This window comes from Corapipo altera, unplaced genomic scaffold (assembly GCF_003945725.1).
Source record: "Corapipo altera isolate COAL_440 unplaced genomic scaffold, ASM394572v1 56, whole genome shotgun sequence".
Lineage (NCBI taxonomy): Eukaryota > Metazoa > Chordata > Aves > Passeriformes > Pipridae > Corapipo > Corapipo altera.
Window position 1 is genome coordinate 2,709,141 of NW_020884896.1, and position 113,995 is coordinate 2,823,135.

General features: G+C 37.5%; 5 protein-coding genes across 13 annotated transcripts; 2 read left to right on the plus strand and 3 right to left on the minus strand.

Annotated features, from left to right (window-relative positions):
• Positions 1–1,872: 1,872 nt before the first annotated feature.
• Positions 1,873–35,394, minus strand: LGI1 (leucine rich glioma inactivated 1). Of its 5 annotated transcripts, none has more exons than XM_027647950.1 (9): positions 35,268–35,394; positions 16,735–17,183; positions 16,284–16,355; positions 12,422–12,493; positions 12,247–12,318; positions 8,126–8,197; positions 6,731–6,900; positions 6,146–6,310; positions 1,873–6,062 (listed from the first exon to the last, which is right to left on the minus strand). In XM_027647950.1, the coding sequence occupies exons 2-9, from the start codon at positions 16,923–16,925 to the stop codon at positions 5,242–5,244; spliced, it is 1,635 nt and encodes a 544-aa protein (XP_027503751.1). In that variant the 5' UTR covers positions 16,926–17,183; positions 35,268–35,394; the 3' UTR covers positions 1,873–5,241. The 5 variants fall into 5 exon arrangements, with proteins under 5 accessions (XP_027503751.1, XP_027503749.1, XP_027503752.1 ...); XM_027647948.1 differs by having other exon boundaries at positions 35,172–35,394; XM_027647951.1 differs by lacking the exon at positions 35,268–35,394 and adding an exon at positions 19,860–19,970.
• On the plus strand, positions 20,324–57,665 carry LOC113949412 (protein FRA10AC1). 3 transcript variants are annotated; one of them, XM_027647953.1, is made up of 14 exons: positions 20,324–20,573; positions 39,761–39,837; positions 41,839–41,931; positions 42,016–42,061; positions 42,932–43,008; positions 43,696–43,779; positions 44,262–44,346; positions 47,695–47,740; positions 49,994–50,107; positions 51,084–51,126; positions 52,602–52,726; positions 53,359–53,397; positions 54,698–54,782; positions 55,224–57,665. In XM_027647953.1, the coding sequence occupies exons 1-14, from the start codon at positions 20,538–20,540 to the stop codon at positions 55,264–55,266; spliced, it is 993 nt and encodes a 330-aa protein (XP_027503754.1). In that variant the 5' UTR covers positions 20,324–20,537; the 3' UTR covers positions 55,267–57,665. The 3 variants fall into 3 exon arrangements, with proteins under 3 accessions (XP_027503754.1, XP_027503755.1, XP_027503756.1); XM_027647954.1 differs by lacking the exon at positions 20,324–20,573 and adding an exon at positions 35,491–35,604; XM_027647955.1 differs by lacking the exons at positions 20,324–20,573; positions 39,761–39,837; positions 41,839–41,931 and having other exon boundaries at positions 42,042–42,096; positions 42,869–43,008.
• Positions 57,666–57,957: 292 nt separating this feature from the next.
• PDE6C (phosphodiesterase 6C) lies at positions 57,958–85,905 on the minus strand. The gene is made up of 23 exons (XM_027647946.1): positions 84,259–85,905; positions 75,711–75,863; positions 75,507–75,596; positions 75,105–75,245; positions 74,524–74,598; positions 74,371–74,435; positions 74,196–74,262; positions 73,395–73,442; positions 72,973–73,122; positions 72,160–72,303; positions 72,007–72,075; positions 68,848–68,994; positions 68,368–68,475; positions 68,152–68,261; positions 66,427–66,514; positions 64,925–65,025; positions 63,731–63,838; positions 63,079–63,142; positions 62,220–62,294; positions 62,009–62,092; positions 60,997–61,150; positions 60,279–60,281; positions 57,958–58,246 (listed from the first exon to the last, which is right to left on the minus strand). Exons 1-23 carry the CDS (start codon positions 84,736–84,738, stop codon positions 58,194–58,196), a joined length of 2,577 nt encoding a protein of 858 aa, XP_027503747.1. The 5' UTR covers positions 84,739–85,905; the 3' UTR covers positions 57,958–58,193.
• A 7,268-nt stretch (positions 85,906–93,173) lies between these two features.
• Positions 93,174–100,325, plus strand: RBP4 (retinol binding protein 4). 3 transcript variants are annotated; one of them, XM_027647959.1, is made up of 6 exons: positions 93,174–93,309; positions 93,476–93,611; positions 94,249–94,385; positions 94,532–94,638; positions 96,006–96,218; positions 99,929–100,325. In XM_027647959.1, the coding sequence occupies exons 2-6, from the start codon at positions 93,483–93,485 to the stop codon at positions 99,940–99,942; spliced, it is 600 nt and encodes a 199-aa protein (XP_027503760.1). In that variant the 5' UTR covers positions 93,174–93,309; positions 93,476–93,482; the 3' UTR covers positions 99,943–100,325. The 3 variants fall into 3 exon arrangements, with proteins under 3 accessions (XP_027503760.1, XP_027503759.1, XP_027503758.1); XM_027647958.1 differs by having other exon boundaries at positions 93,228–93,345; XM_027647957.1 differs by lacking the exon at positions 93,174–93,309 and adding an exon at positions 93,368–93,390.
• A 166-nt stretch (positions 100,326–100,491) lies between these two features.
• FFAR4 (free fatty acid receptor 4) lies at positions 100,492–106,120 on the minus strand. The gene is made up of 3 exons (XM_027647960.1): positions 105,557–106,120; positions 104,636–104,764; positions 100,492–101,581 (listed from the first exon to the last, which is right to left on the minus strand). Exons 1-3 carry the CDS (start codon positions 106,088–106,090, stop codon positions 101,174–101,176), a joined length of 1,071 nt encoding a protein of 356 aa, XP_027503761.1. The 5' UTR covers positions 106,091–106,120; the 3' UTR covers positions 100,492–101,173.
• Positions 106,121–113,995: the final 7,875 nt, after the last annotated feature.

A 113,995-nucleotide genomic window follows, 5' to 3' on the forward strand; every position in this document is an offset into this window, starting at 1 on the left:
CTGAAACTCCACTGGTTATCCAATGAACTTCTTATAAAAATAGACATTATATTTGTTACTTCCAGTTCTTTTGCACATAAATGGTTTTTAATGAAGGACTGTGTATTCTTAGCAGATCAGCCTGTTTATTCTGAAGCTCTTTCAGCATTTTTGGATGCTCACCATCTGGGCAGGTTGACAACTTGCTAACATACTGCTGTCACTATCCAGGCCTTCAAACAGGAAGTGAGAATGGGTCAGAAAGTCCTTTTTCAATTGAAATAATTCAGTAGGAGGCATAAAGTAAGGCTGAGTTGAAAACAACTTTTAAGAATTCAGAAACTGATTTGATGAATGGGAGATTGAGAACAGTAACATAATTATTGCCATCATCCACTTCAGTTTATTTGGAGTATAAATAAACAATTATATGAATATAAATATGCGTATTTAGGGGCAAATTGCTTTCTACTGTAACAAATTTGAAGACAGAAGTATTACACTGCCATAACTAATTGGAGAGATTCAAAGTCTCAAAGCGCAAATACAACACTACTTCTGTATAGCACACTGGAGGTCTTTGTAGTTATAGTTCATTTCAGGAAAATTCCTGAATAGAAATAGGGTTAGGTTCGCCTCTGAGCACTTTGTTTAAGTGAACTATAAACAGAGACATGCCTGTAACACCAGCCATTAGAATTCAGAGTCATCAGTAACGAAGAAAAGTTGCCATTAGCAGTAAGTCAGGCAGTGTACCGCAGCTCTGTCTTGAGGAATTGAACTCCCTGAGACCTCGACATTTATCGGTCAGCTCGTGGCCACAAAAACACATTCAGCCATTCTAATCAATAGAAGTCTAAATCACAGCTTTACTACCGCACTCAGGTCTCCAGATCAGCGAGTACGTGAGGAGAAGGCTTGCAGACATATGAAAGGTAGCGGCAAGTGTTGGCAATATGTATAACAAATCAGAGAGAGAGCCTGCTAGGCAGTGGGGGAGGCATTAGCAGCTGAGTGAATTGAGTGTTTGGGTTTGCATTTTCCATCTGCTGAACCTGGCTTAACTTCTGTCCAGCCCTGGCAGGGCCCTGGCCCTTGCGGTGGGCGGTAGCGTGCTTACCACTCCATACGTGTCACCGCGGTTGAGACTAATGTAACAAAGAGGTGTCAGAAGGAAAAAATTCCACACATTAGGATCAAGGATGTAGTGCATTAAGTTTGTAAACCTCTTACTATATTTTGCAAGAGCTGGGTGATTGTCTGAATTTTCAGGGGTCCCCACAGAGGAGGAACACATTCTGTTTTTGCAGTAAGGAAAATAACTTCCTTGAAAGGGAAAATTTCCAGATTCCTGAGACTTGCTGTGGGCTGATACTCTGTCCCTTGTAACATTTTGGGCATGGTGACTTCTCTGCTTTCTCTTGGTGCTATTGTAAGTCTGAGGACCGTTCGTTACTTCTGTGGTTTAAATATTCTTTATTTTCCATTGAATGCTAACACAATATATTGTTATGCTCATATACATAAATACAGCTTTTAGACAGTGATCTTCCCACTAAAACATATCAAAGCATATCACACATCTTATTAATTATGCCAATAATTGTTTCCCATCCTCAAGTGTACTTTGAATGGCTGTTACAACCCCTTCAAATAAAGGTAAAAAAATTAAGATAATAAAGAGAAGTTATAGTTAAAATTAAATACAAACCACTAATACATTTCTGTTTGTTTTGTTACCTTACACAATAAGGTTTTTCCTTTCTGAAGGAAAGAGTGTAGGAAGAGTGCATTTTGGAATATTTTTTCAATGGAAAATAAGTAGAAACAAAAAACCCACAAGTCCTAGACATTACAATAGACAAAATAAAAAAAGTTACATGTAGAGTAGTGTCAGGTATTCTGAATCTATTTTATATATCTCTTCCAGAGTAAAGAGGTGTATATTCTTTTATATTTTTGCTCTATTAAAAATAATGAAGTAGTTGTAGGAATACAATACAATTCCACTAACCTTTTTTTTATGTCTTAGACGTTAACACAACTAAGCAGCATCAAGGATCAGCAGTACCCATTAATAACCTTCAGCACTGTCTTCTGTAATACATTTAGTACTTTACATACTCTGTCAGTCATACACAAAATAATTAGGGAGTTTAGAAAATTGATTACAACTACAGAAGACAACCAGTCAGCCACAAGTAAGATAGACTTTGCTGAAAGAAAAGGGTTTTTTTAAACAACATTTTTAAGTATCAATGTATATATGATAAAAGGTTCTATTCTAGTTATTGTCTGAGTCTTGCACTGATACCAGAGGGAATCCTGAGCAGAGAGCCAGGATGGAATATGGCCTTATGCTCAGATGAGCTGTTAAAATGCCCAGTCTCTGAAATTAGAAAGAAACAGCATAGGGAACCACCTAATGAGCTTTTACACATTTCTACGTTAAGGATTATGAGTTCCGTTCTAAAAATAACCCAGTTCCTCATGTGGTGCAAGGAAATGCTACACTTGCACAATAAGAAACTACCTGTAGTCCCTGTGAGTATCCACCTGACATAAACTGACTAGAGAAAGGGATTTTCAAAAGAGAACAGATTTATATTCAGCATTTTATAGTAATTAGTTGACCTTCCAAAAAGGATATAAGCATTAAGAACTTTCCAAAAGAATTAGTACTTGACTGCAGGTCAAATTTTCTGCAGGAACAACTAAACCAATAATGCAGTTACATACTCCAGCAGTTTAATCTCTTGCTACCCTCCACTGTACTGCTGTTAGCTTTACAGACATCACGAATGTAAAAGTCTACTGACTCACACCCTTGCAGGCTTTTAAACTCTTCTTTTAAACCCAGGAGTAACAGTGAATTCTCATAAGTCTGTCATGTTATTTCAGGAAAACAATCACAGCACTACTGTAGCATAGGGCATAGCCAGCATGGCTGGCTGGCTCTGAAATATGACTCCATGAAACAACTTTCTCAAGGTAGAATTGTGAGACAATATATTGGGCAACAGTGCTTGTAAATAAATGTTGGTAGCAGATTAGCAAGGTTCTCCGACTCCACTTAAATTCATAATATGTCCATAATGAGAGGGATACATAGCTATTACCTCTATAATTTGATAGAGAGTGAATGTAGGCAAGTATAATGGGAAAAATCAGATCAAAATCAGCACATGTAATTCAATAGGACCTTAAGTAAAAGACTGAAACAAAAGACAAGATGAAGCAGAAAACACTTCATGATTTGCTGGTAGATTGGAGATGGGTTCATGACTTTGCATTTCATTTCTTTGCCATGCAAGCACTGAAGAAGAAATGGACAAACTGAGTTCATAATCACAGATGTGCAGCCAACAGTGAGAAATATTAAAAAAGATTATTTGGGTTCATCTGGGGTTTGAAATCATGCTCATATAAAAGCTAAAAATATATAAAGAAAATAAGGTTTGACATATAAAAGAAACCTGTCAAACAAAAGATGATTTATCAAGATGATTTTTGAAAATGTATTTATTAAGAAAAAATTTGGACGTTTCAGCTGTGAAACACAGTTTAAAATCTTTCTAGACACACTGTAAATACTTATGGAATAGGTAGTTATTAAGCCAATTACTGACCAGGCAGCTATGAATAAAAAGGTATCCAAAAAATTACCATATTAGAATAGTATTGTTCAAGTGGGATTTTTTCTTTTCAAATAACATTTAATATAAACCCCCTCCATTCTTTATAATAGAAACATAGTGTTTAGGACTGGCTTCTTAAAGTACACATTAATCAGCTCATGTGATTAGCTGACATGCATATGATTAGTCTTATTTGCCAGTCAGCATTTGTGAATGTTAGAAATGTTAGAAATGTGTATAAATACACATGGTATTCATGTGTATATTTTAAAGATGGCACTGGAGCCACAATGCTTGATAACTTCAAGTGAAGTGCAAAGGTTTCTAAAATAAACGTGAGCTCTCTTCCTGAGCTCTACCAAATTATCTTCAGCAGCAGTGTAGGTTTCTCACAAGTGATGCACTAGATGTATGTAAACAAAAGACTATTTTAACTTTGAGTTTGTAATAGATTTTGATGCCAAATTCAAATTTGGCACAGCTTAACAGATATAGGTATCCTTCCTGGAGTTGCATATGCTATACAAACTGAATTTATCCTGCCAAATTCAAAATTCCCTGAATTTCAGAAGGATCTGTTACTAAACTTCAGTGCAGGATAGTAGAAAAAAATTACTTCACATTCACTAGCTTCATTCAGAATAAGGAATAAATTCATTGAAGACTAAATAATTCAATTACAGTGAAAAGACTTGACAGGGACACACAGAATTCATGCAAGTGATGTGTGACAGTTCAGCTATAGAAATATTGCTAGCTGAAAAATAAGCTGTGCTTCTAGCTTTCAGCACAGTAACAGCCCCAGTGTTATACAAGAGATTTGTTTTGTGCTGCTTCAGCATCAGGTGGAGAAAGACAGACCTTTACCTTTTCTTTTATTCTGCAGATTTCTTTATAAATTTTAGTGAATTGGGTGCTTCCAGCTATACACAGTACAAAGCCCCATCCTATAATTAGATGTGTATTACTGAACCCTTCATCCTATAGCCAGATCTATATAACTAGATACTTTTTTCTGGGTAGAGTTCTATTTAAATTAGTGAAGCTTCACATAACTGCAAGGATATGTCCAGGTGATAATTTATAGACTTGTGTTACAATGCAGTATTTTTATCAAGAACTTCTTTTTGTATGTAAAACCCACCTGATCTTCAATATTGGACATCTTCTATGCAGTACAACATTGTGTTGGGCAATATGCCTTCTTGGATTTATTTTATATGTGTATAATATATACACAAATAAAAAGTATCACCTGCAAATAATATTTGGAATGTGAAAGACACAAAATGTAAACATTTTATTTGGCAGTTTTTTCAAACAGGTGAATAAATAAATGGAAAAGTACATCTTAATATTCTTTATAGCAACAGATGCAGTTGCACGCATATTTACATATTGTGGATGCAAAGAACAGTTAATTTAATTTCCTTTTGTTAAAAAATGCAACTTCCAACACCACTAGACTTGACAATTAAAGATGAAGATACTAGTAATACTTTGTTCTAGCAATCTCAACTTTTAAAGGCATTCATTTGGAAGTAAGATAAGAGAGTCATCATGCATTTAGTTCATTTTGTCCGCTTACAGTAGAAAGTCTCATGTAATTTCAGATTTATGAGTGTCATGCGCTTAAGTCAACTCTGACATGTTTATAAATCAAGGTAGTTCCCTTAAAACTTGAAGCAAAGAGAAAATCTATGGATTTATCGATGGAGACATGTATGAAAGATCTTGGTGCCTGTACGTTTAATTCTTGAAACTTCACAAATTTTGCCTTTTCCGCATCCCAATAATAGACTTGAGTAAAAGAATAATCACTTCCAAGAATGGCATATTGATAATTACTTATCTGAAGTGGTTGGAATACCATTGACCCTCGAGATGGCATCCTTTGTAAATCCAGAAATGCTGAACCACCCCATTTCATTACTTTAGAGTCCCCAATAAATCTTGTTAAGCAAATGTATACATCCTCTTTCACTTTGAAATGTTTCACTGCATATGCATCTTCCATATCTTGGATATCAAACCGCTTAACAAATTCATTGGTTCCTTTGTTCCATTGATATATTACAGGTCTTTGGGAACTACTTGACAGAATTAAATGTGGTTTGCCAGATATTTCAAGATACTCCACATCAGTATCTCTGTACCAGGCATGCAGAGACTGATGGGAATAAAATCCATTCCCATTCCACTTGTAAACTGTGGTGAAACCAGCCTTTGAACTGTCTGCAACAACAAAATACCAGTCTTCAGCAATCCTGAAAGTTTCAATGTCATTGGGTTTTCGGATTTTAAGGATTTCAATATCTTGAATTTTTATAAACTTATTAGCAAAAATATCTCTTTTATATATGTGGGAGCCTCCAAACAGCTGTGCGACAATGACATACAGCTGACTCTCAATAACTATAGGTTTACACACAACAGTCGAAGTACCTATGAAAAGAAAAGTAAAAGACAGGGTTAGCACCACTTTTGGATCAGCTGTTGGAATGCTATTTGTCAAGCTGTAGTCATACCTGTAATGTTGTCATAATTCCTGAACATCACTTCCACATGGTCCCATTCAAGAAAGATGCATTTTCCAGTAAAAGGCTGAGCAATAACCACGTGTTCATCATTCATATATGAGAAAGTATCTACTGACAGAGATTGGTATGGCAGGGACTGATAAACTACAAATTCTGCAAAAGTGCACACAACAGATGATAATTATAGGGATACTTTACATACTGTACTGAAAAAGATCTGCTTATCGGATAGCAATTTTTTACAAATTACAGTGTTTCATCACTAGTCCAATTTCTCTGTTGATAAAGGAGCACTGCGATTTGGTTTTCAATCTTTCTTAATCGAAAGAGGTGCTGTTTTATGTTCCAGTTCTCCAAATCCTTATGTAACATGTTAAAGTCTGAGTAGATGCTGCAATATAAGACCCCACTCGCAAATGATTCCCATGTCACACTTACACCTGCACAGAATTCATATTGATTTTAGTGGAAATTCCATCCAGTATGCAGACTTCCTGCTAAAATGGGCTCTAGAATGAAAAACTATAGCTTTGACTTCAATTTAACAAGATTAAATAATTTGAAGCACATTACCTGTAATATAGCAATCAAATTCTTCTGGAGAGAGGCTATTGATTTTGCGCTTCTTATATTCTGCTGGGCTTTCACAGTAAATGTCTTCGACTGTTGCATTGGTGCTGCCCAGCCATTCCACTAACCACTTCAGTTTGCAGTCACAATTAAATGCATTGCCTCTAAGATCTCTACAACAAATCAATCATGCATTGAAAATAAGTAGTCAGCTGATGTATTCCTCCTTGCAGAACAAAAAACAGGCTCATGTTAAATATGTGTCCTCTTGCTTATTCTCACTTGATGCCTTCCTGGCTCAATTTGTCCTGACCCATAGTTAAATGCACATACCAGCACACACACAGATTTAATTATAGTAAGGTAAACAAGGAGACCTTAACTTGATGATCAGCCAGACATTTTTGTTGATTTCCCCAAGTTTACAGGTACTCAAAAGCTTACCAAACTATTGACCCCTGCTTTTTTTGGACTACACTTTCTCTATAAGAGTATTCTAGATAACAAAATAGGAAATAACATAACCTTATGGTCAGCCAGTCAGTATTCACTGTCCCCTTTAGATATACTCATTTAGGGCTTTAGGAGACATAAGCAAAGGTGTTCTGTTCAAGTCTTTTACAGCTGTCTTGAGTTAGATTTCCGATCGTATGTACAGGAACAGGCAAGTGCCAGGACCAGACTGTGTAACCACCTGGCCATGGTCAGTCATGCCAAGTAATGCTACCAGATACACTGACCATCTCCACATCTTACTACTGCAGCTCTACACTAGGAATTCAGCCTACCTTGTGAATACAGGGAGCAGGCTTTTTCTGTGCTTATTATGCCAAATCAGGTGAACCGAGATTTGGTATAGTGTAAACAGGATCTATTTCAATGAAGCAACTACAGAATTTACCTGTTTATCTATATTTTGTATTTTTACTGGTATTTGGTTATATTTAAACAAGCTGATGTTTTGGTTTGGTTGCAATTAGATTTAGCAGGGGATATGGTACTTACTAAGACACATGCTTTTGTGATACAAGATAGCTTTCCCAGAAATTGCTTGCACATTAAAATGTTACTCCATTAAAAACCTTCCCCTCATGCCCTGCTCTCTCATGCATCCCTAAGGATACTTCCTTCTTATTCACAAAGTATTAATGAACATGCATCTTTATTACATAACTACTAAAAATATTACTTATCTTCATAACTGGTGGAATATTCAGAATGAATGTAAATTCTCAACAACAGTAGGTAAAAAAAGAATCCTACTCATTCTATGTAGTCTCTATCCAGTAATAAAATCCCCTTACTTGCTACTGGTTTGAATGGTTATTCAGAATGTCCTCTAAAATAAACTCCTTATACTTTTAGTATAATTAATAGATTAATTAATTGCTTTCTTACACATTTGTCAAAGAATCCAAGCCTTTGAATATGTCTTTTGGAAGAGACTGGAGATTATTATTTGCAAGACTCCTGCAAAAGAAAACACTTCAGTATTAGTACTAGTTCATGAAACTTCACATTTTTGCAAGGTGTAATATACTGTGTGGGGGTTTTTTCTTAAGATAAAGAACACTGGTATTCTCCAGCACTTCATTGTGAAAGATTGCTTTTAAGGCTAGCTCATTTACTTTGTGACTTTTCCTTCTGCTAAACTGCCAAGCCTCCTTCTACTTTCACACTCCTCAGCAGCCTTACAGCATTTACAATACCTCACTTAGCAGAGTAAAAAGTGCAATCACCTTTGGTGTTTTGCCAATGCCGTTTAATATTTTAAAACAATTAGTCATGATTGGATCTACTGATGTTTTCCTTAAGAGATCTCAATACATGGTGTTCATATTACTGCACTTTCCCCACTTTCTTGCAATCTTTTCTGGAAGGAAAATCTTGGTACTATGTTACATTGTGATGGGTTTAGGTTTAGCTCATAGTTTTTGGAAATATACAGTAATAGACAATAAATTGCATGAATTTCTATCCTGGAATGTGCATGTGTGTGTGTGTATGTGTGTACAGGACCAGCAAAAAACTGTCATTAATTCCCAGTTTTTAATATTGGGAGAATTCATTTCAATTCAGTGAGTATTCTAGCTAGAAAAAGTGACAAGGAAATGTGAACAGGCTTTAAACAAACAATACATAACATTTCAGTCAAACATATCTGTGTGAGTCCACCAAAGGTCTTGGAGATGTCTTAGAGCACATGACAGAAAAAGAATGATGTTGTAGAGTATCGTTTACATCTCTTTCAATTAACAAAATTATTTATTACTTATGAGAAGAAACAAAAATGGAAAGAAATCATTCCAGTTTAAGATCCCAGTTAGAATTTGCAACTAGTAGGACTTAGAACCTCTTCTGTTTTCATTTGTAAACATAAAAGTTATTTATTAACCACAATTATTTTAGTCAAGCAAAGACACTTAAGCATAAACTTAAATTCAAGAACAGGCCTAGAGATACTAGATCTGCTGCCTCATTTAAAATTGTTTGTCTTATCAGGAATAGTAACTGTAAGAGGATTCCATTAGTCCATTCTGACTTTACCACTTTCAAAGTACATCTGATTGCAATACTGTATGTGTGTGTATTGCCTGCTTCACTTATGTGTAATTTTATCATCAAGAGCAATTTTTGAAAGTGAGGTGACTCACATGGAGAAAGCTGTATGGACTTGCAAGCTGAGACAAGTTTAATGCCCTGTATAGTTTTTATATATTGTTATATAGCAAACTGAAAGGGATGATGTACTTGGAAGTAGCAGTGGTTCACCACAGCCATGGGAATATGACTGACAAAAAAATTTAAATAAGTTTATGCATTTGTCAGTTTTTGAATGAAAATTATGTATTTTATCTTTCACTGTTAAAAAGCATACTTATATATTAGAAACCATTGGGTTGTCTAGATGGTGCTGGTATTGGCTTTATAATAAGAGAGTAAAGGTTGACTCAAACATGCAGTTGCACTACAGTCACAGTTCTGAAAGAAATGCAATCAAAATTATATATTGGGCATAGAAATTATTGTCCAGTGCTAACTGTAAGATTTTGACATCAAATTAGTAAATTAGTAAAAAGAAGTTATTTTTCTTTAATTTTTATTTTCTTAAATCTACTTTGATCAGAAAATAAATCTTGTTGCATAACAATAAATATTAGATGGCTTTCTTTTACAATAAGGACACACTGTAATTATGAAAGTTAATGGCATTATAGAAATACAAATGTTTGGGTAGCTTACCTCATTGCAAAACTAATGTTGTGAAAAGGAAGTGAAGAGATTAAACAGAACAAAGTTCATCTTATCTAACTTCATAAAACTCATTTGTATGCTTATTTACTAAGATTCTTTTTAATATATTTTATGTACACAAGTACTCTCTTGTTCATTTTTAAATGAAAAATGCCTCGGGGTGCCAAATGATTATTCTTAAAATGTATGTGCAATTTTCCCCAAAGGATGGGGAGTGGTTCTGCAAGCAGATTAAACTAGTCACATTCTGTGGTGCCTTTGCAGTTATTTTCCGCAAATTTCTCATTGTCTTTGTGAATAGCACTCCATGGACAATAGCAGCATGATGCACAACTCTATGTCCCAAAAATATGTGTGCAAATGGCAGTGGCTCCTCAAATGTGGTTGTCTTTTGCATATGTTTTCTCCTGTGAGACTCCTGAAGCCTCCCCAGAAACCAATGTAGCAGGCAAGACAAGATGTTACTCTTGGACTGTATGCTCTGTGGAGAAGAAACTGTGCCTTTCTCTGTGTTAGAAAAGCAATTTTTTCACTGGCAGCAGCAGATAATAAATAAGTAAATGAATATGATAAATAATGTACTGGACCCATTTGTGAATATAAAGCTATTCATGTGCATAAATATTTTGAAGATAGGCTCCCAGTTACCAGCCTTATCCAATTATCTACCCTTTTTAACAACAGTATAATTATGCCTGTACCTCTACTATGGGTTGTTATGGGATGTGCACAGCCTTTCTATGTAGCTTTTTCCCTTTCCTCTCTCTTTCCTCTTCCTCAGACCTAGAGCCATTCCACAAGTAACTTTATCTATGTGAGTAGTCACAGTAGGCTTGGTGGTAAAGGATGTGGTGAATTGCAATTCCACTGTTATGTTTATGCATTAACTATTTTAAATGTAACCTTTGCTTTCTCTCCTCTATCAAAATATATGGAAGAAAAAGTTAAATGACACTGTTTCAAAACCCTCTTGGAGGTCATCATATTAAGGCCAAAAGGTCAGAATCCATTCCTCTATCTATAACACACACCCCAACAGAGATGCTTCAGAATACAGTTGCTTAGAACTGGGTATAAACCCAAGTCAGGCACACTATACATTTTAGTCTCCCTTTTTTCCACTATTTTTGTATTTTTTTCTGTCTTCTTATAGTGTGTATTGTGTTTTCAATAAATTTATTCCTTGTTAAAAGATAAACTTGCTGTAAGGTAAGAGACAAAAGCCTGTCTAGAAACTGTCTCACCAGCTCAGAGCACAACGATGCCACTCCTGTGTTTGCAGTGAAATGTTGTAGGTATTTGTTGCCAGTGTGTGTTTCACCTGCTGAGCAGAGTGTGAAAAATTCCCTCGCTGGGGTGGGCATAGGGTGAATTGATCCCAACTGGCATCCAGAGTGCCTTGGACTAATTTCCCCTATTGGCTAATGCAGCAAGGGGCTGCAGCATGTCAGAGAGCAAGGGTTGGCCAAGATAGCCAAAGGGCTGAGCAGCAACACAAGGAATGTTATGCAGACCCCAGTGTCAGTGTGTGACAGGTCCTGACTGTGGGATGCTCCTGCTTGCGCGCAGGAAAGGACAGGGTGCAGAGCAGGGCTTTGAAGCCAGTCCTGCTGGAGTCTGGTTGCTCTGCTTTACAGTGAAGTGGAATAAGTGGATCAGTAAGACATAATAAATGCATCTTGTTGCAAATCTTTGATTTAAAATTGTTCTGGGTGGGAATTTTCAAATTTGATTTAGTCAAAGTCTTTTGGATACCATTCGTGGCTGAAGTGGACATGGGTAGAGGCAGTGATGGCCTGTCCCTGGAATGGCTGTAAACATTATTCTGGATCCATGCCAGACTGGGGGGCCTGGGAAGAGCTGTGTGTTCATGCCTCAGCCTCTTGCCTTCCTAACCACAGCTCCCACTTTCCTTCTCTCCATGTCCCAAACTGGGACTCACCTCACCAGTGCCAAGATTCCCAACTCCTTTCTCTCTGCTCCCACATCCTCAGTTGGAAATCCCCAGTGCTCGGAGCAGAGAAAGTCAGGGAGCTACTGCCAAACATGTACTGCTTGGAAGCTGTTTGGGTCATTGCCTTCTACATATACCATAGTTTGGAAGTCTTTGGTGGAAACACAAAGATTAACATTCTAATCAAATTGCTATTGATACCACTTAAACAAATATGAACAGATATATATCAAAATGAGAAATTCAACAACACAGAGGTTCAATTACTATATTAAATATATCAAGTAATATATCCAACCACTTTACTTACAGGTGAATTAAAGATTTCAGTCCTCTGAAAGTATTTCTTGAGATGGACTTAATGTTGTTGTTCTCTATGAACCTGTAATGGGTCGTAAAGTCATTCTGGTCAAAGCAATGCCTGGAACTTGGAAGCCCACCCACTCTATTCAATAATGCCAGGAAATATACTTTTGTCCACTCACAAATATTCTAGATGAGGAAGGCCCATGAAAGCATCATCACTAATAACATCAAAAGTGTTGGACGTAAACAACCTGCATAAAAAAGTGCAAAACAAAAGACCAGCTTTAGAAAATGGTTCAGCAAGCCATGGTAGGTCAAATTTCCACTGCCTGGTTTCATGGTTTTTTCTGTGCACTATAAGGCTGTAAGGCTGATATACTGCACCATAGTCTGGTGCAGAGGGAGGGACCCAAAAATTGTCTACTGGGGCTATCTGATAAAATTCCATTGACTTCTGTGGAATGTAAACGTGGGTTTATCATGCCAGCAAAACAATGGGATCGTACAAGCGCTTCTGGAGATATACTAGGACAACAATGAGATGTTCAAGTACTACAGAGGTTTAAATTCTCTTGGTTTAAATTGCTGGTTAGCCAGACATCAGGCTGAATTTGCACCACTGACAAGCAGGAAAATCCCTTCAGTTATAGGCTAACTTTGTAAACTTATTTAACCTGAGGGTACTGAGAAGTTAGAGAAAAAAAAAAAAGGAAAATCTCTTCATTTAGGCAGTGTTCAAATCAGAATTATTTTTAAGACCAGGTTGTACCTTCTGGAGATAGCTCTTAGTGTGTGCATCTAACAGTAAAAATATCAGCAACACATTTAATTTTATGTAATTTTGTAAGTATTAAAAGTGCACTAGCATTGATTTTGCCAGTATTATTTATGCTTATCAGCCATGTTTGCATTTGTCCATGTTAATTCAGCTCTGGACTGCCACAGATTTAATATGGTGAGACATCATCAACTACGGTGAACTTTACCCCAGTGGAATTCTTGACGTACATCTATATTTTAATCAGTTGGACCTGATGGATCAATAGATTCATGCTATGACATCCTTAGACATTCAGGAATGAAAGATTTCTAAGTACAAATTAATCCACTTAATGAGTTCATCTCTTATTTTGAAGTTTTCATTAAGACAAAATTGCAGTTGATTTATTTTCTCACTTGGTTATTATAGAATATGTTTTTTGCACTTTAAGTGTGTTCCTTTATGAATTGTATGAAAAAATATAAGCAGGAAATTCTTTCTTATTGTCAGAAATAAGAAATACTTCAAATTTAGAGAAAATAAGTATTTTTGTAAAATCTCTGAACCAAAAGACCAATTTAGTAAATCCTGCAACTAATTTTACTTTTCTGATGTGATTTTACTGGATAATTCTTCCTTTTATTTACTCTAGTGTATAATTTAAAGAACAGGGTGGTATCTCTTTAAATAGTATAGGTACGGTAGAGATTGCCAGGCTTGTAGCATAGGTCTTGCACTTGGTGAGCTCATTTGCCTCCCGTCTCATACCTCTCCCCAGTGACTGTGTCACAGGTATTTGATGTACCAAGTGGTTTTTCTCCCACTCGCTGACCTCAAACACCAGATTGCTTGATCTGAGACCCACCAGCCAACTACTTCTGGGGACAGAGACTGAAGACACTGCACTGTAACCAGGGATTATATGGCTTAGCAGGAACTGTACAGTGATAGCAGGTACGAATCCTGGTGCCATGATTGCCTCCCTTCTTTCTATGGGCTTTCATGTCACCAGTTTATAAGGGCACTCTCAGCACGTTGCTGATACACAGAGATACAAGTGCTGAAGATGAAAGCAGGGAGATTTTTTCTATATTTAGGAAATACTCCTGCTGGCACTTCACGGTAGCTGTGTAGGTTCTTCGTACTTTTGTTGTCACATGAAGAGCACAGAGCATACCATCCATACTACACAAGAAGAAAAGCTCTCCTGGCCTGGGAGTTACAAGTAGTGTTTAGCATGAGACCATGATTTTTTCAGAGACCATTGCCACTACTACATTAAAAATAGTAGTAAATAATAATAGCAGCAGACATATTCCATATTTAGACTGGTGCACTGGAGATACCAAATTACATTTGGACTTCAAAAATGCAATGCTGGAGACTAGTACTATTTCTATATGTATTTCTGTTAATATAGAAATACATGCAGGCTTCTAAATCTTGCTGTTGGCTAAATTAAAGCACCAAAACAGCTATAATCATGCAAAGCTAAAACTTACTGTAATTTTTAATTAACCTGAGTTTTCTCTATTTTTATTTCCCTTACTATCTTCTGCCAAAGATGAAAATTTTTCTTTCTCATATACAAACTGGAGTATTGTCCCCACAGATACAATCCTGCTCCTATGGTCTGTGTTAAGGAGCCATTAGCCTTAGATCAGCAGCCTGACATTTCAAAGATGGCAAGCAGCTCAACTACCATGTTAGAAATATATCTGGAAACCAGAGTACTCATCAGAGCCCATAGTGGAACAAAAACCGCTTTTCTGGGGTCACGGGTTTTGTTGCAGCATTTATGGATAGCAGTGTAGAATGTGCGTTTCACTGTACAGCAGAAATGGAAATTATTATTATTACCAAAAGGCCATAAAGCCATTGCCAGACCCCACTGTGCCAGGCACTATAATAACTCAAAATAAGATGACTGTGTCTGTCCTACTCCACCCTACCCAGTTCTGCCTGCCTGGCAGTGGCATCACCAAGTGTAGGTGGTGTATCGTAGCCAAGAGAGATGATGTCCTACTCACTCTCTTCAGACACAAGCTCCACCAATGCTGCTGCTTTTTTTTCCTCTCCTTTGAAAGGCCCATTGCAGGAATTATGTGAAATGTGTCCCTTTTGTGATTTGTGACCAACTGGGAAAAGATTCTCTGGAATAAAGCACCATGGAAAAGCATTTAGGTTTCCATAGTAACTGCATTTACCTATTTACCCTGTATCCAAAATTGTACAGTATGTCTGCACCTCCTTATCAGCTCCACTTGAGGTAGCAGAGTACAGCCAGGGTCAGGGCTTCAGCTATTGGTATGCCAGCCGTTTAATTTAACAGTCATAGGGCTCCAATACATCAACATTACACCTCTGACCACATCCAGAGTGCACGGGAAGTCAGTTTGGGACAGACATCCGATTTTGATTTTGATCACATCGGGGAGTCTGTCTTGCCGGATTTCTGAGACAAATCTGGGTGTGTGTCAGCCTGGCAGCACATCCACTATAAACAGTTCAGGTTACACCCCCTCTACCTCTGTATAGCTCACAATTATATAATCGTATGCCCACATTTCTAGGAAAGCTTGTGAGCCTGTAAAAATCCTATGTTGAAATGCAGCTAGTAGTTAAACATCCCAAAATGTTCTTTTTCTGTGTATACCTCATTGCAGTATTTGATTTTGAAATAACTGTTTTAATTTTTTTAATTGGAAGAAAATCTTCATTACTTTTAGGCATGAAATAACAAACAGGTTCAAATCCAGGTGCTATGAAGGCAAAACTCCCACTGAAGTGACTAAACTTCCACAGAAGTCAATGGCAATTTTACATGGAAAAGGACCTCAGGATCTGTCCCACCGCAATGAGGGGCCTGATCTGAGGGGTTCTGAGCTCGCAGTCTATGGGAGTTACAAATGGAGAGCTTTATCCTGGGAGCAGGTCCCAGGACTGCAGAAAAGAAACAAGAGTAGTTGTTACAATGCTCAAGTCCCTACTATGACGTTAATTAAAGTATAATGAAGATAACAAACATTCTGTCACCAAAAGCTTCAGCATGTAAAAATTCCAAGTAGCACTGACAACAGATAGCCTTGCAAAATACTAAGTAGAAACACTTCGAAAAAATTAAACATGCACTTTCAAATTGCTAAAAAGTCTTGTATTTTATCATCTAATGAATCTTCTGCTGATGTTTCCTATAAAATTAATACTGAGACCCTTTCTAAAATATTTATGAATACATATACATTTCATAACAAAAATTGTATCATATAAATATTTCTCACAGAAGCTGCAGAGATGGTGTGAGCAAAAAACTCCCTTCTGGGATTTTAGTAAAAGCAGATCTCACAAAGGATCTGTAAAGAAGAAAAAAACAACCATATATTAATGTAGCATCATATATCCATGGTTATAATACTGATCTGGTCATCACAGAGAAATTTTTTTATATTAGTTAAAAAAATACTCCCCCCCAAAAAATAATGTTGCAGGTTTCATGTAGTACAGAAGGAGGTATAAAATGAGATGTGTGCACATACACAGACAGACAGACAGATGAAAGAGATATAAAAATCAGGATTCAAGGATGCAACACAATTTTAACACATTAGCTGATGATTCTGAATGCTGGAGGTACTCCCTGCAGCAAGCATCCTTCTGTATGCACTGAAAACACCACACATCCTAGTTCATTTTAAATCATAAATTAAATAACCAAATGCTTACAGCCCTTACAGTGAGATAACATCAGGCGGAACGCTGCGAGGAATAGATCTGGCATTTTCACATAAAGCATTATCTTTGGTACAAGTACACCAGGCAGGACATTTTGGCTTCACTGGTTTCTTCCCTTCAGTCAGCAAAAGCACAGATAAAAGGCATAAGAAATAAGCAATTCTTCTAAAGGGTCTGCTGGCATTTCCCATTCTTTTGATCCGCTCTCGTTCCAGCCAGTTGAAAGAATATCCCAAAACATGAACAGGGTTCTTTATTCAGCCATTGGATGTCTTTCTATAAGTCCAGGTCAATATTTGTCTCTGCTTTCCCAACCCTTTTCTTTCTCTTTCACTCTGTTTTTGTAGACAGAAACCTGCAGCTGATCTGTATGTTTCCACTCACTCAGGCAACGTACTGCTCAGAGAAGAGACCTGCGAGGTGCTGTAAGATGGGGAAAATCCAACCGGCTGAAGGGAAAAAAAAAGGAAGGAAAAAAAAAAAAGACTTGCATCACCACAAAAACACTGAGCACAACACAGCATTAGATTGCAAAGTGATGTAACTGAGAAATACACTGCTTTCTGTTTTCACAGGGAGGCCCTTTCCCTGTTACCAAAAATAGTACAGCATTATGTTTTGCTGGTGGGTGGGTGAGTGGGTGTGGGGTGGAGTGTATGCGTGTGGGGGAGAAATCAGTCATCTCTTACTGGATCCCTACAACCTCGTGAACCTTTCAGAATTATGCTTCACATATTTCAAGCAGCAGAACTAACGGCAGTATCCACAGGAAAATGAAATCGAGTGAAACCATCAAAAGCATTGCTGCAGAAGCTGTTAGATTAATTTTTATCCTTAGCCCTTATTGCACATATTTATACCACTGAAAAACAAGCTGCCACACATGGAAAATATTACAATGTATGAGAGAATGCCTATGACTGTCATTCCTAAACAAAATATTTTCTCACGCAAAATAAGACCCCAAGTAACTGCAGCTTTTTTTATTTTTTTGCCTTTTTTTTTTCTTTTTTTTTTAAAAGAACCCTTCTTATTTGTTACATGTTTCCTGCGCTGGTTAAATAAAGTGGATCAAGCACAGTTCAATATGGACAACATTAATTTGAAGTTCAAGTTAAAATATTTATTTGTTTGGAAACCGTTTTGATCATTTTAGATGGAAAAAAGGAAAATTGTTATTTAAACACCAGTTATGTTAAACATGTAGTTAAGAATGGACCTTCTTTGAAAAGTGACAGGATAGGGAAGGATCTTGGTGGTAATGATGAATCTTTACAATACTGCCTGAAGGCTGCAATTGAAATGAGTGCAAGGTGCGGTATGAGTACCCTGTAAGATACAGTTCTCAGCTTGACCACTTTACAGTAAACTACAATAAATATTTCATAGGGAACTTAAGCAGCACCTAAGTGTCATTATATTAAGAATGGTAAGACAAAACTAGTGAATGCCAAATGGCTGGAAAACCATATGGGATAATTTTTGTTTTCAATATAGGATTGCTATTAGAAGAGTTTTGCAAACTCTAATGGGTCTTAACACTTCTCCGTAGGACGGTTGACATTACACAGCTCACAAAGCCTACTAGGGTCAACCCAGTGGTACAGACATTTAACACAGTCAGGCTCACATAGATGCTGTCTCCTCACCAGGAGATGCTTGATCTCCTGCTAAGATCTCTCTTGACTTCTGGTTACCTCTCCCTTGATTCCACAGGGGCCACCTGGCTCTGGCCCGTTACTCCTGCTCTACAGGCCATGAAATCTCAAGATCAACACTGGGCCATGTCTGTCTTCCTCAGGAACAATGCCAGCAAGGCCCTAGTGCATATGCAGATATGGGTGCCCAGCAGTAATTTGATGTGCTATGGGTGCATATGGCAAAGGGGAACAACAGCCTACAAAACTGCAAGAAACTCAGTGTATGGATACAAGGCAGGATCCCCAACATTGCTGAATCCTTGACTGGGCAGTGTCTGAGGTCTGTCGGCCCGGGATGAGAGGAGGTGCACAGAGCTCACACCAGGTGGTGGGGCTGCATCCTCTGAGGGACTGGGTCCAGCCAAAAATGTCCAGAAAGCTTTCAGAAGCAGACGGCCACCTTCAAAGGCCCTGCTGGGAGAGGACTGCAGTGTCTGTCCGTGGCCTCCCGCCAGGCATCCGTGCCTGTGGAAGAAAGGGCAGCTCGTGCTTTCTCAGCTCCCTCACTGTCTGTGTTGTGTTTTTATAAAGCTCTTTATTAATTTAAGTGAGGGCCCATGTTTTTGCTCTTAAGAAAATCTTCCCTGTCAGCAATCAGCAATTCTCCTGAAGCAGAACTGACTTCATCTAAGAATGACAGAAACCTATGTTATTTTTGAGCCCTTCCACCTTCTGTAAGAAAATGGTACAGAATTACAGTAACCAAAGCACTGAAATAATTATTAAGCAAATGTCAATGCCTTCCCCTGCATATAAAGGTTACTTCTTGCTCTGGAAATGATCTAATTGTATAACTGAGAAGGGAGCTGGATTTGTGGGACTTGCATAAGTAGGGTACACCATCTTCTCCCCTCCCAGATGTCCAATGGCACAGACTTGGTGAGGTAAGAACAGAAAATTCTCTAACTTTTTTTTCTGAAAGAGAAGAGGCCTGTTGTTGTTTGTTTGTTTATTCCTGGCAAAGCTACCCATTGCCATGGCAATATTTTGCCATTGATGGTGAAACCCCGTGTTTTATTTCCTTTGGCTCATTCACTGAAATCCACCATCAATTACCTAAGCATTTCTCTTTAGTTAATACTCTGACCACATTGCGAACCTCCTGAAAACTTTGCAGTGTAGCCTTTTTTTCAGTAACAAAAGCACATTCTGCAGCAGAGGAGTAACCTGACTCTGGTTTTGTCCATGCCGAGAACCGCCTGGGAGTTAGTTTTCTATTCCAAACTACATGCCAAAACAACCGCTTTTTCCAAAATTGCAAATGTTATGAATAACAGCTCCATCAAAAGACAGGCATAATTTTCCAGGGGCCTTTTCTGCCAAGCTCAGCATCTCATTTCTTGCCATGTGGTAGTTTAAAACCACATTGGTTTGTGGATTTCCAGTGGCACAGCTTCTCCCCAGCCCCAGCGACACTTGGCTCACCCTTTGCAATGCCATCGCTGTTTGTTTGCTGGCCAGTGGAGCAGGCAGTGGCCTGCTGTGCCCACGGACCAGCGCCTGGCTCTCGCTCTCTGCTTGTCTTTCCGGGTGTTTCAGGTATTGAGTAGGCATAATGGATTCAAAATTCATTTATTTTTCTTTCAGCAAGGTTCCAGCAGGGGGGATGAGGGAGTTGTGGATGCGTTCCTCGGTCTGCTTCCCATCACTTGACGTTCTGGCCGAAAAACCCGCACCTTGCGGTGCGGCGGAGGGGGCCGGCGGGCGGGCATGTTCCGGGACGGCCGGGGGGACCCCGGCTGAGGCCCGGCACGGGCCCTGCTCCGCCGCTCCTCCACGGCCCCGTATCCCGGCAACCCGGGGCTCGGGCGGCGCCCGCCGAGCCGCGGCCTCGGCCGAAGGGGCTGAGGGAGCGCCCCGGCCGCCCCTCACCGCCGGGGCCCCCGCGATGTCAGCCCTCGCCGCAACAAGGAAGGGTTCTCCCGGCCCCAAGCCGGGCGGCCCCGGTGCTTCTGCACGACTCTGCAGATACATTTCGCCTCTTCGGTGTCGAGCCAACTACGCCGTAGTGACCCATCGATCCCCACGCGGTGGCTCTCTACGTGGTATCAAACAGCTTGTTTCTTCCAGTGTATCCAAATGGTCTGATAACAACATTTTTTGATGATAATCAACCATCTAGTAACAAGCGTGGTGCAGGTATTTGACAATAAAAATTAAAGCTACTTTTGCTTGCTCTCACTAGAGGTATTCACCACCCACCACTGCCTGTGTTCCAGGCAGTGTTACCACAACTTCTGTGGCTTGGTTTCTAGAGCAAAAATATGCATTTATTATTATTAATATTTACTAAGCATACATTTTTAGCAAGTGTTCTCCAGTATCTCCAGTTCTCCAGTGGTTAAAATGTGAATACTTCTACACGTAAACCTGTTTGCTACAATATTTGAGGAAAGCAAACACAAATGTTCAGAACATAGAAGCAAAAATTATTTTAAAAAATATTTAATATTTTTGAGAGATAAACTCTGTTCCAATGACTATATTTGCATATTTGTATTAGACCAAATGTTTTTATTACCAACATACTACAAAATTTGAATAAGCTTCCTGTGGTTTCATGCTCAGTACATTTCCCTTTGCAGATAAATATACTGTTAGAGTTGTCCTTAATTTCATCCTGCTTTTAGAAAACTGTGTTGCCTTTTTTTCTGCTCAGGAGGAGCTGCCTGCACATATGTAGCCTAATCCAAAACCCACTGATGATGATAATGATGAGACTTTAGTGAATTTTACTGTGCTTGGTGTTCAGCCCATAATATTACACCACACAGATGGGCAATAGTCCGAATCACACCCAGTATTCAAGGATCTCCTAAAGAGCAAAACATTGTCATTGCTATGTTACCACTGTGTTTGGAGCAGAAGGATTTTGAGATCAAAGACTCCTACAAACATGAGTCTCAGTTTTTTGCTCTCTCAGTGCCACCCTTTTAACAAATTCTGTAGCAAATGGTAAATTTAAAGCAGCTGAGAATGAGGCTGTACTTTCAATAAACAAAACTAAGTCTTGTGAATTCTAAACAGTTCTGAAAAGACTATGCTTCCTGGTGGATCTGGCACCAAGAGCCATTGCCAGGAAGAGGCCTTCTGCAGGTTAGGCATAAAACTCTAGATGCATTTACAACAGTTCATTGCACAGATGAGCTATGGGAATGATCACAGGGCTGCCCAAAACTTTTTATTTGGAAAATTCTGCTGACTTTGCCCTATTCTGTCTATACAGGTTTGTGTTGTGGGTATCCTTCTTTATTATACCACCAGAGTTTCCCTAAAAGCAGGACAACCAGGCCAGTCCCTGCGCCAAAAAGCCGAGGAAATGGCTACTTAATTGCTGCCAGCTTTGGAGGAAAGAAAAACTTGGAGGGTGGTCTCCTTTCCCTTGCATAAAGTAGTCAGTTCACAGTTCACCATGGAGTTAGAAGTGATCACCTCTGATGTGAGTCAGGTCTTAGTTCTCATGGCCAAAACTGCATAGTGATGTAGAACACCTACTCCACTGAGCATATCCTGGTGAGTGTGAAGGGGTCTCCAGAACTGCTCGCTGGCTTAGGTACACCATAATTTGACTGATGACAAAAAGTATGTCAGACAAGATGTAGTGGTATCTGAATGATCTGTCTTTAAGAAAAGCAGATGCACAACGTATTTCATTCAAAGAGAAGCCAGGCAAAATTAATCTAAGTTTAGGTTTTATTTTGTTGCAACCAAGGACCTTCAACATCTTTATGATTCTTGATGTTTCATTTTCAATTGTAGGCTTTTAAATAATAGAAAATATTAGAAATTGCCTCAGAAGACACTTTAAAGACATGGGATTTCTACCCTTTGTGATTTTTGAAAGGCTCTCTCAGGCTGAGAGGGACCCTGGGAGAATACCTCATCCAACCTCCTGGGTAACCAAGAGGGATAAAGGCTAAGAAGCTAGATAGGAAGTATCCAAAATGTAATATATTTTGACATCACATGGCTTTTAAACCAGTGTCAAAAAATTTTAAAGACCTAATCCATCATCTTTGAACAGCTGATGGTGACAATACTGCTAATGTTAAGTGGGTTTACACATTCTGTGAGATGCCTGTTACATGCTGGTCTATCTTCCAGTGCAGGCAAATCAGTGTCATAACTTGGTAGCTTTACCTTATGTAAGTAAAGAAAAAGAACAAAACTATCAAACAGACAATCCCATTAACTGTCTTTCAGGTCAGATCATGGACATAATCTCTACTGGACTGGCCCTTCACCATGAGAACAAGTCTTATTGATCTGGTAATGTATTGACCCCCAGTTTCTCCTGGGGCTCTCTATTCCTGCTCTTTGAAATAAAATTGGACCACTATATAAATCCCAGAGCTGGGATTCCTCAGCTCTTCCCTAGATCCTGCATTCTGTTTCCCAGCAGACTGGGACCAGTTGCTTTCTCAGGTTTCGGAAAGGCTCCTGAACTCTGTTACAAAGCAGTGTGCTTTGTGGCACACAATCCAGTAGCATGAAGTTAACTGCTGTCCTGATTACCATCCACTTTTCTCTAGACCTAAACAAATCGTTCTTGCTTTGCTTCTGTTGTCTCTGTTTTGCCTTGAAAACCCTAACAATGGATATTTAGAGCTGGGGGGGAAATGAAAGACCAAACATACAAGCTCAAGAGCAAAGCAGAGCCCAATTCAAAGATGTGTGAAGCTGTGCTACTTCATGGTTCCCAGCACGAACTGAGACCACACCTAATACAGGGGGAAGTATAAGAAAAGAAACAATATAAAAGAATGCTAGGTTTCCACTTGGTGCACAAATCTGCATTTTTTCAATCTTTCAAGAAAACTTTCAAGAAGATTTGCCTGTAGTTGATTTATACTCAGGAAAGATCAACTTCTCACATATTGAAAATGGGGACACTTTTGAGACAGACAACATGCCCATCCACTTCAGTGGAACCAGCATCACATTCATCACATAGCATACATCCTACTGTGGCCTCTGTATGAACCTCTCAGGGAGGAAAAGTCTTGTTCAAATATGTAAGTTACTTTTTTGCCTTTCTCCCCCCTACATAGCTAGATGAGACATTAAAAACATGGTACTACTGAGAGAATCTATGCTTGATTTATAATTGGAAATGGTCTCATGACTTTTGAAGAAACAGGCGTGGTGATTTTAAGAATGTACTTCTGTGCAATGCTTTCCTTAATGGGATGGTTTCTCTCTTACCCACTCTTCCAAGTACTCTTGATTCCGCTCTCTTCCACAGCTCACTACTGGTGTTTCTGGCTCCAATGCTATTCTCTAAACTGGATTAAATAAATGATTTGGTAAAAGAACAAGAAAACAAATCAAACCCTAAACAAGCCCAAGTCTTTCAAAAAAAAAAAAATAAATTGCTAGAGCCAGAACCAGCAGCTGAAGTGGGCAGAGAGCACTGGTTTCATAGTTAGAAAAAATGTATAGGGAGCCACACTCTTGAGGGGCAGTTCCATGTTACAAATGCTCACAAACATTTAAATGAACCATAAAACAGAACTGGTGACAAAGTACCTCAGTCTGTACCAAAAATGGACAAAAAAGGAACGTCATAAAATGCCCTAGTATTTAGCTAGCATAGCTTAAAAGTGATTATCTGATCAGAGGACAGACTTTCAACAGGTGTATACAAACTGACACTTGATAATTATGATCTCTGCCGGGTCCTTGCACTATTTCTTAGTTTATTAGTTATTCATAGATTATTCATAGAAGGTATCCTTCATGCCTACAGAAGGAGGCATAAGAGGGATAGAAAATTCAGTCCAGTAGGAACCCTGTATCCAAAACAAAATGTCCCAGATTTTCTAGCATGAGCAAGTGCTTTCTACAGACCCAAAACAACATACTACTGTCACTGTAGCTAAATGCCATTTAATTGGCAGCTAGAAAAGTCTGTGATACATTTCTTCATGGAAAAATGTTTGAACTCTTCCAGTTTGTCAAGATGCTAATTAAAAACAGACGGCATGTTACAAAATCCTTTCTTTGACCTGTGCTATCTTACATGCCCTTCTGTACTTTTTTCATGGCATTGGCTCCCTGAAGAATTAACCTAATCTTTATAAACTTGTCTTTAGTTTTCCTTGTCATTTTGCAGACAGAAAAAAAGTAACAAAATATTATTTATTTAAATGTACATAGGAAATTTATTTGCAACATCGCAGAGACAACAGGCTTTTGAGGAGAGTCTTTACTTGCTACAAACACAAGGTTTTTACATACTGAATAATTCAAAATGAAAGAAATCTTAGTGCCACTGAAGTCATTGAAATAGTTCAAGTAAAAGCCTTGCTGGAGTGCCACTGACATAATAAATTGCACAATAAGAAGGACATGCCTCATCAAACACATATTATTGTTTCATCATTGCTAATCAAAATGCTTTACAAAGCAGGGATTTGGATCAGCACTGAAACATTTTCAGGGGTCGTTGGTAATAGCTCCATAAATATTTTACTGATGTTTTTATTGTTCTTAACAATGCAAGAAATTTGGAAAAATACCTTATTTCAGTAAGAGTTAATCCTTGCTGCCTCAAGCAAATGCCAGATCTGCCTGACACCCCACCCTACACCATGGCAGGCACACTGCCACTGCATAAGCCCAGCACAGATTCTCCATCAAATAAGATACTGCACCAAGCTGAAGTTCCCTTCTCCTTATCAGCCACATCCCCCAGCAGAGGAGACTCTGGAGGGCAGAAGAAGTCCATCACATCTGTTTGCTCATATGCCAACATGCTATTTACTCAGTACAGCTTTAAGAAAAGATGCTCTTTTGGCTGCTGGCCCTCTCCCTCTGCAGTGGGAGAACAAAACCAATACAGCATCTTTATCTAAGAACTGTCTGTAGTTTTAAATATAATTCTCATAGCAGAAGAGAAATACATGTTTTATTTATGATTGCTCAGAAGCTCAAGGATTTTCCCTACCTTGAGTATAGTAACATTCACATTTTGAGTTCAAAATGCTTCCTAATTATCACTTTTCTAAGATAACAATCCAAATACCATACAGCTTACTTTTTTTTTTAGACACCAATCACTTGTAGGCATCTGTAAGTTTCCACTGTTGCTGCCCTTGTGTTTAGGCAAGAGTCATTAAAACTGGAGGACCTAATTCCCAGCCTCAATATAAGGCATTAGTAAGAAGTAATAAACTCCTCAATGAAGCAATATAGCTCCCCAGCTAAATAAATGGCACACACTACTGATTAAACAAAGGCACATGTGGCATTTTTTCCTAAGAATTTTTTTAGAAGCAAATGGATAAACATATAAGAGAAAGAGAGAAGAGCGAAAAACCGGGAGTGGGAACTCAAGAGAACCGTTGAGGCATCACAGATTTTGGCCTCCAGACATGGAGAGGGGGTCTAGAGAAATGTCTCTAGAGAACTTCTCGGAGCAAGTATTGGCTGAAAAGAGCTTGGAGCTGCAAATAGTCTCCTGCTGTTCAATTTGCTCTTCATTCAGGGAAATGAAGGCTATACATTCTTTGCAAGTAGAGACTGAATCAAAGATACCTGATTCCATTAACAATTTATTTTCCTGAACAGAACAACTGGAAATAGTAACTTTTTAGATAACTGATCAGGTCAGGAGTAGTAATAATGCTGTATATTCTGATGCCCCTGCTTCTCCTCAGGGAGGCAGATGCCCCTTCACATACACATTATATATATTCAGATCTCTCTCAAGAGCTATATATAGCTTCTATTCACAGGCGAGCACCACAACCACTTATTCATTCTTTTCATGCTTTACCTGCTGTTTTCAAGGCTGCCCTGATGCTAAAAATAGCTTTGCATATTAGAGGAGGGTTGCTATAGATTCCAAATGAGTGATGTTCCAAAGACAGCTAAATCCCTCTTTGCCGAGGACATGGAGGATCCGTGTGGATGCAGCTGACGGGCAGCTGTGACCAGGGCTCTGATGCCCTTTCACAAAGACTCTCAGGCTCTGAAGTTGGGGTATATGTGTTGTTTTCAAGACTGCACTGAACTGCAAATCCATACAAATCATGGATGTCATCGCAAGTTGAAGGCTTTGTTTTTCATACTGTAGTGTTAGATCACAGTACAACAGTACCTTCATATATTAATGGCACATTAGCTTCTTTTTAACTAGGAAAACAATTTAATAGTCTGTTGTATGGGCATATTTTTCTGCAGGCATTGATGTCTTCAAGTAAGAAAATATCAAAATGCTTCAATAGTCTTCCTAGAGTAGAAAGGATGACAATTCATCATTTACTTGATTACTTTCAAGAAAGCAATGAAATGGCATTAAAAATTGTACTACAACAACTGCTATTGTTTTGAACTTCTGGCCGTGTGTCCTGTGACAATACTGACAAAGCTAATGTTAACTTTGGAGGGTACCTTCCTGTCTACAATTTAATGGATAGTGCAAGTGAAAAAATGCTTGTACATAACCTTCCAACTCATTTACTGCATAAAACAGTGAAGTCTGCAATAGTTAAGTGTCATTTGACTTAAGATTATTAACCCTTCATTTACAAAATTTGTCTAAGAAAAGGTTTGGAATCATAGGAAAGATTTTATTTTACCAAGTTTGGACATGTAGAAGTTTTGAGGACTCTTTCCAGAATATATTTATCTCTATATTCTGCAACTAAAGGCATCATAAAATGTTTTCCAGCTTTTAGAAATAATTTTTCTGTTAGGAGAATCTCACTGGTTGCATCCCTTCAGGAGAGTGAAGATTGGATTAGTGGAGATAAGCAAGTATCTGAATAAAACTTACTTTTCTTTCATAATGTAGTAAAATCCTTTCAAAGTATAACAATCTGATCTTGAATGTGAAGGTAAGATACATGAATTGAAGTGTAAGTTTCAAGAAATAATGGATGGCAAAATATTGACCATTAAAATAACTCCTGCGTAGAAATATGGGCGTTTCATTCCACAGTATACATTAGCTCCCAAACATGTAATAAAACAGGTTCATGTCTGTATACAGAATATCTTAAACTTCCTCAGCCACATTAAATTTTTTAAAAATTTAGTGCTTTTTAGAAAATTACAGTGAAAAGTTGAAACTCAACAGAAAAGCATATGATAAATATTATGCTTCAGGAGATCTGTATTAGAAGCTGAATTCAATGTTCCATCTCGAAAGACCAATTTTTCTAGCTCTTAAAACTTGTGGTTGGATTATGACCACATCTAAGATAAATGAGGTAGTTAGAATAGTATTTTCCTGTTGTTAACAGACTCATATTATAGAAACCTGCCAAATACCAACCCTGTTAAGGCTGAGGTTCAAATAAAAGTTGTACAGGGAAAGAGCGGCATGGATTTACTAAAGATTGTTAAAATATATTAAACCAGATCCTAACATAACTTTAAATAACACAATCCATCTTTTAAGAATGGTGTATTTGAGGCCAGTGTAATGCAAACTTGTGAGAAGATGTAATGAAATGCTAAAGGAAATGTTTTTTCACTCAAATCCCTCTTCACATCCTGACCCTTATCTTCATGTGGTTATGTTTTATTTCCACTCAAGAAAGGCAGTCATCTACATATGAAACTGTTAATGTTTTGACTTGCAAATTGAATGTGGCTTCAGCAAGCAGCATGAACTCCCCCAGGGTGCAAGCAGGAATATTTCTTTTTACTTGCCATAGATACTTTCCTCGGTGGTTTTTTTGAGTCTGCCATTTTCACTTCTAGAGTTGTGGGTATTGCACAGCTCAGTGTTGCTGGCTATGTAACAAAACTTGATATTTGTAACTAAGTTAGACTAATTACTCCCATTTAAAATAGTTATCTTTCCCATTCCACTTAGGTGCCATGGAATGAATAGTATCCTGGCAATACTTTCAATAGAAAGGTTGATAGTATTTCAGTACTTTATGTGTGAATGATATTGCTGATTAAATAACACAAAATTGTATTTAATTTGAAATATAATCTCTATTATTTCCAAAACCCGGCAATCAGTAGTATACTTTTACTAATAAAAGGTTAGTTCTAGCAGAATGGCTAATGGTATTATTAATTAAATGAGGTCTCACAGCAGTACTCTAAAAGTATGTTCATTAAAAACTGTGAAATAGGAGTTTTTAACTGATTCATCCTACTTCACTGCTCAGAGCAGCCTCTTTATATCCCTGTACCCTTGAGTTTCCATTGAAGGATCAGCTACTGATCACCTCAACATAGATGCTGTCAGCTTGCAGCTACTGTACTACTTTACTAAGTAATCCTACTGATATAATAAGATGAAGTGACTGCCATCATTACATCATATTATGCTCTTATACCTTATTTTTTAAAATTTGTCTGTGAGATTCCAAACAATTGACTACACCACGGTATACTGCAAATAACCTCTGACATACTTTCTTAGCTTTAGGTGGAAAACACTGTGATGAACACGTCTGACCAGGTGCATAATACAGTTTGTAGGACTGGTCTTCTTGATTCCTGTATTAAGATCTCAACTTCTAAATTAAGAGGAAACATATCTCCAAAAAAACAGGTGTTTTCTGGAACATGTATGTAGGAATGAGACCTTATTTCTCTATTACACTTTCTCTTAGACTCAGACTTTGAAGCACCTTTCTTTTCCACGTTATACTGAATACTAGGTATATAAATTGTGCTTAACTGCTTCCATGATTCAGAAGATCATGATTTGTGGGTCACCCTTCTGTATAGAAGACTTTAGATTCCAAACATTCACTGTCAATGATTTGTACTTTTCCTCAATTCTCATAAGTGAATATTATGAATATAAATACATGGTAGACATTAGGCACAAAAATGCATGTCAGGAAACAAGAGAATGTTTATCGTTTCCACTATGGTTTAAATGTGCAATGGACTGTAATTTTGCTCACATATTCTTTTATTGCCACCAAAAAATCCATTGGGAAACAATATAATTTAAAGAAAACAAGTACATTGCTTGTTTGTCAGTTGTTTGGGGGTTTTTTATTTCCACATTACTATATTTTCCTTCTCTTGCTAACTATTGTCTATCATTTTTCATCTTATATAATAACTCTGATATCAAACTGGAAAAGATTTCCCTTTTTCTTGTATTTATGTAATTGAATGCCATCAGTCACTTCCACCATAGAAGATCTAGACATAAAAGTAAGATTAAGCATTCTTTGCTCTCTTAGGAAATTGTTCATACTTCAGGGAATTTAAGCATAATGAACTTCTAAAATCTCCTCAAAGGAAAACTGGAACATGGTGAAGGAGTTAGTTTCTGTATTCCACCTATTTCAATGCAGGTTGATAAAACTAAGAAGTAGTATTTTGTATATTTTGGTAATTACTTTTTAATTAAATTCCTGACAGGCTGAAGTCACTACCCTTGTTTATGCATGCCTACATAATAATCTTTTATTGAGCTTTGTTCTCAGCACAGCTGCCAGACTGTAAGCTCTGGAGACCAAAATTACCTGCCACACAACAAATGTGGCACTAGCAGTGACAATTAAAGGACACTAGACAGAAGTCTACATAATATATCTCTAGAGGATTTATCAAGTAACATTCTTTCCATTTTGCAAAAATAATCCCAAACTTTAGAAATAACATGGAAGGTTGCTTCCAAGAACCGTTTGTTTATGAAAGTCTGATTTATTATTTCCATAACTTAATCAGTCTTTACAGGAGCATACTAGTATTATTTACACTATACATCTTAATAAGGGCTCAAAGACAACTTAATTTTAATGATATTTTTTAAGTACACAGAAGTTTTAGGATCAAGGTTGATGCTCGAAGTGTTCCTTTAATTGCAACAAAATGAATGAATGAAACAATCTGGTTTTCAAGATATTATTATAAGACTCTTACATAACTCTGTAGTCATAGTCAAGAAAACTAAAATAGATGTTAGAAGTTAAAACAGTTATATTTCTTCTGTAGTGTATCTGTGATTCTTTAGCATGTTAAGAGTGGAAGTGATGCTACCATCAAATAAACTGTTGAGAAAGACTTAAACTACTTCAGTCCATAATAATGAAGATTAAGGCTGCTCCTCTGCAAACAATAACAAAAACACTTTTTGTGAATTGTGTGTAAAGTTGAAAGGCCTTATTTGTGTCGTAGGAGATGGAACAAATGGAGTAAGTCAGGTTAGGCTGTATTTTCTAACATTGTGGCCTAAACTGGGATTCTATTTACCAAACTGATCAGCTGAGAATAAGGGTGCAATTTCCTCATATTTGACTTCTTGGGAGATTTTCAGATGAACAGAAAGATTCAACTTCATTTTTAATAAAATCCTTTGATACTTGTTTTTATCCAAACAGCAGAATGAGCTTAATCTGGAATTTGAGATGTGGACTGTTCTCTTCTTGAGCTTTTCATTAATGTTTATAATACTAATTTCCAAACTCTGGTCTCAAAAAAAATGCTGTGTAGACAGACAACAGAACCAGGATCTTCAGTGCATTAGGTATTAAGTGGTTGTGGAGACCGGCAGTGATTTGTTCATCCCTGAAGTACAGGAGCCAGGAGTAACAAAGGTCCACAGGTCAAATTCTACCTCATATGGCCTTGTAAAATGCCATCATCTGTTGGCTCTCTGTGCAAAAGAACTATGTTTTTCAAATTGTTTTTCATATTGGAAGTCCTAGTGTTCTAGAAATTCTGTCCCCACACAATGTATCTGACATTGATATCCAATGATGTTTAACAGGAGTAATTAAGAGGAAAATGTCCACCAACAGCTGGAATTTAGGAAATCTGATACTCTTGTAATAGGATTAGATATCATATTACTATCTCTATTTTATCTTATTAACAACTGAAATGCAATACAATGATTTTCATTACTCATACAAAGGTCTGGGATTTTGGAACTAGGAAGGAAACTGTCGATAAATCAGATGCTGCTTTTCCAAAGGCACTTTTCTAACAATGATTACACACTGAAATGGTAACTGCAACTTCAAAATAGCACATAGCTGCACAGCTGATCTTGAAATAATGGACACAGCATGGGTTTGCCTCTGATTATTTTTTGTACCTGACTCTATACTGGAAATAACTTTAAACACAGAAGTGCTTTTCTTGAATAAATTACGTTATCAGCCAAACAAATAAAACTGCATTTGCCTTTTAGCACAGCAACATTGACATCTAGTGGCTAGTTAAGCTCCACATTTGATATTCTTTGTATGACAAAAAATTGTGGAACACGCTGTTTACTGAATTTGACAAAATAAACATGCATTGCAACAGCCTGTTCTCTCCACATAACCTCCAGATGATTACAAATGACTAGTCTTTTAATGACCAGTTTGGAGTGACCAGTACCATAAGCATGAGCCATTGTCCCTCCTATACAGCCCCACTTGTTTTCCCTGACTGTCAGGAAGTCTTAAGCTTGGGAGTCAGCTGCCTGACTGAAGCGTACACCTTCCTCAGGGCTTGTTGGGAGGCACAGTGCAGCCCTGAACTTGTACCTGGGTACATCTAAATGAAAAACTACACTTATTGAATGTGATGGCACATACTGGCATATGGGAATGTCCATTTTTAGTTTTACTTGCTTTTCTACGAATTACTAGGGGGCTTCAGATAGGAGGAGATAAAAATCAGGAACATGACAGATGCTGAGGTACTGTTTGCACTGTGAAGACACGAAAATAAATGATTTGGCAACTTACTTCATAGACATGTAGAAGATAGGAAGGTGCCAATATCAAATAATTTTAGAAAGTCTAATTTCCTCACTTGTCAACAAAATAACTGACTTAATGGAGAAAAAAGGAAAGATTAGACAGGACAGGTCGCAGTTTTACTAGCCTTCTTGATCGTTCCACATTACTGTCTCATAATCAAACTCAAATGTAGTCGGGTATGTCCCCTGCAAACAGCTCTTAAAATGGATGTGCTTGACTGCCTTGTCCTTGTTCTCTATACCAGTGGTAGCTGCCTCTTCAGGCCTGCTGGCAAAGCCTCCTGATTTATTTCATTAAAAACTGGACCAATGGTTTAATTGGTTAACCAAACTAACTTTGATTCAACAAATCAGAAGCTGTTGAGTTCAAACAACTTTATCAGAAGATCTTCTGCAGGAAGGCTGATGTACTTCTTCCTGGCTAAACACTGTTAAGGACTAAACAGCTATACTTTTTGTTTCTTAGAAATTTATAGAGAAATCTGAGTCTGAAGAAGAGCAACAGAACATAAGAGTTCTCTAAAATGTAACCAATATAGAAAGGCTAAAGTACTTTCTTAGGCTGCAAAGAGGGAAGGCTGTGGGCATATGTGTTTCCAATTTTTAAAGTTGTTATTCAAATGATGATCAATTCTTGCCTCCTGTATCAACTAGTGAAGGGCATTAAGAAATTATCTCAAGTAGCAACAAAGAAGATTTTTCTTAGATAGTAGGAAAAAATCCTTTATACCTAAGAGGTTAATAGATTAAGCTATTTATGCTGTGAACTTTCCTATACTGGAAGCTTTCAGGAACAGCTCAGTAAGTATGCTGGTATTCTTTGAATTCTGCATCTCTGTCATGTATGTACCATATCTGACTTAAGCTTTTTGGATACACTAGGTCTCACACTTCGCTCATTCTAGATTTAGGGCAGGACTAAAGTAAAAACTACAGTGATGTCTCCTTTGTGAACCATGAAGTTCAGGGCTACTGTAATTTAAGATGATTGTGTCACACTACTGCTAAGTGATCTAATAGAGAGCTGCTGCTGAAAGGGCAACTCTTTTCTCATCTCCTCCTTCACTACTGTCCCATCCCTCCATCCTAACCTTTTTTTTGCCCCACCACTATTACTCAGACACCATAGCAGGATAGTCACAGGAGCTAGGCTGGTAGAAAATTAAATACTGCAGTTCAGCAGAAGTGGTCAGATAAGCACCAGGGCCACTTAAAGAAGAGGAATGCTCTCTTCAGTGGCAGCTAACCCATACACTGATTTATCTGTAAAGGAAAGCTGTGCTTCTAAAGTTTGGCTGTACAAACATTGAAATCCAACTTAAAACTGTAGCACCTCCAGCCCTGCAAAGAGTTATGACCCTCTCTTCTCTTCCTTTTCCCATATCTTCCAGTCCTGTGGGACTCATAAGGGAGAAGTGCCTTCTTGGTGTCAAAGCATACTGTTCCTGGATTTAAACTGTGGACATACTCCCACAGGAGCAAACTATGATGCACATACCAGGGGTTAAGGACAGGTTCGGTTCCAACTTCCAATTTATTTGGGAGGCCATTTCTGATCCAGTTCCCCAGCTGTAGCTTACTGTAGCCCATATACAAAAACCAATCGGGTGATGTTTGAAAGCAACACAGTCAGATATCAGAAAAGCATAGCATAGCAAGATGAAATTATCTAGCTGCTATTCTGAGAAAAGCTGTTTATAAAATAACTTCAGCATCTACAGCAGTTGCTATAGTTGGACTCACTGCAGAATTTTCCTGTCCCAGAAACTTTATTTTTTCTATATGCAGGCTTTTGTGGCCACAACACAATGCCAAGAGATTCAAGAATTGTAAATCTTTCCTCTACCTTTCCCACTCTTCTTCAAAGTGCATAATCAATGATATGTTGGCCCATTTTCCAGAATCATGTCAGGATTCATTCACACTAAAGCAGTCTGGCATTTTCATAAGACAGGAACAACAAAAAGATGCCTGCTATTACAGCTTTGAGGGTATACATTATTTATTTTGAGATATTTAAATTATTAATTAGGAGAATTCCATTTTTGCAACAGTCTCTGCCCTTTAGAGGAAAAGGGCCACATTCAGTAGGACTTGAGCAGAATACTGCATACACTCAGATAAGCATAGTCCCACTCAGTTCCTTTCTGTGGGACACTTTAGCATCACCTTTACATCCCTTCGCAGCAATAACATAATGAGTAACACAAACACTAGGTCAGTAGAAAAAATACTGTTGTTTTTAAAAGGGAGATTTGGTAGCCAAGGTAAAGAGGTACACTGTCAACTATGGTGTGTGATCACCATACTGTGTAGCAGCAACTACCTATAACTTGTATTTTACACCCTGCATACTGCAAGGACAGCAGTAGTATTTTAAGTATTTCCCCGTATTAAGTGTATCTGTGGTTTAAGAATCTAAATCAATAACACAAATGGAAACTTTGATGCAGTCCAGAAGAAAGTATCCGTGATGGATTGATTAAAGCATTTCAGAGCTCAGCAGTCAAAATGCTGGTTCAGGTATTGTGTTTGATGGGAAACTAACCATTCTTTGACAGCTACTTGCTGTATCTGATGACTTAATGCTGAAGATTGGTACTTCCCAGCTACCTTATCAGAAAACACTTTCAGTTTATAAAGCTCCTCTCTCTGATACAACCCGCACGCTCTAAAACTCTATTGCCCAGTTGCCGTCGGTCCTCACAGAGAAACTGGGTCACATACGTTCTGGGTCACATTTTGTCCTTCTAGCTGCGAGATGGGATCGAAAAGCAGAATCGGAGTTACAGAACGCCGTGCCGAGGCTGTGCCGCGCCGAGGGCAGCGCGCACCTCCCGCACGACACGGGCACGCCTGGCAACTGCTGCCCGCCGCGGAGCACCTCCCGGGGCCCTTCCTCCCTGGGGCGTCCCCTTCTCCCTCAGGGGTCCCCTCCAGAACGCCGTCCCCCCCTTCCCCGACCCCTCCCGAGGGACCCTTTCCGCCGGGCCCCGGTGCCCGCAGCCGGGTCTGAACCAGTGCCCCCCGTAGTGGGGACTGACCTGCCCGAAAGTGCCGGGGCTGGTGCGGGGGCGAACCGGGGCGGGGAGGAGAGGGGCGCGCCGAGGCCTCTCCGAGCCCCTGCGGCCGAATCCTACCTTCCCAGAGGCGGAGACCGCGGCAGCCGGGGCCGCGCACCGGGTTCCCGGGCAGGGAGACTCCCCTCGCCCCTAAACATGATGAGCGGCTTTCCCCTCCCCTCCCGTGCCGGCTCGCCTTCGCCCTCCCCCGCGCCCCGCTGCCCCGCGCCGCCCGCCCGCCGCGGAGAGAGGGAGGGAGGAGGGAAGGGAAGGGAGCCCCCGGCACGGGCGCGCTCCGCCTCTGCCCCGCTTTCCGGGAGCGGCTCGCGGAGCAGTGCCGGCTCTGGGAGCAGGGCCGGGCGGCGCAGGCGGCACCGCCGCCATGGAGCCCAACCAGCTGCGCCTCTCCGCGGCCGTGAGTGGGGCAGGAGAGAGGGGGAGGAACGGAGGGGGCCCGGCAGGGACAGGCCCGGCGGAGGCCGCGGCCTCCATGGCGGCGGGGCCGGGGCGGGCGGGGAAGGGCCGCGCCGCCCTCCCCGGACGGGCTGCCGGGGGTTCGCGCCCGTGCCCCGCGCCGGTGGGGGGGGGACGGGTCAGGCGGGCCGGGAGAGGACTGGGCGGCTTCCAGGGCATGAGAACGGCTTCAAAGCCGCGTCGGACCCACACCGGCCGGCCTTCGATGTGACTTTTCTCCGTGGAGCTCCACAAAATTTTAATCCTCGCTGTCGTGGTCTTCTGATGCCTACCTTTTACTCCTGCTTCTTCCTTCATAGTTTTAATAAAGGGGCAGTATCTTGTGGGTGCTTTTCTCTTTGTCAGGGCCATTCACTGTACAGTATATGCAAGCACTCCTTGTAGTTGATTTTACAAGGAAGAGTAAATTTGAAGCTAATTGAATTTACTCTCAGGTTTTTCCCCCCAGGTTGCGGCTACAAAGCCTCATAGACATCAGGGTGGGAAGAGTGTGTTACAGTGAACCATTCTGACTTTACACATGGCACCCTTTATCCAGACAGGATAAAGCCAGTCAAGCCCTCTGGGATCAAGAGATCCCACGCTCCCTTCAGTCCTTCCCAGAGTAGTTTGTACCAAAACGAGCACTCGGGCCTGTTCTGGGCCACATCTGGGCTGTGAGCAGACATGAGCACAGACCTGTGTGCTGGGCAGATAAAGGGAAGGATGAGTGACGCTTATGACGGGAGTAGCAAGATTAGGGCCGAGGTCAGGAACCACGAGTTGGGAATTTTTGTCTAGGATTGTTTTGACTTTTTTTTCTTTTTTAACTGCTTTTTTGTGTTCAGCTATATGTTGTGGTCAGGAGCCAACATGAACTGTGATGTGTCCATTTCACTAGTGTGCATTTACCTCATTAGAGAGGTGCCTTCTCTGGATGCAAATACCTGCTGTAAATGCAGTGCTGGGGAATCTGTAGTGTCCTTTATTGAGATCAAGAGTTGGTATCTATGTCTGCCGTCAGCTGTGCACAGCATTCATTTATTTACTGGTTTTAAATTGCTGGGGTTTAGGACTCCTAAGTTAAGTGGACTCTGTTCTGTCTCCGATTGTTTCATTATTAGTTAATCCAAGATGTTGGGATTACTTAAATGTGAGCTAAATGTACCCCAGAACATATTGGTATTTGTTTTAATTTTGTGGTTTCAGTTTGTTTTGTTGTTTGGGAATAAAAAGTTCAGAGTTGATGCAACAGATGAAATACACCGTACCATTTAAGTTACATACCTTTCAGGTTTGCATTTTGATAAAACACTTGATATTTACATTAATAATTTACTAAAAGCATTCTGAGTCTGACAAATTCCATCAAAGCAAAGTTTATATTAAAGGGTTTATTAAATAATGAAAATAATTATTTTAAATATTGTTTACAATTTTGCATGCCCATGTCTACTTCTGCTACCTTGGGCACAAAGCTTTGGTATCTGCCCCTCTTTTACTACAGTTAAATATTAAATACATTTTCTTTATCTGGGGTTATTCTCTGGGTTTTTTTTTTCTTGTGGGGAAGGGAAGAAATCTGTCATGAAATTTTACAGTATGAAGCAGGTGTGTGTTTACATTGTCCTTCCAAAATGCAAAGATTCATTTATGGATGAGATTCTTTGATGGAGTTCATGAAATGTTTTACCTAAAAGTCAGGTCATCTTGATATCATCCTAAGGCATCAGGTCAGTAATTGTTCAGTCCCAGTCTCCAAGAGTGCCATCCGGCACTGCTGGAGCTGCTGATGCCAAACTCAGCTTCAGTGCAGTACCTGCCCATCTGCTGTTGCCTTTGAAGGAGGAGTGATCTAGAAGTGTCGGGACGTCAGTCATGGGTTGTATTCTTTTTCACTCTGAATTCATCTGTGAGCTATTGTAGTGATTCAGAGGAATGTCTGAAGCTGTGGAGAGTTTTCCTGTCGGAAGAGCAGCCTATGCCTGCCTTAGCCATACTTGCCCTTGTATTCACAGTTAACTTTTCAAAAGGCAGTCATCAACTTCTGAGAGCCCTACAGTATGATTCTGTTGGGGCAGCGTTTCTTGCGTCTTTTTTTCTTTTTGTTTGAATCGTTCCTGGAACCAGTTGAGAGCTGATTACTGAGGATGTCTACTTCTTTCCTGGGCCCCATCATCCAAGGTCAACTACTTAGTGAAAATCTCCTTTCATTTGATCTTTCTTCTTTTGGCCTTTTTCTATACTTCTTCTGTCTCGTGTTGACTTTCATGCTCATTGTGTTGGCTGGGACCTTCTCCCCTTTTGAGTGTGAAGGAAGCTCTCAATGTTCATCTGGGAAGCATTACTTTTGCTATTTAAAACATTCCCGGATTACCATGATATTTTTTAAATTTAGAGGCCAAATATAAATATATTTTCTGCACACTCTTTCAGCCTTTTCTAAAGACCACATAAGCTTTGTTAATAAAAGTAGTGGTAGGCTGGCTATTAGAACCACCTCAGCTATGGAACTTAGTACCGCTGCTGCTCTTTTGCCAGTGCGTGACAGCCACTTACAACAGACATCTGCTGCACTTTTGTTTGTTTGTGTGTCTGGTAACTGATAATTTTTCTGTTTCTTGGGAAATACAAAACATAAAGGTAAATCAGAAAGTTCTGGTTTGCTTTTGTTCAAATATATATGTATATGCAAGCTATGTGTCCTTTAGAAGAATTCAAGAGTGGAAGGAACATTACAGTATTAGTTTATTATTAGCAATAATAAAAAATAAAAAAAAATCTTAAAACCAATCCTTCACTGTCAGTTTGAGAAGATAGTGTTTTACATACTCTGCGTGATACAAATCGATTGTTGGTGTCAGTAGACAAGAGAAGGCACCTCATCAAAATTATCCTGAAGAGATGTGTCTTTTTTGCAGTTTGTGTTTCTCAGCTTTTTGTCTGAGGAGGGGTATGATTGTATGTAATGTAAGAATCAACTGAATCAAATATGTTTCTTTTCTCATTCACAGTCTGAATTACCAAGATACTTAGGTAGTGTGTATTTGAGCCTTTCCACATGCAGATATATAATAACCTTCCCTCTTGTTTTTACCTCAGTTGTGTAAAAGTTTTTTTTGGTGTCTGTGCTGGTTTATGCAGTTCCCAGCTCTGGCTGCCCTCTCCCTGTGCTACCCCTTCAGCTGGCTGGTGTAGCTGGTTGCAGGGGCTCTGGATGAACTGTCAGAAAACTGACCTGAGTTAAAATACTCTTTTTTGGATAGGTTCCTTTTTAACTTGGGTGAGTTGTTTTGTCTGGTTCATGTGTAGTTTCACAACTGTAACTGAGCGACTGGAAAGAAGGTACCAGAGTAAGAGTGAGGGAGAGGAGATAGGATCTACTTAAACCATTGCTTCTGCCGAAGGAATTGAACATAGTATTGTCCCTTGAAAAATGGAGGTGATGTATCTGGGCATCAGTCAGTGCTTGGTTGCTGAAGGCATTAATTTGGCATTGTAGTCCCAAAGTTTATGGAAAAAAAGACTTCATTTCCTGGTAGGAATGTTGTGCTGATTAGGTGGTATGTTTTTGCAGGCATGTTGTTGGTTTGTATTTTAGTTATAGTTTCAATCAGATTTCCAGTTACCAGTATAAGATCTAATGATCTAAAATGCTGTACCACAGCCCAAGAAACTTTTGTTCCCATCTTTCTTTGTTTATAATGTGGGCATATGGGTTGCTGTCCTCCAGCCCCCTGGAAGACTTGCTTCTGGGGAGAATACTCGCCTTTTTCTTATATAAGGAACATTGTTTGAAATTAGAAACCAAAGGTATTTATCATACTTTTGGTTTTCTGTATCTATGCGAAGATTAAATATGGGGACATCTGCATATAAATTATTTATAGAGGGATCTTCAGACAGACTGACAGTGTCTTCCTTTACGCTGTGTTATTTGGAATATACTCTGCATTGTCTGTTGAATTTGGCTTCATTTAGACGTATGTGAGAATTTGCACTTTTTTGCTTCCTCTCTGTCTTTCTCCCTTATTTATACATGATAGACAGTACTAATTTGTAATTATGCCATATCCATGTTACATTAGCAGATATATTGACTGGTCTGTTATTTTCAGGCACGTGGCCATGGAGGCTATGATTCTGATTTCAGTGATGAGGAGAGTGGAGAGAAGTCTCTGCAAAAAACTAAAAGGTAATGTAGTATAGACTTAACACTTTGCATTACACATTTTGTGCAAATGGCCTCTTAGTGTGCATAGAAGATGATGCTGTTGTATGTAAAGTCTGGTGTTGAAATGGTTTTTGAAAAAATCAATCTGATTTCTGCATCTCCTCGTGTCAAGCTTGCCAAAGCTTGTCATCTCCTAGGGGCAGCTGATTGAGATCTGTTCTGCCATCTCCATCTGTTGTCTATATCCTCCTCAGTTCTCAGAGCAGAGTGTTTCGTTTTTCCAAGCATTAGTATCCACTGCTGGGATTTGGCAGCACTGTTCACTTCACTGTGAATCCATCAGGACAAATGGAACTGCTAGGAGAGCAAGGCAAGAAAGGCCAAGTGGTAGCAGGCTTTGTAGATATAAAACATATATAGATATAAAGTGAAGAACTAATGCTACTTCTTTGTTATTTAATTTATGAAGAGACCTGGGAATTGGTGAATTGTGTTGTATTCAATCCTTGAAGTGTAACTGCACATCTCTTATTTGAGATGACTTTTGCTAATTCTTTCAGTAGTTCCCACAATTAGTGACCTGGAAATTTGTAGTCTGATTTCATTATATTGCAAAGATTTTTATTTATTTATGTATTTATTTTGTTTTGGCAGTGTAGTCCTTTGACACTTTCAGCACCATACTGAACATTTGGCCCACATTATGCATGTACTTTTCTTTTTTCTGTCTCTCCCTTGCTTTTTACTGGACTTTGTTTAAGAAGACTTTCTGGAAACTTTCCTAGGTCTATTGCATATTTTCCTTTGTAGAAAAATTGAAAGAATGGGTTTTGTAGTGTCTGACTGCATTCTGGGAAAAAAATTTCATGTTTTAATCACTGGAATAAGAGCAGGCATTGTGGTGTTTCATTTATTTTATAAATATAGCTGTTCTCCATTAAAACAGTGCTGGTTTTGTTCAGATTTTGTTTTCTTTAGAAGGCCATTATACATTCTACCCTTCCACTTTCGAGGTGGAATATTAACTAACCATCAGGAGCCTTTCAAAAATACCATCATTATCCTTGTTCTGGCACACTACTGCTGATTCCCAGTAGGGCTCTTATGTGGGTTCACTCTATGTATATATCTTCTTGCTCTATGATGATATTTATTTTCACTTTAAGGAAAATAGTAGTCTTAAATTTTTTCCAAATTGCTGTTTTATGGAGTCTCCTTATGGGAATTTTGTACTTACAGATCCTTTTGAGCAAATGATGCCCTTAGTTTCTAGACTTCTATTCCATAGCTTGGAATACAAATTCTCTGGCTTGCTTTATTCAAGTTTCTGACTTCCATTTTTTCTGTCAGCTGATGATTGTGGAAAAATCTTTTCTTCACCTCTACTCATGAATGAAACTAACTAAATATACCTTTTACTAGCTAAAATGCATCTCTTTATAGTTAACTTTTTATTACTTTGGTGAATTCTTAAGGTATTTTTAGCTCTGTGTTTTAGAACAAGTATGGTTCACAACATGGCAGTTGAGTTTTAAATTTGTGATTCATGTGATTGCACTACAAGAGGCAGAGCTGTTTAATGAGGTGATGGGCCATTGGCATGGAAGGGTGGGATAGGGTTATTAGCAGTCACACTCATTCAGTGAGCACACTGTCCTTTCTGTTCCTACTTTGCTGTGTAGCTGAGATTTGTAGCTGAGATTTGTAGAGGACTTAGAATGTAGAGTGAAACTTCGGAGGTTTTTCATTGTGGTTCTACAGTGATAGTATTGATAAAAATAAATATTACAAGTGGCTGTTTTAAGCATTTTCCTTTAAATGCTAACTGTAAGTGATTGCCTTTCTGATTTTGTTCTGCAAATGAGGTAAAGCCCAAGCTGATACTGGTTCTGAAGTTTTGTTTCATTCGTGTAGAAACTAGCAATATAACAGTTTTTGTAATGGAAGGTTTGCCATATGGAAATTCTATTGCTTATGGAAAGTTCTTGACTAACTTTTCTTCCTTTTCCCACCTACCTTTAGAACAGAGGAAGATGGCCTTCTGGTAAAGCCGTTCCAAAAAGCAAAGCAAGGCAGTGTGGTTCACAGGCAATTCGCAGCTGAAGAATGTGATAGGTATCTTTTATGTACTGCTTTTGTGAGATATTTTTTACCTTAAGGGAAAGATAGCTTTCACTGAAGCATGTTTGTTATTAACAGGGAAGAAGCAAGAAAAAGAAGATTTCACTTGATATCAATGAGTGCTGTATCCTTCTGTTTCGTTTTTCTTCAAGTTTGAAGGTGGGGCACAGGTTATCCATTATGGTAAAATACTGGGATTTCTCAGTTATGACAGTAGTTGACAGTGCAGTACCAGATATTGAGTCGTTCTTCAAAGGAGCTACTTTTTGTTGTTGAGATACAAGTTAATTGAAAAAGAAAGCATATATAGTGTTTTTATTTTAAAGAGACTTATTTTCTGAATAAATAATTACGAATTTTGCTCAAATTGTGGTACAAAATGTGTTTCAAATTATGTCTCTGAGGCCAATGTGTTCTAAAAAGCATTACATAATTTTCCATGATTTGCATCTCCAAACTAAAGCATACAACTTTTACTTGTATGTTGACGGTAAAAATGTAATAAATTGTTCCCTTTTAGTAGCCAGACTATTTTTATAATGCAGAAATACAAACTTGTTTTAAACCAAAACTGGAGTACTGAGAAGCTGTTGTCTAAATTACAGCTGAGAAAATAAACCAAGTTTCTGTGTATATGGGTACAGAGCATGTTTGATAAAGGAAGACAGTTTTATAAAGGTCTGGCAGCTGAATGAGGTTTTAAACATGAAATTGCCTTGAATTCCTGTATTTGGAAAGTAGCCTCTACAAGAGGTTATTAAGTAAAAGTTGCTAATTAATTCTGTTCTTTCTGGAAATTACTGAACTGTTTGTGAGGAAAAAAATGTCTTTCTCTTAAGTATACAAAAAGTTTGGGTTTTTTTTTGTGGGTTTTTTTTGTTTGTTTGTTTGTGGGGGGTTTTTTTGTTTTGTTGTTTTTTGGTTTTTTTATTTTTAAGCTATGGTAAAACAAAAGAAGATAAGTTCTGAAACAATCCTTAATTGCTTTATTCAGTATGAAAGACATAAAAAGTTAGTACATGACTACATTTTATACTATGGTGGCAAAATAGAGGACTTCCGACGAACTGGGTGAGAACCATTAGCAAACTTTCCCCTTGTGACCCTAAAGCTCCCCTGTTATATCAAGCTGGTAAATATATATTATAAGTTTAGGGGCAGAAGCAGATGTGGCTGTGTGTGAAATTACTAATTTTTTTTGTCAAAAATGGTAACTACAGTAGTTGTAAATTGTAAATCCGAAAAACCAAAATTGCATTGTTTCATTTTGGTTGCATATTTTTAGATAAGACCTTACCATGAGCTGAATTATTCTTGTTTTGTTATGCAAAAAGAAAGATGACAGGTGAGCATTAATTGAAGGTACATTGAGAAATATCTGTCAGTACCTTCAAAATAACAGTCTGAAATACTTTTGAAATGTGCAGAAATGCTATCCATTGTCCAGAATAATGATAACCTTCTTTAGAGATATATATAACTGCCTTTTAAAATTACTGTCTTCAATAAGGAGTATAAAAAGTGTTTTCAGATAGGATCAAGTCATCCAGAATTGCAGTGGCCATTTTCCACCCTGAGTTTTTTTGGGAACAGGTATGCCAGGGAATACCTTTTTGGTAGTTTTATTTCATTGCAATGTATTCCTTTATGCTGTGGGGTGGAGATCATAACTGTGAAATACTGATGCTTACCAAATTATTATTTGATGGACTTTTCACTTTAATATTACTTTGTACTAAAAAGTGTGTCCTTTTATAGAGCAAATGACAAGACGGATCTCGATGTTATTAGAGAAAACCACAGATTCCTGTGGAATGAAGAAGACGAAGCAGACATGAATTGGTACTGAAAATATTATAGAACACGTTATTTTTAGATCACTTGTACTAAATTTGTAGTGTCCCCTACTAATAAGAATTACTGTGCATACTTAGTGATCATTCTTTGATCTTTGATGCATTTGAAAATGAAAGACCATTAGGAGGTCTTTCATATTGCGATAATGCACAAGTGGCAACATGAGTTGATGACAGAAAAACTAATAAATAATTGTGCATTCTCTGAGATTCAAATGACTGTTCTGAAAACTCTGAAGAAATCTGAGTTTGAAAAAACATAGTTTAGTATGTATTTTAGCAGATTTATTTTATGCATATTTTTCCAATTTCATGGAAATTGCTCCTTAGTTTAATAAGTATGTATCTGTTTCATTTCTCTGCAACTTGTGTTCTTTGCATGAAACAACATGTCTTGTTAATGTCATTACAATGTAAAGTGAATTATGTCATGTTCTGTATTTAATAAAAAAATACCTTTTGTTATAGGGAGAAGAGGCTTGCAAAGAAGTATTATGATAAATTGTTCAAAGAATACTGCATAGCAGATCTCAGCAGATACAAAGAGAATAAGGTATGTTTAATTATTGTAAATCACACTGGTTTTGAAGTATGTCCTTTTTTAAAATTGCCTTATGATTGTGGATACATTGTGAAACCGGAATGTTGTACCCCTTCCCTAGAGAAAGAGTTGTGAGAATTTGTCAAGTTACTTAATAAGCAGCAGCAGTTTGAATCCAAGCATTGTCACCGCCCCAAAAATGTGCTTCTGTGGGAATACGAGCATTTCTGTCAGATGGTGTTTTATGAAGAGGTACATTGTGTGTGGAAAAGGCGGAAAATGCAAAGGGGTTAAAGGAAGAAGGCTAGAGAGGTTGCTTGGAGAGGAGCAATAGATGAAGTCTAGAAAACCCTGGAATGTTAGTGTTAAAAAAAAAAGTCTAAAAAGAGTTTTGTACTTGAATGCTGGCAGAAACAATTTTGGAAAAGTCTATTCTAAAGTAACATCTTTTGCTGGTTGTTCTTTTTTTCTGTTTGTGGAAACAGGATCTGTATGTGCCTTGTAAATAAATAGAATTTCTTAAGAGAAACAGCCCAGTTCCAGCACCAGGTTTTCTTCTTAACTGGAACAGCCTTTATTTTCTCCAAGTTTTTGGCTGACTAACTTCTTAGTCAGAGAGCATACAGGAATTTTCTATTGTGGTTTTGCAAAGAGTGTAGCTAAACTCAGATGTGTCTTGGTGTTAACACACAGTAACCCAGTGCTGTAAACAGTGTCTACATAGTTCTTTTAGACTATTTATAGTATTGAAAACTACATTAACTGGTAAACAGTTGAAAGAACTGAGCTTAACTCTATTAGGCGGAAAAGATGATAGTCATCTAAAGACAATTGGAACAGTAAAATGTGAACATTTAATTAAAATTAACAAAAATTAAAATGCTGAAGATGCCTTCCCTCCTTTTTTTGAGCAAATTTCATTTTATTTTCCTGTAGCTGTTTCATATTGCTCAATGTCCTCTCTGTCCCCTAGCTGATTTCCCTAGAGCAGACTTACAGATTTTGTTTCTTTCACTACTGTGCCAAGTTTCCGTGTGTTTGCTATCTTTTGTGGGGAAACCCTTCTGCCCTAGATTTTTTTTGTGTGTGTGTTGTGTGAACAGTATTTCCCTGTCAGACTTCAAGTGTGTCTGTCCTAACTTTGAGGTCACTCTTAATTCCCATTTATGCACATAAGTCCTTACCTATATTTTTGGAATTGCCGTGTCAGCATAACTGCTGTGTCATGCAGTTTGTAAAATATTTATGCTTTCTGTTCTCAAATACGTTCTGATCATATAAAAGTCCTTTCTTAGAAATTCTTAGAAAAATAGGAAAAACAAGAGATTTTTTTCAATTACTGATTTATCCATGCCTATGTTTGGTAGAGAAGGATTTCAAAGTAGGCTTTTTTCTTGGAAGTCTGAAATGGGCTGCTGATCCCATTCACACCAATGGAATGCAGTCTCTGCTTTCAGATTTTTCCTGCCTTGATTTTTTTTTTCTGCATTTTGAGAAACTGTTGGATATCTTTAGCCTCTTGTACCTTCTGTTTTGCAGTGCTGGTGTTATGAGAGGTTGCAGGGTAGATAACAAGCTTCTTACCTGGCCAACTTTTTGTATGATAGTTGTTGATGCTTTACATGATGGTACTTCATATTGATATAAGAAAGTGGAAGCATTGATTTGCTGGAACAACCTCCCCAGTGGCACGTTACAATCCCCAGGGCTGGAGGTTTTGCAGGTGCAATTGCACAGGTTGCTGGATAATCTCATCTCTGCTCCCTTTCCCATGAATAGTTGAACAAGGTTGAACAACAATGATTGTCGAGGTGCCTTCCAGCCTGGGCTGTTCTTTGATTCTGTTGGTTCTATATCCTGCTTAGATGGTGTCAAAGTAAAGTTGGAGGTCAGTTTTCTGTAATGTTTTAGATGTTTATATTGCACAGATTGAGACTTGCACATACATGCTCATCTGGCTTTTCACTGCTGTAATTGTTTTGCTCCAACAAAATCTTCTAGTCAGATAATTTTTCTAAAGATCTCTGCATAGAGATTGTAGCTCAGATCTCTTTTGGAATTTTTCTTCCAAGAAAAACTTTGTTTTCTGAAATACTGGATAATTATAAGGGCAAACTTCATGGGAGCGTCTCTCCTGAGGTCTGAAAAATAAGCAGAGCACCTTGTCAAAGACTGAAGCTCAGAAGAAAACAGTGAGAAGCTCTAAGAAATATGAACCCTCAAGACTGCAGCCACATTGCAGTTGCTGGTTTAGACTGTTTCACTGACTCATGGCTGAGCACACACACACACATGCACACACACACACACATCCACACAGAGATGGCTGAGACTCCCCTGGTCTCTCAGCACACCCCCTGTGCTGTCAGCCCTAGACATACAGAGGTGTTCTCACACCCAGAGCTGACCCGTGCACACTCGCTCACCCTCCATGCTCCCAGGCCCTTCACCTTGCTGATGGTCTGGCTTGGTCTTCACTGCTGCTCACACACTCACTTGCACGCCTGCACTCATCTTGGTTGCTGGCACTGCAGTCAAAGAGGACCCTGTGATCCATGATCCCACTTTTCATTGTGTGGTTAGCACATACAATCTTTTCCTTTTAATCAAATGCCGATGTGAACCTCTGGTATGAGGCTACTTAGAGACAGTGTGTTCTGACAGCTATTGCTTGTGATGGGTCTGTTACCCCTTACATTTTCCCTAGATAAGAAATTTTTAGGTCAAGGTTGTCTTTGAACCTTCAGTGCATCTTGTCTGCAAGCTTTCAGGCTGATAACTGACCGTCTGTATTGTCAGATAGTTTTATTCTATTGTCAGTTTTGTGATGCAGCAAGGGAGCTGCATTAGCTCTGCTCTGCATCTAAGCTTTACTTTGATATGCATTGGACTTGAAATGTTTTCTTCTCGTTGTTGTCTTATTTTTCTAGAAAAGTTCTTATTTGCTGTCTCTGCTTTGTTTTGTAGCTTAACAGATTGGAAATGTCTCCTATTGCCAAGAAATGAAATCTGTTTGACACCTGGTCATTAAATAGAATACATTTTGTTCTTTTGTTTTTATTTCCAGATTTCTAGGCCAACTTGTCTTCCACTTGGAAATGTTAATATTTTAGCTTTTGTAATTGTTTTTCAGTATGGAGACTTTCCTGTGAAAATAAAAATATGTAAAGTATTTTTATAAATAAAATACCATTCTGCAAGCAGAGGCAGAGAGATATATTTAATTAAAAGAGAAAGAAATTAAGTTTTTCTGACCGAGATTGAATGGATGAACCACATGCAGGAAATCAGTCAACTGAAATTATTCTTTCCAATACTGAATACGTTGAGTATTTACAACTTAATTTTGTTTCTTAACAGTTTGGATTTAGATGGCGACATGAGAAAGAAGTAATTTCAGGAAAAGGTAATACTATCTTTCATTTTTTATTACATTTCTTGATGCTTTTTGACATAATTTTGTTAGACAGTATTAGACAATACTGGTAAGTTTATCAGATAATAATGGACGATAAATTGACTTAACTTCCAGCTTTACTGTTTTATGCACATAGGTCTAGAGTACACACTGATCTGCATATATTAACATTAAAAGAACATTTGGTTTATTCTCACAAGGTCAGATTTGTAATGAACACCACCATAATGCATTTGATAATGTAGAATACTCTTAATTGAAGTCTCTCAGTACTTTTCCTCGGGAAATTATTTATTAATAGTTTCTCCAGTGCTGTTCTGCAAAAGGTTAACTTTTTAATCAAAGTTTCTTGTGTGATGTCTGTTTGAGGTTAAATTGGAATTGAAAGCCTCAGTGGGAATAGTGGGAATGGTTATCATGTCTCCCAATCCTATTTCTGAATCAGCAGCTTAATTCTGTGTGTGAATTCTCACCAGTGTGTTCCTGGGACCTTGCACAGCAGTCCCCATTCCATGGCCTAGTTGCTTGGGCATTTTCAAGTTGCTGAACAAGCAAGAAAATGAGGTGAATAAATTGCTCTTCCTGTGGGTGGATCCTCATACGTGTGTAGTTTTTGGAAGTCATGGATGCAGACACAAGAAAATTGTATGGGGTGATATTCTTGATCAGTGTCTCTCAGCTACAGTTTTGTGGAGAGCTGCATTCTGTAAACAGCTCTGTTATAGTATACTATGGAAAGTTAAAAAAAATTATGTTTTTAAAAATTTATATATCACATTAGGAAGTGTAAACATTAATTATGGCATTTTTAAGCTATAAAGGTGGTTGTAGTAATATGTTGCATTCAGCACTACAGATTATGTTACCAGATAGTTACATTTGGTGCGTGCTTTATTGAATGCTTTAAAAAGATAATTAAAATTAAATGAGAAATAAATTATTTTTATGTCTTCATGGGGGAAAAGAATTTAAAACTGCATTGTCATTTTAATATGTGGTACTCCATATTTTAAAATGTGGCAAAAAGTGCAGAATTACATGTTTCAAGCTTTTTAATGGAATGCTGATGCATAGCGTACAATGGAATATAAGAATTGATAAATCCTCCCTTTCACCACTTGAGGGCGCGAGAACCCAACGCGCTCACGGATGTCGGACTCTCTTCCCGAGTGCGGTTCTAAACGATCCTTTAAAAAAGGCGTGGGTCTTCAATGCTATTTTCAAATATAAATCAGCAATATAAATTGATTTACTCAAATCTAATAAAACGTTATTACCTGCCTGTCTGATAATTCGCATTGTATGTACTTAATTTAGCTGTGTCAGTAATAGTGGTGATGAGAACCACTGCTGGTGCCTTCAAATGTTCACATTGCAAGTGTTGTTTCATTGCAGAACTGAAGTATCTGAGGACACTGCCAATCCACTAGTTAGCAGCTTAAGCAGAATTTTCTGAGGTTAATCATTCACCAACAGTCCTGCTTGTGAGCCTATTAGTACACATCCTTCACATCCCTTCTACCAGCCCTGTATACAAATCAGGCTTCTGCAAAAGGAATATACGTATCTTTATTTCTCCAATATTAGGAAGTCAGTGCTGTAAACAACATTGGTTATGTGCAGCGTTGCCTTTCACATAATGAACTGAAGGAAGCTATTAAAGCTGACATATCGTTTCTCTCAAAATTGGATTTCCTTTTCTTGAAAGAAAGATGTTTATGGAAGGTCATTAGAATACAAGTTGTATATCTGGTATATCAGGTAAATTAGACAGGCAATAAGAATGTGACCATCTTCATTTGGTATGTACATGATACTTTCAATAGTTTGATGTCATTAAAGATGCATGTCTGTATCACACTTCCTAATCCATCACCACTACTATGTAAGTAATTATTTAGGATATAGAATTTATCCTAGTAACATTCATTTTTTCAGAGTTCAGTATTAGGCTTATTATTTCTTAGCATATCTTCATCCATACATTTCAAAACACAGTTCCAGTTTTGTTTTTCTTTGCAAATAGGCAGTATTAGGCATGTTTGATTGATTGATTGATTGATTGCTTTGTTGTTCTCTGTTTTTGTTTCCTTACTCTAGATGTTATTTTTAGATTTTCACTCTTTTATTTGAAAGAATGGAACACGAAAAGCAAAAACTGAGCAAAACCAGAAATAACAAACCTAAACCTATGCATGTTAATCATTGAACCACACTTTGCTGGTTTTGACCCCTTTACAGGTCAGTTTTCCTGTGGAAATAAGCACTGTGATGAGCAAGAAGGCCTGAAGAGCTGGGAGGTGAATTTTGGCTACACTGAACATGGTGAAAAGAGGAATGCACTTGTGAAGTTGCGTAAGTCAGCCCTTCAAGGATAGGTACACTTAAAAGTAGACAAATATCTTGTGCTTTAAAAGCCATCGAACAAGACTCAATGATAATTATATTAGTTCATGCAAAGTGAAAAATGCAGAATAGGATATAATTTTCTTAATCACAGGTGGTAGTATGATGGTCTTGATTTAGAGAGAACAGCTATTATCATTATATATAATGAAGTTGTTACAGATCGACTACTTCATACTGTGTAATGAATGATGTCATAAAATTAGAATAATCGATTATAAGCTGTTCTGTATACAGGCATGTCTAGTTTTAATGGACAATACCACATTGCAGGGAGGGTTTCAGCATTGTCACTACTTATTCAGTTACAACCCTTAGGAGTCCTTAGGGTTTTGGACCAGACAACTACTTGCACACCTTCAGCTCTACGGATTTTAATATTTATGTTTTCTTGCAAAGTTCTTATCTTTAATGAAATAATTTCTTTTCCATTCTTGCATCTTGACTGGGATTTTCTTTTTCAGTATTGTGTATATTTTGATACATTCATCAAATAATTAAACTTACCACCTTTTACACAGTTACTTTGTGTAAAACAAGCTAATGGTGGTTTCTTTCTTTTGTGTGCAAGACACTCCATGTAGGAGCACTTGGTCTCTGGCAAAGCTCTAAGACACTTATGGGTCTTCAGTGTTATTATAGAACAATTTGATCTGTCCAAGACCCATAAAATATGATGTCTGTACATGATAAGCACTGATACTTTTTTAGCCAATGCTAAACCTGTGATCTTTCTCCAGGTTTAGTAAAATCTGTGTTTGTACTGAAGAATTTTGTTGTGGTATTTTTCTAAATCCTGGCTGCAATTACATTGTAACTACAGTTTTGAAGGAAAAGCTACTGAAACTGAAAGATCTACTTCTAAATTTTGTTAATTATGCTTATCAGAATGATGGCTGCAATGTTCTTATTTTCTCTTTTTCAGGAGTATGTCCAGAATGTTCCTACAAACTAAACTTTCATCACCGGTAATGAAATATTTTAAAATATGGGGGGTGAATTATTGATAGGTTACAGTTATGATGAACAGCAAATAGGGGGAAGACTTCACCTAGATGATTAGGAACTTTGTTTATGCTGAACTAGCATAAAGTTCTGTAGTTCTTATAGAGTCACTGACTTGTCCCTGTTGAGAGTTAGGGACTGCACTAATGAAAGTGCAAAACCCCTCAAACTGGAAGAATCCCATCCCTACCACCACAGAAGTTTCATTTGCTTCATTTCAGCCTAGTGATTATTTTTCTTATCTGAACATTTATGCAAAACACTTTTTAAATTTCCCCTCTTGCTGTGTTTCAGAGCTGAAATGCTTTTCCTTTTACTAGAAATAGTGGCTTTATGTGTGAGTCAAGTGACTGTGCTTGGAAAGTTTGAATTTGAATGTTTGTTCTTCTTTGAGAATCACTTATTAATTGGAGAGAAAATTAGTGTATTTCGAACCTACAAAATGTGTGCATTAAGATTAGATTTTTTAAAATTTGTTTTTTATATAGTATCTGTAATCTTATTGAATTCCACAGCTATTGACCCTCAGGTTTTATGATTTTTTAAATTTTGACGTGGCATTAACTTAGTTGCATGTCTCAGTAATTAACCCATACAATTATCTGCAAAGCATATGAAAGGCAAACCTCTGAGCCAGGAAACAATGATTTCTTTTCTAAAGTAACACAAATGAAACATGCATCTAGTAGTCAATCCATTTTGAAAGTTAATTCATACGCAATTTCACTAGAGCACTGTGTAGGCAGATATTAGGAGGGATAATTCATTAACTGAGATTAGTTTGATCTGTCTTGATTTTTGGAACTAAAATCGTAAAACCACTTGAGTTCTGAATAAGCATGGACACACATTGAGACTGTTCCAGAGTAATACTTACTTTGAAACAATTTCACTGACCTCTTCGTACAAAGAAGTAGGAAAAAGCCTATGTTCTTACAACAAACCAGTATAAGTAATGCTGAAAATAAAACACATGACTTGGTTGTTTGCAGCAGCTTCTTAGGCTTGAGAGTCCTCTACCTCAGGTTTTGTTGCTATCAAATATGAAAATATATTTTAAAATCTGTATTAACTGTGTTTTTCTCACTACATATATACAAAGTTGTTTGCTAAAAGAATAAAACTCAAAATAAGTAAGAATTCGGCATGTTATAAAATTGTTTTCTGTATTTAATGTTTGTTTGCCAATGCACTGTTTTTGTTGTCTGTAGCAGTGTCATATTAGTGAGTTTAGCATTTCCTGTCCTTTACCTTCAGCTCTAGAACTCTTGTGTTTCTATAGAACTTTTCTTTTTAAAACCAAATTAATTTTTTTCAGTTTAGCTACTGTTAGGTTTCTGAAAAAATGAGAACTGTTTGACTGAATTAAATGCTTCAGATTTCCTGTTGCATAAGAAGTACATATAATAGAGAAGGTGTATATTCATCTTTTTTAAAGGAGGAAAGAAGTCAAAACACACAAGAAAGGAGGCACAGCTGTACAGGACTCTAAAGAGCCAAAAAATAAGAAGACTAAATTTTCTCATTCAACAAAAAAGAAGTCCAAAAAAAAGACCCATAAAGGTACATTTAAGTTTTAAACCTTCAGTTATTAAAATATACAAATGTGTTAGTTGAACCTTAGTTTTGCTATACCTGCATAGATGTAGACGCATAATTATGTATAGATAAATACATTTAGTTATACACAGAGATATATAACTTTCTTGATTCTAACACAGGTAGTCAAAAAGATAAGTTTCTGAGGTAAAATTTCCTAGATGCAAAAAAAAAAGATAAATTTCTTATATGTAGCAGAGAGGGAGAGCCTTTTGAAAAATATGCATTATAAGGAAAATTTGTCCAAGAATTGGACATTGCATACCAGAAAGGGTTGTGAAGTATTTCATTTCGTGAGGCTTTGGGGTTGAAAGCCTTTTGGAAATGTTAGATAACCTTTTTACACCACAGATCTCGGGATAACATAATTGAACTAAAACTAAGACCTTTGCACTCATGCAAAAAAAATCCTTCTACTTCGGAATTTGCTTGCTTTTTTCGAGTGTGGTGTGTGCGTGTTTGTGCACATGTTTGTGTGTAATACATTGTGAAACAATGTGTGTGAGCAACTGTGTGTAATCCTTGTGAACAATTTAAGATAACAGATAACCAAGGTAAGCTTACTGGTTTTTTTCTATCTTGGTGCTTCTGTACAGATCAGGTTTCTTCAGAAGATTCAGATAGTTCTGATAAAGGTAAAGTATTTTAATATCTCTTATGTTTTTGTAATAAGTTGTATTATTTCATTTGTCATTGAGCTTAGTTTTATTAGCTGACTTTTTTATTATTTTATAAGATAAAAATACTGTGTGCAAACAAACAAATATGAAGGTTCAAATTAATTACTTATATATCCTGGAGAAAAACTGTAGGGAATTTTAAGAAGGAAATTGTTTAAGCAAAGAATGAAAATGTGGGCAGATAACAGAATAGAAATAATCCGAAAAGTGAGAGGTCAGACTGTTCCAGAAAAGAGTAGAGGGTGCAAAAATAGGTACATTATTAATTGCGTGGGTCCAGTTATGCAAATGTATACCGTGTAGTCTGTGCTGTGTAAGGAAAGTACTTTTCTGATATAATAACTAGTACATTTCCCTTCACAGAATTGTATGTACTCTGCTCAAAAAAATAAAGATTTTAAATACATCCTAGCCTTTAATAAAGTCTTTTCACTATCACCAGTAGTACCTCAGAGACCAACTTGTTGCACGAGCACTCAGTCTCAGTAACTCTTTAGGCACTGGTTGTCTCTGTAGCTCAGTAATTCCAGTCTCCAGTTTCTTTTTGATTAAAAAAGCCCCATCTTCTGGTTATGCCAATTCTTGCTGCAGACCGTCTAGAAGGGATTGAGTGTTTCTATTGATTTCTGTGCTCTGCTGTACATTTTTAAGGATGTCTTGAGGCTCCAGGTTTTCCCAGTTAGCTGCAGGAAGACCTGAAGCAGTTTTCTTATGACTTGGACCATGCCCAAAGTTTCTGTTTTGCCAGGAAAGCTTTATTGGAAGATCAGTTTTTTCTAGGTCAGTTCATGTTTCCGATACGAGTTTTCACTCCTGTATACTTACACAAAACAGTTATGCAGTAATCGTTGTTTTCTGACAATTTCACTGGTAAGTCACGATATAAATAATCGTTTAAGTAGAAATAAGGTAATTGATCCATTTAATGTCATTAATTGAAAGTGTATTGTAACTCTGGGTTTGCGATTGTTTGATTTTAGGAACAAAATGCTGTGCTGCTGTTGTGTCGAGAGCAGTGTTTTCACACAATTGTTGTTATGTTTGGCCAAAACGTTAGTTCATGGTATCCAAGAATATTTTTGATGCTACATTGATTACAGTTGCAAAACGTTTCCATTTTCACTTTATGCAAGGTAAAGTGTTAATTCTCATGATTGTAGTTAAACATTGCTCCTAGTAATATGCTATGTAAGTAAAAAAAAAAAGATTAATTATTTTACAATTTATTTAATAAACACTTTAAATTTTTTAACAGATTCTAATAACAGCGATGCAGAAGATGGTCCTTCAGATGCTGACTTTTGGAAAGGTCCCCTACAAGATGCAGATGAAAAATCACGGTTAGTTTGATCCTGTGAACTTGTAGCTGGTAAAATCTACAGTGTCCATTCAGAACTGCAAAGGCAGAGATTTTTCCTGAGTGTTTCAATGAATAATCTGACATTTAAAGTTATATCAAATCTTTTTCCATGCTAACCTAAGACTGTGTTTTTAAAGAGGAGTCATACACAATTCTGGATGAAAACCTTTCTCAAGCCACTGATACCACTGCTGTCTTACCTTCTACTATACTGTTAATTATTTTAGAAGTAAATCCTAACAGCTCACTGCTGTTGCACAGTCGAGAAATTGTGAAGGGTATTGGAATAATTCAAAATTATCTATACGTTCTACAATTCTAAGAAGAAGTTTGCTAAATATTTTTCATACAAAGATTATCTCTTAGGTAAAAATCCAAAGCAGAACTGTCTTTGATGTTTTTGTTGTTGTTGTTCTTACAGGGAGGAGGAGTTTGATGAGTATTTTCAAGACTTGTTTCTCTAAACCTTGACATTGATATAGGCTGACTTTCTTCATAAATTGTCAAGATGGAAGTCTGGAAATCCAGTCATAATTTACCAGAGACCTCTTTCTGCCAGCATACTTTTTCTACAGTCGCTCATATGAACCATTTGGGTAGATTATCTTTGTAGAAGGCTTCAAATCTAAAAACTTTGTTTCTTATGATAGGTAGCATACTCATGAAACAAGAGAAATAACTTTTTCAGTGCAAAAGATATATGGCACCCAGACTTAAACAAACAAGAATATGGTTTATTGACATTACATCAGAAGTTCACTGCTTTTTATTTTATCCCAAACTTCAGGTATTGTCAGATTTTTATGAAGGAGCATTTGTAAGTTTCTGTGAGTAGTTTAAAGCCATACACTTTAATATATTTGTATTTTTAATTTATTTAACAAGAGTTAATAGCCTTAAATTTATTGGCCATGTAGACTTTAATATTCAGGTATTAGTCTCCGTAAGCATTTTAAAGTGCTATTGGAGAAGTTCAAGTTTTATCGAATATGTACTCTGCTTGAATTAAGTAAATTGTGAAATGTCTCCCATAATCCTTTAAAAAGTTCAGTTTATTGTGACTTTGTTTTAAATTTTAGCTAAAATGTGATGTGTCTTATAATTCCATTTATAAAAATTTGGTTGGTTGGTGAAATTTTTGATGTAAAACATACATGTGTGGCTTTCTACCGGAGATGTACATGTGACTTTTATGTTATCTGTGGCTTCTGATCTCCTTTCCATTAATTGAATGTTAATCCTTCTTTAAAGTGTAATCCTAAATATACAAGTAAAGCATGTATATTGCTTGAGAAACTTACTGGATTTGTATTCCTCTTCAAGGTGTAACATATCTTTAAAGATTCATTCAGTTATGTTTCACAAGAAACAGTCTGCACATGAATAAGTACAGTGGGTATTTTTTTCTGTCAGGTGCAAATTACTTTGGATACGAAGAACAAACTTTTTAAAATTAAATTTTCATGTTTTTCTGAGGAAAGTTACTATTGTATAAAATATATCTTTTGATAAATACTTCTCACTATAGATATATGTATAGAAAGTATTTATAGTAAGTATTTGATGTGGAAAAAAAAACAGCAGAGATGGTTGCAGTGTATTTATGAACATTTTACATGCACTCATGAATAAGTTGAGAACTCTATTTACAAGTATTACTTAACAAAATTACATTTTAAACAGTTTGTACTTACATAATAGATGACAGTACAAGGACATATTTAGGGTGTCCTTGAGTAAGAAATAAATGTAGCCTTGCATGAAGGCTTCTTTAGGTAAGAAGGTGGATTTAAAGGTTAATTCTCTGTCATCTTGAAAGCTTGGTTGAGAGTCAAATCCAATCTGCAGCAATCTGCTTAAGCGTGTGCAACTTGCCCAAAGGGGCTTTTGTCAAATGTGTTGCTATATTTGTTGCTTCAAGTATTGTATATTAAGTATGTGTTCAGGATAACTAACTCCTCTTTGGGTCTTTAAAATACAGTTATAAAAATTTACATTATACATAGTAAATACATAATTTAATACAGTTTGAATAATATTACATTATCAAACAACCTTGAAATAGTTTTCTTTAGTAGCTGCATTTAATACAGAAAATAACATGATACCCAGTTTTATGTCATAACTCTTTGCATAAAATATTTGGCTCATTTATAAGTCAGGATGTTTTAAGCGTTTGGGGTTTTTTGGGGGATTCCTTTAATTTTGAGTGATAATTGTACACAGTATTTCTGTTCATAGAGCATTCCTAGAAAGGTTTATATAGAGCAATTCACTGATTCTCCTTTCTCTGTGAATACTGAGGGCCCTTCAGAGGGGAAAAAAAGTGTGGGTCTTCTTTGTTTAAAGGGGGAGGAAAAGTGGCAGGATTGAGTCTGCATGTTGAATTTGCTTATTGCAGGAATTGCATTTGACATCCATCTCCTTGGATTTGGAACTGGTTCCAGTGAAAACTCAGATCTGTGCAGAATATACCAGCCATTTCCCCTCCTCCCTCTGCAGGAGGAGCTGGCTTTGCAAGACCTGAGTAGAATGTATGGAGTGGACTGTCATTGTTCAAGAACAGGTTTTGGTAGCTCTTCATTGTTTATGAGGAGCTAATTTGTGTGCAGTCTGTCTCTGGTAGTAGAGAGAGAGGTAATGTGAATTCTAATGTGCTCTACCTCTGTTTTCCTTTCCCTTCTCATTATTAAATTGTTGCCAACTAATTGGTTTTCAAATACTTTAATTTATTGCATTTTCAAAAGGGTACATTGGGAGTATGTGAGCCTTTTAAAATGCTTTTGAATGTAGATCCTACTTTGGACATGCTGGTATCTTAGCAAACTCTCTTGGCAATTTTGAAAAAACACAGTGTACCGTGGGCTTGCTTTTTATAAACAGAGCCAGGGAATTGTGTTGAGCATTCCTAAAGTGAAGGAGATGTTTACTCTAGAACTTTATATAGTGTTGAGAATGAAGGGAATGGATGGAATTCCAGATTAAGGAAACACACGTAATATAAAAATCTAAATATACAAGTAGCAATAGTTGAATTTTTTGTTTGAATTGTACACATTAGATTTCATTCCATAATTTCATAGATCTGCCAAAAATTGTATGTTTTCTGGACAGTGTGCAGAATGACCTATTTTAATAAAAACACTCTATGTAAATTGAGTGACATGGAAAAATACCTAGAGCGCACAGTTCACACTGGTATTATTTTCAGTTTTTAATTGTAATCATTTTTTTACTTCATTAAAAATTATTTCCAACAAATGGCAAATGTTTTAAGAGGATTGTTAAGAGATCAAGCTATACTATTCTATGCAAAGCAGAAATCCACTGGGGTTCATTGACGTTCTTTCTAGATGTCTTTTCTGTAGCAGGAACAGTTTGAGACAAAGAATTACAAAACTACACATGTTTTGGATTTTCCTTCTTCACCTCCACCTGGATTTTCTAAAAAACAGATAAGAAAAGTAAAATGAGTATTTTCTGTTAATTTTACCTGCTCTAATTTCTTGTTATAGAGGTGTTGCTTTTGTTTTATGCATATTATGTGTGTTTGACCTTCTGAAATTTCACTGCTTGTCTGGGAAATAGGAATATGAAACAATGACACATTATATATACATATGTGCATATAGTGTAGGAGTTGATACTAACATTTCTCAAAGGACCAAACACACACTGAACCACTCTTACTGGAAAGTTTCAGCGGTTAAGTATATATGACTGTCCCACACATACAAAACTGAGGAATGCAAGCCATGCAAAAAAAGAAAAGGAACTCTTTGATCAATATAATCTGTGAATCTATTTTTGAAGCAGATGATACAAAAACTTTAATTTGACCTAATTACATAAACCTTTATTCAACCCTGCGTGAATCCCTTTGTAATTATGGTTAAGAGAGAGAGATAGTTTTTATATTTTTATCTATAGCTACTGGTTCTGTTACTGTCTCTCTCAAATGATTCCACAGATGTTCATTGGTCATAGTTAAGATTCTTTCAATGTAATCAATTGCGTTTCCAGGTTCATTTAAGGTAAGATACCGATATTAGAATTAAAACTTACATTTGAAAGCTGTGGATCACCATGTTACTAGGTCATTTTCGACCCTTTCCACCTGCATTGAAACATGTCACATAATCAGTGTCCTACCCTCTGTAATTTGTGGATATAATCAACACTATGTTACTAACTATGTATTTGATTTTCTCAGTTTAATACTCTGCTATGTTTTACTTTCTGTTCTGAACTTTCCACTGTAGTGGTTCAGCAAACATGTTTATTTTGTTTTGTGTCTACTGAATGGCTAAGAATAGCCCGGTCAGTGTGATCTAGAGAAAGGACCATGGTTCAGCATGTATCAAATTCTTGTTTGTATGAACTGACTTAACAAACCCATATATTTACATGGCCTTGATTTGACAGTGTCAGATCTGTCCTTCACAAACATGCATGGCCTCATTCCAGTGTGTGTTTAAAAAGATGCAGAATAATTCCCTTTCTTTTTGGGATGCCAATTATTCTATGCAAAGGCCAGATCCTTGGCTCCTGCAAATCGGTCTGTGCTTGGCTGTTTTCCCTGTGGGAAAATACTTCCTAAGTCAGTGGCTTAAGTGATTCCAAAATACCAATGTTCTAAGATGATCCTAACTTCAAGTGAGAGTGGAAACACCCAACTCTTCCTAAATTTATTATTTTGTTTTTATTTAAGAAGCTTATGCTTAAGGGCATAACATCTGACTTTAGTAACTATACTCTTTGCCAAGAAAGCAAATATGTAAGGAGGTTGGAAGGTGTATAAGGAGATCCAAGGTTGTTTTGTTTTGTCTTGCTAATATTTCTGTGAAGTTCAGGTGCTTACATTGCAGTGTAAGGAAAAGAATACTTTTTATGTACTGACAACCAGCTATTTCTCAGCAATAAATTAATCTTAAGTAAAATTGTATGAGCAATTTCAAGAAAAAAAAGTGTCATTGAAAATAAATTTGGGACACAATTTGGAGGATGTAATTTCTGTGAAAGTGTGCGTAAGTGGTATCACAGCATGAGCAGGCCAAAATATTTGACTAATTTTATTAAACTTTTCTAAAAATCCACTTTGATTAAATCATGTAATTTAAAGGACTTTTTAAACCACTTTGCAATAACTTTTTTTCTTTTTAATGTTATTTTAACCTAGTATCAATTTTTTTAGGAGCCAATAATCCTGGTTCCACTTCACACACTGACAGTAACTTGATGGGTGGCCTTGAGTAGCCCCTCTTTTGTGTGAAATGTGAAGAATACTCACCTATTTCCCACAGACACTGATGAGCAAATAAATTATTCAGTACTGTTTTATGTTTTAAAAATGTGAAACACAGAGTAAACTAACTTTTCTTCTTCAAACTAGCTGACAATTAAGCACTTTGGCTTAATCACGATTTTGTTTTAATCTCTGAACCAGTCATCTCAGTTGATTGGCAGAGCTGTTGACCTGCTGTTGCACATGCATTACAGAATAAAAATAACTGACTCATTTGACTCTTACACTTGAGTGATAGGTTCTCAGTTTCTGTAAAATCAGATTCTCTTCTAGGTTAGGGTATGCAGAACCATGCTTTCAGTTTCAGGACTTGGACTCTCTTTGGAAGATTAGTGTTAAATTTGTAATATGAGAGAGTCTATTTCAGCCAAGAAACTTGTGGTAGGGAAGTAGAGCCCAAAGCTTTATCTTAAACTTGGAAGACAATTGGGGATTTGCACTGCTTTCTTATGTTCCAAATGCATACCCTCCATTCCCTTATGTTTTTCATTTCCAACTTAAACAAAGCACCCGAATACATTTGGGGTTAGTGCCACACAGAATTTTAATACATATCTAGTATTTCAGATAAGCATTTAATTACATTCAATTTTAAGTCTTTAGGCAAAAGAAATTTTACATCCCCTTCACGTTTGTGATGGTCATATTTTATATAATCCTGCAGTTCGGAAAATGAAGTCAGCATACTGGATTTGTGTCATCTTTAAAGTTTACTCCTCTTCCAAGTAAAGATAAAGCTAATTTGGCAAATTCAGGACTTGCATACTATTAGTATAAAGTTTAATGGAATATTGCAAAAGTGCACTGCATGTGTGAATTTGAGAGAGAGAGAGAATATGTTGACTACCTTACAAATATATGTAAATGAAAATCTAAGAAGTTACTTAACCTTTTTGGGCAGCTGCTTCTTCTTCCTTTTTCTTTTGTTCCTCAATAGCTTTCATCTTCTCGTCATATTCATCAGCTCGTGTTTTCCATTCAACCCTGTTGTTTTGAAGACCATCAAACATAGGTGTAATTTCCTTGTGAAACCTTGAGAATTCCTGTACAAACAATTTAAATTAGTACGTTAAAAATTTTAAGCACTGATGAGTTGTAAAACCTGAAATCGTGAAAATACTGCTGAGAAAGCATTTAATTTTCCTGTTAGATCTAATTCTAAGGCATATTATTGAAAATACCATATTAGGATAATAATGCCCTATTGTGCACATAGTCTGTTAGGAAAATATTGGAATTGTATACTGCACATTTTAGTATCTTCCCTAATCCTACATATGATAGTCTGACTCATATAATACAGTTATAAATATGATACATGATATTTTATCCTATAATTATCAGGAAAAATAAAAAAGTCTGTTATCCTGTAGTATATTTCAAGCAGATGAGGATATATCTGAAAATGTTAAAATATTACATGTCGCTTTTCTGCATGACTCTTTGGGATAATATGAAAAACTAGACAAGGATTAATAATGTTGACATTTCAATGCCTTATAGAAGGTACAGAATATCTATACATCCAGAGTATTTCAAGTTTTCTATTCCCTTTACTGTGCCATTGACTGCTTTCTGTAACCATCTGCATGTTGCTCGCATATATTAAATGGGACTGTGAAGAATCAAGCTGGACATTCAGGGTAATAACAAAACCTCAGCACCTTTAAGTTTCACAGGTATCTTCCCTTTATATGAATGTGATTCATATCTCTTGCATTTGCTCTGTGGGAGCAATTCTTTGAAAATTTGAAATCTTTGAAAAATTATGACAGTTGTGATTGTTGTTCACCCTGTGACCAAGAGTCCTGCTGCTGTCTAGAATTTTTTAACTGCAACAGCTTGTCGCTAATTGTGCATCAGAACTGCTGCAGTAGGAAAACAAAACCAGTCACTCTTACCTTGTACACAAATGTACACACAAAATCTATGAAACCAACTTGGAGCTTAGGTAGTTCATCTCCTTTGTTTCTGTCCATCATAGGCTAGAACAGAAGAGCAGTAATTTAGAATATGTAGATATCATGCTTTTTGGTATCATGATCTAGTAAGCATCATGGATGTTTTAATGACAGTTAATATTGCTTAACAGTTAAATTATTTAGTACTTACAATAGGTTGTTGCTGTAGCACAGTTCGTTCCAGGTCACCTTGCTCCCAGAATTCGTTTGCAACCATGAGGGCAACCTGAATAATCAGAATTCAGTGGAATTATCAGCAGAAAGCAGTAAATTTAAATAAATAAAAGAACAAGGCTTTCCAGAAAATGGGGAAAAAAAAAACCTGTCAGTTTTTTTCAGCAGTACTATCTGCTGTACTGAAGGCTTTTTCCAGCAAATTAATAATATCCTGATGCATGCTGGGTAAATGATAGATTATTGTCAATGGGAACAAGGCAATGTTAGCAACATAACAGTCTTGTAGTACTGTAACTTATAGAACTTAAGAAGACTCTACAAGCATCCTACAGTTGTATTTTGATTATGCATTGTTAAAACATATTCCTTCCTGTAAGCCTAGGTGATGTGCTTCAGCAGGATGGTCAATAAGTACTGGAGTACTTGAAGTACTTCTGTACCATGCTGTATTGCAGAATTTATTTTTAGCATGTTTAAGCTATGGCTTAGCAATGGCACCGGGATCTGCAGAACAGACATAATTCAAACCATACTGTTGTTAAATCTGTACCTTGAAAATAGCTGGAGAGTAGTAAAAATTGTATAGCACAAAAATACAGCTGCCAGAATTTGGGATACCAGTTTTAGAGGAAGGACAAGTAGAGAGAGATTGGCAGCCTGTGAAGTGGTTGAGGAGAGACATCATGGAACACCTACACTCACAGTGACAAAGATAGAGGTTCTTTTCTGAAAGCAACAGGTACTTAAATATATATCAGCGGATATTGATCGTACAACAGATGGGCAGTAAAACAGAGAGTAAATCCAGTATTGTCTATTTCAAAAGTACTTACCTTACTCTGCACTTCCCAAGGCTTGGTTATTGCAGACAGGTCACATCCAGTCATCATCATAGCCCTTTGAAAACAAAAAACCAAAATGAGTGTAGTTTTGAGTGTCAAGAGGATGGTGTCAGGCTCTTTTCAGTGCTGCCTGGTGACAGGATGAGAAGCAATGGCCATAAACTAAAACAGTAGAAATTCCACCTCAACATGAGGGAGAACAAATATACATTGAGGGTGGCAGAGCACTGGAACAGGCTGCCCAGGGAAGTCATGGATTCTCTCTTTCTGGAGACATTCAAACCCCACCTTAACATGTTCCTGTGTAGCCTGTTTTAGGTGACCCTGACGTGGCAGGGGAATTGGACTAAATGCAGATGTCCCTTCCAAACCTAACTATTCTGTGATTCTGTGATAGTTAGGATGATTATTAAAAAAAAAAAAAAAAAAGTCTGGATTTTAAAATGAATTTAGATACCTAAGATGCAGATGGATGCACATTTTGCACATTTTAAGAAGATTGTAGACATCTATTTTAAAATCACGGTTATGCTTGTCATTGGACTATAACATCAAGTCTTAATTTGCATTTAGGAGCCCAAATTCTTTTAAAATCTAGTTCTAGATAACTGGTTGAATAAAGAGTAAAATATTAACCACCTACATGATTACTTCTTTTTTTGTTGGGTCAATAGATATATACTTAATTGCCTGCTCTTCTGTTTCCATTTTTTCAATTGCATCCACAATCTTTTGGAACATAGTTCTTTTCCTGTTAAAACATACCAATAGAACATATATTAGAGAACATAAGTTACTATATTAATAATTAAATAGAAAACCATATTTACTATATTTATGCTTTTCCAAACTAGCATCCTAGTCATAGTAGTATCAAAGTGAAACCCTCCTGTTGAACTGAAACTTTTCAGGTAACCTAGACATTTAGATTTTGTTATATACTACTGACATGTAAAGTAATGTGTCAGAATTCTGACAAAGAAACAAATAACCAATTTCCTACCTCTTTATATTAAACTGGGGTGGCATTCTCATTTCTTTAGTATTACATGTGCATTTCTGTACCATACTGAACTGGGAAAAGCGAAGCAAATACTAATAAATATTCTTTCACTTCCTCCCATCAAAAATCCAAAGAATTGCTAAGACCTGACTAAGAAGAAATTTCAAAAACATAAAAAGTGTCTTGCTATTCCTTAATAAATCTTCTAATTTTTGTTTAGAATCAATGAAAAAATGGAATTACTGTTATTTAAAATTTAATAACTGCTATTAAACAACTTTCTGAATTTTTTCCTGTCTTCTGTCTTTAAATTGTCCCAATCATAAAACAGAAGGCTCCATATATCTCTAAAGAAAATACCCATTATAAAAGCACATCAAGTCACTAACTTAGGAACAGAATGGATGATTTGATATTTGGAGTCTTTGGCATATTTAGCACATCATTTGATGTCCGTAGGATTTTTGTAAAGCACCATATTCATTTTCAGCATACTCTTGTTTAGTGTATTTACTGTATGGTATGCTAAATATCACATATGCGAACAACATTATGATTAGGCTTCCGAATCCACACTTCAGGAATACAGTGTTTGTTGTAACTAAAGCATATTGAAATGACCTACTGAATTTATACGAAATATTGTATACGTTTATGTATTCTCTAATTTGTAAGCTTATAATGAATCTAAGAATGTCTTGGTTTTTACAATAATTAGACTTAATAACAATTTTAAGTAAAGCTCTATGCATATAAACAATTAAAAATTACAGTTATACATTCTATAGGATTGACTTCTTTTCAGTACAAAGTTGTACAGAATTTAGTACTTACTTGAAATACAAAGCCAAGTCAGTTGCTATTATTGCAACTTCAAATAAGTGTAGGACGGTTTCAAACTGGCGCTTATTTAGGTTCTGGAAGATGTTTAAACTCTGCAAGATGAAAAGTTTATGAATTCAATTCCTTTTATAACACTGTCTGTGGTTTGTACTATACAGGTTCTTGCAGCATAGTATAACAAAATTGGCCGACTACAGTCCCTAAATTAAAATAATGCTACAAATTAAAAATTCACAGTCCATAAATCTAATTATCCTAGAATTTTTAAAGCTTTCCAGTAGAGAGCCCTTTTCCCCCTGTTAACCTGGATTGGTACTATTGCCTGCAGTGGTGTTAGGGGCCTACCATGGTAAGTAAGTACAACGCACTTTTCCTCAGGCAGAGGAAATGAGACTGTCACACTCAGCAGTTTTCTGAGTGTCCTGGCTTTATTTCTTTCTTTAACAGAAGAGACAATGCCTGTGTGAGCACAGGGAGCAGCGATGCTGCTGGTGAGAGCCTCCAGAGGTCCTGACAACTGCTCTGGCCAAGAGCAGGAGTTAGTCCCTAGCATCTCACATTTGAAAAATACATCGACATCAGTAAAGGTAAAGGTGTTTTGTTTCTTCGTTTTCAATGAACAAATGCTTAGCATAAGGATTTATTCCATGACCTCATGAGGTCAGGCAACAGCATCACCACAGGGATTAGAAGTGGAAAATGAGGGTGGAAGTGGGTGCCTGCCACACTGCTGTAAACAAGGGATGGAAGGGGTGCATGCTTGCACATTTGGCTTTAAATCGCTTATTTCCATGGAAAATATAAAGAGTGTAAATTGTCTCATTTGCTGCAGCCAGAGCCTGGTGCTGAGGAGGGCAGGAAGGCCAATCCCCGGTGGAGGAGAAGGGCCTGTGGGGCAGCTGGGCCTGGGGACACTGCAGTGGGGAGCATCGCCTCGGCAGCGCCTGGGGAAGGGCAACTGCGGGCGGCTGCCTGGTGCAGGAAGATCAGTAATGGGAGCTGCAGCAGAGCCTCATGAGACCCCTTCTCTGTTTAGCAAGGTAAAGGTGTGGGGTGGGTCTGGCCTGACAGCAGGGGGGCCCTCCATAAACAGCTCCATCCCTTTGTTCCTCAGCTGCCAGAGCCTGCAGCTGAACTGGTTTCTCTGTTCAGGTACAGCGGTTTAATGACAACATGTGGTTGTCATGTATATATTGTATTTTCTGCTTTGGTTTCAATATCAGCTGTTTTGTGAAAATGGAAAAAACTCTGAGGCACGTGAGTAAGGCCCAGAGGAAAAGCTTTTCTATCTGAAGTGAATCTGTTTCTGGTGGAATTACTGATGTTTCTCTAAAAGTGGAAAATGTGTAAGAATTTGGCTTAAACTTCTGAATTTTAGCATAATTTCTTAGTCTGGACATAGAGGAATGAATGAGACCCAGTAAAATTTGGAACACTATGACCTAATTGGATCTTTTGTGTTGATCGTAGTAAGCAGAGTGTCCATGACGTACCTCATCTTGCAGCAGGGTTTTACTGTACTCTAGATGATGCCTTTCTAAAATGGAAGAGCCATGAAGTTTTGCCAGTGGAGCAGCTGACCTGTTGAAAAATAGGCAATTATTTATATTATTTTTAAGACAATAGTTTTTATTCAAGTTTCATGTATTTAGGGTTAAAATGCTTCTGATCTCCATGTTCAACAGTTTAATCTGTATACATTAACCACTGGTATGACACAGAGAAAAAAATCCAACTTGCTTGCCTTCATTTTTGTGAATGAGTGATGATGGAAATGGGAGGGCACTGGGTGTTCAGTGCCCACTAAAGTCAAAGGTCTTGTTAGATACCTCAGAACACAAAAGCTGTATTATTTAATATATGCCTCTATTTTGTCTTGCATGTTCAGTTTTGCTGTTTGTACAATCTATGCCAATCCTGTATACCTTAAAAATAGCTTTTATCCATCCTTTAGTGTTTATTCTGTGGTATGGCTTTTGAACTCTTGTATATCTGTAATGACTGGGTCATGTTCCCTGGGATTCTAGTTAACTCTAAGTTAAATCTGAAATAACAGTATAATGGAATTTAAGTCCTCTAATGCCCTCGGGCTTCTCCCCTTCCCCCAAAATCACCATTTTATGGACCACACAAGTCCTGACAGCTTAGGTGTGTTCAGTCATATCACAAAACTAAAAGCTTTTCCCTGACATTGGACTAAGCTTCAAGCAGAGGAAATTCTGCGTCAGACTATGATGGTGGGATGAAGGGAGAAGTATCCTGCCTACAAGGGCTCCAGGTGGTTCTGCATGTTTAGAACTGTATTTTCCTCCTTCCTTCCCTCAGCTAATAGCTGTATTCCTGAGATAACCCTGAATGGGCTACATCATACCTGCATTTTCTGATGTGATTAAGACTGTTGTGGTAAAGCCTAATGAGTTTTATAAATAGCTTTACTGCATATGACCTCATGTAGAGGGCTTTCAGCTAGGGAAGACCACAGTAGGAGGATTTAAACCCCACCTTAAACTTGTCTGGATGAGAGGCAGTCCACTGGATAAGAATCAGTGTCTGTCATTCTCTCTCTCCTACGTCACCTGGAGAATCCCTGGGAATAATCGGAAAATCCCCCTGCGTCACTGTTCTAGCACAGAGGCTGAAATGCCTCTCCTGTGAGAAGTGTATTCAGGGTCAGAGGGGGAGGATAAATCACTCTGGAGACATAGCTGGTGGAAACTGTAGTCAGAAAATTATAATCTTCTGGTACACGTGACATTTTGAGAAATGTCTCTTCTCTGGCTAGCACTTGGAAACAAGCCCACAGATCATGTAAGAGACTAAATGGTCGATTCTTCACTCTTCAAGACAAGAGTGAGTCTCACCATGATATATATTGTTGTAATACAAAGGTAAATTTAAAATGAATTAATATCATTTTATAACAAGCATCTGCTAATTCATATTGTTTCATAACAAACAAGATAGAAACCACAAAGAAATCCTTTAGAATATTTTCTCAGAACAAGAGGGAGCATGAACTGCAAAGCTGAACCTCCTGGGCATGTGTAACTTCTGGGCATGTGGTCTCAGTGGTAAACTCAAACTTGTTAGCTCAGAATCCTGTATAACATGCCAGATGAATATGGAATATATACCTTATATTTTTGCAAGTTTTGACTTTTTTTTTCATTTGCCATTAAAAACAGTACATTACCATGTTTTTGAGCATTTGTACTTACTTCATTTGATACAAGTTATTGGTCCCTCTGTGATCAATGTCATGGCAGAAAGCAGCAGCAACCATGGCAAAGGCTTCTAGATCAGTATAGTATTTTTTTATTTTGCCTGTCTGTAAAAGAAAACAGATAATTCCAAGTGTGTGTCTTCCTGAATTTCCCATTTGGAATTGAAAGAAAACTAAATAATGAATGTAAGGTTAATATTAGCAACATTACCATCAGTAGAGTAAACATTGTTTGTCCCACATTGAATCCATGTCTCCAGTTATGGTAAGTGATATCTCGATAACCCTTCCTGACTGTGTACATCCATCTTGTAAGAACCTATTAGGAACAAAAGTGATTAAGACTGTGCTGCTAATTGAAACAAAACAATGGAATTCCTATAAAATTACTGGAATATACTATGAATTTACTGTAATAATGTGCCAGTTCTTTGAAAATAAATGCTTTTCATTGAATTAAACATTGAAACAGCAAATTGTTCTTATAGAAATGCATGTTGATTTAATCCTCTATATAGGTCACACAATTCAAGATTAGTTTTATGTTTTTATGACAAATATGTAAATGTTTCATTAAAAATAGAAGGTTGTTAACCATACCGCTAATATTTTAGTATTATCTACTTCTAGATTAAAGTACCTAAAATCAGCTATTTAAAAATAAATATAAACAGGAAAAAATAAACTAAACCTCAGCTGGGACTTTGAACTTTTCGACAACATTTATCTCAAAGAACAGTCGTATTCCACAAGTTATCAGGCCATGCTCTGTAACAGGAAAGTCACTGAAGCGAAATTCATACAGTTCTAAATCTTTTGGATCAGGTAATTCTTCTTTCTGTTAGGAAAAATCAAAAACAAGGGGTTTTCTGGCAAGAACAAAGTTGGAAAAGCTTTTTTTTTTCATTTTCTTCAGTAGAAATATTGCTCAAGGAAAGTATGCTTGCTGTGTCTTCAAAGGCCTCAGGTGTCAGTACAAACTAATGTGTATTAAGTCATGAAACACAGTTGTGATATTGCTGGCTTTCTTCTCAAAGACAATAAATAAAAACCTTGGACAGATTCTTCCTGCTTTGAATTCCAACACAATTTGTTGTGGCCATCTCAACATTTCCTAAGTTTAGAAACCTCGGGCCCTGGAAATTCTCCTTCCTGGTATAAAATCCAATGATTCTTACACTTTTAGCCTGATCTCAAGGGTACAGTTCATCTTTTTCACAACCAAAATTGTTCTCACTGAGTGTTCTTCCCTTTTGGATCTTACGAATAGTGAAGCATATAGTAACCAAAACCAACCTGTCTAGACCAAAACATTTTTTACTATTGCAGTTGAATAAAGCATAGCAACAGCATTTTGTTTTTACCAGAAAGTTTCCTTGCATGCCTACCTACCCATAGCCTTGTCTTCTCTTGGAGACACTATAGGCAAGCAAAGATTCCTGTACATTGTTTGACTTCTGGAGTGCTAGCTGTTTGTTTCTGCTCCATAACCAGCTCTCAAAATAGGTCTGTCCTACCTTTTCTCCTGTGATAGTCTCTCTTTGTACTAGTCTATATACACTTAATAGACAAATCTGTAAGATTGATTTGACACATGGAAAGTGGACTGGAAAATCCTACAGGATCAGATTTATAAACTCACAAATCTTATTTATGTTCTCATTTGTCTGATGTAGTAGATTCTTGACTACTTCACTATTGAATGATCTCAGTATATGCACAAAGTAAAGATTGTTACAATTCTTAAATGTACCAAGCATATAGTATGTATTGTTATTATGGTTTATTTAAATCCCTTCAAGTCATTTACTTCCTAGTGCTGTAGTTGCTGGTGATTCTGCCTTTCTGTAGTTTACAGCAGTCTATTCTGAACAGTCTGACCACTGAAGAAAATGAGGGATCATTCCAGGAGTAGTAGACTGTGTAAGTACATAACCTTTGCCCCACATACTAAATTTCATTAGAAGTTGTCTGGTTGCCATTCCAAGATTTTTCTCTCTGAAGGGCAGACACAGAGTTTTGTCCAGCTTGTACTGACAACCTCCATAAAACATATACTGAATTCTAAAATGCAGAAGATACCAAAGTTAAGAAACCCAGCACCACTTGTGGACTCTTCTATAACACTCTTCATCTGTGTATCCCAAAGCCTAGGGGGAGCAGTATTATATTTTAAAGAATGTGCTCCAAGCCAAACAAGAATTAACTGAAGGAAGTCTGATGCAACACAAAGAGTAGACTATATTATTACAATGACTGCCTTCCTCCATAGCAGTGTATAAATGATCTCTACTTTTTGGATAAGGAAAAAAGATGACTGAATGTATGCATGTGTTTCAAAAACAAGGCTAAACATCCATTTCCTTCTCCCTGGGTTTTTCCTTTATATCTACGCAAATCAGAGATCAAGGGCAAAGAAACCTAGACAAGTGATGGTTTAAGACCCATTACTTTGTGAATCATCAGATCTAGAAACACCTGCTTTATCCCATTAGGTATCTGGGACTCCAGGTCTTATAATAGGATAAAGCATATGCATGTAGCCTTGGAAGTGCAGATGATATTAGACCTTTGAATTTGTGACTTCACAATGTTGAGAGAACCCACTTTAATTGCTTTTTGGAGATTTAAAAATCATACCAGTATTACGTTTTCACATTTGGAGCCTTTACCATAATACTCAGGTTTTGCTCTACCAGTAGAGAAATTTTATAATGTTTATCTATTGTTTTTTGCAGTTTTGCATGCAGCCAAAATAAATTTCCTTTAACAGGTATGTGAAGCTACACATGATCTGTTGATATTTTTTTGTTTCACCACTTGCAAGCTGTCTGAGTATCTGTTTTGTAGAAGCCAGTAAAACATTAACACCAATGCATTCCAGCATGCACATGTACGTAGCTAAAAATAGTTTGAAGAGGTCTTTTCCCTATGGCTATGTGTACCTCAGCAAATGTGGTGTAATAGTAGGAAATATATGAAGTGGTTGGTACAGGACAGATTTGTGTATATTTGACCTTTTTTCTTCAGCCTAGCTCTGTTTTGATCTATTAACAGTGGAAGTTCATTCAGTGTTTTCCTGGAGCACATCTTTGAGGTTTTTTTCAGATAAAATAGGCCAATGAATGTGCTCCAGGACTGCTGCACAAGAAAAGAAGTGCACTAAATGGGAAAAATTAGGAGTTTTCTTTCAAAAAGGCACATCCTTTCTAGGTTGAAATACTAAGGCAGCCAGAGAACTGCACAGTCTGGAAAAGAAATGACTCATTTTTGTTTTAGTAGTACCAGAGTAGTAGAATAGAGACCTGATTAGGTCAAATCTGTTTTGTCACTGTGAAGTCACGGATCACTGTCTTTGGACTTCTCCGCCTAAGGAAATGCAGGAAAATTAATCTGAAAGTAGGTTTGTTCCACTGACACTCCTACATTACTCCTACATACTCTTACTGAGAATGAAAGTGGCCTCACTTCAATATCCCTTCTTTTATTTTCAAAATTAAATAAATTAAATTCAATTACAGATATAGCATTGTCTCCATGGATATTTTAAAAGGTTAAGCACTTTAAATGTTAATTCATATAAACACTTCTTTATATGACCTTGACTATCCAAGTCTGTTGATGTATATTTGGGACAGAATGTTTCCCTGTAGGTAATGGTGGGGTCTCACATACAGGGACAGTAGAGGTTGACCATGTATTACTAAATAAGCTCCATCTAGCCTGTGGCACTGATAGCTAATGTCAATTGTATTAATCAGGATTTGGCTATATGCAACTTTTTCTATGATGAGGACACATTACTGTCTGACAGAAATACATCACCAGAATTTTCAGTTTAATGACTTACCAAAATCCTGACAAGATCCTTTTGATCACATTCATCCAAACTATTTACATTTAATTTCTCCTTGTATTTCTAAAAATGAAAAAGGGTAAGAAAATTAAGTTTTTGTGTAGCAAATTTCCCACTTTAATTTTGTAGTTGTGTACAGAAACTTACCAGGATAGATTCAACTTCAGCAGGAGTGGCCTTTGTCTGGTACATAAGCATTTCCTGAGCAATGTCCTTCCTGTTTTCAAGCTTGTTCATTTTGTCATAAGTGTCAGTATTTAAAACAGACCACCCTAGGAACTGTGTGAGAGTCTAGAACAAAGCCAAACAAAGCAGAGATGATGCCAGGACAATAAAATGAACAATTTGAACTTACTTTTCTTAGGGTCCAGTTTCTGGTAGCACCCTTTGAAAAACAATGTACCACTCTATTTGTTAGAGGCCTTTATCTTCCATCAGCTGGTTCTGTAAGTACTCATAGCTTTTAATGAGGTTGTTTATCTCAGCCTAGTAATTAAGGCCCCATATTCCCACTTTATATAGCAGACTTTGAGGCTTATGAAGCTTAAGTCAGGTGAGTGGACTTGGATACACTGTGTAGCATCTTATCTTGCCTGAGTACGTATGATCATGGATATTATGTGAACTCCCATGATCACAGGCTCAATATCCATTGGCAAGAAGCATGCCATTCTGCTTACCCATGGTGACCATGACTAACTAGTCAAATGATTGAAAATAAAATTTTATGTGACTTCTTTTTGTTACTGGCATGTAAATGATCGCTCATAATTTTTTGGTTTTATATAGGCAAATAAAATCTCTGATTCCTAAGAAACTGTATGGTGAAGAAGATAGACATTTGTCTAGATGTTAATACAGCCTATTTGGAAATTTTCAGATATTTAAAATTACTTTTTACTATAATAATTTTTATTAACATTACATGCTCCTTAAACCCTCTAATCCTATTAAGCTTACTTCAATGATCTGTTCATCATACTCATCAAAAGGCTTTCCATCTTTCCTATTGTAAAATGTTGCAACTCCCACAATTTCTTCTTTTTTGTTGACAATAGGCAACGACAGGACATTTTTAACAACCCATCCAGACTCATCCACTGGTCCTTTCTGTAGGAAAGCCAAAAACCAGGAAATGTATATTTCTTTGAAAGTAATAACACAGCTATTGATACAAGCAATGCAACAACAAGATCCATGCATCACAAAGGAGAAATTATTTATGTAATCAACTGTATAACTAATTAGTGGCAAACATTAGCATATTTGTCTACAATATCTATACTGTAGAATATAGATATAATTTATTATATTATATCTATAATATAATAAATATATATGTATAAATATATAACTATAATTATTAACATTACTGAAATTACCTGAAATGTGAAGTATTCATCTTCTGGTGCATTCATCATGTTACAAATCTGCAGCATAAAGAAAATGAGGCATTGTTTAAATGGAATATAATGGGTATCAAGACTTAGCCTAATATTTTAAAAAGGTATATTTATTTTCTAAGCTAGGAACAGTAAACATCCTAGCTAGCTAGGGAAATTAAAACTTAGTTTTAAAACTTTGTTCCTATTAAATTAGATGTGGTTATTCTACCAGACATCATTCTGGAGTGTTTGTAGCAAAGTCCCTCGTGTAGGATGTCTCACAGTGCAAAAGCATAATGATTAAGAAAATTACTTCCAGTTTAAAATGGCATGGGGGTTTCTAGAATGAAATAATTGAGTTCTAAGGGCTCTATTAAACATGCCATAGGGTTACTAATAGCTATCATACACCATGACTTTGAATTACTTATATTGTCTACACAAGAAGATATAAGAAAAAAAAGAAAATTTTAAAACTTTGTATGTGATTGTTTTCTTACTTTGACTTTTTTTATGAGACTTAGCACACCAAAGTGATGTCAGATGCACACATTATTCCTCTGATATCACCATAATCAGAAGAAAATTTTCCAGATGTTTTGGCCATTTGTGCTGAGGCCTTGTCTCCATCCAGACTACTGATTTATGTGGTTTCACTAGGAACCAATGACACTAGAACAACATCGTATTTTTGTAGAGGATTTTGGTTATGTGGAGGTTTGGGATTGGTTTTTTTTGTTCAATCAGAACGACTGTATGAACTAAAACTTCTATATTTTACTATTGTTATGAACTTACAAGTCCATTTTCAGCAACATATGTTGGCAATCCACTGATAAGACACCAGTGATCCGCTGGAGGTGACCTTTAGAGAGACAATAAAATTAAATTATTTCTACAATATAGACATGTTATTCTATCCCAGCAATATATCTAATTACCACACATTTGCAGGGTGCCAATGAATACTCACGGAATGACTTTGATTTCTTCTTGTCCGTGTAAAAGATAGTCAATAATCTTATAAAAGTTAACTTCCTAAATGAAAAGAGAAAAACATGTAGGTGACCTGTACAACCTCAATGTCAAACTTAAGATTCATAAAAAGAAAAATTAATATCCTTACTCGTCCATCAGGTGTCTTGGGGCCTTTGTATGGCTCTGCCTCCCCCAGCCGGATTGGCCACTCATCGTAGAACTCCTGAGAAAATGATACACAGGGTTCAGCAAAAGAAAAAAAACCAAACCAGTTCTGTGTTCAAAGATAACATCACATCTGTGGAATCCAATTTTGGTTTTTTTATTTCTCCATAGTTTACTATGGTCACATTTCAGACAATTAAGAAAACATTGTTCATTATAATCCAGGCAATGTTTACCAGTAAATTTGCAGGCTAACCTGAATCGTATCTCTAGACAGTTGTACAGCTTAATTGTTGTTTTAGAAGGCAGGTATTTCAGACCTGCACTTCCCTCTTCTACCCTTTCTCATATGGAATTATTAGTATGAAAAATTATTTCAAAATTAGCCTTCAGGTTTATCATGATTGTATCCTTTGCCATGCTTATATTTCACATGTAATCTTTGTAACATGGTTAAATTTATATAAATTATCCCAAAGGGCTAGAAAGGATGGTAACTTTGTGTCTTTGAGACTTAAAGTTGGGAGTAGGACATTTCTAGCAAGTAGGCAAAATAGTTGTTACCTTCTCTTTAGTCATGTCCAGCAGACCAATGGAGTATCTTTCACAATTCAGATACATTCGAATAGTGTACAGTGCTTTGTGAAACTGCCGTTCTATATCTGTTAGCTCTTCAAATACTTTGTTGGCAGACCACAAAAGCATCTATTTACAAAAGAGAAAAAGGGTAAATATTCATAACAGTGGGAAACATATGCATCCTAGGCATTCCAGAACAAAATGATAAGGTGCATTACTGTTATCATATGAAAAAATAAATAGATGGTATCCTTACTTCAGTAAGCATGCAAGAATATAAAATAGTGGGAATAAGAGTGGTTTCACACAAAAATTAAGTCACAATCAATCAATCAATCAATTGTAATTGTAATAAATAAGTATTATCATTGAAAAATTCTTCTATACCTGACTTCTTCGTGATTCGATATTGTAGAGATATGATGTGTGATGATTTCTTATGACCAAAGACACAAAATTGAGGTATTTTTTAAATACCTAAAAATGATAAAGAGCAAAAATAAGACTAAAGTATCAAACCAAGGGATAGAATCACTCAAACTACTAATTGAACTAACAGCTATATCGTTGTGTGTCATTTAATGTTATTACCTCTTCATCCTCTTTTGAGAACTCAGGGGCATTTAATTTGTTGAGTGCCATCAGAACAGCAAGCACCTCTTTACCCTGTGTAATTGGAGTTGCCAACATATTGACTGTTTTATAACCAGTTTTTTTGTCCAGCAAGTCAGAAAAATGGTTGTTCTGAAAGAAAAAAAAAAATCACAAATTAAATGCAGAACAATTAGTTACATGCAAAGAGTAAATGATCATTTCATTTGACTTCTGTTTGCAATGCTGTGAGCACAGTTTCACACTGCAGTAGGTTTATACTTACAAAAAACCCTTTATCATTATTTAACTCAATCTTGCAGAGTTATATGTACAAGCTAAACTTAGGCATTGGCTATGAAGATAGTTTCTGAAACCAAGTTCTGCACAGGTCTTTATTATAATGCTGAGGAATTTGAGGAATTAAAAATGTGTGAAAATCTAGAATAAATGAAAGAACAATAAGAACTGCTCCCTGATAACCCATGAATCTAATACATATGGCTTGCATGTAAGAGATTTACTTCATAGCTATGTCAATATTTATTATTATTTAATTATTTCTGTAGATAAAATTCATTATACTGTTCCAACACCTAGTATTTAAAACTACCATCTGTCCTGGCTAAAAATGCTTCTGGCAGAGAAGCATCCCCTGCACGTACACATGTGGCTGAGCTGTTTCTTGTTTCTTCCTGTCTGACAGGCTCCCAGTCCTGTTGCTCCCAGCCCAACATACTCTTCTGGTGAAAGGAAGGGTGTAGGACTAGGGGGATCAAAACACAGAGCTGCTTTTGTTGTGTGTGTGATCCTGTGGGAATAAAACCATGTGACTAATGAATGAGCCACAACTAACTATCCAGCCAGTTTCATCCTTGAAACTGAATGCTTAGGAGGGTTTAGCAAAAGTTATTATTTTAAATTTTTAATGTAAAAAATACTGAGAGGCTAGTTCGTGTTTAATGGAAAACTGTTTTATTTCCTCGTATCAAAGAAATTCTTGGTATTTTCTTGAATGGCTTTAGTGTTCTCTTAAAAAAAGAGATTTAAAAATTTTTGAGGAAATCTGTCTGTCAAGGGCTGTTATGTTTTGTGATGTTATTATGAAAATACACCTGAATGGAGTGAGTTATGATTTGGGGGGTTGAAGTCTATTGATATGTGCATACTGAGAAGAGACATGGTTCTAGTAAGCAGCTAAAATAGCCAAACTGTCTTCACTGAGCCTTTTCCATCCCCTCACATATGCCACTGCTAAAGGGCAGTGCTCGGACTTCTTCAGAGAGATGAGCACTCATGTCTTGATCTGCAGTCAATGGCAGAGTCTCCTTGAATTTCCTTTAACAAGTCTGCTTCTGATTTCTCAAGGTGATGAGCAGCTGGTGTTAAATAAGAATGTCAGGAGGCAGCAAGTGGCCTGGTAACCAGGGAAGGTCAGACTGCATTGGAACACCATGGAGAGGAATGGCAGCTGGCCAGAGCAAGCCCAACAGAGTCCTGTTTTAAGGGCATCCAGGCAGAATCAAGATTCCTAAATCTTACCAGTCTTCTACTGTTGACAAATATTTGTGAAGCCACTTATAAAGCAACTGACTTGTTACTCCATGTCCACCCACAAAGCTGGTAAATATTACTGCTACTGATGACTGCATTAGCTTAGGCAGCTGAGATCTGAGTGGTGGATCTCAAGGTGTCTTCCTTGCTGATAGGCTGGAGAATGTTGCAGAATGCCACATAATGGAATTTCAGCTTTCATAAGTTATATAGAGAGCTACTTAAACAAAAACCCCAACAAATAAATATTTTCTAGAGCATAAAATCAAGTGTGACAGTACTCGGAAATGCCAGAACTAAATTTTTTTGTCTGCAATTTAGATCTTTCCTCTTAATTTCCTTTCCCCCTCTTTGGTCTAGCAACTTTTTCTAGTATATTTTGAATTTATAGCATACACAACCCTGAGAAGGAAGACTGAATTTTATTATGTGATCAAAATATTAGGGTTGGATTTTTTTTTTCCCTTCAGTTCTTCATACTCTTTAGATAGTCTGTCTTCTACATTTGCCTTTTATGTTTCCTTTTTCTTTCCTTCCAGAGCTGCATTTTGGTGAAAGGAATTAAATTTCTGGAAGTAACTCTTAAATTTCTTTTCTGTATTTAAAGCCTGGACTCTCTTACTGAGAGTTGATTCTCTTAAGGACAGCCTATGTCATCCTTATAAAAAGCATTCAATGTGTCAGGTTGTGTTTGGGTCCCTGGAAAGTGTAGCCAGTTTTGAATATATTGTCCACATGAAAAGGGGATGTCTTCTCTATTTTTGACAAAATTTCCCTGTTTTGCTGTTTTCAGTTTTTCTCAGAGAAAGGCGTGGGGTGATCTCATTCAACAGACAGAAAATGCCAATCTATCTCTTCTGTGTAAGAATCAAATAGCCTGCTAAATAAATATGTTATTACATGGAAATACTTGGTTTTCTCTGAGATGTACTACCTACTGACATAACCATTCTGGACTTGGATGTGGTTTTGGGCTTCAGTAACAAATTCTAAATCTCTGTTTTAGCCACTGAAAATCAAGTAAATCACATAGATAATTTAACCCTATTTTGTAGTCCTTCTGCACCAGTAAGAGCATCTAGCATGATGGTGAGGCTCAAGTTTCTGGTTGAGGGCACTGTGTACTGTTATGAGGGAATAAATAAAAATTTCAGACACCCCTGTATTTCTGAATGCTTAAAATGGATGTATATATACCAAAGAAGCTGAATCAGCAGGACACAGCTGCTATGTCTTACTTTGTTCAATAACTCCAGGCTGAAGGTACAAGCAGTGGTGTTAAGAAGTGTTCAGAAGAAGCAATTTGGTCACGCGAGTTTTTCAGAGGAAATGTGGTCTGCAATACCAGAGCCCGAAGAACATCTTGGTATTCCCATGACTACATGAATGTGGACATTTAGTCTACTTGAACCTGCTCTTATGGATCAAACTGTCTTTTAGAGCGCTGTTTTGAACTTTCAGCTCTCAATCAAATCATAAAATAGGCTTTAAAAAAGAAATTATGGAAAAAACAGTCTGCTGCTAACTCTTTAACTGTAGTACATCTGAAAGCATTTCCTGCTAGCTCCACTTAAAGTTGAGATACCAAGCCATTTGCTACACAATGATCAGTTCTTTAGATCCAACCCAAGACGTGCAACGTGTCCTGGATTTGCACTAAGGTAGCACCAGCACCTACCTAGCACAGCTAGCTAGCACAACCCTTTCAGTGAAGAAATGTTTTTTAATATCCAATCTAAACTTCCCCTGGCACAACTTGAGGCCCTTTCTTCTTGTCCTGTCACTTGTTAGTTGGCAGAAGAGACTGACTCCCACCTCACTACAATCACCTTTCTTTCAGGTAGTTGTAGAGAGTGATAAGGATCTCTCTGAGCCTCCTTTTCTCCGGGCTAAACACCCCCAGCTCCCTCATTAGACTCGTGGTCCAGATCCTTCTCCAACTTTGTTGCCGTTCTCTGGAGGTGCTCCAGCACCTCAATATGTTTTTTGTAGTGAGGGGCCCAGAACTGGAAACAGGATTCAAGATATAGCCTCACCAGCACTGAGTACAGGGACATGATCCCTGCCTGGTCCTGCTGGTCACACTATTGCTGATCCAAGTCTGGATGCCATGGTCCTTCTTGGCCACCTGGCTCGTGTTCAGCTGGTGTCGACCAGCACCCACAGGTTCTTTTCCATTGGGCAGCTTCCAGCCACTCTTCCCCAAACCTGTAGTGCCACATGGGGTTGAAGTGACCCAATGGAACAGAAGTGATAAGACTTAATCCTGCAGGTGAAGTAATAGGACCAAGAGAGTAAATGCCTATTTTTCTCCACCTCTTTCTCCTTGTAAAGCACAGAGGAAGAAGGGCTTACTGTGACCTCTTGCAGTTATGACTATTTTGCTTCTTTTGGGCGGGAGGTTTGTGTTGCATAAATGAACTTAAACTAGCCAAAACATATCATCCTTTGGATGTGTGATGACTGGGAGTGGGTGTGGAGCACTACTGGAATGGGAACCGCAAGAATCTTTGACATGAGGAGCTGGTGTCAAGCTCCTGTATTTCCTTGCATTATCTCTGCATGTTTCTGGTTTTCTTTCTGGTAGCTCTGCAGTGTTTTCTTCTCTTCCTGATATTTTGTTCTTCCACTCTTTTGTCTTCCACTGGTTCAGGCTTCTCAAAATTTTAAGCACTCAATAGGTGGTATTGGTGTGCTATATTGCTTCATCTCATACTTCTGCTTAGCCTAATTTCAACTCATGAATGTTTTTGTTTCATAATGATGTAATTGAGTATGAATAGAAAATGAAGAACACCTACCATTAGCTACAAAATGTCATCAATCTGATTCAAGACCAGACCCAATTAGTTAAATGAGTTGTCCATTCCTTAGGCCACACTCCAAAAACCGTGCATTGTCAGGGATGTAAATTGCATTTTGAGATGTAACTTACTAGCATTATGGAACAAATTGACTTTGTTATCTTCAAGATCACTAGGGTTGTGAAACTGAATCAAATAGAAATTAATATATATTTAACAACACTTGGGGGTTGAACTTTTCAGTTTTGTCAGGGAAATGCCTGCTTGTTACTTGCCATATGTAGTGGCTATTTTGGAACTTTTTTAAATTGGATTTGTATTGTATTGCTTTAAGTATTTTTTCACATAAACTAAGAAAACTAGGTTAAAAGGGAGGTTTTCCTTTTAATTTTTAACATGTATTTTTTCTTCAATTTTGGGAGCTTTCCTCTTTTAACACTAAATCAAGAGAAGAATTGTTTGTTGTTTCCTTCTGAAAGGCACGATTAATAGAAATTTGTTTCTGTGTTAAAATATTTTCTGGTAAACTGACTGAACCTTTGTCTTTATAACAGATAGGAACATGTTTACATTTTTCCAGTTAATATTTACTGTGTTGAGTGTGAATTTCTGACAATCTGATTTTTATTATCAAGATGATAAGATAGAGGAGTGGAAATTCACATTCACGATGCACATTCTTCCGAGGTGAAAGGCCACCTCATTTCAGGCACAGCCTGGAGTCTGGGGCCCAGGACATTCACATCAGTCTGAAACTCCTGTTGCTTCAGACAGGCCTGGAATTAAAGTCTCTCCCACCCTTGCATTAAAGAGAAGTAAAGCTGCAGTCTGAAGCTGGATCAGCTTGCAAGGGAATGATACAAGTACTTGCAACTTGAAGATGTATTTAAGTTGGTTTGTATCATAGATTTCCAGTGTTTAAATTAAGTGACACAAAGATCACTGTTCTGACTGCTTAATCTGAGTTGGAATGTCTCCGTGGCCTCTTGTTTCTTCACTTCACTGAGGTTTGTACAGGACCTCTAAAAATGAGGCATGGTCTTATTTCAGCATCAGAACATTTCAGTCCATTTATAGTTCTAATCCAAAAGCTTTCACTTCTTTTGAACCATTTTTTTTCACCATTTTTGTAATTTTATACTGTACTAAAGCCAGGAATATTTTTTCTTGAGTTTCCAGCCCTCAGTTAAATCCTTGTCTTCAGATACCTCTGAATTGAAAGGAATAGTGTAATAATTTAAATAGATTATGGATTAAAGCAAATATATATAGTATTTATTATTGGTTCTTACAAGATGAGAATGTGAGATTTTCATTCCCCAGAAGACATACTCCTTGTTGAACTATTTCTTAGTTTTATTTGGAAATAATGCCTTACTAAAAAATGTAAAGTAATTTTACTGTCCTTTATAATGTTTCCTGTGTTATCAGTTACTATTTAAAGAATTGTAATGGACATACCAAATTTTTATGCAACCTATTATTTTCCTTTGTAATATTTGAGTCACATACTCTGCTAGACCCTGGGAATAATGTGAGACAAATTGTTAGGGTAAGGGTCCTGCCTGGCCTTCTATTTCTCACAACTATTAAATCCTGGATTAAACACTATTAGCTCTCACAGTCAACAGGTCCATAATCTTGTGGGGAGAGACTGTTCTGCCTGCTAATTGAATTACAGAAGGTCTGTATCTTTTCCTCTGCTTTTCTTTTCTGAAGCATTAGTCAGGATGAGGAGCTTCCTCACGTTTATTGGTACCTTTCCAGGTTGAAGAAGGAGATAATCCCTAAAGAACTGGTTACCAGGCACTAAAAGTGGAGTCATTTATTTTTTCTCCCAATGATTTATTGCTGTTCTGATCTTTTATTACATTTATTTTTGTTATAAAGGTGTGATGACTAAAGAATGAAAATGTCACACCATGGGTTTGTCACTGTTGTCATGTACTTAAGATTTAAAAAGCACTATGCTGTTTGGATATGGACTGTGTCAACATGTGGCTAGACACATTTTTAAGGTACTATAGCCATCTAGAAGTAGTCATTGTGCATTTTGTATTCTGACAAGGCAGTAGGGGCAAAATTCCTCTCTGGCTTAATTCTGTTTGTAATTTTTTGTTCAGAATTTGAGTAATCTAGTATCTAGCAGATAATCTAGTTTGACTGAAGTGCGTATGAAGTGAACTGAAAAATGATCATCCTTTCAAAACATGATAAAGGCTTCAGTGGCTGCCTATTTCTGCTGCCATGGACTAATTATAACTCAAGCTGCAGTTCTGGATTCCCTATGGAGGTAGAGATTCTGGTGACATTAGTGGGACCTTTGCCTGTGTGAGGAGTGTGGACTTGGACAGGAACATTTTGTACACATAGAATGGAAATCGTGACAATTTTGACGTCTTTGGGGTTGTTTTTAAATATCAAACCTTGGTCCCAGAGAAGTCTCTGGGAGTTTTGAACTTAACTTATAAAATGTAAATATTTATATGACATTTAGTTACCAAATGTAGATTAAAGAGACTGTGGTTTAATTGCATTTTTAAGTGTGTGCTTAATGGCATAGATCTCAGTAATCCTAAGAGAGTAAATGGGTGCCTAAGTAAAAATTACCTTAGAATGACTGAATAATAACTGGACAGATATCAAGCTGATATGAATTAATTTATGAGTGCAAAATACCTAGTTGGATTAGATGGACAGAAAATTTCTCTCATTTAAGCATATTCAAATGACATTTCTCACAAAATTTTGAACAAATCCTACTGCAAACACAGAAATATTTGGGCAGCCCTGTTCTGGGCGCCTCTCGCATACTGATGTTGAGAAGCAGTGCAGTGTCTGATAGGAGGCACATCTTTCTTGATCCTCCTGATCTTTTCTCATGTAATCAGTCTTATGAATTTAGAAGGATTATCCTCCAATCCCCCCACGTGGTGGTAAGAGGCAGTAAGTCAGACTCTTCTTGTCAGAACAGCAATCATTGAAGAAAACGTTAGTGGTCAGTTGAAAATCAACTGATTTGTTTTATCAAATCAGTCATTCTTCTGTTTGCTCCTGTGATTCCTATTTACATCTGAGGTAGTTTACTATATATTGGAATGTTCTTTTCACATATATATATGTTTTAATTTGTTTCTGAGCTTTGAAAATAACCCTTTATAACTGTAAGCATTATAAAATGTATTATTTTTTCATTTACCTCTTGGAAAACATAGATAATGGCAATTATAAATATTTTTATTATTTACAATGAGCTTAGGACATTGAGGTAATTTCTATCTCTGAAACGTCCTGGAATTTTTAATTGACTGTATAGGAAATACTGAGAATCCAGACTGTCATCTTGAGAATTATCTTAGCACCATTTGATTATGCTCAGCTTTTCCACATAAGACTAAAATGTCACCATCTGATGATATAAGGTTAGCTATTTTTAAAGAAATCTTCAACAATCCAAGCATATTTATGTTTCCCCATATATTTCAGAGTAGTTTCTAAAGCAGATGTCATTCATGCATGTTTAATTTTTGTTAGGTCACTCATAATTTTAATTAACATTTATAATAACCTTTATCAGCCTCTTAAGTACAGAAGGTGATTCTGTGCAAATTTAATATGAACTTCAAAAATATCAGAACAGATCAGACTCATTAATCTTCTTCTATAGATGGTTCTGAACAAAAACCCTGGATCTAGACCTACTTGATTGGATCCATTTAAAATCAAATGCTGACTTGAACCTCAACATATATGTTGGCATCATCTTCATCTGTCCTCAGTCACCTACTTATAAGGATGCATCTTCATTACAAAAGCTGCAAATTAGGTGTATTCAGAGATAGATGTATGGCAGCACAGAATGATAAGGGAGAGCACTTTCCAGCCCATATTGGAAAACAGAATAGAAGCCTGCCTTGTTCAACAGAAACACAAATATTTACTGGTCTCTGTCTAATATTCTTCTCCTTTATTATAGTCATTGACATTACAACAACTATGAGGATACTGGAAATACCTCACAAGGCTACATGATGTGGTTCTACTGGATTTTATGCAATCTGCTAATGCTTTTCTCATGTTATTGGTCTGAATTTTGTCTCTGAGATGTTTCGAAAGACTGACTTTTTACCTGGGTAGGAAGCTGGGTAAGCAAATGCACAGAAACCCATTCCCCAAGAGAAGTCACTTACCTTTGTCACATCAGGTACATTAAAAAACTTCTTGGTATGAGCAGTCCATCCCGCTATCCCGATGTCCAGAGGAAAAACAGTCTCATTTTCTGGTTTTACCAAATTTTCCTCATAGCTGGAAGTTGGAGTGACATCCAAAAGCCTGGTGGCTACCTCTGGAATACCATTTCGGGAACGACAAAGAAACATACTACACCGATCAGCTGCCAGCAGCTGTGCCAGCCTCTGCAGGGCCTTGTGCACTATCTTTTCCATAACACCTGCTTCATCTTGGATTTCTGTTATCAACTCAAAAATTATGTTACTTTCCTCCAGACGAGACATGTCTTTGAAGCTGACTCCTTCCTTCACATCTCCGGGGTTCACTTTAAAGATACTTCCCAGCACTTCTGCCCTCATTTTTCGGTCAAAATACTCCTTGGCAAACTGAGGATTGTTCTCCAGGTATTTTTCAACAGCATCTTTATTTACCTCACCCATTTTTGCTGGATTTTTCTTAGGATTTCTTTTAGAAATTCATCACCATCAAAGCAGGAGTGGTAGGAAGAAGTCCTAACTTGTTACTAGTAAGAAAAATGTACTTTGTACATGTTGTATAGCTCACAGACATAATACATTCACCTTCCTCTGTGGCTATCAAGCCTTCTGAAACTCTTGAGATATGACAGAAGGCACTGGCTTAGCATCTTCTTAGTGTGAGATCTTGGAGACTGCTAATTAAAGAGATGTCAGGACACTAAACCCCTGAGCATTCTTAGCTCATAAATCCTCAGGGAATCATTTTAGCATTTTAAACTAACCAATTAATTCTTAGACCTTATAAAATTGTCTGACGTGTAGATATGTATACCTGCATGTTATCTCCTTCATTCACAGCATATATATTGTACTATGCACACAAAAGTTCCCATTAAAACTTAATATGAGCTAGATGCTCATCCCACATTAGACACGTGCACAGACATACACACGTGTATTTGTGAGAGTTACTTAAGGGCAGGAAAATAGAATGTTGTGGAGAAATCTTTTAAATTGTGAAATTTAGTTTTACTTGAAATAGGGAGTAGGTGATAGAAACTGGATTACTGAAAGTAAATAATTATTAAGCTATACATACATAACATGGGTGAAATCCTAAAGACCTCACAAAACTAAAGAACCTATGAAAGTCCGAGCTTGCTCAAGTGCTAGGTGAAGATGGAATAAAAGAATTAGAATTTGACTCACCACAGCCAGACATGACTTGGTTATATTTTTTTTTTCTAAAATAGATAACTAAAAGAAAAAACAAAATCAGAAAATTGATTAAATTCTGAGTTGAGGAGACAGTAAAATTTTTTATTCTATAAGCATAACTATCCAGTCAGGTTCTATGCCTTCTTCAGAAAAAATTTGATATTTCTGCTGTCTTACATAGCAGAAAAATGGTAATAACTGACAGATATTTGGCAAAGAGGGAATCTTGACTCTTCTCTTAAATATACATGGTTTTGCATCTTTAAAGTTTCCTACCATCAGAAGTTCAACATTACTCACATGAATTGAAAAGGAATGATGGAAACTGTTGAATTTTAGGAGCAAACACCCCAAGGCTATGTGAATGAGAAGGCTGAGTTTAAACTGAGTGCCAACTATGACAGCAAATCATCTGTGTTCGTTGAAACAGATCTGAATTTCAGCATGGTAGGAAGGTTGCAATACAACTAATCTTATTTCTGTTTGTGGCATCCACATTGCTTAGAAGCAGAAAGAGATTCTTGATGCAAGAAGGAAGAAACATATACCCTTTGGCAATTCTTAATTTCTAAAGAATAATTGCCAAAGTACAACTTCATCTGTCTTCCGGAAGCCACAGTGTGTCAACATTCGTTTTTATCAACAGATCTATAAGAATCAATATGGGCAACTAACACAGATACTCTCGTGCACAAAGAACAGGTCACTGATTGGTGTGTAGCTAACTCACTACACTAGTTTTCCCTCTGACCATGATATGAAACACCAGGTATGACACTAATTTTTGCTGGACTGCAGTTGCCGTACAGAGTTAAAAATGCATATGAAAATCAGCACAGTATAAACATCTTTTTTCCTGGTTCCTTTTCTCTGACTGAGTTGTTTCTCCCCAGCAGTGTGGAGGACAGCATAGGACACTGGTGAGTGTGTAAGTTTACAACATCTTCTCCACGGGTGACCTGGCAATACTAAATTGTGGCAGCACAGCAGGATGTTCCCAACATTGCACACATGTAGGATTCACAAGAAAACAGTAGAAGAAATGCACATATATCTTAGTCTTTTAATAGTTTCATGATTTGATCAATATGTATAAAAGCAATAGAGCCTTGAAAAGAATTTTATATGTAATTGCACATCAAGTTAAATTACTTCTTATCATATTTCTAATTTCTAGCTCATTACTTCTAATGCTGTGCTTTAAAAAAGAGGATGTTGCAGAGCTTCGATGAAATCATGTGAAGGAATAGTGACTTTTTTTTGCATTATTTGTTTGGTCGTGTTTGTTTACTGACTTTGGAACATTCTACATAGTAGTTTCTTTGAAGTAGGAGGGGTTTATTGAGGATCTGTCTCATGCCTGGTTAAAACATTCTAGAAAATTGTCTTCTATGTAATATTTACACATTCCTCTCTATCACAAGTGAGAAACCAATTTTACAAGCATTAATTCTTTATATTGTCATCACATTAATCCAATGAAATAGAGTGGTCTGTCACTCTCCGGAGGGAGAATAAGAAAAAATAGGCAACCTGATCAGGTTATACCATTTTCTTTGGGGGCAGGGAGGTTGGTGGGTTTACATCTTTGTAAACTAACAATTTTATTATCATTTTATTATCATTTTTTCTGTGTGCAAGATCATATAAAATACTTAGCATGGTTCCACAAAATCTCCCTCATGCCCCTCTGTTTTTACAAAAAATACACTATATTTATAAATTACACTATTTGTACTTTGAGAAAACAAGATCATATTTTAATTAGGTACCACCATAAGGTGATCAATCTTTTTTTGTTACAAAATATTTCAGATGTAGCTGGATTATCCCATAATCATTCTTACATATCAAATAATTATTTTTGTTTTTTCCTTATTATATGTTCGCTATTGAAATTGCACTCTTGCTCTGTAAGTGTGAAATGACATGGAAAGAAGTATCAGAAACCAATAGAAGTTCTTGATGAAATAGTTTATGTTTGGAAGACAGGTCAGTTGGCTTTTTTTCAACGACTGCTATATTAGTCATGTTGTGTTTCATCATGAACTCTATCTTCAAACTGATTAACCATGAATAATAAAAGTTGAAGTGATTTTATAGAAATTAAAGTGTAGATTGATACACAAATGTACCTTATATTTATGGAATCCCACATTTTAGAGTTAGGAAAATACATTGTGTTTTCCTATTTATTGATGCCTTTTTGTTTTTCTCGTAATAGTATTTTAATGACTTGTGCAAATTAGGGCATTTAAACATTTTGAAGCACTAGCACTGTAATGAATTTTAAAGTTTCTCTGCTAGAATATGACATTTGTTTTCTGTTCTGTCTCCTTTACTTTCCTTATTTTCCACACTATTGAACACTTCAGTAAAACTAAGTACATTTGTATTTAAGTTTATTCTAAGAAACTATACCAAAAAGTAATTTCATGTTTCTGGCACTTTAAAACATGATTTTGCTGATGTCTTTCCCCCCAGAATTTTAATGAAATCACCTATTAAAATACATTTTAATGTAGGTTCCATTATATGCATGGAGGTTAAATATTGGAAACTAACCTTGCACAGTCATTTTCACTGCACTTTTAAGTGCAAAAATAATATGCATTTAGATTTGATTCTTTTGCATGATGAGATTGTTTGATCTAAAAACATGATGACTAGGGTGCTTATTTTTCAAATGGTTTAATTTTAGAAAATATCAGAAATATTTGTGCTTTGTGATTTTAATATATATGATGTCATTTGCCTTTGACGTTCATAGTTACTACAGAAATTGAACTATTTATGGAGTAGTTCTTAGTAGTAGACCATTCCTGAGCCCTTGTGATACATGGAAACTCCTAAGAAGGATAAGTGACAGACGTGGTTATTTAAATAGATTCAAGCAGCACGTAAATGTCAAAGGCATTTATAAGGTTTCCCAGTTCACTTCAGTGTTTATCTCTGAATGTCTCTGTCCAATCCAAACTGATAGCAGTTAATGTGGTTTATTCAGTTAAGATTTTCTGAAGAAACACAGATCAAATGTGTTTATTTCAACTGTATGACTTTTGATGTGGATAATTTTGTGGTCACTGTCTGGACACTGGAGATTGATATCTCTGATATAATCCAAGAAATTAATATTCAGAAATATTATTGATTTTTTTCTAAGTGAGTAGGCTATGAGAATGGATTCTGTAGGTTTTTACAACAGTTATTGTGCGACCCTAAAATAGCCAGGTTTTGGCACCGAACTGTTTTAGTGTCACTAATCTTATATATTCTGGGGACCTTTATAAACATCTTCAGCTTGTATGTTTCTTTTACAATAATTTTCTATCCCTTTTCTTACAAAATAGTCTTAAAAATGTAAACACCGAAGATAGTAAGCTAACTGCTTTTTTTTTTTTCATATAGCTGTTAGTTCCCCTAAAACTACTAATGATTAGCTCTGGGACTTCATGAAATAACAGAATCACAGAATATGCTGAGTTGGAAGAGACCCACAACGATCATCGAATCCAACTCCTGGCCCTGCACAGGACCATCCCCAAGAGTCACATCATGTGCCTGAGAGTATTGTCCAAATACTTCTGGAATTCTGTCAGACTTGGTACTGTGACCACTTCCATGGGGAGCCTGTTCTAGCACTCAGCCACCCTCTGGGTGAAGAAACTTTTTCTGATATCCAACCTTAACCTCCCCTGACACAGCGTCAGGCCATTCCCTCAGGTTCTGTCACTGGTCACCACAGAGAGCAGATCAGATCTTGCCCTTCCTCTTCCCTTACAAGGAAGTTGCAACTGCAATGAAATCTCCCCTCAGTATCCTCTTCTCCAGGCTGAACAGACCAAGTGACCTCAGCCGCTCCTCATACGGCTTCCCCTCAAGGCTGCCATCTTCACTGCCCTCCTTTTGAGTCAACAGAGGTTATAGACTCTAGGGGAAATTTCCTAAAGTAAATGACCAGTTTAGCATGAAGGGATTAACCTGGCTCGCCAGATGCACTGTAGCTTTGACCAAAAGCATGGGTTTCTTCATAGCTTGGCATGAATTTTAGCACATAGACCGAGCAAAGGGCAGCAGCCTTTTAATTTCAGCCATTCTGACATTTACTCCCTGCTGAGCTCACCTGATCAGTTTTTATTACTGAGAATGTTACTCAGCACCACTGAGAAGGGTCCGACTCTGTCTTCTTCATTCCCTCCTGCCAGCTATTTATACACTTGATAAGATCCCCCCAAGCCATCTTTTCAGGCCGAACAGTTCCAACTCTCTCAGCCTCTCTTTTTGTCAGATTCCCTTATTTCTCAATGATCTTTTTGTGGCTCTTTGCTGGACTCACTTCAATTTAGAGCTCTTCTGCAGGCCAGCCTGTTGGCAAACTTGACATCTTTGTTTCAGGTTGTTTCCGTTTTAGTAATATGCCTAGAAGAACATTTCAATTGAGAATCACTATCCTCAGAAAGATTTGCTAAAGAAAGTAGAGGTACCATTTCAAACTAGGTTTGTTAGTAAATACTGTTTGTAAAGAGTTCAGTGTAAATTTACTCCCTAAACAGAATGTCGAGTCATTCAATTACAAAATCAGGTAGTACACAGGCTGGCATGGAGCAAAGGCCAATCTTTTCTACTCCATTCTGTCCTTGACCTCTGTACCTGGACTGCCACTGAGGGGAATGGTTGTGATGGTGACAGTGTACACAGTTGTCCCTTGCAAAGTACACCGAGCTCCTTAGCTCAAATCATGCCATTTGCTGTTGCATATGAGTCTGATTTCACAGGGCAGTGGCTACACTTGTATCCACTGCTCTGTGCACACAGCAGTCATTCATTCATCTGTAAAATCTGCCTCTAAGAGTTTAATGTTTGTGAATGGCATTCTACAAATAAATAGCCCTAAGAAGCCAGCAAAAAGTCTTTCAATCTATGTGCAGTCTGGCTGGAAATGGATGCTCCATTTCCTATTAGCAGCTTTTGAGCCAACTTTCTCCTAAGAGCTAGACTTATTCTTATGGCCACAAATAAAAATTCTAGTTCTTTTAATATTTAAAGCTTAAATGTTGCAGGGTTTAAAATGTTTTAAGTAGTATTTTGACTCTTGTTTCTTCTTTTTTTTTTCTAAATAAAGCTAAAATAACTCCTACAATGAAAGTTTTCTTCCCACCATTTCCTCTGAAAAGCTGAACTTTTCTGTGTATTTTCTCTTTCTATTCCTAATGGAAAATATTGCCGTTGCTGAAATCTGACTGGGAAATGCAGGTGTGACTTCACTGTAGCTACACTACCACAAATTTCCAAATATAACAGGTCAAAAGAAGAGTTTTCTTAGGCATTGCCTATGGGCTGTAGAGATTGTAGAGATCCAGACTTGAGAATGAGTTAGAAGTTATAATTACTAAGTCTCTTCACCAGGTATGAGTTGCCAAATAGTGCAGAGATCAGTGGAGGTACACAATTAAAGAAATTCTGTGCCATGGCTAATACAAAATTACGTGTTTCTGATTTATTTAGTTTAATTTAAGAGACTGTAATAGCTCTTGCACATATATAGAACCAATTCTATTAAAATTTATTAGCAGAAGTACATTTTTGTTTCAGTGAAGGCTGGATTGGTCTACTTTCTGTAAAACTGCTGACAACAAGCAGTATTGTATAACAGGAACACTGACCTAGATTTTCAGAGGTGGTCAAATCTCAACAGGTTTTGATTAATTTGGATGAGTGACTGTAAACTCCTTTGAAAACCTCCACCATAGGATTTTCATAGATAATAATGATATTGAAAAAAATTATAGAAATAGGTTTGAACCTGCAAGAACCTCACTGGCAATATAAAGCAGTATACAGGTTTTTGAACAGGGCAAACATAGGAGAAATGATAATATTTCCAGAATTGACAGATAATAAAGCAATAATATTTTCTTTGGTATTAAAGGAAATATATAGATTTAAAGCTTATAAATTAAGCTGTAATCCATCTTATTGCTATCAGTCGTGTGAGACACTGAACAAAGAAAATCCATGTTGATTTTGATCTTGTAAGTATGATGAATTCATGTATTAAGACTAGTGAGTGTTTTGTAGAAGTTTTATAAAAATGCATATGTATCATTGGTCTCACCATTGCCAGAGATTGGAGCAAATTTCTAAAAGCCACCAGAAGGGTATAGGTGGTTCTCTTCAGTCTCTGTAGGAATTAGCAAACTTGAAAATCTCAGTTTAAAAATGGAAATGTTGACTTATTGAAAAGGTACCGTTGAAAGTTTCAGGACAATTAATATACATACACCTTTCTGGTTCCCTGTGTTTAATATGTTTTTTACTCCAAATAGAAGCTTAATTTTAAACATAATGGAATTTTTAGTGTCTGATATTATCCAGGAAATCAAAGGCTGAAGAGCAGACTTGGAACAGCCCTGAGCAACTGATGTTTGAGAAAGTGAACAAAAACATACTGTCTATGCAAAAAGGCTCCAACACAAAGCAGAAAAGGAAGATAATTCAAACAGACTGCATTACATATGTTAAGAGATTGTAAAGGACAGAACAGTAAAAAGTTTAATATTTTTATGAATATATGAAAGGAATAGAAGGCTGAAGTAAATTTCTGGGAAAGGCCAGGCTGAATAAATTAGTTTAATTCTCTACATCAGCTACTAATGAAGTGGTTTTTTATGCTACATCGGTGCCTCCATATTTAAATTATATTTTTGCTTAATTTTTAAAGTAATGAACACAGCCTTTTCAAATTACAGGCTTCTGCCTTTATTCTTTCAAAATTGGGAGGTGAAAAAATTGATGAATTAGTTCTCTTGGTAACAATCATGCTTTTCCTACCCTGCTTTAGTTACATGCCTAGAAAATAATTAACAGGTTTTCTCTAATGCTTCCTAAAGATGTTGAAACTGGAGAACAAATATTGACTGAGAGGCAGCAAAACTTGCCTGGACAGGAGAAAATAATGGTTTATATAACTGAAAACAGTTTGTCAAAAACAGAATAGAAACTGCAGAATATCTGATTTAAAACTGATGTCCAAAGGGTCAAATGTGATGTGTACATGTATTTGGGTATTTGCAGGCCACACTTGGGTGCTGCTGCCTTTGCAGTATCACGCAAAAGAGCTCTTTCACCTTCCTGAAGATCTGCAGGGCCCCAGTTCCTGTTGCTGGGAGCCAATCATGAGATGATTTAGCACCCAAGACAGCCTTTTGGAAGCAAGAGGGAATCAGTCATGAGGAAGAGAATTGGTTCTGGCACGACCGGGCTTTCAGAAACATTAGCAGAAACTTGCAAGTATTATGTTTGCCACTGTTTATAAGGGAAAAGAGGAAAGGAATTTGGGAAGGAGGTGGAGGAAGCAAGTCTGCACCTTGTAACTGGGTTTAGCACATTGGGTTAGAAGGATTTTGGACTGCAGTGCGTAAAATCACAGGGGAGGTGGAGGCAGTTCACTCTCTGCCATGCAAAGGTGGGGTGCCTCTCATTCCATTTGTTCTCCACATACATGTGCACTCCCCTTCCCCCAGGTGCAAGCTCTGCTTTTGGGTCAGGAAAAGCAAAGAAAGGTATTTGTTCCTAGCACCTGCTTGGCTGCAGATCTGGGTCAAAGACCACCTGAGCCCATGGGTGTTATGCAAGAGGCTGTTATGAAGGGGCCCAGCCTGCAGCAGGCACTGACCCACATACCTACTCCCCCTCCAACTCTGGCTTTGTAGCCCAGGGGGTTGCGAAAGCCCCAGGACTACATAAAGTGTTCCCTGTCCGGGCACCGCCATCAACACTTGGGCTCTCCAGAGGCTACAGGGACCAGCACTGTCTGTAAGGGACCTGCTGTTGTGGGCTGGGGACAACCAGGTGCCTTGCCTGCACATGCATCAGGGAAAACTGCTGGATGTCCTGGCAACCTGGCAGGGCAGCCTTCCTCCCTTCCTCGCTTGTGTGACAGAACCTGTTTCTGATGCTATTCTCTGTCTGTTTGCTGCAGGTACAGGATGGCCCACACAGAGAGAGCTCTGCCCTGGCTGCTGCTGCTGGCACTGGCCTTGCTGGGCAGCACCACTGCGGAGCGGGACTGCCGAGTAAGCAGCTTCAAAGTCAAGGAGAACTTCGACAAGACCAGGGTAAATCTCCTTTCTCTTCTGGATCTGTGATGTCTTGCCTAGCTCCTCTTCCCAGGCTACAGATTTTGACATTCGGTAGCACCAGTGTGTTCACATTTTCACTCAGAGTCACAGACTGCAATACTGAGAAACAGCAGAAGCATGTCATGTTGCCCAAACCTCCAGAGATGCTGGATCCTGATGCATCTGATAAAGAAATACTGCAGAAACTGAGGTTTAGAGACGACTCAAACTGTATGGTCTAAGCAAAAGAAGTGTGATGACTTTGTTGTTTCTATGAAAAATTAATACTCTGGTGTTTTCAGATATCATTGCAAGGAAAAAAAATTATACATAGATCTGTCAAGATCTGCCATTTGTTAATCTCTTTCCACCAAATTTTGTATTCCTAATACTGGAGAGCTGCAGATACAAATAAGATAACTGAAAAAGGTCAATATTTCCACAAACTCTGACTGCAGTAGGATGTATTGGTGGGTTTATGCCATTGGAACAGCTAGATTTTTCTTAGGTACAGCTTGGAGGCAGGAGGTCAAAGATCTGTATGCCATTCCCTCTGTCACCTGCCCTAGTCTGTAGTGTCTGTAATGTTTCCATTCTTCTAGGTCTAACTGAAGCCTTTCTTATTTCCTTGCAGTACAGTGGCACCTGGTACGGTATGGCAAAAAAAGATCCTGAGGGACTATTTCTGCGGGACAATGTGGTAGCCCAGTTCACTGTAGATGAGAACGGACAAATGAGTGCTACTGCAAAGGGCAGAGTCAGACTCTTCAAGTAAGCTGTTTGCCATTTTCCTCTTGTTCCATTTCACTAAGCTTCTGCTGCACTTACTGGTGCTCCAAACCTGCCTGCTATCCCTGTGCCAGTCACGCTGAATCTGTGCTGTTAGGTTTGACTGTGATATTTGTCTCTGACTACAGTAACTGGGATGTCTGTGCTGACATGATCGGCTCTTTCACTGACACAGAGGATCCTGCCAAGTTCAAGATGAAGTACTGGGGTGTCGCCTCTTTTCTGCAGAAAGGAAGTGAGTACTTAACTACAGAACATGCGGAACTACTTGGAAGCCTAGTTATATTGCGTGTCCGTGCTGGGGCAGGAAAAAGTACTGTTGAATTTCTTAAGAACATTTAAAAGAGGTAATAACTATCATACACGAAACCTTAATGTGAACAAGGTAATCACTGCTTTTTATATGGGACAGCTGGCTGGCTTTCTTTAAACAAGTGAAGATCAGGCCTTTGTATTTCTTTTGTTTGTTACCCAACAATATAATCAAAGGTCACTGTTTGGAAAGAAATGAAAGGCAGATGAAGTATTTCAAGACTTGGTTTAGTTCAGAACTCAGTTACTGGATGTTTCTGCTCTATCTGAGAAGCCTAATGTCAGAACTAGCCAAGCAGCAAAGAGGATTTAGCAAATGTTATTTTGTTTTGTCTTCTGTCTGAAAATGTAGAGATTTATCTGTTTTAAGAGACAAAAACTATCCTATAAATATTACATATATGTCTATATATTCATATTTTTAGGTCATTTGTCACACCCTATGCAAAATTAGTTTCTTGAGCCAAGTTCAGACTCTTCATAGCTCAAGACATTTCCTTGGATTGCTTCCAAGGGAAGCAGGTGGAATTTGAAAGTGACAGGAGCTCCATTCTGTCCAAAGACACAATCAAAGGAATGTTTTGAATGCCAATGGTTTTTAAATTGTTGCCAGGTCTCCTCACAATATGCTGCTGAATCATGGATGCTTCAGATTGCTGGCTGAGCCCGGATTCTACCTTTCTAAAAAGCCTGGTGTCCCCCCACAGGAAAAAAGGGGAAGAGAACATAGTGCTGCTTTGACCAGTGCAGATGATAGTGCAAGGGAGAATCTTTTGCTCCAGGAGAGGAAGGTGCAAATCTACCGTGCTTTACTGCAAACACTTAGATTCACTTCTGTTAGCACAGGGTGTCTGTGTGACCAGGTGTTTATCAGGTTACATAGCTAAATAGTTCAGAATTCTTTGAAAGTGTAACTGTGTTTTGGGAAGAGGGTTTATTGTAGCAAATACACTTTTAATACACACGCAAAGTGCTTGACAATCTTTTTCTCTAAAAATACAGTCTAAGTAACATCCCTGATAGGAAAATAGTTACAGTTTTGAGTCATCTGGAAGAGGATTAGCATGTCCTTGCTAAATATGTTTATTTTCTCTTTAAAACAAACAACTTCTTCCCAAACATGGAATGAAATACTGGACGCGGGAATGAACTACGAGCTAATCTGTTATAATTTGTACCAGTCTTCATCTTAATATTTTCTTTACAGAGTTATGGCAGCAATCTCTTCTGATTTTCTAGATTTTACTTGTGTCTCTAACACCTTTGCTTCTTTGCTATGGTTTATTCCAGATGATGATCACTGGATAGTGGACACAGATTATGATACATATGCTCTTCATTACTCCTGCCGCCAACTGAACGCAGACGGCACTTGTGCTAACAGCTATTCCTTTGTGTTCTCCCGGGACCCCAAGGGTTTGCCTCCAGAGGCACAAAAAATTGTCAGGCAAAGGCAGATGGACCTCTGTTTGGACAGAAAATACAGAGTTATTGTTCATAATGGTAAGAACCTTCTTTTTCTGAAGAATTTTATTTCAGGGTTTAACAACTAAAGCACTGGGATTCTCTTGCTCATTAAATGTAAAATGCATGAAGTCTTTTACTTAGTGGCTGTAACATTGTATTTTGAAAACTGGACCTTGCAGTGTTATTTCCAACTTTTACTTCCCTTATCTGAAGGAGAGCTAAGGTGTATAGCTTTTTATGTAGCATATCAGATCAGCTGAAACAGTAATTAGAGGAAGTTGTAAAACAATTAAATCAATGTAGTGTGAGTAAACATAGTACAGATAGACTTCACAGTTGTGTTAAAAAGTAATTGTGTCTCTTTAATCAGAACTCTTTTTTCAAAAATCTATTTGAAAAATTCTTTAAAAAATCTTTTAGGGACAATCAGAAGTCTTGGAAAGGATCCTTACAGCAGACCCTTTCTCACAGGTCCTCATGCCAACGTTTTCACAAAGGGTAGTGGAAGAGGGACATATACTGGAAGCATGACCCTATCTTGAGTCACACAGTCAGGCTGAGCTTGCGACACAGGGAAGGATACAGATTAGCTCACTTATTCTCAAGTACAATAGAAAAGGGAAAATAATAATCATCTAGAACAAAACATAATGTACTTCTTGATAAAAATTACACTTAGAGTGAGTAATAGTAAAGAATGAGGAAGAAAAATCAGAATATTAAAACAAATAAAATAGTAGTGTACCTGTTCCTACATTCCTCTCACACTCTGAGAGGCATCTACAGAAGACTTGACCAGTGAATCAGTGAACTCCTAATGTAACAGTGTGGCAAAAGATTTAATGTGATTCTTGGATGCATAAACCAAGACTCATGTGAGGCTTGTGTTTGGCATAGGTCTGCTTGCTATGTCACATTTGATGGTAACAATAACTGGAAGAGTACTAAGGATGAGTTAGAAGTTTCAAAGAAGAGCAGAGAAAATGATTGAAAGTTTGTAAAATTTGTCCTCTAGTGAGTGCTTCAAAGACCTTGATATTTCTCATTAGAAAAAGATTAAGGGCTGACCTGAGCAAAGTCTGTGCTTGCCCACACAAGCAATGGTAACTGGATAATAAAGGACTTGCAAACATAGAAATAATAAATTTAAATGGATGGAACTTTAAACTGGACATTCAGAGGAGAAATAAATAGCCATTTGTTTAACTCCAAAGGTCATTAACCTTTGGAACAGTTTACCAAGAGCTGTTGTATATTCATCACTGAAATCTGTAAATCAAGATTAAAAGCTTTCCTCAATGACATGTTAGAACAAACAGGGATTGACTGAAGAAACTTTTGTGTCTTCTAAAGAAAGTCAGAACAGATGAGCACAGTCAGCTCTTGTGGCTCTATTACCTGTTCATCTGATCTATAAACAGAGAGCAAGATATTGCCATGTTGTAAAGAGGGTATGCTGATAACAAGGAGCCTGAAAGATCTGCTAAGGTAGATGGTGATCAGTAACCTGCAAAAAGTATCTGATAACAATGAAAACAAAAATTTTATCTTAAATGAGAATTGGGGGACAACATAAGACAGTTGAGACTTACGGCAGTCAAGAACAAGAGACACCATAAATGCAAATTAAACTGACTTTTGTGACTGATTTGTATGATTGCATAAAGGGTAGGATAGAAAAGAAACAATGTCATTAGATAAATCAACAATACTTTTCTGATTTGAATCCTGCATTCACTGTTTTTCGTATGAGGTACAGCAAGAATAAAAATTTCTGAAGATGAGAAAACCAAATAATGAGATGATTAGGGATATTATATTAAATCTAAGATAAAGTGTAGATATACAGCTGTGATTCTGGGAGCTGTGTGTTGTGGTGGTTCCTTGTCAAATTTTTGTCAAATTCAGAGAAAGTACTATCCCACTGTAAAATAAGGATATTGGTCTAGTTCAAGTTCAGCATGGTGGAATGTGTATTTCTATTATTTCTACTCCATATGAGGCCTGCAAGACAATAAATATATTGTCAATCTTTGCAAGAAAGTATAAACCAAAAAGAAAAATCGGAATATATTCATTTATTCTTAATTTGTGATATAACTTTTTCAAATATTTCAGAACTTCTATATAATAGAATGCTTGTGGGTTTTTGCAGAGTAAAGAACCACTACTGTAATTTAAACATAAAACCTCAGAATGCCTTTTGAAAGTTCAGCCTTAAATATTCTTTGACTTACTAACCTTAATTTAAAAGTTGATCAATATCAAATCTACCAAGTTGCACTGTTATTTGTCTGCCATCCTAATTTATACTCAAATTTTAGGTGTTGAGTGCAGTGTCTTATATATCTGATACAAACAGTGAGTTCCATACTGTTTGTAAAGAAAAAATAGTAGCCCCGGTCCTTTTTTATTGAGGATTATGCCAGAGTTTATCTTTATGAGCCCAGCAACAAAGTGTAAATTAAAGCCAGCAACTTGCATTTTCCCCTTTATGTAATCAGGACCTGTAATTACTATATTGTCAGTTGATTCTGAATATTCCAGTATCATTAACCAAAGTTCCTGCAAGGCAAGTACATTTGGGATTGAAAGAATGATTGTGAGCTGAAAAAAATCATTTATTGAAAGCTTTGTATCAGAAATTCTTACAAAATTTGCTTAATTCCTTATATGATGATTGGAAGCCTTGCTACTTTAGTTTTAAATCTGCTATTAGGAGATACAGAATTACTAACAAAACAAGCCAACTTCAATTGTCTATATTGACCTGCATCCCATTGTTACTGTGCTAAAATTCTGACTGATGTTAATAGATGCTGCAATAACAACTTGTATGTTTCTAATTGTGCATACTCTGCTATGTCTTGAAGCTAAAATGTTTCCCAAAAATTTTTCATTAGCTTTTTAAATTAATGCTGTACTCAAATTAAGAGAGTGAGAGTGTGTGTGTGTGCGTGTATGCCAAACCAATAGATGTACAAAACTTACCTTGATTAAAAAAAAAACCAAAAATATGTTCTTCATATACTGACTCTTTAAGGCAAAAAGAGAAGCCTAGGAAATGACAAGTTTTTTGTTCTAATTTACATTGCATTTCTGATGGTAGCTCTTTTTCAAATATAGATGCAGCTATGATACACTTAGTCTCTTAGAGTAATACCTTGTTACTTTAAGTTATGCAATATGAGTGTGGATATTAAGTGAGAATACTTATAAATACAATACAGTGTCATGTCAGCAGAAGTGAAAGCTAAATTTGCTGTTAGCAATTGCTAGAAGAAAAAACTGTGAATTAAGGGGTAGTATACTCCCTCAGCTAATTTACTATTGCCATTAGAAGTTTTGGAGGTCAGGAGATTCTTATTTTGCTGAAAGACATTCTTAAATTAATAATTTTTAAAAGGCAAATAATTTGAAGCTTGTTAAAGTAAATAAATAACTCTTTTATCACTGATCTGTCCAGTACCTTATTTGCCAAAGTATTAAATGCTCAGGACACGTGTAACAGGTTGGATGAATTCCTGTTGTGTTCTGAGTTGAAAATTCTTTGGAATTATAAACTGCAGAACAAGGTAACAGCATTATTATTATTATTATTATTATTACTACAAGTTACAGACTACTGGACTCAAGAGCATTTTAAAGAAATTAGACATGGACATTTTAAATTTGGTGAAAGTTTGTGTATTGTAATTTTGTCTAGTGTGGTTGAAAAACAAAATTTTTGGTTTTGTGTGTTTCAGGATTTTGCTCTTAAGGAGGTCCAAAACTATGGAAAGAAACCATGTAACAGCACCATGGATGTAAAGTTAACGCATTGATCGGGTGTTCCCTGGAAAATGTTTCAAATGGCTTTGTTTAGATTTTGAATATATTTATCTGAGCTATGTAGCTCACCTTGTTGATAAACCAATGAAACATTTTAATAAACTTGGATTACAGGGAATGAAAATTGTTTGTATGCAAATCTGTACATATGTAGACATTGGTTTTATTAGTAGACTGTTATCTTAGTGCACTGTTTTGAATTGGTCTCAGATGGCATTAAGAATTTAATCTTGCTTTTTTTTAGTGGTTTCAATTTCTGACTAAAAGAGTACTAATCATAAACCGCAAAATATATGTATTTTAATTTCTTTTCAATGCCGTATTTTTTCCTAGAACATACTGAAAATCATTCCCAATAGACTTCTAGAAAAGAGGAAGGAATTTCAATGACCCTATATATCACTGATTAACTTTATCATACGACTACTGGAGACATAAAAAATATACATCTTTTTAGAAGAACTGTTTTACACATGACAACCATTCTTTATTTATTCTTTATTTATAAATTAATATGCATTATGTCCACATTTTTAATTTGAGATGGAACCAAACTGGTCATTCACTTGGTGATAATACATGTTTATCACCTTGTTTCCTACATGAAATTGTTTAGTTGGCTCAAACGTAGGTTCAGGCAGTCAGTAATCAAATTCTCTTTTACAATGGGATTAAAAAAAGCACACACTTTCAGGATGAACATTTTCATTAATGTTCTGAGGATGAACATTAAACTAGAGAGTTTATTTCTTTTACTCAGTAGAAAATAAGAAGTAAAAATTAATCAGGTGCCCTCCTGATATAGATTCATTATAACCTCATTAAAGTTAATGAGATTTATGCCATCTGAAAATGTACCCTCATAGAAATTGTTTCATCTGGCAAGTACTTATTTCAGCTGTTTTACATTCACTGAGTTCACTGCCATATTCCTGTTTATTTCAGTGTAAGAGAAGAATTCAATCCATTGGATTAAATTGTACAAATCTTACTGAGGCAAAGCAGTGAAGTCAAGAGAATTTTACCTGCAGGAAACAAAAATACAGATTTAGCTTTTTTTTTCTCCTTCTCTGGCATATAATACTATATCAGAGTGACCTATTCGACCTGGAATAGTGTAGACAACATCCAAAGTGTGGCACAGCTCAGACTTTAAATAATTATCTGGTAATGAAAGACAAGTGTGGCTGTTCATGGTTACTTCTTCTCGCAGTGGTTTCTGTACCTGCCCTATGCCTTTCAGGGTTCCCGGTACAACAGAGAAGAATTTCCTGACATTTACGTCTGAAATGGGCAACATTATACAAAATTGGATTGACAGCAGAGTTGGCAAAAGTAAATAATGCTATCCAGAAGAAAACTGATGGCAAAATATTTAAATCTTTTTTGAAGTTCTGAACTAAAATTAAAAAAATAATTACTACTATTGGGCTCCACATAATGAAGAAAGAGATCATCAACAGCAAAAGGGCTCGGAATAGTTTGTAGTCTTGCTGGGAAACACGGATCTGATGATTTTCTGAGTAGGCTAAACCAGCATTTAAACTTCTTCTTGATGCTTTTGTAATCTGCAGCAAAAGAGAAGAAAGTAACTTTCACTGAAACATAGAAGAATTATTAACACATTTTTACAAGTGAAAAAGAAGATCTTGGCACGTGATCTTTCTGTTTTCTTTTGAAAAGTGACTACAAAAAAAGGCATTGCAGAATTCCATTTGTACTTCTTGTCAATGGTTCCATTTAAAAATTCTCACTTCACTAGCAGTTTTTTTTTCCTCTCAGCTGTGAACTCACCTCAATATTAGTTAAGGTGGTTGTTCTTGTCATGGCTCTCTACCAGTCAAAAATACTTTTCAGCATAAAACAGAGCCTTACTTACTCATGAAATCCCATTAAATTCAAATTATTACCTCATTTGTTCTATCTAAAGAAACCCATTGATTTCTTTCACAAATGCAAGCTGGAACACAGCTAACGATCGTTGTTGATGGGCAAAAGGGAATGCAATCCAATTCTCTTATGGCCATGCTGATATTATAAGGTAGGGATTAGAAGAAGCATTAGTTTATTATTGTAGCTAAATAATTTTAAATGTGAATGAGATTATATGTTGTTTTGTGTCAACTTTTAGCTTCTCAGTCAGTAATCAGAATTGTTTTCAATGCACTAACATGAAATCTTACAGATCCTTTTGTCACTATGAAAATCTGTGTCATATAAAAGTACTCTCTGATAATAAACCAGACTATGGGTAGTTTGGTAATCTAGTATTGATGGGTATGAATCATCTGTCATTAGGTAGAATATTGAATCCCAGGAACTTGCAGAAAACTCTGAATCTCATGCTCTACATCCCTGCCTTCACCGAAGTTGGCAGGGAAGTTGACATTCACATCTGAGGCAAATAAAATAAAACTGAAATATTTAGCAGACAAACATTTATGCTAAATAACTAAGATGCCATTTTATCCCCTGCAGGCATAAAGAAGGGATATTTTCAAAAGCCTTGATCGATTTGCTGTCTGAGAAGGAAAGCAAAAGGTGTAAGGCTCTTCCTGCCACTTTTATGTGTGACATTTCCCTTTAGCAGAAACTACAGGAAGGATAACACTAATACAAGTAATACTTAATAGCTTACTGCTTCAGGTAGAGATGAAAATGTTTAGAGAGAGAGAGTAATTTGTCATTCTTTCCGCAGTTTTCTGAATTTGTGACAGACATAGATGGTCTAGAATAAATACTCATTAAGAATCTAGATATCTTCCAAAGATTTCAGCGGAATGTAGGTGTATAAATCAAAACCTGTGATCCAAAAATAGGCTTCTCATCAGCTGCTGAGCCTGAGAAGGGGACAGTATTATGGTAAATTAGATGCAGTCTCATCTTAAGGAAGTGCTCAGTGGAAATGGGTGGCAGTAATATGTTGTGGATGCCTTTTTGGCCTGCCCAGTATATGGAATCTAGATACCTATTGTGGGCATCTGGACCACTTGGACAAACAGGAAATTAGAAGTCAGGTATACATATATAAGTATGTAACTTGCAGAACACAGACACCTTTCCTAGCTTTAGCCTCCAGACTAAGTCTTGCCTGAGAGGCAGAAGAGTACGAAACCAAATAAATTACAAATCATGGCTTCTAATCTGTCATTTTTGCCAGAGTCCTGGGAAGTGTTACATAAAAATAATACTCAATTTCATAGTAAATTGTTAAGTAGACATTTTTAGGGTATATTTGTTAACAAATTTGAGGTCTTCTATCTGTAGTCAATCATCATCATCATCGTAGATGTTGTTATGTGAATACATGAATGTTTTGAACTGCTTCCAGCAACACTAAGCATTGTGCTACGTGTGCACTGGCATCATGAAGTGAGAATGAGTCTGTCCTTGGGAATGACTCAGGGATTGAGACATTCTCCAGTAGATTTCTGGTTGCTTCCTGGAGAGCTGTGTGAGAGGGAAGATTCAGTTATATCCTGCTATGGGCCTCAGGCCTTTTTCAGTTCAAGATAAATGAAATGCATCTTAGCATCTCTGTTGCCAAGCTGGAAAAGAAACAGGCAGCATGTCTGTCTTGTAATCCAGTATTCCAAGCACTTTTTTTGCCTTCTAGCTCCTTATGTGCCATTTTGTTTTCTAAATTTACTTGTAATCTGGTGTTTGCAAGGACAAGACAAACACCATTCCTGTCCTAGTCTCTGACCAAGAACTGTGGCATCCCTTGGCTGGCAGTTTGCAGTTCTTTCAAAGGGCTCACACTCCCCACTGAGGTGCTCTATGCTCTTTGCCTACAGCAAATATGGGATTCAAAAAGCATAATATGAGAAGCTTAATTACCCAATAAAGAAATCAAGAGTCAGTTGCTAAAACCTAGGCATTTCAGTGCCTAGTTTGAAGATTTCTAGATCCTTCTCACTCTGTTTTTGGAAGAGAAGGGTGTACGAAATCAGGTAGTTTAAAAGGAATTTAGGTACTAATATTATGCTTGCTAGAATATAGATGAAAACTTTGTGGTGTTGGGTATTTTGGCCTATATTTCAAGAGATAAACATCCACGTAGAAAGAAAGTGGAAGCAGAGGGTTTAATTTACAGGTTTTGTTTGCAGCATTTGAAACTGTGAAGGACTAAATATAATCTAATGAGATCTGTGTATTAGATACACCTGCAGAAAGCCAGCAGATCCAAAAACTGGATGGATTTGTTTCTAGTCCTGGCTCTCTCTGCTTTCTTACAAATCTCCTGTGGCTGGAGTTTAGGCTCAAGGAAAGCAAAATCTAGTTTTTAGTTATTTCAAATGCTTGACTCTTTCAGCATTTAGGAGAATTACTTTAGCTTGAACAGCATATAAGTGGAGAATTATATTTAATATTATATGTATATGAAGACAGACTTTGTGTTGAGCCTCAGACAATGTGCTATTCAAGCATGTTTTTAGTTGAAATGTGTAGGCTGATATGTACAGGTTGAAGTGCTTCATTTTATACAAACTTATCATTTATTGAACAAACGACATCTGTTCCCTTTGGGTATATTTGTATCCAGTGACAATATGTTGATGCCTAGTGAGTTATTGTTTACTTCCCTTTGTTCTACAACAAAATTTAAAGGAAAAACATACCTGTAAGATTTTGGAGTAACTGATGACAATGACTAATCCTGGTATTAGAAAGAAAACAATGGCAAAGGTCGTATCCCAGACTATTTCTCCTGCAGTGGTGGGCCAAGCCAGGGTGCAAATCTGAATCTCCTATTTACAAAGAACGAAGAAGAAAAGCAACATCGTACCATCATTTTTACTACAGCATTGTTCTTATCTCCCTCTATGCCCATGGAAAAAGGGGCTGCAGACTAAATTGAATATGGGAAAACCTTCTACTTAGACAAATTGTGAACTAACGTATTACTTCATCGTTTTAAAAGCCCATACAAATACAAACAGATGTGTCTGCAACTGGAATACTGCCATAAATTTCATATCAAATGCTGATAGCAACTTTAAATTGAATCTTATAGACCTTAAACTTAATCATGTATTTGAGTGCCAACTTGGGTGTACTTTTGTATGCATTTCAAAATACTAGGCAGAAAAATCTGTGCATGGGCATTTGGTACAGAGGAGGCCACAGGTGCTGGGCAGCTCTGCCAGGATGCTGATCCCTCGGTAAGGGGAAGCGTGCTGGAACGGGGATCTCTGACACACACTGGGAAACACAAAAAGAATCCCAGCCGATGAGCGTTCCCCATCTAACGGGACGGTCCGCCGGGAGAGCGGGGTGGGGTGGCGGCCGAGGGAAGCTCCGGGCGCTCCTCCAGGCGCTCCTCCGGGCGCAGCCGCTGCCCGCCCCAGGAGCGATGTCCCTCGGTATGATGTCCCTCGGTGCGATGATGTCCCTCTGTGCGATCGCCCTCGGCGACCTCGCCCCCCCGGTGGCAGAGGCGGACGAGCCTTCCCCGCCGTCCGTCCCCCCGCCCGCCTCCCCGCTCCGTCCCCGCCGCCCCCGGCCCGGCTCCCGCGGGCCCGCCTGGCGCTCGCCCTCACCTGGCCTGAGGCGGCGGGCAGCCGCACCACGGTGAAGAAGCAGCAGAGCGGGAGGGTGGCGAGGGCGGCGAAGCCCCATATGAGGAGCAAGGCGGCCGCCAGCACCTTGCGGCGGCGGAACGCGGCGTGGCGCAGCCGGGCGATGCTGACGACGCGCTCCAGGCTGACGGCCGAGAGGGAGAGGATGATGACGGCGCCGCTCAGGCTCACCACATAGAAGAGCATGTGGCAGACGGCGTCGCCCAGCTCCCAGGACTCGGTCCAGCGCACGATGACGATGAAGGGGATGGCGGTGATGAAGAGCAGGTCGGCGCAGAAGAGGTTGAGGACGAGGCAGTTGGCGGCGCACAGCCTGCGATGCTGCCGCACCAGCAGACAGATGCCCCAGATGTTGCCCGCCAAGGACAGCAGAAAGATGGAGGCCAGGGCAGATGATTCGCCGACACGCAGGGCCGTCACATTGTGGCCCCTGAAGTCCGAGAAGAAGGGGAAAAAGGTCCTGTTTCCTCCTGCTGCCCCCCTGGATCCCAGCATGAGGGAGGCCAGTGGGCATGAGAGACCCACCATGGAGAGTAGCACTAGCCCTAGGGGAAGGGCTGTGCTCCCAACCACCACGGTGGCACCTGGGGTGCCCTTCCAGCACAGAGCAAGGGGCTGACTGCCATCCCCCTCCCTCCTCTTCCTCCTGCCCCTGCCACCGAAGGCTCTGCTGTGCCAGCCGGGTGGTTTATGGCCCTCGCGCTGGAGTGGAACAAGGAAGTGGGAGAGTAAACACAGTGGAGCTCACACAAAGGCGAGGCTGCTGTGCATGAGGCGGTAGTGAGGGGATGCCCGGCACCTCCCTGGGGAGGGTTTGGGTCAGCATGTTGGCACCTTCATGCCAAGGGGCACAGGCCCAGCCACCTCCTCCAGGGCCAGCCCTGATCTGCTCAGCTCTCCAGAAGGGCCCCTGGGGTGCCAGTGACCTGGGGAGGTCACCCAGTCAGCTCCCATCCGTTGCGGGTGTGCATGGCTTAAAACAGGGATGGCTGCCATACCATTCCAAGAGCTCTCCTCAGGAATAACCAGCACCAGTCTAGGGTAAAAAAAGAAAAGAGGAATTTACCCATTGACTTTATCTTGACAGCGGCATTTGGAAACAGCAGAGCTGTACATTGCTTGTGCTAACTATGGAGAAGTGTCACTGTTGTTATTTTGGGGATCTGTTTACAAAGTTGATCCAGAATCTTACCCATCTGCGTCACGCGTTCTTGCTGGAGAAGCTTGTTAAAGTAAGACAAACCTAGAAAATATATTTTCTCTGAACTTCAGTTCCTGGAAGCAGTTGCTCAGATTGTAAATGAAAGTAGGCCTTTCCACTTACGCTCTTCATTTCAGATGATTTGGAAATAGACTGGGAGTGAAGCACATAAATTGCCACAGACAAGCAGATAATGTCTCATAAAAAAAGATAAAAGGTTTTCATAAAGTATGTAAACAGTTGTATAACTTCAGACAGCTCTGGATGCAGTCGTTTGGCTCAGTGCCAGTGTGGGTGCTCAAGGGCACAGTTATAGGCTGGGTGTGTGGACCTGCACTTTTTGATTTGGTGAGAATTATTCCAAACTGATGTGCCAATGGGACCTGATGACCGGGCTGTGCTTCTGCAGGACCCTGGGTGTGACCCTGCCATCAACCTCTTACGCAACAGCATTAGTGGGGATTCCAGATTAGTGGGGATTCCAGAAACTGAGTCCTTCTAAGGGACAATCTCCTGATGAGGGATGACAAGAGTGACATTCTTTCCTGGACCACTTCCCACATCTTTGCCAGTGGAGAATTTGCATTGCTTTTAGTTAGGATGTTTCTCTTGAGCTCTCTATGCTGTCTCATCAAACAGGGAGTTTGCAGGGCAGCCTAAACAGGTGGATGAAATGCTCCTATTAACTCCTACTGGTCGATGACTGTATGAAATGTGGGCACAGTTGCTGTTAAGTGGGATGGACTATTAACTCAAGTGAAGACAATATGAAAAGTTGCAAAGCTTGAGTTTTTTTCAGCCAGCAACACAAGTGACTGGCTAACGTCTTGATACACATGCTTTATTCTACATCACTTCATGGGAGAAGAAAATCTGCACCCCTATTACGAAAGTTTCAGCAAATGTAATATGCTTACTGATAAATTGTATTTATGATCAATGCTTGACATATCTAGCCACAATCTATGTTGGCTCTGCTATGGACTGATTCTTTAAAATTACTAGTGAATCTTGAAATGCAGAAAATACCTTCCAGTTGCCAACAACTCCCCTGGTTTGGGACTTTTTACAAGACAAACTTAGCCCAAAGTTCTGGACAGCTGGCAATAGGGGGGGGTATGGTCAGTTCTGAATAGCAGTGTGGATTGGCAAAAGAGCTATTATTAAAAGTCTGATTGTAGCTGTGTGCAAAATTGGAAGGCATTAACAGGACAGCTGGAAATGGTATCACAGATAAATACAAATTTTGTTATGAATAAAATCTTTAACCTCTTTGGCATTAGTGGAAAATGAAATTAGAAACAGGGCCTGTCAATTCAGGGTAAAAGCAAACATATTGGAAACAGAATAGGGGAAGGAAAATATAAAGTTTCACTTTATATTTTTGAATTTTTGAATATATTTTTGAAAGCAGCATTATTGAAGAAATTAAGATACTTTCAGCTGGGGAGAAAAGGAATGCCATAGAGGAGCAGAAGGTTTGAAAATGAGATGATGTGTGAAAGTATTTAGATAGACCCTTGATCTTCTTTAGAAAGGATCACCTTTAGCTTTAGTCCTTAGGTGTGAGGGAGAACCTTACTTACTTGACATAAGCCTGTTGTTTGCTCAGGGGAACCAAAGCAAAATGCTGCTTTTAGTATGCTGTTAGTGAGTGAGCTTCACACTAACTTGTGTACAAAATGCTGTGCCTGGGGACTGCAGAAGTGTGAAGAAACATGCACATTTCCATGGAGTTCAATCAAATGAATGAGAGCTCATTGCAGGAACAAAAATAATCTGATTAGTCATGGGTCTAATATATCCATTATCTTAAAAAGTAGTTTTCTTTTCCCTTCCATGAAGTACAAAAGCTGTATTTGCTGTTGGGTATGTACAATCATAGCAACAACCACAATGTGAAATCTGAGGAAGGGAGGAATCATAATCTTGACAGAGCTACTCTGGCATTACTGTAATAGGTGGGTGCTGTGTGCGGCACTCGCACCACAGGCGCCTATGACAAGGAAGTGATTAACAGAATGCTTGGAAACCTGTTACGATTGCTTAACCTATATAACTTTTTCAACCTATGTTCTCTTTTATGCTCAGAAGTGGTGAAACATGGAGTCAACTCAGATATCATTGTTCCTATGTTGAAGAAAGGTCGCGGGGACCCCTCTGGAGCTGGTTTTCCTAGTGGGGAAAAATCTTGTCTCCTTTTTTGTGGTTATTCTTTTTCATCCCTAATGAAAGCCCAAGCCTTGGCCTCCTGTGGCAGATAAGGGCTGTGCTACTTGATACCGTAAGTCAAGCTCCACTTTTCAGATTGTTCCCCTGGCAACCATGAGCTGTCATGACAGCTTATTTATTTCTTGAGCATAAGAAATATTCCCAGAGAGAGGGACAACTTGGGCTAGGTGATTCTGGGAGATGGGAATTCTTGTTCCACTTGGACATGATCTAGTAAAAGGTTTTACCTTAGTTTTGCATCCTTTTGTGTGTAGAATGGTGTTTAAGTCTTTGGGCCTATTGTCGTGCACCTCTTTCACAATGAGTAAATAGCACTGACCTCTGTAACAGATGTATTGCACATTTAATATTTGCTAAGTCATTTAAATTCATTACCTGAGAAATGTTGACTCTGTCTTCACAAGAGGTTCCAAGCTTGTAGATGACTCAAACTGTGTCTGTACAATAAGGTTTTTACCATAAATTGCATCCAAGGTTAGCTTTTTATTTTCACTTTTCCTTTTACATACAATACTGCAGGTATTCTGTTTCTAGACACTATGAATTCTATGCTTATAAGAAGTCATGTTACTGTCATATTGTGTTCCAAATACAAGTCTGTTTTGATTTATTTTCTTTTTTAGGAAGTTTTCCAACTGCTCACCCACTGTATACTTTCATATCAGTGAGCTGACGCATTTACACCAATGTGCAAGGGACAATTTTAAACTTGGACTGCAAATATAAATGCATCTGTTTATCTTCATATAGTAGCAAGCTCTCACACTCCAGTGTCCACTGGAGAAGCTAGGTGCTTCATATGTGTCATCGTGTCAAAAACTAATCCCTGTTTCTTCTGGGGCATGAGCAAGTGACTGTTTCTTCTGAGAAGTCTCATTTTGCTGTGGTCAGTATCCATCAGAAGCTGGTATGCTTCCTGGGATATGTGCCAGTGCTGTAGTTTCAAGCTGTAGCAGCAGCATTATTGACCAATGCCTCGGGCAAATGCAGAGCTGCTGATACTACTCTCAGTAGATGTGCTTTCTAATAAAAGCTGTGTCAGCTTTTTGTTGTCAAGACCACCAGAAGTTTTGCCAACATCAGAACTTTTGCCAGCATCAATACTGAACAATTTCCTTGTGTCTTTCAGTAATGAAGGGATTTCTCTCTGAACCAAGTGCAAATGTAAGTACATAATCCATGTAAAAGAGAATTCTGTTTTGCTGCACACTAACCAAGCTTCACCAGGGTGACTCAGCTCCAGCTAAACTGTTCTAACTAAATGAGGTTGTTTTTTAACAGTTTTAAAAACTTTATTTCACTCACACATCTAGCCCATGGATTTAGGGCGTTTATCAGTGAATACAGGGTAACAGAATGATTTGTTTGGACATTGCAGGATACGGTAGAATGCTCTCACCAGGAACTGAGATCCTGAGTAACATTTATATGGAGAATTATAGTCTGATGTTTAAGGGCCCCTGAACCTTTGCTTAACTTTCAGATGTGCAAAAAGTTACTTACATTCCTGCTAATGACCTTTGATGCAGAGACATCAAAGCAAATATTGTTGTGTACATCTGAAGGATTTACAAACTAAACTTGTCACCAGTCTCTCATGCTCATGAGATGTACTCAGACATTTCCTGAACACATTGGTCTGCTGGGTTGTACACTGTGCAGAGATCACAGATATCCTTATTTTCCCTCATATTCAAGAACCCAGTGATTAGAGAATGCTCTTATTTGTGAGATTTAAGGAGAATTGGCTTGCTTTTCTTTCTCTTATGTCTCATCCTAAAGAGTAACTTGTTGGGAGAAACAGGGGTTCTTCAGGTCAGAATTGGAATAGAAACTGTACTTTTAAAAGCCACATTTTTCTGAAATAAGGTCAACAGAGTGCCTGTCTGCTGCAAAGAAAATCTGTCCATATTGGAAGGCAAGGCACGTGCTTAACTAGCATTAACCTCGGGCTGGAGAAGTAGAAAAATCACTCTTGCAACAGCAATGAGAGAAAGTTCAAACAATACTTTAAATTCTGCTGTAAACCCTTCTGATTTCTCAAATGTAATGCTAATCATATTATTTTTCACATTGTTCGTGTTTAATATTATCAATGGCTGTTTGAAATGACCGATAAGAGATGACTTAGAGCTTCTTAAAAACTGAGGCTTGAAAGCATGGATGCCTTAATTAGGCTGTAGAGTTTTCTGTCTAGTTGAATGAAATAATATTGACCATATCGCAGTTGTTACGTTGATAAAACTACGACTTTCACTGTTGCAGTGTGCACATTCACCAGTTTTGAGTTGATGAGGGAAATTAAATGTGGTGGCACAGTCAAGAAGCCAGCTGGGTATCACTACGATAAGGTGTCAGGCTTCATTCTTACAGGATATTCTGAAGCATCTTATCTTGCTCTTTTTGAAACTATTAATTCAATATGAAATACTTAAAATCTTAATTGGTCAGAGAGAGACAGCAAAATGTCCCTGACTGCTGGTGTGGATTTCTGTTCCAAGTCTGAAGGGAGACTGGGTGTAAGGGGAGGTCTCACTTCATGGATACATGTCCTGTTTGAAGTCTGTTTTTATTTTGCAAGAGGCTCATTTGACATAGACAGCCAATGTTATAAGAGAATTTACATCTGCTACTCCTCCAGAGAATCTCCTTTCTACACACCAAGCCTTTCTTGAGCAGTCATGTTTCTCACTGGCTGGCTTGGCTAACTCTCACTCAGTACACCAGCTTTCTGGAACACCTTGTGGAGGGGATTCCAAACTCCCCAAATGCCATAGAACCAGACACCATGGTGCTGTTCATTAAAACAACGTGGGGATGAGGCACTTCCCAACACTAGGTAATTAAGTGACATCAAGTTGTGTTTGTGTTATTTATCTTGTTTTCCAGCAGGGTTGCGATGGCTCAGTGCAATAAAATGGCTTTGTCTGCTCAAACTAGAAGTTTATGCAGACATAGGAATACCAGTAATTTTCCACCTGAGAAACATGAGATTAAACTGTTTTCACGATTCTGGCGTGGTAGCTACTAATTTTGCGTGGAGTGAAATAACATTGAGGGTCAATGCAGAACAACAATTGTGTTTTTATTTAAATCTTATTGTGTGTTGTTTGCAGGTCTTTGTGTGTAATTTAAAATAGCACTTCAAGGCACTGTGAGAAATCAATGGTTGATATCCCTGACCCAAGGCAGACTCACATGTCGGGGATGGTTTAGGTAGTTATGTAACTGCCCCCGTAAATCTCCAGTGGTGGTGATTTCCCAGCCTCCTTAAGCGATGTGTTTCACTGCTCATCTACTCCAACCACCAGAAAGATTTTCCTTGTGTCAAACTTTCTCCTGTTGCAATTTTGAACATGTTACTCTTCTCACTGACCATAGGAAGACTTTTTTTCTTTCCTAGTGTTGGTAAATCTTTGTATTAACCCCCAGGCTTCCCTAGACCATCAGCTTTCTGCTAGGTTGAAATTCTATTCCTTGAAATGTGCATAACACAGAAGAAGGCTACTGAAATTGTAAACCCAAAGCGCTTGAAATAATTAAAACATTGCTGTTGCTTCCTGTCTTACAAAGAACTAAATTTACAGCTTTATCGTTAAGATGAGCTCATTAGGCACAAACTTCTTTCCTGAATATAACTAGACAGAGGAGCAGCAAACCTTTTTCCTTCTTGAATACTTTAAGGCTAAAAAAAAAATAATTTTTTGTCTTAGAGGCCTTAGCTTCTGAAGAATGGAAAAAAACCAATGATATGAGCTGCATACTTTACAGAGTGGGAGGTTTTTAGTTGGTTTTAATTACATGTAAGTGATGACAATAGTATTTGTGGTTCTTTATTCACTAGAATATAATTTTTATATTTTTTAACATATACCACACTATGATCTATATCTTTATCAGCAAGGGGGGTTTTTTTGTGCTTAGGTGTAATATTTAGCAGTTAGGACTAAATCTGTTGTTAAAGACCAGAAAAGGGTCTGGAATGAACAAAACTTTTTAAAGGTTATCACATTATTAACTTTATGAGTCTTCCACTACAGTACCAGCTTCTAATGAGAAAGTGTTTCATGCTAATTTAAGAAAGCCTCAGAACTGCTGAAGAGTGCTGACCCGTAGTAGGCACATTTATTTCATCTATAATACATAAAAGATCAGGATTTCCTTTTGCAGAAACTATGCTGAGTGTGCAACTGGGAATAGAACACTAGCTGATTAAGGTGTTGTGAAAATACAACTAACTTAAACTTTCAAAAGTAGTTTAATTAGAGATTAAAATTATTGGGGTTCAATGAAAAGCATGGCTATTATCCTGAAATCTTTAAAAGATCTTTAAAAAGACATGAAATTAAGACAATTTCTCACAGCAAAACCTTGAGATTCTGAAGCATAATTTCTGTTTTACTCATTAGTTCATTATATCTTTGGTCAGAAAGCCTGTTGCTAACACTTAAAGAAATTGTCAAATACAAAGTTTAGCTGAGACATGGTCAGTGAAATTGAAAAGTGGATAGAGTGGCTAATATAATAAATTTGGCAAAGAGAGTGGTTAATATAGTAAATTTGGCGAAGATATTTCAGATACAAAGATAATAGATTTTAACATTTTCTTTCTGTCTTATGAACACTGGATTTAATCAATAAGTTATTGAAAATAACTTGGAAAACACAATTCATCTTTAAGAAAAAGGTTTAACCATCACAGATTAAGGTGAGCATTATGAGGTAAATACATGCAGCTTTGCAGCAAAGCATGATGGAAAAAGTTGATACTAGCTAGCAATCAGAACCAGTATGCCAGAGAAGGATAGACCTTGGGTATTTGACTGTCCTCAGAAAACCACAAACTTGTAAAAGAAACAAATTTATTCTCAACTAGTGTATCTTTGTAAAATTTCCTCATTTTAATAATTTACAAGGAAGGAACTTCTTTTTGGACTTCACTACAGATGCAAGGAACAAAACACTGG

What these genes read in the sequence shown, in the direction of transcription:
- PDE6C (XM_027647946.1), bottom strand. Translation starts at nt 84,738, where the DNA reads ATGGGTGAGGTAAATAAAGATGCTGTTGAAAAATACCTGGAGAACAAT. An exon ending in ATGAATACTTCACATTTCAG is followed by an intron (nt 73,123 to 73,394) that starts GTAATTTCAGTA and finishes GCTTTCCTACAG; the next exon opens with AAAGGACCAGTGGATGAGTC. An exon ending in AATAACTTGTATCAAATGAA is followed by an intron (nt 66,515 to 68,151) that starts GTAAGTACAAAT and finishes ATTTTTCAACAG; the next exon opens with GTCAGCTGCTCCACTGGCAA.
- LGI1 (XM_027647950.1), bottom strand. Translation starts at nt 16,925, where the DNA reads ATGGGAAATGCCAGCAGACCCTTTAGAAGAATTGCTTATTTCTTATGC. An exon ending in CTTCCTCATCTAGAATATTT is followed by an intron (nt 12,319 to 12,421) that starts GTGAGTGGACAA and finishes GACCCATTACAG; the next exon opens with GTTCATAGAGAACAACAACA. An exon ending in ATTTGATTGCTATATTACAG is followed by an intron (nt 6,311 to 6,730) that starts GTAATGTGCTTC and finishes GCACTTTTGCAG; the next exon opens with AATTTGTAGTTTATCAGTCC.
- FFAR4 (XM_027647960.1), bottom strand. Translation starts at nt 106,090, where the DNA reads ATGCTGGGATCCAGGGGGGCAGCAGGAGGAAACAGGACCTTTTTCCCC. An exon ending in TGCCCGCCGCCTCAGGCCAG is followed by an intron (nt 104,765 to 105,556) that starts GTGAGGGCGAGC and finishes CTTTGTAAATAG; the next exon opens with GAGATTCAGATTTGCACCCT. An exon ending in GTTACTCCAAAATCTTACAG is followed by an intron (nt 101,582 to 104,635) that starts GTATGTTTTTCC and finishes CTTTTGCTGCAG; the next exon opens with ATTACAAAAGCATCAAGAAG.
- LOC113949412 (XM_027647953.1), top strand. Translation starts at nt 20,538, where the DNA reads ATGATAATCAACCATCTAGTAACAAGCGTGGTGCAG. An exon ending in GACGAAGCAGACATGAATTG is followed by an intron (nt 43,780 to 44,261) that starts GTACTGAAAATA and finishes CTTTTGTTATAG; the next exon opens with GGAGAAGAGGCTTGCAAAGA. An exon ending in GCAGATACAAAGAGAATAAG is followed by an intron (nt 44,347 to 47,694) that starts GTATGTTTAATT and finishes GTTTCTTAACAG; the next exon opens with TTTGGATTTAGATGGCGACA.
- RBP4 (XM_027647957.1), top strand. An exon ending in AGAACTTCGACAAGACCAGG is followed by an intron (nt 93,612 to 94,248) that starts GTAAATCTCCTT and finishes ATTTCCTTGCAG; the next exon opens with TACAGTGGCACCTGGTACGG. An exon ending in CTCTTTTCTGCAGAAAGGAA is followed by an intron (nt 94,639 to 96,005) that starts GTGAGTACTTAA and finishes GGTTTATTCCAG; the next exon opens with ATGATGATCACTGGATAGTG.